This window comes from Enhydra lutris, unplaced genomic scaffold (genome assembly GCF_002288905.1).
Source record: "Enhydra lutris kenyoni isolate GAN:26980312 unplaced genomic scaffold, ASM228890v2 scaffoldscaffold9, whole genome shotgun sequence".
In the NCBI taxonomy this organism is placed as follows: Eukaryota; Metazoa; Chordata; class Mammalia; order Carnivora; family Mustelidae; genus Enhydra; species Enhydra lutris.
This window is the reverse complement of record NW_019154093.1, coordinates 20,717,958-20,862,136: the sequence shown is the minus strand read 5'-3', so window position 1 is coordinate 20,862,136 and position 144,179 is coordinate 20,717,958. Positions and strand designations below refer to the sequence as shown.

The following is a 144,179-nucleotide window of genomic DNA, read 5'->3' as shown; positions in this document are numbered from 1 at the left end:
TTCTGGACTCTCTCTTCTATTCCACTGTTGTAAATGTCTGTCTTTGTGCCAGTACCATACTGTTTGATTACTGTAACTTTGTAATAAGTTTTGAAATCAGTAAGTTTGATACCTGTAACTTTGTTACTCTTTTTCAAGATTGTTTTGGCTATTCGCATTCCCTTGATACTCCATTTGAATTTTAGTGTGAATTTTCTGTTTCTGCAAAAAAATGTCATTGGGATTTTGATAGGGATTGCTTTGAATCTGTAGATTGCTTTGGTTAGTATTAACGTCTTAACATTTTCCAATCCATGAAGTGCGTTGTCTTTCCATTTAATTGTATCTTCTTTCATTTCTTTCAGAATGTTTTATAGTTGTCAGCTTACATGCCTTCCTTGGTTAAGTTAATTCTTGAGTATTTTATTCTTTTTCATGCTATTTTCAGTGAAATTGTTACCTTAATTTCCTTTTCAGATTGTTCATTGTTATCTATAGACATGCTACTGATTTTTGTGCATTGATTTTGTATCCTGCTACTTTGCTCTTTATTCTAAACAGGGTTTTTTGTGGTATTTTATGATTTTCTACATGTGAGATCATGTTGTATGCAACAGAGATAATTTTACTTCTTTCAGTTTGGATGCCTTTTTTTTTTCCTTGCCTAGTTGCACTGGGTAGAACTTCTGTGATGAATTGGAGTAGTGAAAGTGGGTGTCATTGTCTTGTTACTGATTTTAGAGAAAAAATTTCAGTCTCTCACCATTGAACAGGATGTTCACTGTTGGATTTTCATCTATGGCCTTGATCATGTTGAAGTAGTTTCTTCTTTTTCTAGTTTGCTGAGTGTTTTTATCATGAAAGATTGTTTTTGTCAGACACTTTTTCTGCTTCAATTAAGAGGATCATGTGGGTTTTTTCCTTTATTCTATTAATGGAATGTATTGTATTGATTGATTTTCATATGTTGAACCATCCTTACATACAAATGAGAATCTGTATCTTCCTAGTCTGCCATTTAGCTAATGTCTTGATTTGAATGAGAATCTTAGAACCAAAAACTCTCTTAAAAAAGATTTATTTACTTGAAGGAGAGAAATGTACATGCACAAGTCGGGGGAGGGCCAGAGGGAGAAAATGTTCAGGCAGACTCCCTGCTGAGTGGAGCCCAATGTGGGACTCAATCTCATGACCCTGAGATCATGATCTGAGCCGAAACCAAGAGTCAGTCACTCAACCAACTGAGACACCCAGGCACTCCACCAAAACTCTTTTTTAGTTGGATGGCCTACATATTAGTTGTGTCTGAGGCTGAGTTATACAGACCTTCCACAGATTCAGAAATACCAGAGATCTGAACATTCTTTTTCATTTTTTTTTAAAGCCACACACATAAGGTCATCCAAACTTCATTTTTGCATTTTCCTCATTTAATCTTTACAGTGGTTATAGAGACAGGTACTATTCGTTCTCATTTTAAGGATGAGGAAAATGAGACTTAGGTCAAGCACTTTGCCCAAGGCTATAGTAATTGTTGCCATGCTCAGTGTCCAATCCATGTCTTATTTCAGAGCTCATTCTGTTAGTCACTCTGTTAATGGTGCCTTTGCCTTATCTTCTCATCCAATCCTGATAATGTAAAAATGGTAGTAAGGTGATGCCACAGATCTTTTTCTGTCAGACTTAACATTGCTACCTTTGTTAGAATCTTACACATGCTATGGGCCAGAGTTTTCATATTATTTTTCACAAAACTAGCTTCCAGAGAGGTCTTCAGAGAGTTGGCAAATTATTGTTTCATGTTTTTAAGTGTCTTTGAACTTTTAAAAACTGCAACAATTTAATTAAATGTATGCATTCATAAATGTTCCAAACCATGTTAACATATGATAGTGCACTGGTGCTTTAAAGTACTATCAGGTTAAGTGGTTTTTGTGCAGACCTCTGGATAAAAATTATTTTAAACTACTCAGATTGCAAGCCTCTTGTTTAGAAATGCATGTAACTGGGGGTGCCTGGGTGGCTCAGTGGGTTAGAAATGCATATAACTACCTCTTTGGGTGAATTGTTTTTCAAATAGAGCAATTAAAACCAGCTGCAGAAGTAAGCTCAACTCCTGACTTTAAACATTTATGTTAATCAAAATTGCTTTGTTTTCACTGTCATTGTGGTAACTAAATGATCTAAATTTGAACATAGAATGATTTTAGAGTTGGGGTGCCTAGGTGGCTCAGTCAGGTAGCTGGCTATTGGTTTCAGCTCAGGGCATGCCCTCAGGGTCTTGGGATCAAGACCTTGTTGGGTTTCACGTTCAGTAGGGAGTCTGCTTGAGGATTCTCTCTCTCCCTCTGCCCTTCTCCCAAGTGCTCTCTCTCTCAAATAAATAGATAAATCTTAAAATGATTTTAGTGTTAATTTTTAAAGTCCCACTTACTTGTTTCATATATTGGAATTTCATTTAAGATTTGAAAACTATCATCAAGCCTCATTTCCTAATATATGAAAGGAAAAGCTAAGCTCCAGAGCCACTTATCAGTTTGCATCTCAGTCCATGCCCGTTGATTTTCCTCTGTGTTATCCTGCCTCTTTACTTATCTTCTATGTAAGTGAAAAAAAAGAAAAAGAAAAATTCTTGGGAACGCAAAATTCATAAAGGGTACTGAGAGCATAGGGAATATAATCAGATGAAAAATGTTAAAAACATAAAGCATTTTAGTAAGAAACTTACAGAAAATCCATGAAAGACTCTTGGGGGTTGGCAGAGATAATTCCATATTTCAGCCTTACTCTGCTCTTATTTCAACAACAACAAAAATAATTAGGAAAGAAGTGAGTTATTTGAAAAATCACGAACAGTTATTTGAAACAATCACAAAGAAGTGAGTTATTTGAAACAATCACGAAACATCAAGTATAGTAGCCTTTTGGCTTGAGAACCCCTTTACATTTTTAAAAATGAATGAAGACCCTCAAAGAGCTTTTGTTTGAATGGGTTATATCTGTCAGTATTTACCACATTAGAAATTGAAACTGAGAAACTAAAAGTTTTTTAATTCATTTAAAAGCAGTGATAAGGGGCGCCTGGGTGGATCAGTCTTTAAGTGTCTGCCTTTGGCTCAGGTCATGATTGCAGCGTCCTGGGATCGAGCCCCACATCCGGCTCACTGCTCTGCAGGAAGCCTGCTTCTCCCTCTCCCGCTTTCCCTGCTTGTGTTTCCTTTCTCACTGTTTCTCTCTCTGTCAAATAAAGAAATAAAATCTTAAAAAAAAAAAAAAAAGAGCAAAGATAATAAACCCATTATATATTAACATAAATAACATATTTCTTTAAGAAAAATAACTCCAAACAAAAAAAAAAAAATAGTGACAAGTGCAGCATTGTTCATACATTTTTGCTAAGCTCTTTAAATATGTGCCTTAACAGAAGATAGCTGAATTCTCATATCTACTGTTGCTGCACTGTATTGTTTTGCTTGAAGTATGTGAAATGAAAAAGATCTGCTCTCACACAGATGTAGTTGGAAAAAGGAGAGATATTTCAGTAACCTTTTTAGGTAATTGTGGATATTCTTTTTTGATACTTTACCATTTTTCAACATATATTAGTTTCTTTAAAGTTACTTACAGTGTGGTACATGAAACCGTTATCAGTGACCTTTTCATGCTCTCTTACATTAAAATCCATTGGTTTTTCTTGGACTATGAATGAATTTTTTACCTATGTCTTACTTTGTAATTTGCATTGATCATTTAGGAAGTATTGGTTCACTGAGTTAGCCGTATCTTCCAAATGCTGTTACATTTCATTATAAATATTTTTAAAATTATATTTATTAATATCACCATCCATCTTACCAGAGTCTTTAAGTATTGGTATAATGTTAGGATTATGGGGCAGTTACAGCTTTCCAAGATTCCAGTTTTTACTTGAAACCTTGAATTTTTATCACCTGCAACAAATACTGTCAGTTGTTTTCTTTAAAGTGACAACCTGACTGTTTGTTTTGGAGGAAATGTTGCCAAATACCCAAATCTGAATAACCATTGTTTATTTGGTATTTCTTTCAAGTAAAAAGGGCATCCCATGAAAAAAGCAGCTAGTTCCACTTGTTTCGCACACCATTATGCAAGTGCTTTTCCTCCAGATAACTATCATACTTTACTACTCAGCAGAAGTGGTTTGTATGTTATTTCCCATTTTGTTACTCAGAATTTTAATAAGATGTATACCTAGAGGCACCTGGGTGGCTCAGTCGGTTAAGCATCCAACTGTTGGTTTTGGCTCAGATCATGATCCTCAGGGTCTGAGCCCAACTCTGACCGAGTTGGGCTCCACGCTTAGGGCAATCTGCTTGAGATTATCTCTCCTTCTTCTGCCCTTCCCATTTGTGTTCTCTCTCTCTAAAATAAATGAATAAATCTCTTTTAAAAATGTGTACCTAAGGGTTATGATTTATTAAAACTAATAATTTTTATTGATTCATCAAGGACAGACATTTTAAAGCACAACTGGCCTTTTTTCCCCCTGCAAGTTTGTGGTGGTGAAAAATACACTGTTTACCAACCAGTTTGGTGCCACTGCCTTGATTCACTATAAGACACCAGCAGTTTTATCTACATTGCTGCAAATATCAGCATGTTAAGAAATATAAATAACATCTTAATATTTGGAAAATAGTTTTGACTTTTCAAAAGGTCAAAATAGGTCATGGGGACCTCCGGGGTCCCTGGACCATACCTTGAGAACTTCTGATCTATTATGAACTAGATTTTTCCTGTTGCCCTGGTTTCTGATTCCTCGGGACAACTTGCTCCCAGGAGGTATCTGGGACAGATATCTCCTTTTATTCAAAACAGGAGCAAGAGAATAATCTTAATGTCCTGGAGAAAAACTGAAGAATGGAGGCTATCTTTTTAGTTATAATTAGCCTACATAACAAACAGAAGAGCCTTCTGCTCTTCTCACAGTACACACTTTTTATTGTGGTGGTGTCCAGTTCTGTGCCTTCACCTTCAGCCTGTTTCCTAATGACTTCTAGGTTTAGTCTTCCAGTGTTGAACTCTCTCCTGAACCTCCGGTACCTTCAAGTTACCTGCTGGATATTTCCCCGTAGCTCAGTGGTGCTTAAAATTGAAATAATCATCTTTTCCAATTAGTTTGTCCTTTAAAGTATTAGTATATCTACTTTCTGTATTATTGATACTATTAGCCAGTTGTCTTAGACTTCTCTGCCATTCTTCACCTCCAGTAAATTGCCAAGTCCTGTTGTTTTACCCCCAATCGACCCTGATTGTTCCTCCTTATACTCAGTTTTGTTTGGACCCTCATTTTGTTTTATCTGGACTGTGATACTAAGTTGCCTTCATTCTCTTTACCTGCCAAACTGTGATCTACATGACTGCCAGAATTGTCTTTAACATTTGATCATGTTACTAACCATAAATCTAAGTCACTATCCCTGTGTTCCACACATATGTATGCATAAATTTTTAGTTATATATTATTTATATTAATGTAATATTTAATATATTATCTATATTGTATTTATATGTATATATTTTAATGGTCTTTTACTTAATGTGTCACAGGTATATGCCTGAAAGTAAAGTTGCCCACCTTATGAAATAGAAAACAGTACTAAACATCTTCTGAACAACCCATCCCTGTTAATAGCGTTGCCATCTACTTAGTTGCCCAAACAGAGATTTTTGGGTCATTGTAAGCTGTATCCCTACTTTTCCACCCCAGAGCTTCTGGGACATAGCAGAGTCTCAACAGTTGAATGCTGAAGAAATGAATAAATGATTTGTCTCAAATCTGCTACATTATCATAAGATTTTTAATTGAATGGAAGCATAAACAGTCTAGAGAGAGGTTGTCATCATTAGGACATGGGTGCTTGAAGCCAAAAGCCTGAACTTAGATAAAGTTGCTAATTCCTTAGGTTTTCTTAGTATCTATTTCCTAAACAATAAAATGAGGTTAATAATTATACTTCATGGGTTTGTTGGATATATTAAATGAGATTATGTATGTTAAAGTATTTATTGTGGTACCTATCACAGTTAAATGGTAGCTGCTGTTACTATTACTACTACTATTTTTTAATTTAATGGTTCCTAAATCCTGACTAATTTTACTTGTAATATACTCTTTAGTAATTCCAAGTCAAGTGGGGATATAAGAGAGAGAATGAGAATGAGAATGAAAATGATCATTGTTGCCAACTCTTTTCCTGGAAAGGATTCTTTCCAGTCTAAGGTGATTTTCTCTTCTTTTCAGTTTTTAAATCCTTTGTTTCTGAAATGAAAGATGGACTCTTGTTTCAGTTCTTTTTAAGTTAAGCAATTCTCTGTATGTTGTTGTTTTCTCTATGTGTGTTGGTTTTTAATGTATTTATTTAGTTTACTAAAAATAAAATCCCAACATCTGGAAATGACTGAGACTCAAAGAGGTGCCATTACCCCCCCAAGGTCACAACTAGGACTTTTGCCCTCTTTACTCATAACTCCTGTATCCCTCTTCTTTTTCCCCAAGAAATAGTGTTTATCCAGGGGAAAAAAAAAGAAGAAGAAGAAGAAGAAGATGATGATTAATCCCATAGGAGAAATACAAGCTTTCAAAATAAACTAAAACCCTTAGGGTAAACTTTTGTTCTTAAATGTTAACAGCAAGACAGAAGAAAGAGAAATTAAGGAGTCAGTGCCATTTACAGTTTCACCCAAAACCATAAGATACCTAGGAATAAACCTAACCAAAGAGGCAAAAAATCTATACTCCAAAAACTATAAAGTACTCATGAAAGAGATTGAGGAAGACACAAAGAAATGGAAAAACGTTTCATGCCCATGGATTGGAAGAACAAATATTGTGAAAATGCTACCTAAAGCAATCTACACATTTAATGCAATCCCTATCAATATACCATCAATTTTTTTCAAAGAAATGGAACAAATAATCCTAAAATTTACATAGAACCAGAAAAGACCCCGAATAACCAGAGGAATGTCGAAAAAGAAAACGAAAGTTGGTGGCATCACAATTCTGGACTTCCAAGCTCTATTACAAAGCTGTAATCATCAAGGCAGTATGGTACTGGCACAAAAACAGACACACAGATCAATGGAACAGAAGAGAGAGCCCAGAAAGACCCTAAACTCTATGGTCAACTAATCTTCAACAAAGCAGGAAAGAATGTCCAATGGAAAAAAGAAAGTCTCTTCAACAAATGGTGCTGGGAAAATTGGTCAGCCACATGCAGAAAAATGAAATTGGACCATTTCCGTATACCACACACAAAAATAGACTCAAAATGGATGGAAGACCTCAATTTGAGACAGGAATCCATCAAAATCCCCGAGGAGAACCCAAGCAGCGACCTCTTCCGACCTCAGCTGCAGTAACTTCTTCCTAGAAACGTTGCCAAAGGCAAGGGAAGAAAGGGCAAAAATGAACTGTTAGGACTTCATCAAGATCAAAAGCTTTTGCAAACAAAGGAAACAGTCAACAAAATTAAAAGACAGCTGACAGAATGGGAGAAGATAATTTGCAAATGACGTATCAGATAAGGGCTAGTATCCAAAATCTATAAAGAACTTATCAAACTCAACACCCAGAGAACAAATAATCCGATCAAGAAATGGTCAGAAGACAAGAACAGACATTTCTGCAAAGAAGACATCCACATGGCCAACCAGACACATGAAAAAGTGCTCCACATCACTCGGCATCAGGGAGATACAAATTAAAACCACATTGAGATACCACCTCACACCAACCGGAATGGCTAAAATTAACAAGTCCGGAAATGACAGATGTTGGCAAGGATGTGGAGAAAGGGGAACCCTCCAGCACTGTTGGTAGGAATGCAAGCTGGTGCAGCCACTCTGGAAAACAGTATGGAGGTTCCTCAAAAAGGAAAATGGTTTTCCTTTTTGGAAAAGTTGAGAATAGAGCTACCTTACGACCCAGCAATTGCACTACTGGATATTTACCCCAAAGATACAAATGTAGTGATCTGAAGGGGCACGTGCACCCAAATGTTTATAGCAACAATGTCCACAATAGCCAAACTATGGAATACTATGCAGCCGTCAAAAGAAATTAAATCTTGCCATTTGCAACGACATGGATAGAGCTAGAGGGTGTTATGCTGAGTGAAGTTAAGTTGATCAGAGAAAGACAGTTACCGTATGATCTCTCTGGTGTAAGGGCTTTGAGAGGCAAGGCAGGGGGCTGTGGGGCTAGGGAAGGAAAAAAAAAACGAGATGGGATCGAGAGGGAGACAAACCATAAGAGACTCTTAATCTCACAAAACAAACTGAGGGTTGCTGGGGTTTGCGGGGGTAGGGATAGGGTGGCTAGGTTATGGACATTGGGGAGGGTGTGTGCTATGGTGAGTGCTGTGAAATATATAAGCCTGATGATTCATAGACCTGTACCCCTGGGGCAAAAAATACATTATATGTTAATAAAAATAATTAAAAAGAAAAAAATGATAAATCGCTCCTGCTTCTGAAATTTAGTGATTATGATAGAAGGACATCAGATATTTTTAATACTTTGACTCACAGTAGGGTATTTTTAGCATTTTTATTCTTTGTGAGTAGACACGTTGCAGACTAAAAAAAAAATACCAAAGAAAGCAAATGCGAGTTACGCAGTTTCTACATACACTTTATTTTGTCTTGTAAAAGTTACTTTTCTTCTTCATTATAGATGAGATTAGTTCTGGTGCCAGAAGATTTTTTGCTTGGATTATATTACTAACTTTACTAACTTCTAACTGAGGAAATGCAGAATCTTTCCAACTCTTTTTTTTTTTTTTTTAAAGATTTTATTTATTTATTTGACAGAGAGAGATCACAAGTAGACAGAGAGGCAGGCGGAGAGAGAGAGAGAGAGGGAAGCAGGCTCCCTGCTAAGCAGAGAGCCTGACGCGGGACTCGATCCCAGGACCCTGAGATCATGACCTGAGCCGAAGGCAGCGGCTTAACCCACTGAGCCACCCAGGCGCCCTCTTTCCAACTCTTAACTAAAGCTTTATAACATCCTGAGGATTCAGAGGGGAACTTGTGGTCTCCCCAGAGCATCTTTGACTCTAGAGGTAGTAAAATGCCAAGCAGGTCTTCATTTTTACAGGCAGTGACTCTGGCTAAGCACGCAGATCTTCATATGTTTTATTATTCTTAGCCTCTGCCTTCTTTCATGTTTCTTCCCTAATTTTCTCTATTTCCACAAACCATAGGCCATGATTGTCTCTTTGAGGCCACTTACTTTTTGCCTGGAAAAATGTGTGTGCATGAACAGGTGTGTATTTGTTTTATTTGTGTATAGTGTGTCTATTTCTCTCTCTTCTCTCACCTCCTTTCTGTCCACAAGAAAGTAAAACCCTTTTTGGAAAGTCTTCTTGGCCTCTTTCATGTAAACCTAGCTCTTGCTTTTCCTTTACTCTCTTTGAACTTTAATACTTCCTGTATAGCAGTTGTATACATATGTATCACTGAGGTAAGCTATGAGTTCCTTGAAGGTAGGTGTTGTGTCTTACTCTCCTCTAAATCCCTAGTACCTAGCCTTGATGTTTAGTAAATGTGAGTGGATGAGTGGGTCAGTGGGTGAGTGAGTGAATGGGAGTGAATGGGAGACCAGCTTGAGAAAATGGATTCTTTATTAATGACCAGTGCCTCAGATTATTGATTAGTATCTTTTAAAGGTTTTCTGTGAGTTTGAACTTGATTATCTGATGGCTTATGAATAGGTCATGGAGAAAAAAAAACTTTCTTTCCTTTCCCAGGATTTTCTGGTTAGATACTTGTTCTTGGTTATTATCTGTGACCCTTAAAACTGGTTTCCCTTATTCCTTGTTGGTCATCTGGTTATGCTAAGAAGTATTATGATATCTGTTTGGAAGATCCTTAATAAGCAGACAGCTTATGTCCACCTTTTCTCTCAATATTTTCAAAGAATATGAGCATATCCTATTTACCAGACCATTTTTTGGCCTTTGAAGATACAGTAGTGAACAAAGCAAAGTTCTTGTCTTTATAGGGTTTATATGGGAAAGATAAGCAGTAAACAAATATGTAATATGTCAAGTACTGATGAAGGCTATGAGTTAAATCAGGTTAAGGGGATAAAAAGTAATATGCCTAAAATGTGGCTTTAAAGGAAAAAAATGCCAGGAAAACTGTTAAAGAGGCATGCTAAAAAATTGATTAGGGTTATTTCTGACAGTGAAATTACAGATGATTTTTTAAATTATGCTTTTATCTAATTTTCTGAAGTCTTCATTGCCTTTATTCTTGGGGAGGAGAGGGTGCCAGTGAGATCACATTTGCTTTAAAACCTTATTCTGATGGTGCATAGTCCCTTGTGATCAAAAGGAAGAAAGCCGTCTACTGATTCCTCTCTGAATATTTCTGGAAGTCCTCAGCACATGGTCTGGAAAAGTTCATACTCGGTGAGTCCTTCCAGTCTCTGGACAGGCCTCTACTTTGTATCAGTATGGTCAGTATCTGAGGAGGTTGTTGCCAAAGTCTTAATTCCCCAATTTGGGCAAAAGTGCTTTGTCATTTATTCAGGACACATTTCCCAGTGTTTGTACTGGTGCTGAATAAGTCATTTATTCTGATGAAGAAAGTGTAGAAAAGCTCCAGTAAAAGTACAAGTAGCATATTCTTTGTATATAAATGTCATGTATTTCATTAATGTCTTTCATAGTGTATACTTCACAGTATTTCAGTCAAACTTGACCTAACTCAACACTGTTGCCATGAGTGTTATGACTTAACTGTAGGAGCGGTGGCAGAGAAAAAGCATGAAGCAGAATTTTTAGTTCCCTCCTGTGAAAGGAGCAAACTCCTCTTCCCTCAGCACCTTTCTACCAGTCAAGGAGAGCATCTGTACCCTGGCTGGGCCTCAGCACAGAGCAGGAGAAAGGAAGGAAAGCCTGAAACAACACCCATGACTAGGCTGTGGGACTTAGATATGCAGTTATAAAAAAGCATCTTTTATGGCTAAAGCTGTAGAATTTCCTGTAACTCTGGACTTTTCAACATTCTCTTCAGGCTCAGAGTTGTTGGTCTATCTCTAAAGGACTAATTTTCATTATGTTTTTTCGTAGCCTCTTTACCTGCTTCCTCCACCTCATGACTGTCTCGGTGACAGAGCAAGCAAAACTAATATATACCTTCTTGCCCCTCTTCAGTTTATGTCCCTGGTATACTGATTTTTAGAGGTAAAGGCACACTTTACATATTTAAATGGGTATATGGGCACACTTTTGTTTTAAAACTGGTTTGATGTAAAGATGAAGATTTGAAGAACAAGGAAAAATTTCAGTTCCTCTTTGTTCTTTCTGACCCTATCTCTTGCAGTTCTCTTTCCCTTTCTTCCTTTGTTTCTTTCTATTTTCCTATATCAAGTAACAATTCCTATAAACATTCTTTATTGGTAGCCTTTATGCCTGAATAGGTGAAACCTATCTCAAAATAGATCTGTTCATTCCAGCCAAAAATGTTAATCCATTTGGTAAGTGCAGCGTGATAGAAAAGATAACTTCTCTTGTCCGGAGCAGGTTAAAAAATTATTTTTGCATCTACTGTACCTTCTGCCTGGAATATCTTTATCTTCCCCACCTGAATCTATTCTTTATTTAAAAGACCTAGCTCAAATGGAGTAGTTTCTTTGATACTTTTTCTGATTCTCCCAGTTAGTGAGTCCTACCTACTACAGAGTTTTCATACCTTTCTAATAGCACATTTAAGATTGTTTTATTATTGTTTTTTAACATGTCTCTCATTAGAGTCTGAAATTTTGGGTGTGGAACTGTATTTCTTATTTTCTCAGCTCTGATATTCAAGAAATGTTTTTGACTGTTCTTCTTGGATAAGCCTTACTCAGTGTTTTTAAGGACTTCACAATCTAATGGTGGTGATATATCAATCGCAGATAACCATAGTACAAACTAGAATGCAGTTACTGCCACAAAAAAGAAAGAAATCACTTCTTGCTGTGGGAATTAGAGGTTTTCCCAGGCTTTGTGGATGAAGTGGAATTTAAAATGCACCCTGAAGGATAAGTGTGAAATGTGGAGTTAATGGAATCTACATTTTCTTACTTTCTGATGACTTTATTAGAAATAGTTTCAGTGCAGGGGAACAATGTTATTTGACAATATATTCCAAAGCCTTAAACCTAGAGTTAATTTTCTCATTTTTTTAAATTTTTTTTTAATTTTCTCATTTTTATCTGAAATAATTAATCATTTGATTTATACAAAAGAACGTAAAAGAACGTATTGTGTATGTGTGTCACGGGTGGCTAAGTATCAATTTGTTCATGGATCTTCATGGATTTAAGTCATAAATTCAGGAACTGATATTTAGGATTAGATCTTTTTCATCTGTCTGAATGTTACCAACCAAAAAAGGACATGAAATTTTGATGTATTTCTGTCCTATGTTGCATGGATTTTCTTTATTCATTTTAGCCACAGATCCCTTTGCTTCTGTTTTTGGAAGTGAATCATTTGAAGATGGATTCGCTGACTTCAGCACATTGTCAAAGGTAACCTGCAGTGATTAGTGGAAAGATGAAATATTCTGTGTTTCCACCAGTGGAGCAACCCTTCCTTCCAATTATATAACCCTTTCACAGACTTCTCAACTTGATGTCATTGTTGATTTCAGATAGAAATGATAGAAAAGATGTAATTAAAGTAGATATATTTCTGTACATAAAGACTATGGTGATGGTACAGGTCATTATAATTTTCTACTGACAGGTTAGCTCAACAACTTAATTTTAAGAGTCTTCTGCCTTTTTTAAACATATTTCTTCCAGTTGAACTAATTTATCCTCTGTTGACTATCTGGGTCAGTAGATGTAAAATTTGGGCATTCATGCCAGCTTCTCTGCATTGATTACTTCATTTTATGTTCTGAGGCTGTTAGGGTTAGTGTTAAGATTATTAATACACGTAGTCAATCTCTATATGCCCGCTATCTAATTTCCAGTGTAGCTGTAGGATTGATTTAGACCAAAAGAGTAAAATTAGAGTATATGTGAAATTATCTGTCATCTGTTCTCAGCTGGATGTTATTTCCCCCTCCACCTTTGCCCTCTGTTATTTGGCATTGTCTAAAGACATTTTTGGTTGTCACAACTGGGAAAGGGGGCTATTCATATCTAGTAGATAGAGACCGGGAGTGCTATTAAACATCCTACAGCACAGTATCCAGCTCCCCACAACACAGAATTATGTCCAGCCCACAAAGTAACTAATGCTATAGAGAAACACTGGCCTAAGATCTAAAATCATGATTTCTGATTCATTATAGAAAAGTGAGTCTTTTATTATTAGAAAGGCAGAGTCTTCAGACCCACGTTAAGACTTGTTATTCCATGGGATTAATTTGCTTTTAAAAATTGACTTTTTTTCACGTTGTCTTCAATATTTTCAAGACGCCATTTTCTTTGTCATTAGTATTAAATCTTTCCTATATTTAAGTGAATTGAGAAGTGTGAAATCAGTATTTTTTTTCTTTATCATATGGATCAGATACTCATTTGAAGAAAAACATATAGTCCCTTTAAAATGGACCTCAGGTGGTTTTGTATTGCCTAAAGCTTGAAAAACTTTTAATCCAGAGTTGACTTGTTTTGGTATGATCTGTTGCTTTTAATACGTAGTGATGTTAAAATCACTACTCATATGGAACAGTTTTTAAAAAAATTTCTCCCTTTTGGCCCCAAATACAAAGGTTAACATGTCAGTGCTCTCAGAATTGAAATAAATAAAGCTGCATAATACTGAAGATTATTGTTCTAAATGTTACACAACCATACATACTTTGGTTGGTATAATTTATATAACTATGTATACACATTTCTTTTCAAACAAAGGTCAACAACGAAGATCCTTTTAGTTCAGCCACATCGAGCTCTGTCAACAATGTGGTCATTAAAAAAAATGTGCTTGAGGACACATCGGTCAGAAGTGAAGATGTACCCCCAGCATTGCCCCCAAAGATTGGAACTCCAACAAGACCCTGCCCACCACCACCTGGTATGAGAGTTGGTATCTTTCCTAAATCAACTGAGATGCTTTTTCTCTTTCTGAAGAATACTGGTATGAGCCTTACAGACTTAAATAAAGGGCTTTAAACAAAACAAGCCAAAAACATGGCAGAAGCCTGCTATGGTCATCTGTTCTGACAGTACAGAATAATAGACATGTGTCTAAAAGACCAGCATGAGTAACGTGAACCCCTTTTCTGGCAAGAGCTCATTTCTTTTTAAATCATTTTGGAGAGGCAGTAAATGGAAAGAGGACAGTATCAGTGAAATGGCTTGCTTTCTGGAAACTCATTGATTACCATTTACACACAGTTTCCTTCACTTTGTTGCTTTAATTAAGTTAATTTCTGTAAGAAAAGATTAATTTGAAGTCCCATTCTTTTCCTGACTAAGGTGAAGTCTTCCTTAAATCCTTCATTGTGAAAATATGTGGCCTTTTTGGTATCCAGAATTCAGCAACAGAGCAATTTAAAAGAAAGTATTTTTCTTGAAGGAAAATAATATTTTACTTCACTTAATAAGAGACTCCTTTATTTTTTAAAAGTCTTTTTTTTTTTTTTTTAGGAAAAAAATTCTCCCCCCCCCCAAGATTATTTATTTATTTATTTGACAGAGAGAGAGAGAGAGAGAGAGAGAGAGAGAGATCACAAGTAGGCAGAGAGGCAGGCAGAGAGAGAAGGGGAAGCAGGATCCCCGCTGAGCAGAGAGCCCGATGCGGGGCTCGATCTCAGGACCCTGAGATCATGACCTGAGCTGAAGGCAGAGGCTTAACCCACTGAGCTACCCAGGTGCCCCTGGTCTAGGAACAACTTCTTAATGTTTTTAGTGTCTTGCTTTTAACAAAGGTATTAAAGTTCATGAGAAGTGGCTAACAAGGCAATTCCCTGAGTAGAGATAGTGCTGCTAGGCTGTTACCTGAGAAGATACATCTGGTACATGGTTATTTTAATAATAATCTGTCATTCCTGGTAAATTTTTAGGCACAGTAGTTACGGACTTTTATGCTTGCCTTTCATAATAACCTCCCTGTGGTATTTCTTGGGCAGATAATTTTTCTCTTTTTTTACATAAAGTATACAGTTGTTAATACTCAATTATCTTTTGAAAAATCAGGTAAACAAATTAAGTGACTTCTATCTTTTAAGGAAAAGTAGCCTATATCATATATTGCTGGAGGCTAAGGTTGTCAGAATATATTAAAAAACAAATGCGCCAACAATCATTCCAACTAAAAAATGGGCAGAAGACACGAATGGACTTTTCTTAAAAAACATACATGCTGAGTGAAATAAGTCAAACAGAGAGAGTTAATTATCACATGGTTTCACTTACTTGTGGAGCATAAGGAAAAACATGGAGGACACTGGGAGATGGAGTGGAGAAGTGAATTGGGGGAGATCGGAGGAAAAGACAAACCATGAGAGACTGTGGACTCTGAGAAACAAACTGAGGGCTTTGGAAGGGAGGGGTGAGCCTGGCAGTAGGTACTATGGAGGGCACATATTGCATGGAGCACTGGGTATGGTGCATAAACAATGAATGCTAGAACTCTGAAAAGAAATAAAATAAATTGGAGGAAAAAAAGCATACAAATGAACAATAGACACATGAAAAGATACTCAATGTTACTTATCATCAGGGAAATGCAAATCAAAACTACAATGAAGTAATACCTCATACCTGTCAGAATGGCTGAAATTAAAAACACAAGAAAAAACAAGTGTTGGTGAGGTTATAGGGAAAAAGGAACCCTCATACACTGGTGGTGAGAATGCAGACTCATTGGCCACAGTGGTGTGGCCAGTCTGGAAGACAGTATGGAGTTTCCTCAGAAATTTAAAAATAGAACTATCCTAGGATCCAGCAATCTCACTACTGGGTATTTACCCAAAGAATACAAAAACATTAATTCAAAGAGGTACATGTATTCGATGTTTATAGCAGCATTATTTACAATAGCCAAATTGTGAAAGTAACCCGGGTAAGTGTCCATCAGTTGATGAATGGGGAAAGATGAATGGCGTGTGTGTGCACAGAATGGAATATTACTTGGCCTTAAAAAAAGAGTGAGATCTTGCCATTTACAATAACGTGGTTGGATCTAGAGAGTATAAGGCTAAGTGAAATAAGTCAGAGAAAGATGAATACTATATGATTCCACTCATGTGGAAATTAAGAAACAAAACAAATGGAGAAAGAAAGAAAGAGACAAACCAAACCAAAAAACAGACCTTTAACTATAGAAAATAAACTGATGGCTACCAGAAGGGAGGTGAGTGGGGGATGGGTGAAATAGATGAAAGGTATTAAGAGTTACACTTACATGTTGAGCACTGAGTAATGTACAGAATTGTTGAATCACTATATCATACATCTGGAACTAATATAACACTGTATGTTAATTATACTGGCATTAAATTTTTTAAAAAATGAATCCATTTGCTCATTTAAGTTCTATACCTGTGTGATGACAATAGCAAAGTTATTTTATAATCCTAAGTAAAATAATATACTGGTGCATTGACTAAATCTAAGGATCTTCATCAAAGTGAGTATATATAACTATAAAAGTATTAAGGGAAAAAGGATTTGTCAGAGAAAGCACTGGACTGGGAGCTTAAAGATGTGGGTGCTAATTCTGGATGTCCTCAGACTAGCTCTGTGATCTTGAGTGTGTAATTTAATATGTCTGGGCCTCAGCTATCTGAGCTGTTAGATGGTGGCAGTAACTCTTAATTTTGCCTACCTTCCCAGGAATGTTGGAAAAATCCAATGAGATATGAGATATGAACATTTTTTTAAAAGATTTTATTTATTTATTTGCCAGAGAACACAAGTAGGCAGAGCAGTAGACAGAGGGAGAGGGAGAAGCAGGCTCCCCGCTGAGCAGAGAGCCTGATGTGGGGCTCAATCCCAGGACCCTGGCTGGGATCATGACCTGAGTCAAGGGCAGCTGCTTAACCGACTAAGCCACCCAGGTGCCCTGAGATATGAACATCTTTTATAAGCTGCTACACTCATGGAAAGACTATTAACGATTGCTATTACCAGTTTAACACATTTTAGGAAAAATGCATATTTGAAAATATATTAACACCTATATTAATCATTTCCTCTTGAGAAGTACTAAGTTTAAGACTTTAAATTTGGAGAACTTGTTTGAAAATGGTGGTGAGTTCAGCAATGATACACTATTGTTTGGTCAAAGATGAGTTTATCCACACCCACAAAGATTTAGGCCCCAGACTTCAAAACATTCTCTTTATTCTTCAATTTGAAATACTGTAGATGGCAAAAAGTAGGTGAGGCTTTCCAGGGTAATTCTTAATCGTGTTCCCAGGTATTATATACAGATGTAGAGAAAAAAATCAGAAGAATATGGTCATTTTTCAAAGGTCATTTGCCCTTACTGCCACTAGTGGACAGCTGTATCAGGCTGAGGTTACAACAGCAGAGGCCATTTTTGTCTTTATTTTTTGTCTTCCTCCTCCTGTTTGATCCTTTCCTTTCCCTCTCTTTGGGAACACACTGCTTTGGGGAAGACAAGGTTTACAGTCTGGGCAAAAAGATGATTCCTGGCCCATTCCCTTCCCCTTTTCCCCCATTTAGGTACATAGAGCTGGAATGTATTTGAAAGGTTGTGTGTGAAAAATTTGAGGACAGACTATGTAGTCATTTAAGACCATACTAAGAGTGTTTATTTTAGGCACTTAACCTCCATTCCTCCACCCCCTAGTTCTTTAATGCTCTCTGTGTTCATCTTCTTGTGTGTTTGTTTGCCGTATTTGCTGGTTGAGTTAATTGTAATGATTTTGATCCAGGGAAAAGACCCATCAACAAATTGGATTCTTCTGATCCTTTTAAACTGAATGATCCATTTCAGCCTTTCCCAGACAATGATAGCCCCAGAGAAAAAGATCCTGATATGTTTTGTGATTCATTCACTTCTACTACTACTACCACTACCACTACCAATAAAGAGGCTGACCCAAGCAATTTTGCTAACTTCAGTGCTGTAAGTACTGTGAATGGGTTGTTTGGGGGAAATATCTTTCCATTTACAGTTTAAAGAGTTTTCAGTGATTACTTTGGAGTCTGCCACATTTGCATCATTTCAACTAAATTTACCAACATACTAAAAATGATCTATATTCCTCCCCCAAACAAAATTCTGTTTGATTCTGTTTTGATGGTTCTAACATTGTTCCATTGCACAAATAATTTTAGTAGTCTTAGTCCTTGTGGTATATACCAGTTGTTTTTGCAAACCCTTCTCTTAATCTTGGTAAACAATATAAATAAAATTTGCAAATTGTTTTGGATGATGGTCCCTTAGAGAGTCATTGCTGTCTGCCCACTGGAGGAATAATGGCAATAATAAGCTTGTGTATTTGTAATTGTGTTTGTGTGTTTGTGTATAGTTTTGATGGTTTCTGGAGACCTGTCAGCAACTATTATATGGGGAGATAAAGCCAGGGATTCTTTGACTAGAAAGCGAAACTCTGGTTTTCATATAGTAGCGTTTTAAAAATGTAAATGTCGATTTCATGAAGTAAATACAGTTGTCAAGAGCTAAACAGTCTTTAATTATTTGGACAGTTCTAATCATATTTACTCTGCATTCTCCCAGAGCTGACTAAAATAGGCACACCGGTAAAAACAATGGAAAGATGCTGTGATGACACATAGATAGGGCCAAAAGAGCACAGAAATGGGGCAACCAACTACGAACGTGTCACTCTGGAGCGACATAATGCAACGATATATATTCCATCATTATTTAGATAAAAAATGAAGTTATTTATTGCTTTCATTTTTTTTCTAGCTTTTGAGTCTGTACTCTAAGTTACATTCTTATGAATATGACAAAGCAGAATAGGAATCAGTATTTTGAATGTGGGAAAATGGAGTGTCAGAATTATACTGACTTAACTTTTGTTAGCTAGAGTTTGAGTTATTTCAAGCAAGAATCCAAAATTGCTTCCTTTGGGTGATTATAATCCTCTTAATATAAAATAACCTTCTGGCTATGGCACTTAATATCTTAAATATTATTTTAGCAAGTCAAAATCTCATTGGCATAAGTCTTGAACTATAGCAGAGGCATTTTGCTTATTTCATACTTCAGAATTTCAGCATGGTATAACATAAAGCAACTCATAATAAAAATGCCTGCCTGCCTTATGAAAGTTTTGTTAAGTATTGTAAGTTTTAAAGTCCCTCTAACTCATTAGGGGAAAAACTACCATTTTCAAAAAGCTTGACAGTTTTTTAAATTTCATCCCATTGTGTTATTTCTCGGTATGACAGAACTTCAAACCAAGTAAAATTTTTTTATTTAGTATCTCTCGATGTTGCTGTTTTACGTAGACAAAAATATTTCCCTGACCTAATGTTAAGGTTTAAGTTTTTATTAGTGTTAAGTGTATGGTTTTATTTAGATCAAGTCAAAAAGTTCTCAGTGCCTGCAGAAACCTTTACAGTGCATTAAAAAATAATTTGATCCACATCTTGTTTATTATACCCAGTACTACTTGTTTTATGTTTAGCAAAATCAGCATATTCTTTGCTACATAATTTTTCTGTACCTGAGAGCAAGGATAAGGTAGGAAATCACCGGTGGGATTAAGTTGAAATGATTGATCATGTGAGGATGCTCCTGAAGTTGAAGTAATAAATGTTTTGCATTAGATTAAAAGGCTAACCCTCCCATTTGTAAATATCCTAATTCACCTTAAGTATTTCTACTTTTTAAAAGTGGTTCAATGTTTAGTTTTATAAACGTTCTATCAGTAGACTGCAATAATTTTTCAAATTAGATCACATTTAATAACTGGTAAAACTAAATGTGTTTTCAGGGAAAAAAAAATTAACAGGTAACAAGGCTATTCCCAAAGTCCTATAGGTGAAACAAGTAGTGAATGTTCTTTGTAATGACTATTTTCCTTCTTTTCTTTTTGTTTTACTCATTAACCTACTTACTTGTTCATCCGTCTTTTAAATAACAGTATCCCTCTGAAGAAGATATGATTGAATGGGCCAAGAGGGAAAGTGAGAGAGAGGAAGAGCAGAGGCTTGCCCGACTAAATCAGCAAGAGCAGGAAGACTTAGAACTGGCTATTGCACTCAGCAAGTCGGAGATATCAGAAGCATGAAGAATTCTCCTGTCCTTTGTCAACCATACAATATTCTTCTTCCTAAATACTGGAGCTCTTTACAGTGTGTATCAAAACTACCTATGAGCATGGGAATACAAAAGGTTTGAGATTCCTGTAAATGTGACAAAAGTTTGTTTTTGGGTTTTTTTTGTTGGTTTCTTACTCCATTTCAGATTTGTCTTCCTGCCCTCCGCCCAACCCTGGCCCCTATAAAAGCAGTAACCCAGTCAGACGACTTCACCTAGGCTCCTGTTCTGATGTGCATTTACTGTGAGCTTTTGCCTGCCTATGCTACTTTTACTTGTAAAGCTAGAGTACCCAAGCTTCTGTCTTCTGGAATATAGAGAAATAGTTCATCCCTATGCTACCTGTGTTCTGTAGTTAATCTGATGATAGCTGGTGGGTTTCTTAAAGTTTGCAGTATTCTTTGATTTGAATGGTTGAGGGAGGGGAAGGGAAAGAACATCCTATTTCTTTTAGCAAATTGGCTAGTTTAAAGCATATGTTTGTATTTCCTTATAGTTAAAATACTGTTCAGTTTTTTTATAGATAAGAAAAAATGCTTTGCATAAATTGACTCCACTGTTGAAGGGATGCTTTAAGTTTGAACCATTATAGCTTCAGACTCAATCTTTTCCTAAATAAAAATGTTAAAGCCTCATGTGTGAAATATATTTTTAAAAAAATGTCTGTGGATTTAAAGAATTTTAGATGAACAGATAGCTGTCCATAATTTTGAGTGCTAGACAGTGGAGAATATGTATCACTTAACATATACCTAGCAGTGTAAGGTAAGCAAAAATCTAACATGGCAGCCATTCTGCCATTGCTATGGCACTGTCCCCTTTAGTTCATGGTAGGTTTATTTTTGTACTTTGCAGAAGAAATTTTAGCATGTGAGAACTGGAAGGTACTTTAAACTTTTGTATATATATATTTTTGTTTTCTTTAATGAAGGCTCACTTACTTGAAATGTAAAAACTTTCACTGAATACAAATGGGAAAAGTGACATGTATTAAACCATATTAATTGCTTTTTGTCCATCTTTGTGGTTTAAAATAGTTTATTCTCTTCCTGGTTTTTGCCTAGAAAATTGGTGGGCTAGCAAGAAAATCTTGTTGTTGTTGTTGTTTTTTAATTGAGAGAGAAGAGACCTATCAAATTGTCAAAGTTCTTCATGTGTTAAAAGTCTATCTCCTGTGAAACTGAGCTAGCAGGCAAGCTGAATTTGAAATAGACTGTGATGTATAGGCTATAAACTGGAATAACCTTAGTTTTCTTTTAACATCAGTTACTGACTTAGGTAATGTATTGAATACCAAGATAAAGAAAAATGCACCTACAAACTAATTAAAAGTCTTTGTGATCACCAAGTCAAGGTGGTATTGATCTGCGTTAATCAGAGTAACTTACTGCCTAGCCTATGAATAAATTCCAAAATATCCAATTCATTTAATCTTGAAATGGTGCTTTTTTTCTCTCTCCACACACAGTTGGACTGCTGCAGTTTAAAGCAAACTTAACATCATGTTCTTGCACAGCTAACTTTTTTCTACTTTTATAAATTGAAACATTTCAGCATAAAAGTCATACATATGAAGCAAGGGCTGAATCATAATCATAAGGCTTTAATTTTGATAAACTAATCCAGTGGCCTATGGATAGACTGCTAAAAGTTGATTGAGACGGTAGTGTTGGGAGCTGTGATAGGTAGTCATTTTGGGTTTTTTTTTTTCCCTTCCTCTTACACTTCAGGATAAAGGTAAGTTGACTTGAATGGACTTCTTTTGCACTGGGAAAATGAACAGATGTTTGAAATGCTTTTAAAAAATTTTTTTTTAATTAAAAAACCACTCTGGAAAATATTAAATATCTGTAACTTATGAACACCCACCTTCAATGTAATAAGTGTACCCTAATCTTATGTATGTTTAACTGGATTACACAGATTCTTATCTTTTGTTAAAATATGTATACTCAGTGGACCAATATAATATTAAAGTATGTATATATTACATAAATCTCTTTCTCCATGCTCACTTGTGTAGGATGAGTGTTTTAGAGTCCTTTGTGATTACATTTTACTTTGTTGACTCTGGCTGCAGAGCCTGTTCTTTCAAAGGACAGACGAGTATTCCTGAGAGCTCAGTGGCACTACTCACAAAGTTTTAATCGCCTTCTACATCCTTGTTCAAGTTTTGTTGGGCTCTCTTTATAGAATTTTCGGTTTCAAACTTCTAAATTATAGCCTGTAATTATGAGAACAATAAGCTTTAAGTAATAATAAAGCATACTATCCATACATTCTATTTGAAATGGAGTTTTGCAGTTCTCTCTTGTGTCCATGCTGTGTCCAGGAAGAGGTAGGTACACTGTCAGCACAGATTAATATGCGTAAACCGCTTGAGGCAGTGCCTGGTGTAGAATACTCAATAAATGTTAACTATTATTTTTAGTTACCATGTCCTGTTTCTGTGAAAGAAAGATGGAAAATGTATATGCATAGAGACAGTGCCTGAAACAGATGGTTTGTATATATTTGTTGAGTGGGGATTTATGACATGGATCCTGGGAGGGCACCCTAGTATAAAAAATTCTTCACAGTCCTGGGATAGAATCCTTAGTCCACCATTTTTGAGAAAGATGACTTTGAGAAACTCATTTAACCTCCCTTAACCTCATTTTTGTCATCTAGTGAATATAATAATACTTAACTCATAGGATCATTCTGAAGGATTTGACTTTGGCAGCTTTTTAATATTACATATTTTAATTAAGCAACGTCTGCCACGTTACTATTAGTAGTGAAAATAGCCATTGGTTTCCTTGTGGCAGCCACACAAGAGCAGAGTATGGCAGGACAGGCATTTAGAAAGTTTCTTTCCTTCTGTGACCAAGGTTTTGTTTTGTTTTGTTTTTAAGGATTTTTTTTTATTTATTCGACAGAGAGATCACAAGTAGGCAGAGAGGCAGGCAGAGAGAGAGGAGGAAGCAGGCTCTCTGCTGTGCAGAGAACCTGATGCGGGGCTCAATCCCAGGACCCTGAGATCACAACTTGAGCCGAAGGCAGAGGCTTAACCCACTGAGCCACCCAGGTGCCCTATCTTTCCTTCTGTGACCAAGTTTTTTTTTTTTTTTTAAAGATTTTATTTATTTATTTGACAGAGAGAGATCACAAGTAGGCAGAGAGGCAGAGAGAGAGAGAGGGGGAAGCAGTCTCCTTGCTGAGCAGAGAGCCCGATGCGGGACTCAATCCCAGGACTCCGGAATCATGACCTGAGCCGAAGGCAGCGGCTTAACCCACTGAGCCACCCAGGCGCCCCCTGTGACCAAATTTTAATTGAAAGAAGTGTGCCTTAAACTGTAACCAAAAGGGACGCCTGGGTGGCTCAGTTGGTTGGACGACTGCCTTCGGCTCAGGTCATGATCCCGGAGTCCTGGGATGGAGTCCCGCATTGGGCTCCCAGCTCCATGGGGAGTCTGCTTCTCCCTCTGACCTTCTCCTCGCTCATGCTCTCTCTCACTGTCTCTCTCTCAAATAAATAAATAAAAAATCTTTAAAAAACAAAAAACTGTAACCAAAAGAGGAGACATCATGCTTCCAGAAAAATCTCAAGGAAAACTATTGCAAGCAACAGTAGTAGCATTGGATCAGGCAGTAGTAGCATTAAAGCCCACTGGATCAGGCTTTAAAGGAAAGGTGGAGAGATTCAACCAGTTAATGTGAAAGTTGGGGATAAAGTTCTCCCAGAATGTGGAGGTACCAGAGCAATTCTAGGTGACAGGGAATTATCTCTTAATTAGAGATGATGGCATTGGAAAGTATGTAGACTGAAATAAGTCATTATTGAAATGATTTTCATGTGAAGGAAGCTGCCCATTCCACTGAGGTTCTGAAATCTTTCACCTTGTAAATAATTTCCATTTCTCTTTTATAATAAACTAATGATATTTACAAAAAAAGAAAAAAAGCTATTGGTTATTGGATACATGTTGTGTGTGAAGCACTAAACTAAGTACTTCATGTTGTTTTTCTGTTTAATCTTTACAAGAGTGCTGAGTGGCTCTATTTTGAAATGGGTAAACTGAGGCTCAAAAAAAGTAAAATAATGTGCTTCAGATCATGGCTAATAAGTAGATACACCAGGAATTGAACTCTGTTCTCTCTGATTCTAAAACATGATACTCTTTCAGTTTACCATGCATTGTCTCATTTTGTGTGAAAAAGTTTGCTCCTAGCAAATGCTAGGAATAGGATATGCTAAATAATAACAACAAATAACGTGTTAAGAACCAGGCAGGATCCTTACTTCTTTACATACATTAGTTCATTTAATCCTCACAACAGCAGTAACTCGTGTGTGTGTGTGTGTGTGTAATAACGATAATCATCATTGTCTCCATTTTACAGAAGAGGTACCCTAAGCCATAATTATGCAAGTAGTAAGTGGCAGAGCCAGCCACTTTCGAATTTAGGGAGCTGACTCCAGAGTTTTAACCACTACTTGCTATTTCTGTTAAAGGTGTGAAGCCATAGGAGAAATATAAATAGAATAATCCATGTGATCTCTGCTCTTCATTAATGAAATAGGCCTACTGTGTAGCAGATGGCATCTTACAAAACATTTTCTAATTCATTCTCCTATGTAATCCTTAAAAGGATTTAGAATCGTTTCTAACACATGAAAGCATTCAACCATTGTTATTCGTGTTACCATAAGTGATAAGTACATGGGGAGATGGCCAATATCACATTTATTAAAGAAATACAAATTCATAGATCACAAAGGTCGCAAAAATGAAAAATAATATATCAGTGCTAGCAAAGCTCTGGAAAATACATAAAAAAGTAAGCAAAGAGTAGTTTTTGAAGAGGTTCCTGCATAGATGAAGGGACAGGGCCTTCTGGGCAGAGGCCATGGCTATGTATAAAAGACAAAGGGGTAGGACACAGTATAGTCAGCAAGTATTGAAGTAATTCACTGTGACTGGAGTTTAGGTCTGCGGGCAAAAAGTGTGAAGTATTTGTGTTATAAAAAAGATCTTAATGGTGATACGGAGAATTGCTTTAGGGGAAACTAGTCAAGGAAGAAGAGCAAGTGAAGGGTACTAGAGTCATTCAGGTGAGATGGTAAGGAGCTAAAAATGTGGCTGTGGCTGAGGCCTGAGAGATGGGGACCAATTTAGAAGAATTAGCGGGTCTTCAAGTCTAATCTGATTAGGAGTAGATGTTCAGCAGAAAGGCATGGTTCACAAACTTCAGAGAGCATCAGGATCACCTGGAGGGCTTGTTAAAATACAGATTGTGACCCCATCCCCAGAGTTTCTCATTTCAGTAGGTCTAGAGTGGGACCCAAGAATTTGAAATTCTAGCAAGTTCCCAGATGATGCTAAAGTTCCAGGGAAACCTAAGTGGAGAACCACTGGCGTGGAGGCTAACTTCAAGTCTCCGTTTTGCAAGTTATATTAAATCTACTCCCTTAGTTTGCCATGCTGTTGCACCTTGTCATTCTATGCTTGACCTCTGGATTCTGTCTCACAATGTAAAGCACTTCCGATCTTTCTTGTGGATAGAGTTTTTTAAAAATAATAATTGGAAGCTAATGACAACTGTGCCAGTAATATGTGAAATACATAAAATGATTCATTTTATTCTCCATAACAGCCTTTTTTTTTTTTTTTTTTAAGATTTTATTTATTTGACAGACCACAAATAGGCAGAGAAGCAGGGAGGGGGAGAAACAGGCTCCCCGCGGAGCAGGGAGCCCAGCGCAGGGTTCAATCTTAGGACCCTGGGATCATGACCTGAGCCGAAAGCAGCCGTTTAACTGACTGAGCCACCCAGGTACCCCCATAACAATCCTTTAAGTTAGGTGCTGTTATTTCCCATTTTGTTGTTTGTTATTTCCAGTTTAAAGATGAGAGGCAAAAAGGTTAAATAACTTGCCCAAGACCCAGAACTAAAAAGTACCAAAGGTAGGATTCAGTACTCAGGAGTCAGACTCCAGAATCCATGCTCGGTCACTCTTCTGTACTGAAAAAACTTACTTTAAGATACTTGATGCATAAGACATCAAAAGAAATGAAATCTTGCCATTTGCGACGACATGGATGGAACTAGAGGGTATCATGCTTAGCGAAATAAGTCAATTGGAGAAAGACAACTATCATATGATCTCCCTGATATGAGGAAGTGGAGATGCAACATGGGGGGTTTGGGGGTAGGAGAAGAATGAATGAAACAAAGATGGGATTGGGAGGGAGACAAACCATAAGTGACTCTTAAAAAACAAACTGAGGGTTGCTGGGGGGAGGGGGTTGGGAGAGGGGTGGGGTTATGGACATTGGGGAGGGTATGTGCTATGGTGAGTGCTGTGAAGTGTGTAAACCTGGCGATTCACAGACCTGTACCCCTGGGGATAAAAATATATGTTTATAAAAAATTAAAAAAAAAAGATACTTGATGCATAGATCTATAGGGTGCCTCCCCATAAGTCTGCGTGTTGGAAATGTATAGTGAGAAAATCATTGTCATTCCATTCACCCTTTGCTGAGGAGTATTATGGTCTAAGTACTGTGCCAGGCTAGGGACGGAGAAGATTCTTAAGAAGGCCTTGCCATCAGTGGTCATACAGTAGGAGGGATATACATCTACTCTCAACTAATTCCACACATTGCATACTGAGGATTAAGATAGGAATGCTGGGATACCCAGAGGAAGGAGAGAATATTTCTAGCCCAGAGGATTGGGGAAGGCTTCCCAGAAGAGGTGCCCCCAGAACACAGTATGCTACTTCTAGCATTAGTAAAAAACATAGATGGTGACTTTTAAAAAAAATTTTTTTAAAGATTTTATTAATTTGACAGAGTGAGACAGGGAACACAGCAGGGGGAGTGGGGGAGGGAGAAGCAGGCTTCCCTCAGAGCAGGGAGCCTGATGCAGAACTCCATCCCAGGACCCTGGGATCATGACCTGAGCTGAAGGCAGATGCTTAACGATTGAGTCACTCGGGCACCCCGGTGACTCAAAAATTTTTTTAAAAAAACATAGCTCTTACAAGGTCACAGCGTTTAATGTCAGGGCTCTGTTCACTGGGAAAGGCTGGCAAAAGTCTCCCAGGAGGCCTCATGTGAGCAGCATTTATTACTTGGTGAATTCAGCCTGGCCCAGGTCTGGCCCAGGTCTGCCCTTCAAGTTTGGAAACCTGACTTTCATCAGTAAAACAGAGAGGGCTTCCATTACAATGGACTGATGTAGAGACGAGAACATCAGTATCCCCCAAAAGTTGCCACAGGACTTAGAGCACCTACAATTGGTTGAACAAGACTCCTCCCTTGCCAGTGATGTCTGGATGCTTCCTGCCTCTGACGCTCCTCTCCCTCTGCAGCCAGGGCTGCCTGGCCCTCAGATGACACGTTTTCAGATATGTTTAATCTGGTTGCAGTCTGGTTTGGCTGGTTGGGTAGCTGTAGCTAGTGTCTCTCTGGGGTGATTTTGCATATCTTTGGTTTCATCCATTGTGAACTCTATAGTTTTTTTTTTTTTAAAAGAAGCGGGAATCTTTTTTTTTTTTTTTTTAAATTTTTTTTTTTTTTTTTGCAGGAAGAGATCACAAGTAGACAGAGAGGCAGGCAGAGAGAGAGAGAGAGAGGGAAGCAGGCTCCCTGCTGAGCAGAGAGCCCGATGCGGGACTCGATCCCAGGACCCTGAGATCATGACCTGAGCCGAAGGCAGCGGCTCAACCCACTGAGCCACCCAGGCGCCCTGAACTCTAGAGTTTAACTCCTCCTGAGGCCAACTTGCCCAGTTTGAGTTCTTAGTGAAGTATCTCAGCCCCCACCTCCCCCACCACTTCGATTCCACCCTTTCATTGGTCATACTATTTATTGAGTGTATATATGCCACGCCTACTCCCTGACTTGCCCTAACAATTCTGCCTTTTAAATCTCTCTCAAATCTATCCTCTCCATCTCCAGTGCCACTGCCCCAGTTCAGGTCTTCATCATCTGTCTTAAAGACTTTGCCAAAGCCTCCTAATCTCGTCACCAGTCTCTGTTTTTTTCTCTACTTCCAAACCATCCTCCATGTCACAGATTCATCCAGAATCAAAATCTGCCCCATCACTCCTACATAAAACAGACACTGATTGCCATCACACTCAGGCTAAAATCCTAAACCCTTAAAAGGCTTTTCCTTCATAACCTTAATTTCTGATTGGTACTTAATCAGTAATGGCTTGAACGTGTAACCTGGGTTCCCCCCCATCCCGCCTTAAGTCTTGAGAAAATGCTACTTGAAGGAAATAAAGGTACCTCCAATTTGATTATAGAGTAAGGGAAGCCTTTTGAAATATGCGTAATTTTATTCTTTCTAACTTGGTGTTTTTCAAACAGGCAACACATTACATTAGTGGGGTTGGGAAATCAGTTTAGTGAATCAAGCAGCATGGAAAAAATGCAGAGTAGTAGAATGTAGAATGAACATAGTAGTAGCAGGATGAACTCCCATATCCCGATAATCACCTCAATAATTGCCATTTCATATCCAATCTGAGTTTATCCATATTCTTGCCCACTTTCCTCTCAAATCTTACCTTATACTTCATTTGTAAATATTTCAGCATGTTAAAGGTCAGCATTTAAAAAATCATGAAATAGAATTTGTTACTGAGTATATATATACTGGGTCATGAGATAAAATGTTTGAAAGCGACTGATTTTTTCAACATCTCTTGAAATAAGAAGTGTAGGTAGGTCCTAACATTATGTATCCAGGTTAATATATAGATTATCTTATGGAGGGAAAGGAGTGTCTTTGCAGAAAGACCCCACCTATTTTTCTTCCCCACCCCTAAGTATATATAGAATATGTTCAGCTGCCCAAGACCTAAGGGCTTAGGTTCAGCCTCTCCTGTTTCCTCTGGAATCCCAAATTGAGAGGACTGAATTATTCTGTGGAAAGGAAAAGGGATAAGGAAAAGTAGCTGATACTTACTGAGGAGCTTCTCTGAGCCTGGCACTAAGGCTTTTAATATACATTCTCCTATTTAATCCTCACAACACTTTTAACAGAAAGAAAACTTAAGTTTATAGAGAGAAAGACACCCTCACCCCCCCAACCTGCACCTAGTAGAGACCAAGCCAGTTTCCAGCCCAGGTGCCTCGGCTCTGAGATCTGCTCTTCCACTACTAGCCTGCCTCTTGCATGCCTGGTTTTTTGTTTTGTTTTGTTTTTTAAAAGATTTTTATTTACTTATTTGACAGCAAGAGAGGGAACAGGAGCAAGGGGAGTGGGAGAGGGAGAAGCAGTCTTCCCCCTGAGCAGGGAGCCTGATGCAGGGCTCGATCCCAAGACCCTGGGATCATGACCTGAGCCGAAGGCAGAACTTAATGACTGAGCCACCCAGGCACCTCTTGTATGCCTGGTCTTAAAAGCAGCCCTTTGGGCCTAAATGGTAACAGAGATCAAACACTGTAAACCTAGACCCTAAGCAAGAACTGATGTTCTCAAAGAAAACCCTGATTCATTTCAGCTTCCTGAGAAGGTTCCTAGCCTTGTAGAAAGACCCTAGATCTCAGAGTCTTATGAAGATGCATCTAAATTCTGGCCTTCCCCCCTGCTCTGTGACTGTGGGTACGTCTCTTAATCTCTCAGATACCAGTAACTTCATAGGGTTGTTGTAAGGATTAATGGTGACAGATACAAAGTCTTCATTTCTGTGACATGGCAGATACACACTATGTCAGGGCTGTCGTGTCTGTGTTTAAGAAGACAGAAAAGGTAATACTACATTCTAGGAAAGTGTGTAAGCATGGTTAAAGAGAATAAATGTCAGTCATCTTAAAAGTTTATTGCTACGGAACACTTCATTCCTCACTGATTCTGAGTAAAACATAGTATGAGGTGCACCTCACACACACACACACACACACACACACACACACACACGTTTAGCACTATAGTGTTTTGTTTGAATTCACTCATATAGCCCTCACAACAACCCTTGTGCTGGGTGCTTGTCTTTTCCGCATTTTACATAATTCCCATTTCAGATAAGAACACTGAAGCAGAGAGAGAGGTTAAATAACTTGCCTGAAGTCACGTGCAGCTATCAAAGGGTGAAGCCCAGACTCTTAACTCAGGCGGTCTGGCTCCAGAGCAAGGGAAGCAATAAAACCCGCTCTAGCTTGGGGTTGTTAGGAGATTCAAAATAAGATAAGCTTTGGGAAAGTGATTCATAAATGCCATGTGCATTCTAAGAGCTTGTCTGGCAGGCGGACTGGGGCTGGGGTTAAGATAGAAATTTGAGGATGACTGCTTGGGTTAAGTCTTCACTGTGCCACTTAATTGGCCTCTGTGATCTTGAGCAAATTACTTAATCCTCTGCCTTATTTTCTCAACTATAAAAATTGGAATTTTAAAAGGAAATACCTAATAAGATTGTTCTGAGGATGAAATGAGCTGGTATATCTGAAAAGTTTAGAATAATGCCTAACAGCTCTAGACAAACATGGTGATGACAATGAAGATGACAAAGGAAAAAGGCGAAGATGAAGAACAGGAAACAAGCCTTGAAGTTTAAGAAACCTGGGATTGAATCCCAGCTCCTGACTTGATCTTAGGAACATTTCTTTTTTTTTTTTTTTTTTAAAGATTTTATTTATTTATTTGACAGACAGAGATCACAAGTAGGCAGAGAGGCAGGCAGAGAGAGAGAAAGGAGGAAGCAGGCTCCCTGCTGAGCAGAGAGCCTGATATGGGGCTTGATCCCAGGACCCTGGGACCATGGCCTGAGCCAAAGGCAGAGGCTTTAACCCACTGAGCCACACAGGTGCCCCATGATCTTAGGAACATTTCTTAACTTCAGACTCAAATAATCTCACAAGAGTTGTTGTCCCAGTTAGAAATAGTGTATGTAGGGGCGCCTGGGTGGCTTAGTGGTTAAACCTCTGCCTTCGGCTCAGGTCATGATCCTAGGGTCCTGGGATCGAGCCCCACATCGGGCTCTCTGCTTGGCAGGGAGCCTGCTTCCTCCTCTCTCTCTGCCTGCCTCTCTGCCTACTTGTGATCTCTGTCTGTCAAATAAATAAATTAAAAAAAAAAAAGAAAAGAAATAGTGTATGTAAAGGTAAGTAAGTAAAGTGCCTTTCACAAAGTGGAAATTATATAAATATGCGTTCCTTATTCATTTACTCTGCTCTGAGCACCTGCTAGTGTAGCAGGGGTGCCAGGCTCCATGGAAGACAAAAATGTGAGACATTCTCTGTATTTTCAGATAGAAATCTGAAGATGAAACTGGTCATTGATAATTTAGGTTTAGAAAGTATGGAGTGTTAAATGTTGTGAAAAAGACACAAAAAGGAGAGATTCCACCACTGGGGAGATACAGGAGGGCTTCCTGGAGGAAATAGTATTAGCTGTAGGCTCAGAGGCTGGGTGGGGCTTTAATCCCAAATGGGATTTGACTGGGCTCTGGACCTACAGCAGACCAAGTTTCTGAGGCCCTGTGGTATTCATGCCTGTGAGCCCAGGAGGAAGTTGGCTATCTGCAGTGCACAATGCTGCCAAGCTGGATAAGGCTCTGTGGGCTGAGGGATTTGGGCCCCTAGGTGCATGTAACTGGAATTTCCAGATCTGGAGGCTCTAGCATTGTGGTCAGATAGGCAACATTCTCGGGCCTTGATCTGCCAAGACCATGACATGAGCTCTCAGAGAAAGGGGGAAAGGTCGTATTTTCTCTGCTCCCTACCAAGGAAAATTGAGAGAAAATACCCAGGTAATCCTCGAGGCTTCTGTCCCCTGCTTCCCCAGGCCTGCCACTCCATGCCCAGCCCACCTGCAGACCTCAGGCGGGATTGGGGGGGGAAGCACCAGATGGGAGAGACAGACTTGGGTTTAAGACTTAGCTTCACAGCTTAGTATCAGAGAAGTCAGTTTTCCTCTTGGAGCCCCAGTTTCATCAACTGTAAAATGGGAGTGAATACTTAATGGAATGAAATTAAATGAGAATTTGTGTCAAACACCTGGGTTAGGGCTTGGCACATTAGAGAATGGCTCAGACTTGTCAGAATCAGTCACCACTTAGTCGACACAGGATTTGTGTTGCTCAAGTGCCTACAATACAGACCCAGCCCAAAAGGAGACAGAAATGGTCCCTTAGCCATCCTGCCCCGTCCGTTTTCACCCTGCCCCTCTCACTGAGAAAAGTCTCCAGGGACCCCTGAATCCATCCTTCACACTGGACCTGAATTGATCCTTCTCCCTGCTCCTAGTCCTTAGTTGAGCCTGCCATGGACGCCTCCTGTCCCAGTGCCTTGCCTGTCAGCAGCCTCTACTCTCAGGCTAGACAGGTCTTTCTTTACCTCCCTGTTCCTCTGTCTGCCCCCCAACCTCTTCTGCAGTCCCAAGCACTTGACTCCATCCATGTGCGGCCCTGGTAAGGCAGTGTTCTGTACTTAAGCAGAAGAGAAAGGCGTTCGTGACACCTTCGTGTCACCCTCGATTCAGAGGACCGGCTTTAGACTGGGACTGGAGAGCCTGGAATAGGTCCCGGTGCTGCCACCGGCCTTCTGTGTGGTCTTGGGACAAATCCCTGGACGTCCTGGGCCTCAGCTTCTCCTTGTGACTAATGATGGGTCTCGACGGCTCTGGAGGGGAATGGGCTTGCTCTGGGACCCCGGGTCCGCTCCGGGGGCACCGACGTCCCGGGCAGGCAGAGAGGCGCCCGGCCCCGGCGGGGAGGAGCCGCCGGTCCCGTCCCGCCCACCCGCCCGCGGGTCCAGGTGCTGCCGCGGGAGCCGCCGCTACAGCCCATGCCGCCACGAGGGGCCGCCCGCGCCCCCGTCCGAGTCCCGCCCGCCTCCATGGCGTTTCTGACCGCCTGGAAGGGGGCGGCCTCCGGGAAGAGCGACCGCAGGTACGGGGCGGGAACGGGGCCTCGGCTGGAGGCGCGCACGGGACGGAGGGGCGGCTGCCGGCGGCCGACCGGAGGGACAGCTGTAGGGGTACAGCGGGCGACCGCAGTGCGCGGGCTGCTGGGCGCGGGGTAACGGCCGGAGGGCCGGGGCGGGGTCAGCCCGGCGCTTCTCGCACCCCCACTTGCCCCGCAGCTCACGTGTTCCGGCCCCCGCCGGGGCTAGGCCTAGGGACAAGGGATGCGGACCCCACCCCTCCGCGGTCGCACCGGAGCCCCGCTTCCGGTGCCGTCATCTGCGCGCTCTCTGCGAGGGTACGCAGGTGAGCCCTCGGGCGGGGTGGGAGTCAGGTTTGAGCTGCGGAGTCAGCCCTCTGGGGTGCTGCTCACACGCACCTGGTCCTCTGCGCCCTCTGTGCGGGGACAGGTGAGAGCAAGCACACCATCCGCGCCCCAACACGGTTGTCCACATCTGGGGGCAGCATTGTGTGTGTGGCGGGGGGGGGGGGCGGATCTTGGGTGTCAGTGCTGGTCCAGGGTAGGATTATGTGCCCCACAGCTCCTCCAAGCTCAACCCATCAGGGATATCATTGTCTCCTGTGTGTTGCCTCCACCTCCCCAGCTGTCCCCACCTCCTGGATGAGTTGGTGTCTCCAGATGTGTTCTCTTGAGAAAGAGGAGAGGGGACAATCCTGACCTCTCTTCTGAGCTTAGACACCAATTCCTTTCCTTTACATAACTTAAAGTTTACCCTCCTTACTCCCTAGAGAAGAGCAATCCAACTGCCCTCCCGGCACTTCCATCTGACTTTCCTGTGAGCACCTGAAATTCTGCAAGCCCCAAATCACACTTCACATCTTCACCCCTAAACCTGTTCCTCTCCCTGTGTTCCCATCTCAGTGAATGGCATTGTCATCCACCCTGTTGCTCAAGCCCAGAATCTGGGAGTCATCCCTTTCGCCTCCCTCCCTTACCTCCACCCCAGTCTCTGAGTCCTGCTGATTTTCTCTCTGGTGTCTCTCAATGCTGTTCATTCTCCTTTGGACTATTGCAATAGCCCCTAACTTTCCCAGATCCTCCAGTCTTCTCCTTTCCATGCATCCTTCAGACAGATCTTTTCTAAAGCACAAGCCAAACCATGTCATTCTTCTGTTTTAAAACTTCCACAGTTCTCTATCACGTAAAGGTTAAAGTTCAAGGTTCTTGAGGAGAGAGGTTGTGACCTGCCTTGGCCGGTTTCCTGTAACTCCCCAGCGCTCACTCTGGTCCAGCAACACCAACTGCTTTATAGTGCTGTCACAACTGTGCCAGGCTGCTCAGGGTTGCCTCTGCCTGGAATGCCATCTTCTGCTTCTGACATTCACATCAGTTAAGACTCAACTTGAGGTAACCTCTTTTCGAGAGCCTTTCTGACCCCACCCTTGAGTCAGACTCAGAGGCTTTCAACATCTTTGCTTCTTTCTCGTAATTCTCTTTCAGTCTTTTAACAAACATTGTTGAGCATATAACATGCTCCAGGCACTGTACTAGGTGCTGCGGATATGGTATTACTTCAGAGGCACAACTCCCTGCTCTCAGGAGACCGTGTTCGAGAGGAAAAAAAAGGCCACACAAATAGGCAAATAAACAATGCTGTGTAAAGCCTTAAAGAGGGCCATGTGATGGACAATAAAATAGACCATTCCTAGAGCATTCTCAGAAGTCACAGTGTGGTTTGTGTCTGAGGAGCAGAAAGGGGGTCCTTGAGGTGAATCCAGTGTCTGATGGGATCCAGGAAGCAGGCTGCCCAGAACAGGGCATTGAGTTTGGATTTCACTGGTGTTGGGAAGCCACTAGAGGGCGTCAGGGAGCGGATTTACATATTTAAAGATGATCTTGCTACCTCAGGAAAAAAGGATTTTGCGGAGGGACAAACCATTTCAACACTGATTCAGGGTTACCTTTTTCTGTCTCCCCACTACATGTGCAGAGGGGGCAGGGCTTCAGTTTTGATGAAGACATGAAGGAATAATTTCCAAGGAAGGAGAGATCCCCTGGTTGGGATAGAGAAGAATGGCTATGTCCAGAAGAATTTCTTGCCTGAGGTCTTCCCTGCCTATGAGATCCTGGTTGTGTTCTGTCCTGTAGGCACCAGGAACCTTCTTCTGAGTTTCAAATGTGTGTATGTTGCTGATGTCACAGTGTGGAGGGAGGTAGGGAGACCAGAGGGGAGGCTGGCATGATGACCCAGGAGGGATGCTGGGGTGTGGATGAGGAGAATGAAGGGGGGTGGGGGGTACGGATTAGAGAAGTTAAGGAAGAAGAACTGCTAAATGGTGAATAGAGAGGCTGAGAGATGAGACCCAGAATCACCAGTGAGGGAAGAGAAGTGAGAGACAGTGAAGAGGAGGGGGAGAAAGGAGACTCTAGCCAAGTAGAGGCCTCTGTATCCTCCGTGGGCCTGTTTGAGGGAGAATATGGGAGGGCCTGAACACATTGCCTATACTTCAGGTGGAACTTGCTGGACACAAATACCCCCAGTTGTGCCCACAAAGTCTCATATCTGAGGCACAAACCCAGATCTCCTTTCTCCCAGCTCAGGACCTGTGACTTTACCTTCACCCCTCACCCACCACACTGTCTGGTCTCCCACAGCCTGGCCCAAAGGTGAAGAGCTTGCCCGGCCCCTGTTCTGCTGCTTACGTACTGGCTCTGTGGCCTAAATTCAATTACTTGGTCTGTGTGAACTCAGGTTTACTCAGCTATAAAATAAGCTACTCACTGAGTGGTGGGAAGCCCTAGTGAAGTCCCACTGGAAAGGACCTCACAGACAGCCACTGGGGCATATTTGGTGTTCAGTAAATGTGAGTTCACTTTCTTCTTGGCAGTGGTATGAGGTAACTAAGGTATTCCCATTGAACAGAAGGAATTCTGAAAGGTTTGGGAATCAAGGGTGGGATTCCTGGCACCAGCATGGATAGCCAGGAAGGTTATGAGATAGAAATGGTGCCCACACATCTTACAATGGGGAATGCCACCTACTCGTGCTATAAACAAGGCCCCTTTCAAGCCATACTAGTAGCCCCCACTCATGGCTGTTCCTCCTGTAGAAGGCAGCACCAGGAGCAAAGAGGGAAGTGTAGATGGGCAGATGGCTTTTGAGAGAGTAAGTGGCAGAGCTGTGGAGGCGGGGCTGGGGGTGGAGGTAGGAGCTCTCTGAGAACAGAGGGGCCCAGCCAAAGAGGCTCAGGTCCTGGGGCTGCTGTCAGTTGCCCAGTTTCCTGCCCTCTGTTTGAGCCTGAGCTCCAGGAACTCTCAGATGCCTCTAGGTAGGTGGTTTCAAATTTGGTGGCTGGAATCCTGGAGTGGCTTTGGGGTTCCTTCCTTGGGACAGGATCTGGACTGGAGGCCAGTGCTGAGTGTTCACCTCTGTGATTCTCAGATTCTGTGAATGAAGGCATTGGTGAATTATGAGACTCGGGATTTAAATTACCATGTTCTAAGATATTGAGGTTTATTATCCCAGGGTTCTGATCTCCCTTCTGCTGTCCAGAGCAGCTGCATGGGGTATGAGAGGGTTCTGGTGTGGGAGGCACACTGCAGCCCCCAAATCCTCGATCTCTTGGGAGGATGCCATGGGAAACCCTCAGGTTACCTTCGTCCCTTTTTTTTAGTTACAGAGGGATTCCGACTTAGGACGTTTTTGGTCCTGTCTTGAGGTCAGTTGGAAATAGATGATGTAGGCTGCTGTGTTAGCTCTGCCAGCGTGCAAGTTCCTGATTTATCTTCAAATCTGAGATTTGAGTTGCTTGTCCTTCCCCTGAATATTTCTGCTGCTCAATTCAGTTTCTCTCTGCGGTCGGCTCCATTCTCTCCTAATGCTCACCTACTTCTCCATCCTGTGCGAGGCAGGGCTGCCAGCAGCTTCCAAGCTCAAGTCCTGGGACAGTAAGACAAAGCAGTGAAAAGTATCCTGGAGCCACACAGGCCGATTTGGGGATCCTGACTCTGGGACTTTCTGGCAGTATGACTTTGGACAGGTTATTTAACTTTTCCAAATTTCACTCTCATCTGTAAAATGAGGCTAATGTTAGGACTTGCCTCACAGGGTTGTTGTGAGGATTATGTGAATCAGTTTGTGGCAAGTGCTCAGAGCAGTGCCTAACACACAGTCAGTGTAACCAAGGAGTGTTACTGATTATTGTCATTAGTGCCCCCAGGCCAGAAGAGAAAGGGGTTTCTCCATCAGTCTCATTTGAAAAAGCTCAGGGAAAAATTTCCAGCTGACCCTTCCTTCAACCAGTCACTGTGCCCTGAGAGGTGGAGTCAAATGAGAGGCACCTACCATTCAGCCAGTGGGGCTGGAGAGGAGGGAAGAAGCAGTACCCCTAAAATCAAGTTGCGGAGGTGGGGCGTGATATTGGAAGGTAACTGTGGCCAATAAGCAGACCTTAAAGTAAAATCATAGCTTCATGAAGACCCCAAAATAGGATTTGCTTGGAGTATCCCTTCGCCTCCCTCTGAGAGTCCAACAGTTGTTGTTGACACCCTGGGAGCTGGGAACCGGTCCCTTGTGCACTCTCCTGCAATTGTGACTATTGGCCCCAGTCCCATTCTCAGCCTCACTACCACTGCCCCACCGGCCTGGGGGTTGGGGGCTTATAGGACAATGTCCCTGAAGCTTGTCACTTTATCACCCCATCCCAAGGCTGGAATAGACCTTTCTCCTAATTCTCCTAATTCATTCGCTAGCTTGACCTAAAACCAGTCTGTAATATTTTAAAATACCTTAGGAAGCAGGGAATGAGTAACAGAAGATTTGTAGGATTCTATGGCCCCTTGCCAAGCCCCTCAGCCATCCTGAAAGGAGCCTGACTGCAAAACTTCCACATCTGGGAGGGCCCCGTGGGTGTTTTCCCATATTTTCTTTCCTTCCTGCTTCAGATGGAAACTGCAGTTCAGAAATCTATTGTATTTAGGTAAAATTCTTCCTCCTTATTGGCTGGATTCATCCCATGTACTCCGGGAGGACAATTATATTAGGACTTGTGACAGTGAGTGTGACGTCAGATGCCCTATCCAGTAACCCTGAGCCAGATGCTCCATACTTTTTGAGTCCCTTTTTTCCCTATGGAATGAAGTTTGTTCCTGCTTGTTCCCACCACAGCCTCAGGTGTCCCTCTCCCTCCCTCACAGAGTTGGCCCTGGGAAGACCTTCCCCCTGCAAGAATTCATCTCAAGCTAAGAAACACCCTCCCCCAGACAGAGCATCTAAGTCTCAGAATGAAGGTAACTTTGCTGTCCTTCCAAGAAAGTGGGTGGGTACTTCGTCTACACTTGTGTGACTGAAGGGCATACCCAAGTGCCGTCCCTGAGCACAGGACAGGCCAGTCAGAGAGGGATGACCTCTCCACAGGCTCAGTGCACAGCACTGCATTCAACTCGTCCCCCCTCTCCTTCACTTGCCACAGCTCCCTTCAGCCCTGGCTTCTCTCCCCTGGACCTTCTGAACTAGGCCCCAGCCTCTTCAACATTCCTACCCCCTGCCACCCTGCTGCCTCAGTGACCCCATAACAGCGAGATCTGCCCTTGGCCAAGCCCTCATGTGACACGCATCATCACATTCCATCCACCTCAACTCTGACTGGGAGGTCTTGTTGTCTCCGATTCTGATAGATGAGGAGATGAAGCCTCCCTGTGCTTTCTCAAATGCATACACACTGGGGTTTTCTCTCTAGTACTACTTTTGTATTCTGCTTTTTAAATATTTTCTCACCTTCCAGAAAACTCATTCATGCAACAATTACTGAGTGCCTACTGGGAGCCGGGCACTGCTCTGGGCACTGCAAATATATTGGAGAACAAAACTGGAAAAAAAAAAAAATCCCTCCCGTGTGGAGTGTAGAATTTAATAGGTAGAGACAGAAAATAAGTGAATAAGCAAAATATTCAGGAGGTAAAATAACACATGCTGTGTAAAAAATATTGCAGGATGAAAGAATAGGGAGGATGAAGGCAAAAGCTCCATTTTAAACAGAATGGTCAGGGAAGTCCTCACGGAGAAGGTGTCATTTGAGTTGAAGCCTTTTGGTGGAGGGGTAATCATGTGATTATCTGCAGGAAGAGCATTCCAGGCAGAAGGAAGAGCAAGTGCAAAGGCCCTGAGGTGGGAGTGTGCCTGACATATTTGGAAAAAAGCAAGGAGGCCAGAGTAGCTGAATATGTGAGAGAGAGAGAAAGGGAGATGATGTCAGAGAGAGAGAGAGATGGGGGTGCATGTCATTCAGGGCCTCAAGGCCATGTGGAGACTTTAGTTTTGTACTGAACAATATGTGGAGCCAATGTGGGATTTTGAACAGACGAGTGACATGATCAGATCAAATGGGTCTGGTTCTGTGTGAAGACAATAAGGAGACAGGGGCTGGAGCAGAGAAACTACTTGGGAAATAATGTAGTAGTCTGGGCAAAGAAATTCTCTATAAATATAATTTAAATATCTGCAGAATATTTGACCCTATAAATTCACTATAACTCATTGAAATAATTCTTCATTCATGGGCATTTAGGTTATTACCAGCTGTGTCCTTATTATAGAAAACACTGTGTTGAACATCTTTGAATAAGAAATCTTTATGTCTGTGACTGTTTCTTCAGATACATTTGTTGCCTGGGTGTTATTGGGTCACTTTTCTAAGGTTTTCAGTCCAAAATTCCAGTTACCTTTCTGAAAGAAGGCCCTGCTTTCTACTCCCTGTGGCAGTGTGGGAAGTAGCACATTTGCCATAAATGTACGTGGTAGGTGTCCAGTGGATGTCTTTGCGGCCCTGGCCAGGTCTGCATGCACATCTTCTCTGGTCACCCCTCCTCTCTGGACGGCCTTGCACAGTTCCAGAGCTCTTTGGGGTCCATTTGCTCATTTAATGTTCACGTTTAATGTTCACAACAATCCTGTTACCCTGCATTATAGATGAGGAAACTAAAGCTTAAAAATTAATGGTAAGGCCCTGTTCCAAGTGCTTTATGTATGTTAAAATAAACCTCATTTAATCCTTGCAACAGCCTGATGAGCTCAGTGCCATCATCATCCCCATCTCAGAGTTGAAGTCACCCATCCAGGGTGTCAGAGCTGGGGCGCCAACCTGCTATCTAAACCACTCCCTGCCCTGCCTCAAGCTCATAGAGGGATTTGCTTGGGGCTGCACAGCTAGGATGTGGTGGGGCCAGGAGTCCAGCCAGATCTTCCCGGCTCTGCAGCCCAAGTTCTAACCCCCGACAAGTTGCCACTCAGTGCCTGAAACACCTCATTAGAGCTCTGCCTCTTTTTTTCAATCAAGAATGTTCCTGGTCCTTTGTGCCTGATGGGGGCTCCTTCCTCAGATCCACTTTCAGCTGCTCTGGGAGACCAGACTTTGGTAGAAGAGCTCAGACCCCAGAACTAAGAACATCAGAGCAAGGAAGGGCCTTGGGCTCCTGGCCCACCCTTCTCTCCCCTCTGTATGGGGAGAAGAGGAACCTAAGGGCCAGAGTGAGGCAGTAACTTACCCAATGTTACACAGCTAGTGGGGGTCAGAGTTCATGAGGAGGGAGGAGGCTGGCCCAACATGTAGGCCTAGGTCTTCCTTAGGAGCCCCTGCCAAGGAATATTTTAGAACTGTGATTGTCACAGCCCTGTTTAAGGGCCCTTTGTTGATGGGCCTGTTGACTGTGAATTATTAACCTGCTCAAGCCTGCAATATGCTGGGTGGGGCTCACTCGATTTAAGAAAACCTGCTATATAGTCACCAGCCCCGCTGGGTTAGGGGCAGGGGGGCGGGGGAGCGGGGGAGGGTCTCTGGAGTCCAACCAACTAGTTCTGGGCTGGTAGAGAGAGCTAGTTGGGGGCTGCTTCATGTCAGGGAAAGGCCTAGAGGAGGGGACTTAGAAGAGGGAAGAGGGAGAAGAAGAAAGCGGCTGACGCATCACCTCAATAATGCCCAGTAAAGCCTCACAGCATCCCTGAGAGGCGGGCACCATTATCCCAGACTTACAAATGGGTAGACAGGGTCAGAGAGGTAGAGGCAGAGGAGGCTTCACAACTTAAGCTGTTTCTACAGTAATGGTACTGCTTTTCACATGCTCACACTCCCATTTCCATAACCCATCCCCTTTTCCACACACTTTTCCGATAGGATAAGGAGTCAAGACCTGAGTCCAAGTCATACTTGGTCAAAGCCACTGTGGGATGAGAGATAAAGCCTCTGTGGAGCTTTTTGGAGCATCCTGAGGAGGTTTCACTGAACAGATGCTTACTGAGAGCCTTCTTAAGCTGACAGATGGTACAGGTAAAAGCAGTCCATGGAGGTTCTCAGGGCCATCAGGTGTGGTGAGCCCGGTGGTTTGTTCTTGCAGGTAGGGGAGAAAATGAGAGAGGAAACAGGCTTGGCAACTTCCAGGCACAAAGCACCAGGAAACTCCCCCAGCAGGGGAGGAAGGAACCCAGGACTCAGCATATATCCGGGTCCCGCAGCTTGGCTATCAGCCTGAGGTGGAAATGGGCAGGTGACATGAGCAGAGTCACCTGGGTTGGGAGGCAGAAATAATGGTGACTCCTAGGCTCCCCAGGGTTGGGGCTGAGCCAGAGCTCCTGGGGGCTGGGAGCTGCCTGGGTGGAGCCCTCCTGAAGGGTGGACCACTCTGGGGCTCTGACTCATCAGGTGAGTGACTCCAGCATCATTGCCACTGCTGTGTGGGGACCGCTCCAGCTCCGAAGGCAGCTTGGCTGCTTATGGTGTTGAGATTCAGTTTCATCTACAGCGGGAGAATGCCAGCCTCTGCCTTGCTGCCATCACCGCCGGAGTGCCGCTCAGCACTCTGTCACCTGCCAGGAACTACGGGAGCATTTTAGATACAGGAATTCTTAATCCTCACAACCACCCTTTGAAGCAGGCAGTATTTCCATTTTACTGATGAGGAAACTGAGGCTCAGAGAGGTGGTTAAAAGCGAGCATGAAATGAGATAGTCTGTGTTCTACACTTAACCTGTGTCTCATGTAGTAAGCCTTTGGTGGACATCAGTCATCATAATCATTACCTCAGAGGGAAATGGTAAAGTGCTAGGCCAAGTGTTGGTATTTGGTGATTCATCAGAAACAGAGATGTCTGACCAGACCCGATCCTCCAAAAGCTCCCAGTCTGATAGCAGAGACAATCACATACACACCTCACTCCACTCCTATCACCCCCAGGTGGTGTCAGCCACGGTGATGAGGGGAGGTCAGAGGGGCTTAGGGCAGTGTGTGCCCAGGAAGCCCCTAACCCCGCCAGGGAGGGAGGGCTTTCTGGAAGAGGTGCTGCCTGAACTGAAACCTGTGGGGCGAGTAGTAGTTTGGGCCTATATCAGGCTCTTAATAAATGTTGGTCAAATCCAATGGAGATTTACCTGTATCTAACATAGCATAAAACTTCAGAAGTGCTCACTCACCTGGCCCTTTCCATGGCTCTGGGAGGACTCTGGCAGTTTCTATTGGTAGATTTGTATTCTTTTTTCGGAAAAAAAAAAAAAAAAGGCTTCCAATTTTAAGCTTCTGGATTGAACCCTGATTAAACGAATGAATAATAAGTGATAAGGGAGGAAGGTGTGTCCCAGGCAGAGGGATGAGCTAGTACAAATGCCCAGAGATGGGCATGGGTTGCAATAGGGTGCCCCAGCCTCATTACCAAGGCTCCTCTTCATACACATTGCTGGTCTCACCAGCCTCACAAACGCCAGCGGACATGGGTGTGCCTCTGCCCACCCCATGCTGCTTTCACCCATGCTGTTCTCCCATCTGGTACACCCTTTCCACGACTTTATTGTGTATAAACAATATAAATTTCAAGGCTTAACTCTGTGCCCACCTTCTCCAGGAAGCCCTCTCCCCACCCCTCCAGTCTATGTTGCATTCTTTCTTATCTGGAGTCCTCTAGATGACAGTAGATCTCATCATAGCCCACTCCTTGTAGTTAATTACCTTTTCTGTGCTCATGTCTGAGAATCCCAGACATAGGATGATCCTTGCCAGTGAACATCTAGCCTCTGTTCACATATGGGCAGGATAAGAACTCACTACCTTTCCAGACAGCCTGTCTGGATTTAAACAGGAATCTTCTAAACCTCTCCCCTCTGCCACCAGGCTCAGTCTACCTGGCTCTCCCAGGAGCCAGTCTGCAGCCCTCTTCCTAAGAGGCCTTCCTCTACCAGGCTCCTCTTGCTTCCTCTTCTGACATCCTGGAGCTAAGGGTTGCTCCAGGGGCGCTGGAGTCCCTCCTCCTTCTATCCTCTGCCTTTGTAAAGGGACAGTTCTAATGGCAGCCACGTGCTCTGATGAGTCATGATTAAGAGCATCTGGGGCCTGGAAGTGGTGGCTGGTTAACTCCTCACAGACCAGTGACTCTTTGTGCCAGAACACCAGGTGGGCGTCAGCCCTGGCCCTAGACTTGTACCTTAGGGCTATGCATACAGTGAGCATTTGAGGAGTGTTCTGGATGACCCCGTATAGGGGTTGGGGACTCAAGAGAGAATGGGACCAAGGGGGGAAGAGAGACAAGAGTGTCCACCCTGGAGTCAGGAGGGCCAGTTCCAATCAGGACTTGCCATTTATTAGGTGAGTTAACTTGAGCAAGTCACATAGACTCTGTGCCCCATCTCTGTAAAATGGCAGCTCTGGGGATGATTTGAGAAGACCGTTGTGAACCCCGGGCTAGCAGTGGGTGCTAAACCACGTTATTTTCCGCTTTCTCGTGTGCTGCGCGCACAGTGCGGCAGTGGGCAAAGGGGAGTATTAAAACCCAAGCCTGACTCTGGAGGCTGTGTCTTTCTCAGCATGAATGCCCCCCGCCAATGCAGTAGGATGACGAAGGGCTCAGGTGGGGGCCGCTGCGAGGCGGGATCTGGGGTGGGGGAAGGGAGAGATGACTGGGAGATGGACCTCAGGTCTAAGAGAACTTTCTAGCCACAGATACGTGGGGCTGTGTGAGGAAGGAGCGAGCTCCGGCCCCTGGGGGCTGCGCAGCGAGGACACTCGGCATGGGCCCGGCGGACCGTGGGTGCCAGGGCCTCTCACGTCTGAGAGCTGAGGGTGGGGGCGCATCCCGCGGCCGCCCCCCACCCAGCCCCAGCCTCCTCCAGTCGGCCGCAGACAGGCGGCGGCCGCGGCCCCACTGCGCGGGCAAGCAGACCGAGGCCCGGCCCGGCCCGGCCCGGCCCCGCCGCCTTCCCCGCCCCCGGCGCGCCCCTCCCCGGCCGCGGCGTCTGCGGCTCGGCGGCACAGCACCCGGCTCGGGGTTCCGGCGGCAGCACCTGGGCCGCGGCTGGTGTCCTGCGGGGGCACGCTGCCCGCCCCTCTCCGCGATGAGCTCGGCGGACGCCGCGGACTCCCTGGCCGCGGGGTAAGTGCGCGGCTGGAGCGGCCCTGGGCCCGGGTTGGGGGGTGGGGCGGGCGCGGGGCCCGGTCTCCCCCGCGCCTCCGGCTGGCGGCCCGCACTGCGGCTCCCACCCGCCCCCCACGCCCCGCCCGGCGCTCCGCCCGGCCTCCGGGAGCCGCTGCCGCCGGTGAGCAGGGAGGGGGTTGTGGACGCTCGCGCGAGGGAAGTAGAGGCGCCGGGGATCCTGGGGCTGTCGCTCCCTTCTGGGTCCCAACTTTCTCATGGAGCTGTAGTAACGGCCACGTCAGAGCCGCCTTCCTCTCCTCGTGGCGTTTACACCTGTGGTGGGCTCTGTTGTTTTCACCTCCGTTACAGTTGAGGAAATTGAGGCATAGCTCTTAAGTGACTTGCCTTCCGTTACCCAGGAGGTGAGCGGTGGGCCTGGAATTTGAACTCAGCTCTCGCTGATGCTGGAGCCCCCACCCGCATGCCATACTGCCCCATCTTCGGGGATGTCTGAAGGAGTTAAAGGCTAAGATATGAATCAGCTGTGCCCATTGGGCGCAGCAGGAACTGGGGTAGTAAAGGTGGGTGTTGTCACTTCCAATATGGCTCTCCTGCTCTTCCCCACCCCACTGAGGAACCCTGTAGAATCCCTATACTGCCCCTGTAGCAGTGATAGCTGCTAACAGCTGGGAGACCTGGAGCAGCTGGCCCTTTCCTGGGCGCAGGTGAGTAGGGGCCAACTCCTGAGGGCCATGCTGGGAAGCTGCTGGGTGGAGATCTGGCTCAGGTGAGCCTGGAGGTGTGCCTGCCCTACCTGGAGCCTCACCACCAGGGACAATATTTGCCAAGGGCCTCAGAGCTAACATGTGAGCAGGGAGGTGATGGGAGCGGGTGCCAGCCTTAGCTGGAGGCCTCCACAGCACCTGTGTGTGCATCCTGGGTGAAAGCTTAGAAGTTGGGTCACCGAGGGACACTCCAGCCTGGGGGACGGTTGCCTGGTGAGTTTTTCCTGACCACGTTTGTTATATGATTTGGGCCATATCCTTTATCCTCCCTGGAATTCCGGTCCCTCCTTTGGAAAATACAGGGAGGCCAGGCATGGCTGCTCCCTTCCTGCTCTGAGCTGAAGTCTGTAAATCTCTAGCCTGTTAGGTCCCTTCTGCCCAGCCCTGACTAAGCACCACCCTAGTGTGCCTAGGAAAGAAGCTTCCAGGAGAGAAAGCAGGCATGGAACAGGGCACCTATCAGAGAATCCTGGACTCCCAAGCTAGAAGCCACATCCATCCCTCTTCCTTGCACACTTATATATCTGCCTGAGTCCAGGCTCCTCTGCTGGCTCCTCTGGTCCCTCCATGGACCTCTAGGGTAGCAAGCTCAGTCTTCCAGCACTGGTGGATCTTCCTCACACGTCCTCATACTGAACCATACCCGCCCCACTGCATGCCCTCCAGGTCCCCCTCTTCTTTGAGGCCACACGGGTCCATCTGCTCCTGTCCCTGGTCAGTGCCACCCTGGTGGGGTCTGAGCAGAGCAGAGGCAAAGCAGTTCTGCCTTCACAATAGGTACTCAGTCACTCAGCAAACACTCCCAAGGCCTGCTCTGGGCCCAACCCAGTATTTGTGGATCAGTGGTAAACAAACCAAACTTTAAATCTCCACCACTTAAAAAATTATGAAATATTTTAAGCCTTCAGAAAAATATAGCAGGTAATAAAATGAACCCCATGCCCTTGCCACCCAGCTTTTTCAGATGTTAATATTGTGCCCACTTATTTCATATTCTTCCTGTTAAGAAATAAATTATAGGGGCGCCTGGGTGGCTCAGTGGGTTAAGCCGCTGCCTTCGGCTCAGGTCATGATCTTAGGGTCCTGGGATCGAGTCCCGGGTCGGGCTCTCTGCTCAGCAGGGAGCCTGCTTCCCTTCCTCTCTCTCTGCCTCCCTCTCTGCCTACTTGTGATCTCTCTCTGTCAAATAAATAAATAAAATCTTTAAAAAAAAAAAAAGAAAGAAATTATAGCAGAGACTTTTGAAGCCTCTGTGGACCCTCCTCACTTCCCTCTCCAGAGATAATTGCCATCCTGAATTTTGATTTTGGCATTTGCATTTTTAGTTTTTAAATTTTATTTGAGTATAGTTGACACACAGTGTTACATTAGTTTCAGGTGTATAGCATAGTGATTCAACTTCTCTATATTATGCTGTGCTCCCCACATGTAGCTACCATCTGTCATCCTACAACACTTTTACAGTATCATTGGTTTTGCCATTCTATGTTTTTATTCTTTCGCTGAGTGTGTATAAGTCTAAGAAAATGTAGCTTGTTCTGACTTTAAAATTTTTACATAAATGGAGTCACCCAGAATGAGTCATTCCACAACTTGCTTTTTCTCACTGAGCTTCAGGTTTCTGATATGTAGCCTTCTTAATCCTTGCAGCTTTGGTCCCCGTTTTCGCTGATGTGTGATGTACCACCTGATGTAGGATCCCCCATTTATTTATCGGCCTTCTTGATGGACATTGAGGTGGTTCCCAGAGTCTTGCTATTTGAATAGTAGATATTCTCATAAGGTTGTCCTTTGTGCATATGTGAGTTTTCTTCTTAGATACTCCCATAGGAGTGGAATTGCTGGGTCATAGAGTATGTACACTCAATGTTTTAAAGTTATTTAATTTTCTTATGAAAGCAGTTTTGCTCCAGACATGATGGAAACACATACTCATAGAGAATGGAAACACATTCTTGTAGGAAAGAAAGTAACACTGGCTAACATTTCCTGAGGACTTCTTACTGTGCTTTGCATCGTCTCAGTCATTCTTCTCAACAACTGAGGAGGTAGGAACTGCCATTCTCGTAACAGCATTCTTGTTGTTGTCCAATAAGAGGACAAGACAACAGTCTTGTCCTCTTATTGACGAGGACACTGAGGCTCATAGAGGCTAAAGAACCTTCCCAAGTGTCTCTAACAAGTGGTTGCTGAGCTGCAGTTTGGGACCAGGGTTATCCGCTTTCAAAATTCTTAAGGTCACCTTGCCCGAGGCATGTCACATCAGTCCAAGCCACATCATACTCACTTTATTCACAGCTAAGGGGGGCTTCTCTGGAAGGAGAGTCACAATCCTGTGTGCAATTTAGAGAGGTCACTTTGGGATAGGTCCCCATGGACAGATCCCCTCCCCACACCCCAGACAGAGCTCTTCCTGAATGGTGAAGCAGGGGGGAAAAGCCAGCTCTGGCTCCAGTCTGCTCCCTGAGTGACCTCTTTGCACTGCTTCCTTGACTGCCCCAGTGGGAAGGGAGAGGTCCCCCTGCTTTATCCAGCTCTCCGCATCAGATGTCTTCCAGAAAGACTGAAGCGGGGAAGGGGGAGGGAAGGGGAGAGTGGAATGACTCCAGGCTGCCCGACACCCCCTCACCCCCTCCAGCTGCCTTCTCACTCCAGCTTCAAGCCTCCCTCCCCTAAGATGCCAAAGCTCCTGGCATTGGTCACCAGCCCTGCCCCACGCTCCATCCAGCTCAGCGGCACCTCTGGGCCTCGGGTTCTTCAAGGAACAGTGGAAAGGCCACCATCAACCCCTCAGGAGCTCAATAATGTATTAACCTGGGCTGTCAAGGTGGCTTGGAGCAGAAGGGCCTTGAAGGCACGGGACAGCTTGCAGAGAAGTGGAGACTGCACTCACAGCCAGGGGAGGAAAAAGGTTTGGCAAACTGGCTTTTTTGTGGAAACCTTTCTGCCTTCTCCCTAGGTTCCTTTTTGTATTATGTTTATCTCCTTATCTGTTAGTTGCAGATAAGCATTGTCTGCCTCTGGGCTGGTGGGAGGATTGAATGAAGTGATCGGTTTAGAACTTGAAGTGATAGTCTCCTGTGATGAAGGGGTGGTTATTCATGCCTTCATTAAGTCAAATGGGCCCAATGTCCCCAGCCAGCCAGGACACCGGCACCTCACCCCTGCACTTAGCAGGCTTTCCAGAGCCTATCTTGCCACCTTCCCCTACGGCTTGTGCCTCTTTGTCACTATGGTATCATGACTCTAGCTCCTTGCTCAGCATTTTTCCTCTTCTTGGACTTCTTTCTCCATCTTGTCCTCAGTTCAGTGCCATCTTTTCCAGAAAGCTTTCCAGAAAGTGCCCCATTTCTGGGCCTCCTTAGCCTTCATTGATCCTCATGATTGCAGCCCTGATGGTTCTGGTTGTCATTGCCTCTGCCTGCATCTGTCACTTCTGTAGACTGTGAACTCTTCAAGGACAGGGCCAGGTTTGGGTCAGAACCAGAGATTAGTGGGTGTTTGTAGGAGGAAATGTTGGAGGAAATCAGCCCCAGAGCCACCCCAAAGCAGCGCCAGTCTGGAGACATCACCTCAGGCCCACGTCACAGCACTTGAGCAGAAGAGGTACTGGGGCAGTCAAGAGAGGGAATGCACCTCTGTGCTGTTTGTCCATCTGTCTTTCTCTCCACATAGAGCAAGCAGGCAGAACGTCTTTCTTGATGGGAGGCAGAGGTGGTGGTGGTGGTAGGGTATATGCAGAAATGGGAGGTAGGCTCTTGGCTCTGGAGTTGTTTGGAGATGGTCATAAGCCAGGACAATGAACTTGACTTCTGAGGGCTGAGCTGGTGGATGGGCACTGGCTCAGGCAGAAACTTGGTTAGAACCCATGCTTGGCCATGTGATCTTGGCCTGGTCACCTCTCCTCCGTGCCTCATCTGTAGTGGCGATAATAATCCTACCTCATGGGCTTCGTGAGGGTTCAAGGTGAGAAGGCCCAGAGAGGTAGGTGCTCACTGCCTCCTTACCCATTTATCCAACAGAATGGGCAGACTGAACGCCAGTCACTAGGCTAAGCCCTGGACACAAAGGAAGACACTGTGCCTATCTCATGAAGAGAGGGACAGGGACTGCTTCTGTTGGGGCCTTTTCGGCCATAGAAAGAAATTTGGTCTTTATCCTAAGAGTAATAGGAAGCCAGTGAAGATTTCAAGTTCAGAAGTGACATGGTCAGATTTGGGTTTTAAACAGATAACTTTGGCTATTGTGAGAAGGATGGGTTAGAGGGAATAATGCTTCCAGCATTCTCCCTTATAAAAACTACCAAGAGGCTGTATGGGTGACTCCAAACATCCTTTAAAATACATTCCTGAACTCCCACAGAAGTAAGAGAAATTCTCTCAAGCCAAGAATAGAAAGGAAGCTGAAATCAAGCCGATAAATGAGATGAAGGTATTGACAAATTCCAGAAATCCAGAACCTCGAGTTTTAACGACCACTCAAGGGATGATAAGTAAGGACTTAGGCCTACCCAGTGACTGTGTGAGGAGTTGAAACCTAGTCCCCCTACCACCACCACCATCTGGGACCTTCAAAGGGCTACCCCCTCAGCAAATAGAGTCGCTGGCTGGAAAGAAATAGCCACCCTTCCCAAAAAGGGGGATGACAGGTCTGGTGGAGAAAATTATAAATACGAATCTGCCCTCACACAAATTGTGGGTTTGAAGACATAACTCCCTTTGTGGTCCTGGAAATACCAACCCAAAAAAGTAACTTAAGTATCATCAGATGGTAGCACCCCAGGGAATTTGGCCAAAGTATGTGAAAATCCTCTCTGGAGGAATAGATCCTTTTCCTAAGATCCCTTTGGGATCAGCCAAATAGGAGCTCCTGGTAAAATTACAGAACACACAAGGAGACAAGTCACTGTGAGCAATAGACACCCAAATCAAGAAACAACAGAATTTGTTTCCCTGAGCATCTAAGATGCTGGAATTATGAGATCTAGAAAAGAACTATTTTATAAACATGTAAAGAAATCAAAGATGGACTTGAAACAATAAGCAGGGAACTAAATACCGCCCCAGACGACCGAATGTGTCTGAAGAGGAAGCAAGTGGAATTTTTGGAAATGTGAAAGATAATCATTGAAATTAAAAACTCAGGAAAAGTAGCGGATCAGACACACCTCAAGAGATGGAGGTTCTGAAAAAATTGCTCAGAATGTCACAGAGTCAAAGAGATGGCAAAGAAGAGCATTAAGAGACTTGAAATACTGAGCAAATGGTCCAACAGTGAAGAAGAGAGAAGGGGTAGGAGGGCTGAGAGTGGAAAGGCTGGTCTTCCATCAGACCTGGGTGGAGGTCGGCGCACTGGAGCAGACCGGGCTCAGAAGGGGGTGAGTTAAGTGATGTTTGGGAGGCAGAACTGACAGAGCTCAGGGAGGGGGTAGCAGAGCAGCCCGGGAAAGGGATGTATCAGGGCTGGCTATCAGATTTCTGGCTTGAGAAACTGGGTAGAGGAGTGTCATTTATTAAGATGGCAAACACTGGGGGAGAACGGCTTTGGGAAAGTGAACAAGAGTTCAGTTTTGAACAAGACTCGTGTTTTGATTTGCCGGGATGATCTGCTTCTGCATCTGCATGGAAGAAGAGACATCAAAGCTGGGCCCCAAGGTGTGTGTAGACATTTACCTGGTGGAAAGGGACTCTCTCAACTAGCTTTTGGGGGAAAGGATCTCCCTTCAGTCAGGTCATCAAGGCATCTTTTGGAACCTTCTCTCAAAAGAAACACCTTGAGAAGAGACATCCTCAAGACCATCCTCAAAAGAGGATTTTTGGGATATCCTACTTTAATTTCTCATTTTTCAGATGGGGAAGCTGAGACCCAGAAAGGCCAAGGATTTGTTTTCCTAATCTGAGACTCCTCGTTCTTTTTTTTTTTTTTTTTTCATTCACTTAACAGATACTTATCAAAAGCCCACTTTGTACCAGATACTAGATGCTAGGGATACAGCAATGAACAAAACAAGGATCCCTGCCCTCGGGAAGCTTACTTTTAGTGGAGGAAGACAGATAATAAGCACAACATAAGTAAAAATAAATACATACATACATACATACATACAAATAAAAGAGTGTGTTTGTGTGTATATGAGTGATAAAAGCTATAGAGAAGTGTAAGGACTAGAAGATGGTAGGGTCCACTGAAATGCCATTGGGAAAGTGATCCTTGAGGATAAAGGGCCCTGGACAGGCCGTACAGTCTGCTGTACACTATAGCCCATTGTGACAGTGTTTCTGGGGTTCTAGAGTGCAGGCCCAAGGTGGGCAGGAGAAGTCCTGAAGAAGAAGGAGGAGAAAAAGGACTGAAGCTGGATTTAGTGGGTGGGCTGTGCCCCCCTGTGGGAGCAGAAAATCCCGATGGGTCAGAAGGGCCATAAAGACTCCCTTTACTCTTGTGAGGGGTAAGATAAATTTGTTCCTCAGGCTTCCTTGCCCTCCATCCTCTGCTCCCCCCCAACCCCCTCAACCAGATCTCAGATGACGCCCTCATTCTGCTGTCCTCCCACCTTTGGGAACACTTAGAAGTGGGTCCAAATTGTCTTTGTGTCCCAGTACAGAATGGGCAGCCTGGAAGGCACCCAAGGCCCACAGGGAGGTCGCATGGGCCTTTTGGGGCTCGGTTCCAGCCTGGAGGGGGTTTGAGGTCTTTTGGTCACTTGCTGTCTCTCCCAGCAGGACTTCTGTGAGCAGCCTCCATGAGGCCCTGGACCAGTGCATGATCGCCCTGGACCTCTTCCTCACCAACCAGTTCTCAGAAGCACTCAGCTACCTCAAGCCCAGGTGAGGCTTATACCTAGGTTGTGGGTGGGGGGTCTGGGGTGTGTGTGTGTGTGTGTGTGTGTGTGTGTGTGTGTGTGTGTGTTTGTATCTGTGCATGTGCAAGAGCATACTCTAGAGCCCACATGTAGTGGAGGGAGGGGGGTGGGGCGGTGTCTGGTCATGGAGAACCAGAGGTCTTATATAAGAGGAACCCAGTGTAACTGACTGCCTTCCGCCTTCTGAGTCACTATGACCTTCCAAGAGACCCATAAAAGTAGGGGCTCAGGCTCCCCATTCTATAACCCTGAGCAGCCAGGCCTTCCCCAAGGTCATTGTGACTTCCTTCCTTTTAGGTTCTTGTGGCCTCTTCCACTTTGGTTTCTTGTTCCCACTGAATCCACTCGGGGTTTCTCCCCTGTCAGCTCTAACAACAGCTGCTTTTCCTCATTTTTCTCCAGAGCACTAAAGATTTGAGTTGCCTTTACTCAAGCCCTTCAGGGTAATAATGTTGGTTAATCATTTATCCATTTCTTCCAGTGTTTACTGCCTTCTTTCTAAACAATATGGTTATACTACTCTTCCTTTATCACTTTTTTCAGTTTTGTTTTTTTTTTTAGATTTTATTTATTTGTCAGAGAGAGAGTGAGTGCACGTGAGTGCACAAGCAGGGGGAGCAACAGGCAGAGGGAGAAGCAGGCTCCCCCGCGGGACTCGATCCCAGGACCCTGGGATCATGACCTGAGCCACCCAGGCACTCCTCCCTCCCAGTATTTTTCAAAGACTCCCCAGCTCCACTTCCCTTCTGGTCGTTACCTGTCCCTATGCAGGTTCCTCCCTGCCACCTCCCCTCACACCTTCCTCACCCTCTCCCCACAGCCCTCTTGTGTTGAAGGGCTGCCTTACCCTCCCTCATCTCAAGAGGACACTCTACCAGAAGTTCCATAACTCGGGCCAGACAATTCAGGCCCCAAAGAGGAAATGCTTGCCCTGAATGAAAAGAGGCACTAGGGAGAGACCAGTCTTTCCATGAGGCTACCTTTTAATGTCATACTTAAGGCAGTGAAGCTGCCCCTCATCTAAGCCCCTGCTCCATTCCAGAAAAGAAATTTTCCTTTCTTTTTCAGTTTAAGAGAGTTCTCTTCAAACAGTAGATGTTAACACATTCCCCACCTACATCCCCATTTTGACAAGCAAAAAATGTTTCAAGAAATTGCCAGATACTGGGGGTTGGGGTTGGGGGAGGAAAAATATCTCCCCATCTTTCTTAAGAACCACTGGTCTAAGAGAAAATAATTCTTGCTAAAAAAAAAATGGCCTCCCCTCCCCATTTATAGCCACTGAAGCTTCAAAAGATGTTGGGGTCCAGTTTCATTCATTATTCTGCATTGTGCATACAGTGTCTCATTTAATTGTTCCCCATACTTTGTCCTCAGGAAGTAATGGGCTCATCAGGTTCCACCCCTCATCACCCCAAATGCCTGGGCATTTATTTTCTGTGTTTGTCACTTCTTTGAGTAGCTTCCAGTTCATTTTACTTTGCTGTGGGTAGAGGAGGGAAGGACTAGAGGCCACTAAGCTTAGCTGACCTCCTCATGGCCAAGGAATCCCAGGTCCCAACATCTTGCTCTTCTGCTGGTTCCCCAATTTGACAGCTGGCCTGGGCCTAGAAGGTGGGACCCCAGTGGACATTATCTCCTGGAGCTGGATTTCCCTCAGAGGTGAGGGCGCTCTTACTCTCAGGGGTCAGGACTCTATATGCCAACAAGAACTTATGGACTGTAAACTAAACTTGGAGTGTCTGAGGTTTGGGAATACCACATTGCACTTCACGGATACTGCATTTGTTACAAATGGAAGGTTTGTGGCAACTCTGCATCAAGCAAGTCTTGGCACCATTTTTCCAACAGCATTTACTCACTTTGTGTCTGTGTCACATTCTGGTAATATCTTGCAATATTTCAAACTTTCTCATTATTATTCTATTTATTATGGTGATTTGTGATCACTGACCTTTGGTGTGACTATCGTAATTGTTTTGGGCCACCACCATATAAGACAATGAACTTAATCGATAAATGTTATGTGCGTTCTGACTGGTCCACTGACCAGCCGTTCCCCCCCACCCTCCTTCTCCTTGGGCCTCCCTATTCCCTGAGAGACAACAATATTGAAATTAGGCCAATTAATAACCCTACTGTGGCCCCTGAGCGTTGTGGTGAGAAGAACTGCTCATCTCTCCCTTTAAATCAAAAGCTAGAGACGACCAAGCTTAGTGAGGAAGGATGTCGAAAGCCAAGACAGTGAAGCCTCCTGCACCAAACAGCCAAGTTGCAAAAGCGAAGGACGAGTTCCTGCCGGAAACTGAGAGCGCTGCTCCAGGGGACACACGGATGATAAGAAGGTGGAACAGCCTTATTGCCGACGTGGAGAGTGTGTGAGCGGCCTGGATAGAAGAGCAAACCAGCCACCACATTCCCTTAAGGCAGGCCTGACCCCGAGCAAGGCCCGAGCTCTCCTCCATTCTGTGAAGGCTGAGGGAGGTGAGGAAGCTGCAGAAGGAAGGTTGGAAGCAGCAGAGGTGGGTTCGTGAGGTTTAGGGAAAGAAGCCGCCTCCATAACGTAGAAGTGCAGGGTGAAGCAGCTAGCGCCGGTGTAGACGCCGCAGCAGGTGGTCCGGAAGCTCCGGCTCGGATCATTCGTGAAGGTGGATGCACTGAACAACAGATGTTCAGTGTAGACGGAGCAGCCTTCTGTCGGGGAAGATGCCGTGTGAGACGTGCACAGCGGCAGAGGAGTCAGCGCCTGGCCTCAAAGCCTCAAAGGGCGGGCTGACTCATGTTAGGAGCTAATGCAGCTGTTGACTTCAAGGTGAAGCCTGTGCTGCTTTAGCATCCTGAAAGTTCTGGGGCTCTTAAGAATTACGCTAAATCTATTCTTCCTGTGCTCTTTAAGTTGAACAACAAAGCATGTCGGTTTACAACGTGGTTTACTGAATTTTTTTTAAGGTTTTGTTTATTTATTTGTCAGAGAGAGAGAGCGCACAAGCAGGGAGAGCAGAAGGCAGAGGGAGAAGCAGGCTCCCCACTGAGCAAGGAGCCCAATGTGGGACTCGATCCCAGGACCCCAGGATCATGACCTGAGCCAAAGGCAGCAGCTTAACCGACTGAGCCATCCATGCGCCCCTGAAGTCAATCTTCTCACATGCTGTTGCTGCTTTATCAACTAAGTTTATGTAATATTGCTAATCCTTTGTTGTCATTTCAGCATCTTCACCAGGAGTGGATTCCATCTCAAGAAACCACCTTCTCTGGGGCGCTGGGTGGCTCAGTGGGTTAAGTGTCTGTCTTCGGCTCAGGTCATGATCTCCAGGGTCCTGGGATCAAATCCCGCATTGGGCTCCCTGCTCAGTCAGAAGTCTGCTTTTCCCTCTCCCTCTGCCTGCTGCTCTCCCTGCTTGTGCACTCGCTCTCTCGCTCTCTCTCTCTCATGCTCTCCCTTTCGTGTGCTCTCTCTCTCTAATAAATAAATGAAATCTTTAAAAAAAGAAAAGGAACCACCTTCTTTTCTCATCCATTAGATGCAACTCCTCACCCTCTCAAGTTTTATCCTGAGAGGACAGCCACGCAGTCCCACCTTCAGGCTCCACTTCCAGTTCTCTTGCTCCTTCCACCCCATCTGCAAGTCCTTCCTCTCCTGAAGTCTTGAATCCCTCCAAGTCATCCATGAGGGCTGGAATCAGTTTCTCCCAAACTCCTGCTCATGTTGATACTTTGACCTCTTCCCATGAATCACAAAGTTCTTACTGGCATCTAGTTTGGTGAATACTTTCTAGGGTTTTTCAATTTACTTTCCATCAGAGGAATCACTCTCTGTGGCAGCTATGGCCTTATGAATTAGGTTTCTTAAGTGATATGACTTTAAAGTCGAAATTACTTGTTAAATCATGGGGCACAGAATGAACGTGGTGTTAGCGGGCATGAAAACAACATTCACCTCATCGCCCATCTCCAGGAGAGCTTGTGGGTGACCAGGGGCACTGTCAGTGACCAGTAGTAATTGAAAGGAATCTTTTTTTCTGATCAGTGGGTCTCAACAGTGGGCTTAAAAAATTCAGTAAACCGGGATGCCTGTGTGGCTCAGTCAGTTAAGCCACTACCTTCGGCTCAGGTCATGATCCCGGGGTCCTGGGATCAAGTCCCGCATTGGGCTCCTTGCTCAGCGGGGAGCCTGCTTCTCCCTCTGCTTTCTGCTCTCCTTGCTTGTGCTCTCTCTCTCTCTTTCTCGGACAAATCAATAAATAATCTTTGAAAAAAAAAAAGAAAAAGAAAGAAATTGCCACAACTAACCCATCCTTCTACAACCACCACCCTCATCCGTCAGAAGGCAAGATCCTTCACTAGCAAAAATATTACAGCTCGCTGAAATGTCAGATGCTGGTTGGCGTTTTATAGCAATAAAGTATTTTTTGATTAAGGTATGTATTTTTTTAGACATCATGCCGTTACACATTCTCGACATAATGCTATTGCAGGCTTAATTAAACTTCTGTGTGCACAGGGAAACCAAAAATTCATTTCACTTGCTTCACTGCAGTATTGGCTTTATTGCAGTGGTCTGGAACGAAACCTGCAGAATCCCGCATGTTTGCCTGTACCACAAATCTCAGTCCAGGGCACAGCTGAGGGGCTTCCAGGGGTGGGCTGGGGAGGAGCCAGGATTCCCAGCCGTAGGTGCATGTTTTGACATTAGGCCTCAAACGAGAAATTCCACTTTGCCCGCCAGCTCCCCAGGTGGGGCTGTCCCTCCTGGACCCAGCACCAGACTGAGGTAGCCTCACCGGGAGGAGATGGGAAGAGGCTTGAGAACTGGGGAGGCCTGGAGTAGGAAGGGATTATCTGGGGGGTGGGAGTGGTTCTGAGTAAGGCCAGGGAAACATCTCCTGAAGGAGAGAGTTTCTGTCCAGGGCAGTGACTCTTGACCCCAGCAGATACAGAAAAACTCACATTTATTGAGCATCAGTGATGTGGCCCTCATTATATCCATTTTACAGAGGAGAAACTTGAGGCTCAGAGAGGTTTAAGATTCACCAGGATCCACAGCTGGTCACTGGCAAAGCCAAGATTCAACCTGTATTTCGGGGACTCTGTAGCCTGAGTTCTGTCCCCACTTCAGGCTGTGGCCTCCTTTCCACAAGCCACGGCCTTCAGGTTAGCATTTCTAGCAAAGATCTGGGAGGTATCCTGACAGCTGCCAGGACTGGTAAGGGGTGGACCAGCCTTTGGTTTCCTTTAAAAACCTTTGACTCCCCAGGATAATATCACCTGGGAGGGGGGTCGGTCACCCAGAAGTTAAAAAAACACTTAATTTACAGAGGGTTTTTAATTTTACAGAGCTTTATGAATGAGAAAGACATGAAAATAGATAAAGTCGCATGATTTTACAATAGAACACTTTATAAACCTTAGTCATCTCTTTCCCCTGAAGTTCCCAGCATAGGCCCTGCACTGAGGAATTTTATAAATAATTAACGAGGGGGTGTAATGAAGGGAGAGAAAATTGCTGTGGCACCTACTGTGCCAACAAGCAGGAGTAATCCCCAGCCAGTCCCATAGGAACCTGGGCAGGCCAGTGTTCTTGCCCCATTTTCCAGAAGTATAAATCAAGACCCAGACATATTGCGACTTTCCCAAGCGCAGACAGGGGCCTGCATTTTTCTCCTTGCCTGGTTCTCTTTCCATTTGTTAGACTAAATGCCACTCCCCGCCCCCCATCTTCTACCATATACTTTTCGGTTGAGAGGTCTGGGCTGTGGAGAAGCAGGATGGCAGGAGCAAAAGGTTTCCCAAGGCTGGTTCACTAGGCCCTGTCGCACTGGTGCTGAGGACAGAGATGCCTTCCATATAAGCTCTGTCCTTGAGGTACCCGCAGTTCAGTCTGAGAGGAGAGCTGAGCCTCTGCTGATATAAACTCAGTATGACCTATGCCTCATTATAGATACATGCTCCCTGAGGAGGGAGACCCAATGCCCAGGGGCCCTGGAGGCGTTTGAGGGCCTTGACAGATGAGTCGGGGTGTGGGGGCGAGGAAAGAGCATTTCAGGTTGCAGGAACAGCATGCACATAAGGCCAAGAGGAGGGAAAGGGTAGGAATTTCTTGAGAGCACGTGTGTCTCAGTGTGGCAAGGGAAACAGTCTGGAATGTTGACCAGGCTTTGGGGCAGAAGTGACTAGAGGGTTGGGTTGGAAAGGTGGGCAGGACCTGTGCTGTATGGAGCCTTGGGCCAGAGCATTACCCCATTGGACTTGAAAGCCATGGGAGGAGTTAGGCAGTCAGTGGTGTGGTCAGATGATGGGATAGGGAGAGGCAGGAGGGGGTGCGGCCTGTGGGCCCCAGGGAACAAGGAACGAGGGCAGGGCAGGAAAGGAGAGCTTGAGGAGAGAAGGGATTTGGGCTGTGCTCTGGGAGGTGGGGCAGAAGGCGAGAGGCAGGCCCTGGGCCGGGGTGGGGGAAAGGGGGCACGGCCTCAGGCCAACCTGCTGCTAAAGCCCTTCTTGATTCCTCACCACAGCCTTGCTGCTGCCGTCCCTGTAGAACAGATGAGAAACTAAGGCTCAGAGTTGGAAAGTCACTTGGTGCCATTCAGAAGGAGAGGAAGTGGGGTCTGAGGCCTTTTGAGCAGCAGTGGAAGGGTCAGACCTTGGGAGAGTCTCTTTCATCCTCGGATCCCTATTTCCCCACCATGCCCAGTCGGGAGGTAGTGGTGGTGACCAACACAGGCCGGCTACCTCTGGAGTTCTGGGAGTGGGTGCTCTCATGTCCCTTCTCTCTGGCAGAACCAAGGAGAGCATGTACCACTCGCTGACATATGCCACCATCCTGGAGATGCAGGCCATGATGACTTTTGACCCTCAGGACATCGTGCTGGCTGGCAACATGATGAAGGAGGCACAGACGCTATGTCAGAGGTCAGGGCTGTGGGGCGGGCAGGGATGAGGTGTTGTGAGGGCCGTCCTTCTGTTACCTTGGCCTATCCCAGTGCCTCAAATGCCACTATTAATGATGCTCCTTCTGGCTAAGAAGATGTGTCCCCAAGTGCTAGGAGCTGTCCCCTCAGTTCTGCCTCAGGAGCCCTGTTGTCTGAGCCAGTCTCTAAGCAGCTTCTGGGGGCCAGGCCTGATTTCATGGAGACAAATTCTGGCTCTGTCAGGTAATAGCTCTTTGATCTTGGGCAAGTCTATCTGGATTCAACTTTCTTCATATGTAAAATAGGTATAAAGAGAGGGCCTTTGTGGGGGCCGAATGAGGTCACTGGTCACAGGACCTGGTGCATGATGGGTGTTCAGTACACAGAAACTGTTTGAACGAGAGAATGACTGAATGGACCCTCAGTGTTCGTGTACAGGTAGTATTGTCTTTCACTGGACACACACTCATACTTGCCCTTGGCCAGCTGTTGTGTGGGCACAGGCCACCCCGGGAAGCATCAGACCTGGCCCCCTGGGGGAGCTGGCTGGTCTGGGAGAAGGTGCCAACAGTGACCTCCCAGCCTGATGCAGGGAAGCTCCAGGGGCTGTGGGGGTCTTGCCAGAGGAGTAGGAAAGGTTTCCTGGAAAAGGCGATGCTGGAGCTCGGTCCTAAGGGGTGATGAGGACCTGGCTGGGGCTGAGGAAGGAGGGGAGAGGCTCCAAGTAGGGGTAACAGCAGAAGAAAGTGTGTGAGAAAGCCTGGACTCGGTTCAGTGTGTGTGGAGTCCCATGGGAATGGTGGATGCATCTGAGCCCACCCTGGCCCCTTGCTCACCCTCACTGAATGACTTGAAGCCCCTCTTTCCTCTTCAGGCACCGGAAGAAGTCCTCTGTAACAGACTCCTTTAGCAACCTGGTGCATCGCCCCACGATGGACCAGTTCACAGAAGGTGTGGCATCTGAGTGTCCTCTCACCCATGCTCACCCTGTTCCAGGCCCAGGGAGGGGTGGGAAGGGGCACTTAACCTCCTAGTTTCATGAAGGGGCAAGGCCCTGGCTTTGGTGCTGGGACACCCATGGGTCAGACCTGGGGCCTTTGGAGAAGTTGCTCTCAGGTGAGGAGGGGAGGTCAGGGTGGTGGTGGGGTGGGGGACTCACTTACCTGATGGCATTACCTGCTGAGGATCCAGAAGTTGGGGAAAGAAAACACTGTCACAGGGTCCACGCGCTTTTACCCTTCAGGCCAGGGTGGGCTTAGAATTTGTGTGTGCACTTAGGTTTACTGGCCTAATGATCACAGTGATGCCCCAGAGGGGAATGTGGTTTTGGAGCCTGGCCCACTGGGATGAGACAGCTGAAAGCAGTGGAAGGGGTGGTCTGGGCCGCCAGGGCCTGTGTGCCGTGACCCCTGTGGCAGACCTGGCGGTAGTAGCGGCCAGTGGTGAGCAGTGGGGGGCTCTTCCGTTCAGGAGCAGATGGCCTTCACCACCCTTAAGAGTCCTTGAAGTTTCCAGCCCAAAACAATGAATATGACAATGCCACGCCCTCCCTCATGCCTTCCAGAGCTCCCTCATGCCCATGGGCCAAATCTGCAGTAGTCCACCAGCGCTCATGCCCTTTGCAACCAGACTGCTGCCTCTCATCTTACCTGTCTCCTAAGTCTCTCCGTACTCACCCCATTTCAACCTTCTGTGCTTGGCTGTCCCCAAACATTAGAGTTTTGCTTCTCCCAGGCCTCTGCCTTGAAAGCTCTTCCTGCCTCATGCTTCCATTCCTTTTCAACTCAGAGGGCCTGACTAGAATGTCCTTTCTTCTGGAAGTCTCCCCTGTCTCCCTGGGCTGCTCTTTCCCTTCTCCTACAGCCTGTGGGCTTCCATGGATCAGGATCATCTTCATTTAGCCATTCATCCCAGCACTTTGTCCTGTCTGGCCCCACAGGGGGCTGGCGCACAGCACCTGCAGTGGTGCTTGGAGAACAAGAGAAGGAAGCTAAGGGCCCTGCACTGACACCCTGGGTGGTGGGCTGGGGAACCAGCTAGAAGGTGGGGGAAGTGTGAGCTAATTCTGGACAGTGGTAAAAGCTCTGGAGGAGCCGGACCACCCCCCCACCCCCAATTTCCATGGGTGGAGGGGGAGGGCCTGACTCAGGCTCCTTTTGCCTTCTGGGAAGTAGGGTGGGGAGGATTTGGCCCATGCTGCCTGCCCACAGTCCCAGAGGCCTCCGGGCTTTGGTTTTCTCCTTGCAGAGGAAATCCATGCTGAGGTCTGCTATGCAGAGTGCCTGCTGCAGAGAGCAGCTCTGACCTTCCTGCAGGTAGGAACCCTCTCCTTGTACAAACGGCCTGGGGATTTCAGATCAGTCACCATCTCCAAGCCGGAAGTGGCTATAGCAGCCACAGCCAGCCTCCTTGTGGTTTAGGAGAGGACCGAGGCTTGGTCACCCCAGCCCTGCCAGCCCTGGCCAGGCTCATGGGCAGCGGTGATGGGCTTTACCCCTCCACACTGGGCACACGTGTTCCCACCCACTACTAGGATGTGCTCCCACCTCAGGACTGCTGTTTTCTTCCTAAGGGCCCTGTGGGGTGACAGGCATTCCCACAAAACCTGCTTTACAGTTGACTCATTCAACAAGCAAGTTTGAATGGATCAAACTTGATTCTACGATATACCAGGCTTTGTGTGTCCATTTTACTATGTGGTTTTATATACCTTTCACCGGATGCATGGTGGTCGTTACGTAAATGTACTTATATTAAGAAATCTTCACCTCACCGGCCTGCGAAGGGGAGGGTTAGAGGGGAGGAGCCACTTTCACAGGGTCACCTGATTAGCAACAGCCAGAGCTGGGGTTTGAATGCAGGGCTGGACTCAGAGCCTGTGGTCCTCACCACACAGTGGTGATCTCACCAGAAAGCCTGGGTTAGAACATATAATCATCATGTGAATGTGGGTATTGGGGTAGAGAGGCATATATGGATTTTATTATTAGGATACTATTTATTTTTGTTAGCTTCTGTTCTTTTTGTACCTCAGGTAATTAGAATTAGATTAATCCTAAATTCTCATTAGGATTACTGTTAATAATTGCATTGTGAGTGGCCTTCTATTTATTTGTGTATTTTATTACACATAATAAATAAATGCCCATGGTTTCCCCCACCCAACCAGAGGACAGAACATAGCTAGTGAGTCCCCTGGCCCCCTGGGCTCCTTCCCACACTGTCCCCTGCCTCCCTTCATGGGGAAACCACTGCCTAGAGTTTTGTTGATCATCCCCCACCTTATTTTTTTAAAAATAGTTTTCTCAGCTTTCTATTCATGTCTTAGCAGCATATTGTTGTGTTTTAGTTGGCTTCAAGCTTCTTAAGCCCTCAGGCTGTGTGGGACTTGCTTTCTTTACTCACTCAACCATATGCGGTTGTATAATATTCCCTTCTATGGATACAGCAGTCTGTTTATCCATTCTCCTGCTGAAGGCCATTTGGGTTGTTTGTAGTTACTGGTGGCTATAAACACTGGTGCCATGAATGTTCTGGAAGGTGACTTCTGCAGCCCATGTTCTTCTTGGGCATACCCCCAGGAATGGAACTACATCTGGGCTGTAGGTAGTGGTGCTTTAAATTACAGATGTGGTAAGTAGCTGCTTGTTGTAAAAAAACAGAAAAATTCCCCCCCAAAAATGAGCTTCCCTCTCGCTTTGCCACGGTTCGTCCACCTAGAGGAGGCACTGTTAACCACTGGGAGTCCCTCCTCCAGGTCCTTCTCCAGGCACTTAGCATATGTAACTGGGAGGCTGTGGGTGAGCCCTGGACATTCTGGAGGGCTTGTTTGGCAAGGAAACCCTTATCTCAGGTCCCAGGGGTTCGGGAGGCCTGACCTCAATGCCTGACCCCATCCCTCCAGGGCTCCTTTTAGGGCTGGGCCGGAGGTGGGGCAGGCTGGGCCCAAAGCCCTGTATGATTCTTCTCAAGCCTGTGGCTCCCCACCCAGGCCTGGCTCTTAGCATCTCTCCCTCCTGCAGGATGAGAACATGGTGAGCTTCATCAAGGGCGGCATCAAAGTTCGAAACAGCTACCAGACCTACAAGTAAGTGGGGCTGGTTTGGGGGTGACTGGGTCCACGGCGTCTGCGACTCTGTGCCCCTCTGGCCTCTTTGTGGGAGGTAGAGAGCAGGAAGGCAGTGGTGGCAGGAAGCCTAGAATGCCATGTGACCTCAGGCAGATTTCTGCATCCTCAGGACCTCAGTTTTCCGGAATATTATTCCCCTGGTTTTTTGTTATATCTGTTCATTTGGTTCCCCTGAGTCTATGTCTGACCCTGAGCACGGGAAAATCAGACAGATTCTGGATAAACTGCTTGGTGTGGTAGAGGCTCGGAGGCAGGCACAAGGACTGTCTCTTTGAGAACAGCAACAGAACCCTTACCTATCTGTTAAGACTCAATCCAAATGCCGCTTTCGCATGAAGCCTGCCTTCGACCCTCCAGTATACACTCTCACCCTCCCGAGGGCCAGATCATTTCCATGCCTTCTCAGCTGTGGGCCAGCCATGGGCCTAGTTTAATGGATAAAAGAAATAAGACTCAGTCCAAACACTTCTACTTGATATGGCACCACAGTCCTTACAATTCTAAAATCAAAAAAGCTTCAAAAGCCCAATTTCTCCCCTCAAGTTTGGCATTAAAACTCATTTTCCATTAAAAGTTGACTTGAATTGACTTGAGACTATGCATCATCTTATTTCCCCCATCTAACGTGACTGTTTCCCTGAAGAGATACTGTGAGTTTGATTTCAAGGTACTGCTGGGATGTAAGACCCCATGTAGTATCTGGGCACTGCATTACCTTGTGGGTCTGTGCTGGAAGTGGGCTCTGGCCCCTCCAGTTTCCTCCCTAGCTGCCAGAGTGATGTTTCCAAAGCACAGATCCTGTCAAGTCACCCCATACGAATTCCCTCTTGCTCTTGAAATAAAGTCCCAGGTCATTGCTGAGTCATTCCTGGGAGCTCCTCCTGCCCTCTGAGCAATATCTTCCATCTCACTGTGCCTCAGACATTTGGGCCTTCCCTCAGTTCTTCAAACATGCCAAGCTCATTCCTACTCCGGGGGCTTTTGGACATGCTGTCTCTCTGCTGGGATCACTCTTTCTGTGCCAGGCTAACCTCCCCATCCCTAGGTTTCAGCTCAAATGTCAGCTTCTCAGGGAGACCTTCCCTGAACCCCAGACTAGATCAGGCCCCGGGAGTCTTCTTCTTTGAGGCCTTCCTCATCCTCACAGTGACTTGATGGGGGTCTGTCCTCCAGAGCAGGAGAGTTGTGAGGGCAGGAGCTTGGTGGCTTTGCTTCTAGCTGTTCTCCAGTGCCTGGCACAGAGAGGCCACAGTCAGTGTTTGCTTACTGAAAGCCCTCAAGATGCTCATGGCCCGGGAAGGAGGCCGGCGCATCTTTAAACCCTTTGACCTGCCCAGGGCGGGCTGGGATCTGGATTCTATGTGACTGATGACCAGGACGAAGAGGGCTGGATTTCAACCAAGAGGCTCCAGGTAGACTTCTTGAAGGAGGGGGAGTTGGAGTTAGCTCAGTGGCTCCTCACTGGGACATTTGGCAATATTTGGAGACATTTTGGTTGTGACAGTCTTGGGGGAGGTTGCTTCTGGCATCTAGTGGGTGGCGGCCAGGGATACCACTAAACATCCTGGGATAATACGAATGAAGAATTTATCCAGCCTAAAATGTCAGTAGTGCCAGAGTAGAGAAACTGTTCTAGAGAGAATGCAGAGCATGTGCAAACTTTGGACAAGGCAGGTGCCCTAGGGCTGATAAGGCTGACATTCAGGGGCAAGGAGTATCTTGTTATGGAGATGGGGTTAGAAATTCCTCGAATGTCAGCTCTCTGCATTGCCAGAACCCTTACCAATCTACCATCAGCGAGTTCTGGAAACAGCTGGGAGTGGGGGGCAACCTTAGTCCCAGCTGGAATGGGGACCTTGCCCCCACTATGTGGCTGAACAAGATTTTGCCTCTCTCCACAGGGAGCTGGACAGCCTTGTGCAGTCCTCACAATACTGCAAGGGAGAAAACCACAGACACTTTGAAGGAGGTGTGAAGCTCGGTGTGGGAGCCTTCAACCTGGTGAGTTGGGAGTGCCCGTACACCTGCTCTCTGCTGGCTTACGGCGCTGGGCCTCATGCTGGCCCAGGGACCTAGCAGTAAAGCAGACCTGTTGCCAGCCTCGGATGCTCAGAGCTAGCATGGGGTGGGAGTGGGTGCTGGCGCTGGCTTCAGAAGTCCCTCCATGCATTTCTCCCCAGGTCAAGTTGAAAGCTTGAAATGCACCAGGGTGGCAGTGTTTATAGGACCAGGAAAAGACAAACACAATAAATGAGGGCCTTTTTCTACTCTGGAGACCTGGTGGTTAAATATTGACCAGTAGCAGGGAGGGAGAAAGGCCTGGAAGCAGTGGGCAACCCACAGGAACAGAAAGCCGAGACCCCTTCCTGGGGAGAGGTTAGGGAAGGTTTCATGGAGTGGGGAATATTTGGGTTGGGTCCTGAAGGATCTGTAGGCGGGAAGGGCATTCAAGGCAGAAGGAACAGTGTGAGCTAAGCTAGGCGGGGAGGTTCTGAGGCCTCTTCTTGGGAGGAGGAGCTGCTCATCAACAATTTAGACTCTTGTCCCCAGATGTCCAGAGACCTGTCCAGAAGTGCGTGTGTGGCAGGGTATGGCTCTCTCCCCTCTAGGCAAGGCTGTTCCAGGAGCAGGCCTTGGGGCAGGAGTCCCTGCCCCACTCTGAATCCCAGTTTCCTTGTATGTAAAGTGGGAACAGGGATCCTGGCCTTAGTGCTGAGAAGTTCAAACTGCAGAGTTCATCAGATGCTTTAGCAGGTTATAGCCAGGCTGTCCTGGGTTTGAGAACTGGCTCGCCTTCTGATGAGCTGTGGGGCCTTAGACCTGTCCTGTCACTTATCCCTGCCTCTGTTTTTCCATCTGTCGGACGGGGCAGTGATCTTTCTTGGCAAGACTGTTGAGGATCAGATGCAAAGCCAGAGCCCCTGGTGCAGAGCAGGGGTTCAGTGTGACATCACCAGCTGCCGTCTGATCCTTCACAGTACCCCTGGGAGGAAGGGGCTATTATGGTTCCCAGATGAGGAAACCGAGGCATAGAAAGGCTATGTAGCTGGTCCGGGGTGACCCAGTGGGCACGGTGAGATTGGGAGTTAGACAGTTTGCTCTTAGTTGTCGCACTGAGGTGCTTTTCTCTCCAGGGAAGTTGGCTTTCTGAGAAACCTCAGGCCTCCTTGTGGACGTTCTGGAGAGAGGTCCTGCTCCTTCAGGATTTCCTGCAGGACTCTGGGGGTTTGGGGAGGAGGGACAGCTTCTACCCCTCCTCATGACCACCTACCCCTGTTCCTGCCAGACGCTGTCCATGCTTCCTACCAGGATCCTGCGGCTTCTGGAGTTTGTGGGATTTTCAGGAAACAAGGTAACCACCTGCCTTCTGGGACTCTTGACTGCCTCAGCTGGACAGGGTGGGGCTGCGGGGCCGCAGGCCCTGTGTGCCGGTCCTAGCACAGCCCCCCTCAGTGTGTGGCCATGGACAAGGCCCAGGCCTCTCTGAGCCTCAGTCTGCTCTCCAATCAAATGGGGCCAGTGATCCCTGCCCAGTCCCACACAGGGTAAAGAGGCTGTAGGGTAAGGATGGTGTGAAGGGCAGCTTCGTGCAGTGGCCTAGAATCATGTTCTCTGAGTCTTACAGGTGTCAGCAACCTGGTGCTCCTTCCTTGGAAGACCTTGAGAAAATTCTTTCCCTTGGAACCATTTTTTTTTGTCTGGGAGTCACCTAAGAGAAGCACTACTATGCATTAGGCCTTGAGGACAGAAACCAGAGGACTGAAGCGCCCAGAGACTTTCCTAAAGGCAGGAATCTGAGTACTAGGTAGCAAATCAGGGAAACTCCCTGGTGGAGGAGGCCCATTGTGGTAGAAGAAACAGTGGCCTGAGAGTCAGGAGTCCTGGATCAGTCCAGCCTCATCTCCTCCTCTGTGTCTTTTTTGGGTAAAATAAGGGGCTTTTTTGTTTTAGACTGATCAGTGTTTCTCAAACTTGAACTTCCTCTGGCCTCGCCTGACTTTTGCCAGGTCCGCAGACCTCTATATTATTATTTATGTATTATTTTTCTCCCAAATGGCTCATATTTTTAACTTAGGTTTATCTAAAGGAAACACTACTACATAGAAAATTCATGTTATTTGGCATGATAAGAACATAATCATAACCATAAATCCTACGAGCACCAAGCGGTCTTGCGAAAGCAGGGTGTATGATCTACCAAGGCTGTTTTCCTGTGGGAAGAGGTGTTTAGAGCGACAGTGGTGTTGAACACACACCAGCACAGGACTGGGGCTTTCTCCTGGACACCATCAGGACAGACAGAGAACTGAGAACTGAGATCACTTGGGATCTTGGGATTCTGAGCCTCATGTCTGTCTGGAGACCTGTCCATGGTCCATGGACTGGGTCCGGGGGAGCACCGGTTAGAGGCTCCAAAGGTCCCTTTTAGTTTTGTTTTCTTAAGAGGGCCCTTGAGTCCTGAGAAGGATTTCAGGATGATGACAGGAGGGAGGAGCATGAGAAAGGCCAAGATGTGGGACAGTGTGGCTTGCCTGGGTAGGAGGAGAGGGTGGCGAGGCCAAAGTGGGAGAGCCCTCAGATACCAGCTCTGGCTTCATCTTTATCCTGAAGGCAAGGAAGCTGTGGCGGGTTTGAGGCCAGGGGTGAGGTAGGTCAGATTTGTATATTAGAAAGAATGAGAATACCCTGAAGAATAGATGGGGGCGGACTGCAGACAGGGACACTAGGGGAGTCTGGCCTCTCCTCCCCAGCCAAGCTCTAGAGGCTTTTTCTCCAGGAAGCCTTCCTAGGCCGCAGTCCTCGTGGTCCCATCTGTGCTCTGAGTCTATGGTTAGGATTATCTGCCTCAAGTGCAGTCTGGCTTCTCTTCCTCCCTGACCAGACCCGGGGCTGCTCCGGGCCTCATTGCTCACCCTGGGGGCCAGCAGGTAAATAAGGGCAGGAATGGGGAAGGAGCTATTGAGGAAGTGGGGGACACCTGGACCCAAGCCTCTGCCCTGGCCTTGGCAGCAATGTCCCCTGCCCCCAGAAAGGTGGCCAGGGTACCGAGAGGGGAGCCTGGCTGAGGGTGGCCCCGCCCGAGCGCGGCTGACCTGGCCAGCAGGGATCCAGATGCAGAGTCCAGTGCTTTCCTGTCCCTGCTCCATCAGCACGGCCCTCCCAGCTGTCTGGTGACCTCCCGGCCCTGCCCCCAGCCTGGGTCCGGCCTCAGCCCACCGCGCTCTCTCCCCCAGGACTACGGGCTGCTGCAGCTGGAGGAGGGCGCGTCAGGACACAGCTTCCGCGCTGTGCTCTGTGTCATGCTGCTGCTCTGCTACCACACCTTCCTCACCTTTGTGCTCGGTAAGAGTGCCCTTGTGGGGGTGGCGGGGAGACAGCCAGAATGGGGCATCTAGGGTGTGGTTGGCTCTCAGGGCAGGGGACTGGAGGGCAAGGAGCTGCAGACCCTGCTTGGGCCCCCAGGACTGGGCCAGGTGGGGCTCTGAAGCCAGAACCAACGGAGCTGCGTCAGCAGTGTTGTGGCCTGGCCTGCCGACCGTTCACTTCCTCACAATGTGACCAGGTTCCAGCCTCAGTTTTCTCATCTGTGAAATGGGGTGGCCATGCCCACCTTGTAGAGGGTGTGAGGACCCTGTAGTGGACCCTGGGGGTTGTGGGTACCACTGAGGCGGGCATGGGCTCTTGGTTATTGAGCTTGGCTGGTGTGCCGGGATGATGTCAGCACCATCTTATATAATCCTCACATCACCCTGGAGGTAGAAGAATTACCCCTATTTCACAGAGAGGGAAGAGGCGGCCCCAGGAAGCCTCTGGTAGATTGCCAGGGGGATTCCAAGAGCCGGTGATAGGTGATATGTGCTGTCCCCTCACCTCCTTCAGGTACCGGGAATGTCAACATCGAGGAAGCAGAGAAGCTCTTGAAGCCCTACCTGAAGCGATACCCTAAGGTGGGCCCCCCTGCCTGCCTGCTGGCACCAGCCCCTGCCCATGTGTGCCCTGCGTGCCCACACAGATCTGTGTGCATGTCATTGCAGGGCGCCATCTTCCTGTTCTTCGCCGGGCGGATTGAAGCCATAAAAGGCAATGTTGACATAGTGAGTAAGGGAGGGGACTGAGCCAGTGCTGGTGACCCCTTGTGGTCTCCCAGACCAGTGGGTGGACTCTGGGAGGAGGGCTCTAAGAGAGAACCAACAAGAGAGCAGGGGTGGGAGAAGCAATTTGGAATGGGACAGCCTGGGAAGATGAGGGAGGAGGTGGCATTCGTGGTGAGGAAGACCTGATGGGGAGATGCAGGACTGTAGCATTCCTGCACCCGGAGGTCCTTTGGTGAGCTGGGGTGGGAAGCCCTGCTTACTCAGGGCATGGTGACAGGCACTGTGAGTGGAACAGCAGTGCCAGGGTGTGAGGTGGGCACCTTGATGACCTGGCTGGGGGGTCTCCGTAGATGGGAGCCATCGAAGGGGTTCGAGAGGGGAGGGACATGGGTCTGGCTGAGTCCCCAGGAGGGACTGTACAATGTAGAGTTCTGGGGTCTCCATCTGGCCTTGGCTGTGATTCCTCAAGCAGCAAGACAGATGCCCCAGGTCCAGGTCCTTTTGTGGGAGCTATTGGAAACTTCGGAGTTTCCTGTGAGGCACAGACATTGTATCGCTTTCATATTAATACTTTCCCCTGCCTCCTGTCCTTCCATTACAGCTCCATCCCATCCTTTCATTCTGTGCAGAAAGACTAGAGTCCCAGGGAGGGGCAGTAACTGAGCCCAAGCTCGTCCTATAAGACTTAGTCAATAGAACCAGGCCTGGAGCCCAGAACTCCTGTCTCCCCAGCACTGCCGCCTGCCCTCCCTCCCTGAGCCTGGCACAGGGCTGGACCACTGTGCGCTGGAGGAGGCTGGGCTTGCTATGGAATGGGGCAGGGCGGTGGGACCATGAAGCTGACCAGCAGGTGCCCGCAGGCCATCCAGCGGTTCGAGGAGTGCTGTGAGGCCCAGCAGCACTGGAAGCAGTTCCACCACATGTGTTACTGGGAGCTGATGTGGTGCTTCACCTACAAGGGCCAGTGGAAGATGGCCTACTTCTATGCCGACCTGCTCAGCAAGGAGAACTCCTGGTCCAAGGTGGGCTGATACCAGGTGCTGGGGACCTTGGGGGACCAGGCCAACCCCGTCTGGCCATGAGGCCCCCAGACCCAGGGCCAAACCCTTGACTGAAAGCCTGTCTCAGCTGGAATTTAAACAGAACCATAAGTTCTAAGAGGACTCAGGGTTGGTAGGAACTAAAGACCGTGAGGAGCAGATAAAGTTTAGAACTACAGTGTCAGTCAAGATTTTTTAGTCACAAGGGACAGAAGCATGGCTCAACTGTCTGGGTGAGCGCTGTCTAAGAGAACATTCTGTTATGGTGGAGGTAGCCCCCAGCTACATGGGCACATTGAGCACCTGCAGTGTGTTAGTGCAAACTGGGTGCTTTCAATTTTATTTAATTTTAATTCAAATTTAAACTTAAAAAGTCACTCGGGGTTAGTGGCCACTAAATATGGACTATGCAGGTTGAAAACACAAAAGGCTCTTTGGTTGATAGACCTGAAAATTCTAGGCACAAATGATTTCAGGTAGGGCTGGATCCTGGAATTCAAATTATGTCACCTGGGCTTGACATTTTTCCATCTGTGGCTGTACTCTGCCCTTTGACATCTTTGCTGTGCAGGAGGGTTTTCTCCTTGTGACAGGGTGGCTATGGACTGCCTGACCCTAACTCACATCTTCCCTTTGGTTTCAACCATAGTCCCACAGTCGAGGCTCACTGGTCTGGCATAGATCACATGTCAGTGCTTGGAAACAGGAGTGGGAAGACTCCTCATGGATCAAGAATAGGAGAGGGGTGGTTCTCCAGAAAAAAATAAGGTCCCCAGAAAAAGTGTTGGTTGGTGGGAGGAGGCATTAAAGAAAGAGATGCTATAAAGGCAAAATAAGGCACAGCAGATGCCCACAGTGAGTGAAAACTTATGACATTATGGTAAGCGATGAAACAAGTATTAGCCATTATCATCACAGTAATGATAGCAGAGAATGCTGAACTAAGACTCTTAGAATCACAGAGATCATCAGAGAGCATCCAATTTGGTATTGGCAAATACACAGACCATGTGTCTCAATGACCTGAAATCCTGATTTCTCATCCCTCCCCTACCTTTTCAGTACCTCTGCCAAGACAAAGCTGAAAGGGAATTCTTTGGGTCTGGGGCAGGCGGGGCTGGAGGAGGGGGCAGGCTTTCACTGAGCTCTTGCTGTGTGCCCAGCACTTGCTGATTCTCTATAGCACACCCGATGAGGTAGGAATTACCTCCACTGGGTGCACAGGGACATGGAGGCCAAGAGAAGGTATGTGACTTCCCTGGCCCACACAGCTGCTGGTGACAGACACTGGATTTGAAGACAGTTCTGTGTGACTCAAAGGCCTTTGCTTTTCCCTTGTTCCTTAAGTCCCACCTAGGAGGCCCCTCTTGCCCTGAGACCACCTTGCTGTTGAAGGTGCTCCCTCAGACCCAGTCCCTGTGGGCCTGGCATTCATTCTGCATCACCTCACACCACTAACAGGAACACAACCTCAGGGAACCTTGTTGAACTAAAGTGACCTAGAAGTGTTCCTGTGGAGGGAGGCAGGCAGCTGGGTTCACATACACAGGGAAGAAGAGGCCTGGGGTGGCTTTGCAGCTGCTGGGACGAACTGAGGAAGGCCAGGCCTCCCAGGTGTCAAGAAGTCTGGCTGTGAGTCAGCTCTATTGCCAGCTCACTGACTTTGAGGTGGTCAGCCCCCTCTCTCTGTAGTGCTTTTCTCAGAAGTGTTTCCTGTGAAAGTGGGGGTTGTAGCACCTTGAATTCTGGGGCCTCATTCATTCCTAATTGTAGCACTTGGCCACCAGAATCCACCAACTTCCAGCTCTAGGGACTTAGGGTGTGGCCACTGCCATATGCATCATCCCCTCTGCTCAGAATCCCTCTTTGCCTGGACTGTGCCAAGTCATCCATGTGAAGCCTCTGCATTTCTCCCAGTGCTTGCTGCTTGAGATGGCCACACACATAGTGGGGACAGTGCTGTGCTGAGCATCGTAGTGGGGGAACCTAAGGGGAGCTCAGATGCAGCCCTGAGCAGCCCAGCCACGAAGACAGAGGAGGATTTAGGGTGGCAGAGTGGAGGAAGTGGAAGGATACTCCAAGTGAGGAGAGCAGCAAGGACAGAGGCTCAGGGTGCTGTGTTCTGTGTCACTGGTGAAGGGCTTTGTAGGTGGGAGTGCAGGGGTACTGTGGAGGGTCCTTCCCCTTAAGTCACTCTGTAAGCTTCTTGAGGACAAAGGACTGTCCATCTACACAGAGCCTGGTAGAGTTATCCAGCAAAATAAATGTGTGAAATCACTGGGCAATCAGACAAGCCTGGGGAGACAGGACTCTCACCCAGAGAGGTGGCTGTTTTCCATCCCTGTGGCCCCATAGCATCCCTTGCAACTTGGATGTCTGTGGGTCTCAGAACTCTAGGTCACTGCATCCATCCTAACTTCTGGTGACTCAATAAGGGTAAGTTGTTTGGGGGTGGCTGAGGGATACCAGAAGGCTCTTACAGGAGGCCCATAGATGAGCCTGATGAGGAGGGACAATGACATCCCAGGCAAAGAGATGGCACAGGTGAGGGCCTGGAGTTTAAGGACTGATGGGGGAGAAATGGCAGAAGAGGGATCAGAAAAGCAGGCACAGAGTGCCTTGAGGGGGTGTTTGGGCTTCAGCCTGACAGTGGGAGAGCTCCTCATGTTTGTGGCTTAGATCTGTGCTCTAAGAAGTCCCTCCTGCAGTTGTTGGGCACCTCATGTGCCAGGTCCCGAGGACATCCAGCAGTGAACAAAGACCCTTCCATATTTTAGTGGGAAGAGGGATAAGAAACACACAAATAGGTTTACCGTATAATATAATGTCAGGCTGGTATATGCAGTAAAGAAAAGTCAGGCAAGGCCTGTCCGAGAAGACACCGGAATGAAGTCTGGGAGCAAGCCATAAGGATTTCTTAATGAAGAGCGTTCCAGGCAAAGGACACTGGAGATGCAAGGGTTGGGGAGGGGGAAGCTGTGTGCATCTCCTGTATTTGGGGAACAGCCCAGAGACCAGTGTAGCTAGAGTGATGTGAGTGAGGGGGAACAACATGAAGTTGGAGAGGAAACTGGGGGAGGAAACGGTGTAGGGGCTTACAGTCCATTACAGGGTGTCTGGATTTTATCCTAAGCATGATGGGATATCAAGATTTCAAAGAGGAATTGATATGACCTGACTAAAAAGATCAGAGTGGGGTGCCTGGGTGGCTCATTTGGTCAAACATCTGACTCTTGATTTTAGCTCAGGTAACCATCTCAGGGTCATGGGATTGAGCCACAGGTCAGGCTCCACTCTCAGTATGGAGTCTGCTTGTCCTCCCTCTGCCCCTTCCCCCACTCATGCTCTCTCTCTGTTAAATAAAATAATTAAATCAAAAACAGACTGGCAATGGTGTGGAAATGGCTTGCAGGGACAGGGATGAGAGCAAGGGGATGGCTTAGGAGACCATATGGACAAGGGCAGGAGAAAGACATACCTGATGTCCTGGAGTGAGGGCAATGTGGGGTGGATGCTGGTGCAGAGAATGAGGGCGAGGCCACTGGGATTCCAGAGCTATAGAGGAGGTAAGATCATGCTGACTTGCTGACTCAGTGCCAGGTAGAGAGGGAAAAGGTAAGGGTGACACCAGCAGGTTAAAGAGTGGGGAAGTGGGGATATTCTCCTCACCACCCCTGCTTCCTCATTTTGTGAAGGGCAGATGGAAGTGTGGAGGGCAGAGTGGAACTGGGAGTAACCCTGAGCTTCAGCCTGAGAGGGGCCCCAAGTGGAGGCTGCTTTCTGACTTTTCCTGAGAATCCACGACGTTTTGCTCTCTTTCCTTCTCCACCCCCTGTACTTTTTTGGGAGCCACTGGCAGGTACTTTTCCACAGCCCCCGGTGGCAGGAGCTGAGGTTCAAGGCTTGGCCACTGGGGGGCAGGATAGAGCCAGGTTTCTCAAGTGTTGGACTCCCGGGAACGGGAGTAGATTTCAGGGATGTACCTTTGGGGTGGGGATGGAGGTCTCTGCACAGCTGCACCTTCCCTGTCAGGGCTGGCTGTGGATCCACTGGGCAAGGCCCTGGAAGCGCACAAAACTGGGGACGCTTCCAGCTCTGTCCCAGAAGCTCTGCAGTCCCAGGAAGCAGAGGCCAGGTACAGATTCCTTTCTGGCATTGTCTTTGGGATCAATTGAGGTGAGGTATGTACAGTGCCTGACACACAGGAAGGCAGTTATACATAGGGACCCTGACTCACTCTTCTGGCCTCCCACCTGTTTATACATTCCATACTTTATGCTACCTATTTGTCGCCTTCTTACCATACATCTTGGTCCCTACCTGGCTTTGCTCAGGCTGTTTGCCTTGTCTGGAAAGTTCTTTCTCAGGTCTCTGTGAATCTTCCCATTAGCTCTCAAGGGTCCAGTCTGAAGGAATTGCTTCTCAGAAGCCCTTACTGCCCTTTGTGTGTCCATCACACCCACTGTCCCGCACACCCACTTGTTGCTGGAGTCCTTCCCTCCACTGCATCAGAGAAGGGAGGGAAGCGGCTTTGATGTGGGCATCTCCTGGACTTTGCTCCCATCTCAAGTCCCCAAGGCGCTTCAGCTTCCTCACCCTCAGTTTCTCCCCTGGGGCTTGGCAATGGAGGTATATGGAGGGGGGCTGATTACCTCTCACTCTTGCTCTGCCTTGCACAGGCCACCTACATCTACATGAAGGCCGCCTACCTCAGCATGTTTGGAAAGGAGGATTACAAGCCGTTCGGGGATGATGAAGTGGAGCTGTTTAGGTGGGTCCTAGGTCTCAGCCACATCTGCCCACAGCCACCCTGAGCTGTGGGCACCAGGGAGGGAGGTGGCGGGCTTCTTAACTCCCCTCCCCTGGCTCTGAGCTCCCTGACGCTCCCCCAGGATTGCCCCATGTGCCTCCTTCCCTTGCACCACCACCACTTCCTGCTGCTGCTTGTTCCAGCCCTTTGAATCTTTTCAGAGGGCTCCACCTCCCACCCCCCAAGAAAGTGGTTTTGTCAACATCCTTTCCAGTGAGCCTCCTTCTTCTGGTCAGTAGGATAGATGTGGACACTGAGGTTCAGAGAGGCCCCTTCTGCTGAGTTAGCCTGCTATTCTCAAGCTCAGTAAAGGACCAAAATGTGGGAATCAAACGGGATCAAATCCAGCCTCTGCTGTTTCTTAGCTATAGCACTGTGAACAATTTCAGCAGCTATAAAATGGGAATAACCACTTCTGCTTTGCAGGGTTGTTTTGTGAATCAAATAGAAACTATGTTGAAGATGGTGCGGGCCTGGAATCACTAAATTGCAGCTGTTTTTCTTGTTATCTCTGCTGCTGTTTGCCTTCCGCAAAGGGTCTAGAGCAGGGCTCAGCCTCAGCAGGCTGAGGAAGGAGCCTCAGGCCTTCTTCTAGTCAGGGGTGAGGGCTGACCCCAACTTGGAGACCTGGGAGTGGTGGTAACCTGAGCTTCCCGCTAACTGCTGTCACAATGGTAGGGTGTTTATATTTACCAAGTGCCTCCACTTCTCCATCTCATAGCTCTTCCAGAAAGTCTGGGAAGGTAAGTATCTGTGGGGGAGGAAGGATCATTTTCCCTCCATATTTTTAGGATCTTGGTTAGAAACTGGCTGAGATACTCCCCCTACTCCTAAGAATAAAAGATTAACAGGAGAAAAATAAACCAGAGTTTAATAACATGTATATCCTGTTTACATGGGAGAGACCCAGGAAAAGAGTTACTGAAATGGCCCAAGCCATCACCTTAAACATCATCCCCAGCTAAAGATAACAGAACATGTTGGGAGGGTGGGGAGCCAGTTCTGGGAGGTTTTCAGGCAAAGCAAAGTCAAGGAGGATAAGGTAGTCCTGCAGATAAGTCAGCTTTCTCCTTTAAGAGTTTCTAGGGCTTGTCATTATCCTCTTCCAGGTAGAAGAGAAGCCCTTATAAATGGAAAATCTCGCTTATAAATATAATTGTCTCTTACGAAAGGGCAGCTGCTACTAGGTTTTCAGAGCTTTTCCTGTATCTGCTGTTTCTTAGTCAGCCTAAAATAATCCTTGTGCCAAAGAGCCATATTTTGGGGTGACAAATTCTGCTCCCCTTCATATCACTATCTCAAATTCAGAGATGAGAAAACGGGGGCCCAGAGAGGTTCCACAGTGAATGAGCAGGGGAGGTGTTCGGCAGGGAGGTGCAGAACTTGATCCAGCTGGATGGCTCAGGCTGAGTGTCACAGCCACACCCAGCAACTGGCAGAAACTGGGAGGGTGGGAATGGAGCTGGGTGGGTGAGGCCCCAGATGTGGAGGCTTGCCTAGATACACACATGTTACTCTGCCCTTGGAAACAGCTAAGGAGGCCACAACTCACGTGGCAAGTTCATTAAAGGTTTGAGCTGTGTGGTTGTGGGCGGGTCTTTCCCTTTCTCTGGGTGTTAATCTCCCCTGTGAAACTGGGGTCAGACTTCTGCTGGGCCTTCTGGAAATGAGGCCCGAGAGTGGAAGCAAGACAACCAGCAAAGCAGGCCTGGAGCGTTTGCTGACATTCTCACCTCTGCCTCCTGGTGTGGAGCCCTCTTACCTAGCCTCAGGAAGTGGTCAGGTTTGTGGGCAGGCCCTGTGATAGAAGGCCACAGCCACGGGTTGAGTCCAACACAGTCCCTCATATAAACTGGGGAAACGGAGGCCCAGAGAGAAGCCAAGCAGAGGCTGGGGCGGCTGGAAATTTCAGTCCTCTCTAGCTTTTTCTTCCCCTCATCTCTTTCACAGAGCAGTGCCTGGCCTAAAGCTCAAGATTGCTGGGAAATCTCTACCTACAGAGAAGTTTGCTATCCGGAAGTCCAGACGCTACCTCTCTCCCAAACCGATCTCGTTGCCAATCCCTGCTCTGGTGGGTAGGAGGGTCTAGACTGTCCCAGTACTTGTTTGGGATTGTGGGGATTAGCTGAAAGCCAGAGATACTGCTAAGGCCAGGGGAAGTGGTTAGGGGAGAAAGACCTTCCTGCCTCAGGGCCTGGAAAGGATTTCGCAGTTTCCCTGGGACTGTGAGGGAAGCGTACAAATAGGCCTGACCAGACCCTGCCTGAGGCAGTACTGGAGTGGTGGGGGCAGGGAGACAGGTAAGCAGGCTTCAGCTGCCTCAAGGTGAAGGAGTAGGCCCACACCCCTGTGTGCAGGCTAGGGCATCACTCAGCTGTTTGTGTTCCCACCCATCCGTTTCAGTTTTATCACAGGATTGTAATGGTTTACACTGTCCCCCTCACTGGACCAAGTCTCAGGCCTGGGACCATGTTATAGTCAACTCTGTAGTAAACAATAGCTGACAATGTTACTGGGTGCTGACTGTTCTTTACACCCATTGCCTCATTTGATCCTTACAACCCTGAGTATCAGATGCTGGTGGTATCCCCATTTTACAGAAAGTAGAAAGATAAAACTTCTAATACATAGGTAAGATATAAGTAGAAAGATAAAATAACTTATCTAGGTCACACAGCTAGTGAGTTGAAGAGTTAGAATTTAAACCTAGAATGGTTCTAGAGCCCAGATTCTGAACCACTGTTATGCTAATTCCACGCATGATTTTGACAGGCATCAACTTGAGAAGTTTCCAGCTTGTTAAGAGTCTTTGTTATTCAGATACTAAGGTAGCCAGAAAAGTGGAAAGGGAACTGCTTTTTTCTGGTCCTGGCTCCACTATTCACTAACAATGTGCTTGCCGTTGAATAGGGTTCCCCTTCCCTTAATGGAAAATTAGGAATGATAATTGTCCATTTCATATAGCAGTAATGGGAACTAGCTGATTAACTGTGTTAAATATTTTATGAATCAAAATCATATTTCCCAAACTATAATAATCTGCAAAATGCTATTTATGCCTAAAATAGTTTCTGTGATTAAATATATTTGGGAAAGACTGGCCTAAACAAGGTTTATACACCGTGGACATTTTGGAGCCTTTATATAACAATACATATAGGTAAGTTTCCAAGAATAAGCTTGAAGATGATTTTCCCCCTAACTTATTTGGCCACAGACCTCTTTTTTTTGAAGGAACATTTGCTAACTTGGGACCATATACACCATTTGAGGAATACTGGTTCTAATCTTAAATTCCCTCCCTATAACAAAGTAACAAGAACCAAAACAATAACATCTTTTTAAAACTTTTTGTATGCAAATCACCTTCATATCTATTGCCTGGATTCATAGTTTAGGAAATGCTAATGGAATGACTATAAATGAACATTTAATTTAGTATTCTGAGATTCCTGACAGTTGAAGCAAAGAAAGGAATCAGTTTGTGTTGCATAGTTTTCATGATGGTAACTCAAGCCCAGTGCTTTGGGGTTAAGAGAAACAGGGTGACAGTCTTAAGAGCTACTGGAAATCCTGAAGTGCTTAAATAAATATAGCTCTTCCAATATGGGAGGTCCTGTCAGACTGGCAGGGAGGAGGACTTTCTGGAGAAAGTCCTGTGGATCACAGCCTGGTCCTCAAAGTTTGGGGGAAGAGTTTGGACACAGAGAGGTTGGGAGAGAGCATGATAACCACCCAAGGAGGCCATGAGCAGAGGAGTAGTTAAAAACTATGTGCAGCTCCCTGCCATGACCGCTTCGAGCCCATAACTTCATAGGCTGGGCTGAAGTATGTCATAAAAGATTAGAGATAGAAGGGCCTTTAGTGATCCTCTGGATCTGAGCTGCCCATTTTACACCTGGGGAAATTGAGGCCCCACTGGGGAGGAAACCTTTGGACTGACTTGCTCCCCTGCCTTCAGGAAATGATGTACATTTGGAATGGCTACGCTGTGATTGGGAAGCAGCCGGAACTCACAGACGGGATACTTGGGATTATCACCAAGGCTGAAGAGATGCTGGAAAAGGGTCCAGGTGACTAATCCCGGCCCTTGAACCTGCCAGGCTGAGTCAGATCATAGGTCTTTATAGTTAAAGGTTCCTGCTACTAAAAATGTCCTTCCTTCCTTCTCTACCACGGTTAACAGTCCTTTGGCTTTCTAAGACTGAGCTTCAGTGGCAGCTTCTCCAAGCTGTCCCTTGGCCCCAGTTAGGGTCAAAGTCTTCTCTGGGCTCTCCCTTCAAGTCAATCCTGATCTCACTACATTGTCACTGTCTCGGTATCTGTCCTTCCCAGATGTGAGCTTCCTGAAGACAGTGACCATGTGGTGTTACCTCTCTATCCCCAGGGTCCAGCAGAGTAGGGGCTCCATGACTGTTACAGAAATAAGCCTGTCTTCTTCCCTTATTCTTAGAGAATGAGTACTCAGTGGATGATGAGTGCTTGGTTAAGCTGCTGAAAGGCCTCTGTCTGAAATACCTGGGCCGTGTCCAGGAAGCTGAGGAGAATTTCAGGAGCATCTCTTCCAAGTAAGTGCCTCTGCAGCTGCTCCCACTCCAGGTGGCCTTCTGCTGGGCCCATGTCTCCTGGGCAGAATTGGCAGGTTCTCTCCTTTCTTACATGTACTCCACAGCTTGACCCTAGCCTGCCCACATTCACTACACTTGTACCAGTGTCTATTCTGTGCCAGGATCCTTGCTGGGCACAAATCATTCAGACCTCATTCCCTGGGGCCATCAGATTGCCAACTACAGGAGTCCATCCACACTAAAGTTTCAGGTGAAGAGTGCCTCCTCGAGTTTGTAATTCAGTTCCACCCTTGAGGAGCACAACTGTTACAGACAGCTATAGGCAACACAATCTGGTATGATCAGGGCTGTGTTACAGGAAAAGTAGGGAGGACAGCAGGTGCTCTGAGGAGGGACTTGAACATAATGCAAGATACCAAGAAAGGCTTTCCAGGGATGCCATTTTAACTGGGAAGTTTATCAGGCAGAGAAAGGAAAGCAGGAGTTTTAAGTGGAGTAGGTAGAACATGGGAATGTAGGGAATGTAGAATGTAGAACATGGGAATGTAGGGAATGTAGAAATGCCCAGACACAGGAAAAAGACCTAAGGTTGGGGTTAGAGTGATTAGGTCTTTTCCTCCCTGGATGAAGTTATAGAGGAAAAGGTTACAGATGAAATAAGGGGGGCTAGACTGAAAAGGGCCTGGATGTTTTGCTTACAAGGCTGAACTTTATCTTGTAGACAGAAAAGATCAGGAAGGATATTGAGCAGGGCAGATTTAGGTTTTAAAAGAGTATCTCTGGGGCAGCATGGAGGGTGGATCAGAAGGGCCAGTCTAGGGACAGTAGACTTTCTAATTTAGTAAAACATTTAACCTGGACAAAGGGGGTTGGGGACAGAGGTGGGCATGGGGTAAGGACATGGGATGAACCATAAATTGTCAGGGAACTGGGGCCCTAGGTGCAGAAGACTGGAAGGCTCTCCTGTGGATCAGAAGCCTTTCTATGGCTATGTAGTGGGAGCCTTCCCCAACTAGGATTCATTATCTGGAAACCCCACCTGAGGGCATGGATTAGATCCTCCCACTCGGGGAAGGCTCGGGAAGACTGAAGAATATCTCAAGGGCAGAGACTGTAAGCCATGTCCTTCTCTGTCCCATAGTGAAAAGAAGATTAAATATGACCACTACTTGATCCCAAATGCCCTACTGGAGCTGGCCCTACTGTTCATGGAGCAAGGCAGAAACGAAGAGGCTGTCAAACTCTTGGAAACTGCCAAGTAAGGCGTGGTTAGCGTGGTCTGTCCTTTATGCCCCCCGCCCCGAGCTCAGATCACCTTGGCTGGGGGGAAGGAGCACAGGCAGCAGAGAGGGAGCATGCATGCTGGTAAGGACATTAGGGCAGTCCAGAGGCTGGACCTGTGTCCCTGGGAACCCAATTCTCCCCTGGTATAGGGAGGCTTCTTCAATTTGCCAGTAAGGACTGGAATCCCAGAAACAGGGAGTGAATTACCCAGGGTCATACCACAAGCTAACTACTGGCCTGGTAGGAAGACTTGGGTCTCCTGCCTTCTAGCCCCATGGATTTATTTCTTAAAATCATTCCCGAAAGCTTGGTGACTCAACAGGAGTAAGAGTGGTTCCACAGGGTACAATACCAAGGTGAGGGGCTACACATCCTTTCTGTTTCTCTCTACTGGACAAGGCCCAACTCTTTCTTTGGACAGAGTTTTAAGCATCTGAAAATCTTCCTTGGCCTGGTAGTTTCTTAGTTCAGATCGAAGGAAAAGCACTCCTTAGAGCAGCTTTATATGCCTGATTCTCTGGTCTTTTCCAGGCAAAACTACAAGAATTACTCCATGGAGTCAAGGACACATTTTAGAATCCAGGCAGCCATACTCCAAGCCAAGTCTTCTCTAGAAAATGGCAACAGATCCATGGTCTCATCAGTGTCCTTGTAGTTTTACGCAGCACTCCCAGGTTGGAAGACAGAGACAGCTGGACAGAGCTCCTGGAAACATTTCAAAAAGATCTCCTCCCCCTGCCCTACCTTTGGGGTCCACCGGTGCTCCAGGGATGGCATGACATAGGTATCCATGCAGAAGGGAAGCCGGCATTTTCACCAGTGTGGCCAAGGGCCTTTACCAAGGACAGAGCAGGTAGAGCCCTCTGCCTGCCCTATTACACATACGGGTACTTGTTTTTCACTGTGATGTTTAAGAGAATGTATGAACAGTTTACATTTTCCTTAGAAATATATTAATGGGATCACAGTTAACTAAAAAAACAAACACCACCACCTGTAAATCTTTGTTTTAACCCACACTGGTCTGGAGGTAAACCTATTTATGATACTTTTCAAAATTCAGCAATGTCTCCGCTTCCAGAGCCAGAAGGGCCATCAGGGCTTCTGAGGGTTGGGTGTAGAGGTTGCACACTGACACCCACTACCTTACTTCTTAACCTTCATTTCCACTCCCTTAGTCACTATCCAATTTAAAACAAAATTGAATGGAAATTACTTCACTAAAAAGACATGTTGAGTTCTTCCGTAGGAAAAAGAGAAAAAAGTCAATCTACCGTTAAGGAATGGGAGTTGCTGAGGCCTCACAGAAGGGGGGCTGTGTGGCCCTTTCTGTGCCAAAGCCAAGAAGTTTGTGGGGGAAGGTTCTCAGACACCAGTCCACATCCTCACTGTATGCCACACTAAAACTAGGAATAATTTACAAAACAAGATTCTTTTGTACTTCACTATGAGGTACATTTTATTTACTGACAGCATTTTTCTTAGAATGGTTATTCCTGGCCTGTTGTGTATGTTTTAGATTTTTCATTTAAGAGAAAGGAGATATTTAAGTAATAAAACATATACTTAAGAGATCATGCAACATCTATTTCAGTAAAATGTGTTGCTTGAATTCTTGGGCAAGACAGAAAGTCTGATCAGAAGCCATATGGCCCAGGTATGTTTTATTTAGACAACATGATGCCTTAAACGTTTTTAAAATAAGTTAACATTTAAAAATGGGGAGATTTCACAAATAAATCTGGTTTCTGGACTCTTATTTAAGAAGAAAATCTAATCTGGCAACATGGGGCTCATCCCTTTAAGACAATAAGGCAACAATCAGTTGGAGCTGGGTAGAGGCTACTCTAAACACTTACATTACCCTTCTGTCCCTAAAAGCATCTGAATTTCCAAACTCTGGGACTGTTACAGTGAAAACTCAAGTTCAGTGGCCAGACACTAAGCTTACCATTCACAGCCTAATGACAGCATACTATTTCCCTGAAGGAAAAAAATCATGTACATAGTAAATATGCATCTGTGAAATGTGACTCCTAAAATACATGAATGCAATTTCTGTAAGGAAAGAACCACAAACAACTTTTCCAATCTTCCAGCATTGCTGGATTTTTAGCAAACTTCTGAATTTGCCATGGGCTGGGTAGATTATTAACATTTTCAACTAGCTGTCTGTGAAGTCACAGGTTTTAAGTAAAGCAATATTCTCATTAGGAAAAGAAAGCAGGAAACCCTCAATCAAGATCCTCTTTTGCATTTAGGGCATAAATGCTATTAAAAACTTTTCTCATTTTATTAGACTACACCCAAGAATGCTCTCTACCGACAGCAAGCCCTCTATACGCTTGCTCTCTAAAGCCTGGATTCTGGGAGACCAGCCTCTTTGTAGGTTGTTGGGCAGGGCAGGGTGAGAGGAATGACTAGAACCAGGCTGCTGAATAAGGGTGGCCTTCTGTGGTTCCTTCACATATTGGAAGGCTAATACCTACTGCTGTATTAAAAAACACACACACACACACACACAAAACAGCACACAGGATATACCAAGCACAGCTTGCAAAATTGCAGTTAGCAAAAAACTTTTCTTTAAACATTCATTATAGGCACTTTATTTTTAAAAAAATTTATGCCAGGATGGTTTCCTTGTCAATGTTATTACTGATTTCCTGCTGGGCTTCATTAATTAGCCGATGTCACCTTACCTCTATCTTGTCACAGCTACAGTCTGGCTGGGAAGAGCAATCAGTGGGTTTTGTCTCCTTTATCCCCCCTGAAGCTTGAGACAGTCTATTAAAAACATGTTTGTGAAATTGGGTGAAAATGTCAGGTGTCTAACATCATATCCTTGTGTGGAAGCTTTGAAGGTGAAAATTCTGTCTTGTTAATTCTGTCTGTTAATTCTGGCTGTTAATTCTCAGATCACCTTAATAGTACAGAGCTTTCCAGCACATATGCCCTGGAGAGGCAACTATCAGGTGGAGAATTCTGGCCTAGAAGTAAGGAGACCTGAATTTCTAGTCCCTGCTTTATTACTAATTTTCATAGTAACCTTGGGGAAAGTTATGGACCCGCTCAAAAAATTAGTAATTTGCACTAGATTAAGGCTATTTCCTGCTGTCAGTGGTTCTGATTCTGACTCTGGTCAACTATATTTTTGGATTTTCATATCCAAAGTAAGACAAGAGATAGACACCTCCCTACATTTTGCCAAAGCCTTATATACCTAAGCAACTCAACCAGAAATTATAGGCTTTCTCAATCAAGGGCCTCTAGAGTAGCCTAGCACAGTTGGAGAGCAAATAATCTTCATTTGGGTAAAGTCTAAAACCCCATTACACAGAGGAACTCCACCATTAGGAAGTAGCAACTGTGTAACATGATCTGAACAGAACCTCAACAAAGCAAAGTCTACCTCTGCCTCTCACTGGTCACAGGCCCTTAGACTCACAGGGTGGCTGCTGGCAGTGTGCTGGTCCCTATCAGCTCTCCCATGTGTTGGCAGGATTCCCTACTCCTTATCTCTCAAGTCAGAATGGGAGTGTTTCCAAGACAGCTTTCGTCATTCACAGCAAAAAGTCATAACCTGACACCAAAGCCAGGACCCTCAAAGGCCAATGCCAACAGAAGACTTGGCTGAGGCCCAGGTGGAAGAGTTCCAGCAACTGAAGAACAGCACCAGGAGATTTTCAGAAAGCCTCAGCCTGCTGAGTGCTTGAATCATGGAGAAAAAGAAACCCAGAGGGGCTTTTCTCTGGAGCTACTCCCAAGTTTATATCTTCTAAGATGATGAGGACTAGACAGTCTTTTCCTTTGCTTCAAATTTAAAGCCTAACAGTGAGCCTTTCGTAAGTTTCCTTACGTCTTTAGCACCATCAAACAAATTCACTAATAAATGAGAGGTGCTTAGATTCTGAAAACCAAGAAAAATGGGAACTTCTCATACATACAAGATTCTTAGATACAGCTTTCTAAGGTTGGAAAATGACTTTTTTTTTTTTTGCTTTGGTTAGCATGAGCTCTTTTGAAATCTAGTGCAAAGTTCATCACGGCCCAACAGATTAAGTCCGCAAACAAGGAACCTCATTTTGGGGCTTGAAAAATCCATTTCTAAATGAGGAATGTATGAATTGCTTCTAGTATATAAAGCCTACTGTAAAGTGACAAAATATAACAGAGCCCTTCCTTTGGGAAGACAATTACTAAAGATTGCTCTGGACTTCTAAAAGCTGACATTAGAGTTTAATCAGATACATCACAGCTAACACTTCACATATAAATGGACTGGGTTTTATTTTTCCTCACATCATTAGCAAATCATTCAGAACACCAGATACTATATGCTTTGGGTGGAAAAACAGCTAATATTAAGTGCTCACTATTTACCTCTTGCTAGTCTAAGCACTTTACATGTATGTAATTCTCATAACTATATGAAGTAGGGACTATTACAGATGAGAAAACTGAGACACAGGTTAAATAACTTGCCTAAGATCACAAAGATATGCAGCAGAAAGTTTTTAAGCCAGGCAGCTGAATTCTAAACCCTATGCTTTGCTGAACTACTTTTCAAACTGTAAAATTATCAGTTTAATGTTGGATCTGACTTATATTGACCTCTGGGCCACTATTAAGGATGGAAAGGGTACTGGCTAATAGCTCAAACACCAGAAATCCTTTGCTTTGAACACATGGAGCATTCTGTCTGTGTGGCATGGTTCTGGAATTGGCAGAGTGTAGCCTATTTCCATACCTCTAGAATGGACCAGTGTTGGAGGCGAATCTCAATGTCTTTGATAGCGTAATCCAGTCTTCCCAATTCACACAATGTTTAAGACTTGGTTCTGGATCCTAAATGACAAGGTGAACTATTATGAGGCCTCCCTGAGAAAAGCTGGGCTCATTTTTGCAAAGCCAACAAATCTTACAAGCATTCAGAGTTCACCCACAGGACCAGACTCTTGAGGCAAACCCTCAGTTACCTTTTTCAACTTCTTTTTCTCATGGACAAGAAATCTGGAGTCTATAAACACTGATGTTATAGAAGGGGTCCAAACCATACAGATGCCACTCCTCCTTTGATCCCAATCAGTTTTAGATGCTTCAAGTCTATACCTTATTGATAATGCTGCTTCATTCATAGGCAGAGAAAAGCAAACTTTCTATGGAGGCATCCAAAGATGACTAAATCTTCCAGTGGACAGTAACTCTTCTCAAGGAAAAAAAATGTGAAGGACAGTTAGTATCTCTCCTAAATTTGCCTTGAAAACTTTATGAAAACAGTAAATGGTTTTAGTCTGTCAGCAACATAAATCAGACGGATCCAGCTGTTGTCCTGAGCTAATGCCTGTTGCTCAGAGTGATAAAGCAAACAAGAACAATGTGGATAATTAAAACATGCAGATAAATCCAAAACCTTTTTGTACAGTTTTGCTGAAGCCCCTAACAAAAATTTTATGGATCAGGAAATGGGTTGAAGAGGGACTTGTGGATTTTCTGTTTCCAAGCTAAAGAGTAAGGAAATAGCAAAAGGTAAAATGGAAAAGCAAAGTCTGGATATTTGTATCTGGACAATCAACCTCTGAATAATCAGCGAGCACTCAGTCATGCAGTTATTTTTTTAAACGACCACTATATGATTTATAGAAGGACTGGGTAGAATTAAGTAGGCTAATCATTTTTTGTGGGATGTTTTTAGACCCACAGGCTCTCAGAAAACAAATTACAAAGTATATTTAAGTTAATATTGCCAAAATACATGTGCCTCACACAATTTATTAACATCTGTGTCATTTTAATATAAACCTTAATGTGTTGTAATGTAACTCCTAGGAGCTTAAAAAAGAGGTTCTTTTTCTCTAGTAAAAATAATTCTTAATGTACAGAGCTAAATAAATAGCCCACTTAACGTTCCTTCAGTACCTAAAATTAACTTGCTATATCTTTCAAACCACTCAGAAAAAGTACTATTTTAAAATGTTTATATTATACAATCAAACATTTACAGTTACTCCATTAAATCCTTATATTTCACTTGAATTACCACATGAAAGCCATAAATCTGAATTGTGAGCATTAAACCACTGCCTAACCATAGGCAAATACATGTTTTCACCTACAGAACTGAGAAAAAAAATTTTTCAGAGACCATTTTTAATGGCTCTCAGGAAATTCTCATTTAATAGTAGTAGGCCAATCAGTAATTACATTTAATGCAACAATGAATTTAATAGTTGGACATTTTTACTCTATACTTTATTTAACAAGCATTTATTAATAAGCACCTAGGTTTTGTGTACATCTTTAAGGGAAAAAATGTATTTAAATACATGAATGGGTAAATCCAGTCTTTAAACAGGCAGGCTAGCCCAGTACTTATGGATTCATTTCTGAAGGGAGCAGGAACACAGCCTTCATGATTAGAAAAGGCATGAAATTTATGGAAATGAGACCTCAGTGGCCAAATATTTAGGAACTGAGACTTGGAAGAAATTAGAAGGAATTCAACTAAGTCCCCAAAGGGTTAATATAACACAGTCAGGAAGAACAGCTCAGGATGCTGATGGCTCTTAAGCCCATGCTTCCCATGATGGAGACATTCTGAACAGCCTGTGTCTTAGGGGAAGTGTAGTCGAGTGTAAGATTAGTGCAGGGGAGCTGTAAAGAGGGTACAGGAGGGATTTTAAACTATCTTCTCTGACTTTCTCCCATCCAGGAAAAGAGTAGAAGATTTTTACATTCAGTAAGTAAATTTAAAAGTACTTGAAATACTAACCAATCCAACTTTTCTGATGTCCACTAATTTCAAAATTAAAGGCTTACAAAATTAGTTGAGGTTACTACAGTGGCTGCAAGTATCATCAGTTGGCTCTGAGAAACTGCTAGGCAATGCCTTTAAGCAGGGGTAAGCACCCAACTGCCTACATTTTGGAATCCTGTCGAAGAAACCTACCTTCTTTATTGTTTACCATTTTAGTCTCAAGGAATATAAGCAGGTCTGCTTTTGACTACTGTCACTCCTTTTTTAAAATGCATGCTTCCTTATGATGAAGCTTTGTATGAAAAGAATGTTAACACAATGCTCACTGTATTCTATAAAATCATATTGGCTTATATTACACAGGGGACACCAGTAGTAGGGGGAATGTTCTCCTGGTTTAAGAAATTCCCTATAAAGACACTCAGAGAATGGAAAAGGTTTTTGTGAACCAAAGTATTTCAACTTGTTGGGTTTACACTTAAAAGATTCTTTTACTATTTCCTGGTCAGGCTTTTCATATATTTCAAATCCTACAGCCAACCTTGAACACATCTTGCCCAAATCTAAAAGTTGCACCTATAATTTAGCTTCAGAAAATTTGAAGCTATCAAGCTTCTAAATTTATGATTAGATGGTATTAAGTACCACACCATAAAAAAATCTTCCCAAAAAGTTTACAGAACTAGAGATTAAATTTATACATTGTTTAAAATTTATACACCATTTTCAAGAAAGGATTAGATAATTTGGGGAATATTCTTATGTAATCAACTCTAACTGTAGCCCTTTATAACTGTATTATAACTTTATTTAATTTAGTAAAAGCCAAAATTGATAGTTCTTAACATGGTGTATGGAAATCAAAATTAAAGAATACAAAGTACCTTAAAATTTTTTTTCAGCTCAATACTAGTTCCTTCAATATTACTGCCAAACTCCTGCAAAAAAAGCCTTGCAATAAAGACTAACAGCAACATAAGATGATTTTTTTTTAAAGTTCACTTACCAATTTTAACAATCTAGAAAAAAAGGAAAGTCTGATTATAATACTTGATGACACAGACATCATGTATAAGTAGAAAACACAAGGATAAAAAAAATTATCACTGAAAATATTGCACAACTTCAGGTTTTCCTCCAAATTTGCTTTATGTAATTGGGTGGATATAAATTAACAAAAACTTAAGCAAGATACATGTAACAATTTAACAGAACCTGATAATCTAATTTTCAATTTTCTCAAATTCATCTTTAAGTCTTTCCGTCATGGGGCTCATAAGAAAATTAACCAACATATGGATACTACATTCTAATGTCAAATCTTTAAGAAGTACTTATGGCATACTTAATTCCTCTAAAATGCAATTATGAAGAACCCTCAAGATACTCGTGTTTTGTATGTAGAAAAGTGTTAGAGTCAAATATTCAACTCAATATAAAATAAGAAACATTTCTGATTTGTTAGATTGAGATTGCTTCTCCTTTTGCTACTGAATGATTCTTAGTTGTAATATCACTGAGCTGAACAAATAAGTCACCTTTGAGTACATAAGGAAAAATAAACACATGCTAAATGGATAAAACATTACAAACTACATCGTTACTAGACCATCTCTACCTCTAACACTTCAGAAGCTTAGAGATTTAGAGTGCTCTTACATTAACTGCAAGAAAAAGGAGAAATTCCCTCTTCGAGATCACAACTGTGAAGTCATGTGGTTATACAAATTCTGCATTTGTGTGCAAAACATGAAATACGTTTATCTTAATTCTCCCTGCTTACTTGTCAGTCAGCCAGCAGGACTTTCCTTTCTAAGAAACAGAGACTGAGATGTGTTTTATGTAACTTCAATAACCTCAGCACTACAATAAGAGATGCAGTATCCTTTTGCTATGGTTCAAGACAGTAAGGGAAGGAGGTCACAAGAATAAATCAAAACTATTACAACTGAGCAACTTTTCTCAGTTTCACCATGGTGCCACTTTCATTTTACATAAGCATGGTGGCATACTTCGAGCTCAATAAATCAGAAATCTTAATATTTAAAATTTACCTTGACTTTTAATTACCATATTAACAATCAAAATAATTAGATAAAACACATAGGAAAGGGTAATACTAAACCCCACTTTACTAGAGTTGGTTTCTTGACGTTAACTCAGTTTTTATAGAAAAGGGATAGTGCATCTCAGTTTGCTTACAAGCTAGGAGATCACTTTGAATTCTGCATTTCCTAACTGCAAACAGATATAGCACTTACAACAGGTTATAAATAAACTGGTTTTCAAGCATACAGCCAGCCCCAACGATAATACACTATTTAAAAAGACCTAAGGCAATGAATTCCATTTCCAATGGAAAAAAAGAACTGTGCAAACAAGCTTAAAACTACTTTTTTTGTGCCAGTGTTATAAAATGTAGCTTTTAATAAAACCTTGACCCAAATGCCAGCAACTTCAGAAAATAATTTGGGTGGGGGGAAAAAGAGAGTTATTTCATTTAGGAAAAACAACCACTATCTTTTTCCTAATCTTCAACACACACAATTGAAACATATACAGCTGCTGTAACACTTTACACAATTCCTATGTACTGGAGCATAACAAGATCTAAATACAATTATATTTTTAAACACTGGGTCAAGGCTTTACATAAAAATACCATCCTACTTTTCCCCCTAAATTTCTAAAATATCACGTATTTTTTTCCCCCAACATCTGCAGCCATTCGGGAATTTTTAGGAAACTTTTGTGCATGATCTTAATTCCTAATCCCTGGCTCTTTGGGCTCAGTGACAAAAGATCAAAACCACCAAATATGATGGTTCACTTGAAGTCAGACCAGAGACCCTGGCTCAATTAGTCTCGTAGGACGAAAGCAGTGCTGCATCAACCGGCTCCATGCAAGAGGGGCACGTGAAGGATCTCATCAACCAGTCATCTATACAGTCCAGGTGATAGATGTGCATGCACGGCAGAAATCGAATCGGGTCCCCATAAACAAAGTCCATCATACAGATAACACACCTGTTGGGGGTGAGGGAGAGAAATCAGAAAACATTTTTAGAGAAGTGATCTATCTAGAATACTCTTTAAAATCCCATTACAAAGACTGTGTTCATCTGAACAGATGAAAATGGCTTGCCTGTCATCCTACCAAAGCATGCAAACTGATTTTTTCCTAAGGAGCATTAATCCAACAATCTCTTATTTTGATTCCCTGGAAATCTGCACAAGTTTGACAGCTATCAACAGAGCAAAGAGAAATGGACTGACCACCTGGGGATCAAGTCCATTCCTAGAACTGTGCTTACAAAACAGCGACATATTATAGAAGACACCTGAAGAAGAATGTGATGCTTCAGGTGGGAAGCCATCAGATTAAATTCATGTGAATTCAGTTTTTGGTGTAAGCCCAGGACTAAGATAGTTTTCATTTTAATATCTGTATGTAAAAACCACCACTAATTTCAGTCTACTTACTGGGCTGCTATACCTAAAGATCTCTTTATTAACCCTAGTTTCAAGTTCACGGAATTCTACAGGTTTAAGAAGTAACCCAATGACATAGTATTTCAGAAGTCAGTATTCAGGACAAGTTATCTTACGTACTACCACTAAATGGTGCTATGGCTCAAACAGCCAAGCATCAACATAGTAAATTAGATTATGTCTTTGTTGGTAAGACCATTCTCAACCTAAAAGGAGAATGTCCTCATTAGGAATTCTCAGACAATGAGCTCTTAGGACAAAAACTTCCCAAAAGTATAATATCATATTCAACTCACCTGTCTTAATTAAATTATTCCTCAAATTAAAAATAGATATAAGATTTTCCTCATCACTAAAACTCCTTTTTTTAATAGCTGCATAATCTACCAGAGTACTCCTATGCCAAAATCTACTTAACTATAGTTCTACTCTAAATAAAACCATGGTGAGTATCTTGTGTATAAAGCTCCATGAGTTGGAGTGAGATACACATTTTAGGATAGATCTCTGTCTCAAAGGGTACAGACCTGAGAAGGTCCTTGACATATTGCCAAATTGCTTTCCCAAGGCCACCAGCACACTCACGCAGGTGAATCATTTTTAACTGACATCAACTGTCATCCACATGGACACAAACAATATACAAAATGGTCAGAAATTCACACCATTTCTTAGCTATTTTTTATTGAAAATTCTTAATTGTTGTATCCCAAAATTCTTTTGCATAAACTGATTATATTAAATATCCAACTTCTAATATGCAGGAGAATATTTTCAAAAGCAAATCTCTGGAGATAGACCTTTGAAACATGTATAAATTTATTAAAACTTACTCTCGGATCTTTTTTTCTGATCCATCCCTTCCAGGGTCATAAACTCCTTTAGGCAGATGTTGTATAAGGCCTATTCTTTGAGCTATCCTAATTTGTTCCTCTTCAGTCAGCTGAGTTGCTAGGCGAGTCTGGCTAGGTGTTGGATGATAGACCGGAACTGGAACTTGTTCCTAAATTTTAAAAAACAGAGAAAATAATTATTTTTTAAACATCTATTTTCTAGGGGTAATGTTTTCCTTGTTTCTTCTTTCTTTGGCTTAGTGGGTGAGAGGGGACCTCAGAGAGGTTGGTTGGGCTAGTGTGCAGTACTATGAGATTGTTTTACTCTGCCTTAACTTCAGCATACCTAACCAAGATACAAAGGATAAAAACAGGGGTGCCTGGGTGGCTCGGTCGGTTAAGGATCCGTCTACAGCTCAGGTCATGATCCTAGGATCCTGAGATCAAGCCCCACATCAGGTTCTCTGCTTAGTGGGGAGATTGCTTCTTCCTTTCCCTCTGCCCCCCACTCATGCTTGCTCTCTCTCAAGTAACTAAAATCTTTAAAAAAGGGATAAAAACACAATGTTCACTGAAAAACTCACATGGAATGCTGTGTGAAGTATTTCCACATGAAAGCCACATATCCCCAATATACTGTTCCTGATACACAAATACAGTAATTTATCTATTGGTCTATCAGGAATAATACATAAATAAAATGGACAGTATTCAATATTCTTTGTAGGCTGTATTCTGTATTCAATGGAGCTCTGTAGTCCCTGTATATCATTATTTATGTTAAAAGTGGTCATTACAGACTCCTATTTGTAAACATTTTCCCCCATATAGACAACCTTAAATTTATTTGGAAAGGCTGGATATTATCACAATAACCTTTTTGTAAAATTCCTTTTAAGCTTTTGGATACATATATGGATATGACAAGTGAGCCAAATGAGGCCACCCTTCCTCCCAAATGGAAAATGTAAGTTTTTAGGTGATGTAAATAACCTCCATAATTACCCAGAACATCAACTGAAGCTGCTTCAAATTAATGGCTTTTGTATGGAAAATAATTGAGAGCACCCATAATGAGAAACTTTATAAGGGCTCAAATATAAATATCCTTTCCAAAGAGAAATTTTAGGGGAAGTCTCAGATATATATAAGTTAGGCTCAGATACTCAATATTTAATTCAAGGAAAATGAGACTTTTCCACAGTCTCCTAACATACCACTCTGTCCCTTTAAACTAGCCTTATTCATTAATACTTCCTTTTGACAGCAGAGTTTATCAAAGGCAGAACAGCATTAGACTTCAAATATTTCTCTCTCTATATATATACAATGGAATACTACTCAGCTATCAAAAAAATGAAATCTTGGGGCGCCTGGGTGGCTCAGTGGGTTAAGCCGCTGCCTTCGGCTCATGTCATGATCTCGGGGTCCTGGAATTGAGCCCCGCATCGGGCTCTCTGCTCAGCGGGGAGCCTGCTTCCTCCTCTCTCTCTCTCTGCCTGCCTCTCTGCCTGCTTGTGATCTCTGTCTGTCAAATAAATAAATAAAATCTAAAAAAAAAAAAAAAAAAAGAAATCTTGCCATTTGCAACAATGTGGATGGAACTAGAGGATACTATGCGAAGTGAAATAAGAAAATCAGAGAAAGACAATTATCATATGATCTCACTCATATGTGGAATTAAAACAGAGTGTTGAGCACTGGGTGTTATATGCAACTACTGAATTGCTGAACACTACATCAAAAACTAATGATGTGCTATATGTTGGTTAATTGAACATAATAAATTCTGAAATAAAAAAACAAAACAGAGGATCATAGGGGGAGGGAGGGAAAAAAACAAGACAAAATCAGAGAGGGAGACAAATCCTCTTAATCTTCAGAAAGAGACTCAATCATCAGAAACCAACTGAGGGTTGCTGGTGGATAGGGGGGTAAGAGAGTGGGGTAACTAGATGGACATTAAGGAGGGCATGAGATGTAATGAGCACTGGGTATTATATAAGACTGATGAATCAAAAAAAAGACTGATGAATCACTGAACTCTACCTCTAAAACTAATAACACACTATATGTTAATTAACTGAATTTAAATAAATACCCTCCAAAAAGGACTTTAAATATTCCTTTTCTGAGATTTAGAACAAATGTTTAATTAAAGATCTCAAAACCCAGTAAATCCTTTATCAAATAATCAAGAGTATATCCTCTGGTGCAAATAAAATGCCAGTAGTTAAAAGTCTCATATGTGGGGCGCCTAGGTGGCTCAGTGGGTTAAAGCCTCTGCCTTTGGCTCAGGTCATGATCCCAGGGTCCTGGGATCAAGCACGCATCAGGCTCTCTGCTCAGCAGGGAGCCTGCTTCCCTTCCTCTCTCTGCCTGCCTCTCTGCCTATCTGTGATCTCTGTCTGTCAAATAAATAAATAAAATCTTAAAAAAAAAAAAAAAAGTCTCATGTGTTCTGAATTTCCAACATCAAATCATTAATGTTACTTAAGTACTTTCATACTTCTACCTCATCATGTGAATGCTTATCAGAAGTATATGCTATATCTAAATATTCATTTAATGCATATCACATAGAAAGATGATACCATATTATTAAAAGTATGGCTCTTTGATCCAGATAACCTTAGCTCAAGTCACTTACCTCCACTTAACAGAGAAACCTCATTTAAGCTGTTTAACCCAGCTGGACTGGATTCTACCTATTAGGGTTGCTATAAGGCTTAAATGAAGAATAGTCAACCTTGAAGTGGCAGGCAGGAAGTTAAATGAGTATAGGTATTACAACTACTAATATCACATTCAAAGAGTTATTATCTATTGTTGCAGGAAACTAAGCTGTTTCCTCTAAGTTCCATGCCTTTCCATCTTACTGCCTTTGCTCTTGCTATCCCTCATACCTTTCTCTGAAGTCCACTGGTCCTAATTATACCTTGTCCAGCAGGTTGTTGATAACGAAATGAAGCCTTCCCAATCCTCCTCCCTACCACCCAATACTGACAGTCTCTAGCCTCAGCTTAATTACATAAGTGTTGCGTACCTATACGAGAAATAGGAATATTATACAGACTACAGTGAAACTTCAGTTAACCTGTGCAGTCATGAAAAAAAGACTGTGAATTCTTCTAGCTTTTCCAGGAAAGTTAAGTACCAAACTGACTGTATTTCTCTATTATGGTTTGAAAGCTTTCAGCCCTGTGTATCTGTAGCACTGTGAGCACAGGCAATTTTTGCTTTATAAACATTTTTTAAAATGCATACTTCCTTTTAAAAGTTTTGCACCTACAAAAATTTTCAGTTTGTAGCTCAAATTCAGAATCTGTTACATGCAACATGTATATTAAAACCCTAGTTTATACACTAGGAAAATAACCATTGAGCAGGTTTTATAGTGCATATAAAACTTATATGACCCTTTGGTCATTAATGATCATATATATGACTGTTGTATCTTTGGTTTATATACCTCTTCAAGGTTTTTAAACCTAGTAGGCAAACTTTCAATGTAGAAAAGTTTTATGGTTAAGTCAAAAAACTCCGCAACTTACTAGCTATAAGACCCTGTACACACGGCACATGGCTGCTCAGTTGGTAGAGCATGTGGCTCTTGATCTTGGGGTGAGGAATTCAAGCTCCATGTTGAACCTACTCTAAATAAATATTAAGACTCTCCCCATGTTTTTTTAATCTCTCTGAACCTCAGTTTCTTCATGTGTAAAGTACTAGGAGCACTGTAAGAATAAACTGGGAAGTCCAAGTGTTGTCCCTAGTACAGTACGAGATACACATGAACAAGCTCATTAAGAGGCGCCTGGATGGCTCAGTCAGTTAAGTGTCCGACTCTTGATTTTGGCTCAGGTCATGATCTCAGGGTCATGGGAGTCCGCCTGTCCCTCTTTCTCTGCTTGCCCATCCCTTATCATACTCTCTCTCTCAAATAAAAATCTTAAAAAAAAACCTCATTAAATAAATGTTAGCTATTATTGCAGCTCTACTATTATATGACTATGGAATAATATCTCAATATTTAAGAAATGGACTGGACTATGCAGAGAGAGGTAGGTAAAAGTTAAAAAATGAATCTTAGAATTCATCTAAGACCAACTTTCTCATTTTATAGGCCTAAACTTGCCTACAGTCATGTAATTACTGACAATATTACAATCAGAATTTTGGTCTCCCTTTTAAGTCAGTAATTTCTACTATAGCATTCCTGGTTGCCGGATAGCAAGGAGACTCTGCAAGTTAAATGATTTGGCTTGTGTCCATTTATATTACTTTGAAGAATAGTACACAGAAATGACATTTTAAGAAAACCACAAAACATGGCATATTTCATAAATGGTTCTATAAAGGTTTATCATCTGTGATAAAGGTTTAATTTCAGTGACTTCTAGAAGTTAAGAATTTCAAAGAATATCAAATCCATCCTAAACTGCCCCTGTAAAACAGATGCTATAACTGACAGAAAAATAAACTCCAAAGTCTAATCATAACTTCCCATCTGTCCTTTGATTCAAACTACTGAGGGCTACTTCAGTAAGGTTACTAAAGTTCAGAGGTCAAATTCTGCTAGTAGAGGGCAGTTTCTCCTCATTTTCACTTTGGGATTTCTGTTCTCTGGTATCACTTTCTTAAACTACCTGGTCTAAAGAGGTAACATGGCCTACTAATCCAACGGGTTTTTTGAGCAACAGAACTATCTTGTTCAGAGTAATCTTATTTATAATTACAATATTTAAAACTGAGCTACAGTAGTGGAATGGGGCTGGAATGGAATGTGACCTAGGAGGGATGAGGATCCCTATTCCACCCCCTTACCTGGGGCATGTTTGCAGAATCACAGAAATCAATGGAACACAGTTTTTAAAACACTGCTATCCAAGAATATGGGACTTTTTTTTTTTTTAAGATTTTATTTATTTATTTGACAGACAGAGATCACAAGTAGGCAGAGAGGCAGGCAGATAGAGAGAGGAGGAAGCAGGCTCCCTGCGGAGCAGAGAGCCTGATGCGGGTCTCGATCCCAGGACCCTGGGATCATGACCTGAGTTGAGGGTAGAGGCTTTAACCTACTGAGCCACCAGGTGCCCCAAGAATATGGGGCTTTTAACGTAAAAAATTATAAGACTGGAGTCTGTTACTTACTATGGTCACTGTTAATATCTTTAGCAGTCTCTATCTTTGAATAAAGATAATAGCACCACTTTACACGGTGATGATACAATCATAAGATAACAAAGAGCTTTATAAATGTCAACATTTCCACGTTATTCTAACCATTTGTTTTCTCCCCACCACCAGTGACTCTGGTTTGCAGACTTTAAGCTAACAGCTATTGTCCCTGGCTCTCTGGCTTGTCCCTGAATACAAATTCTTTGACCTCTGTTATGACTCCTGCCAGGCTGGAGTTTTTCAACCCTTGGGTTACCACTTCCAGATGAGGCTACCCTCCTGTTTCTCAGTCCCAGTCCACCTGACTAGTGTGGCACAAGATGACACATATGAAGTCACACTGGAAAAACTGGTACAAGACTATGGGTAATAAGGGTCTCCAAAATCCTTGAACATACCTACTACAAACAAAGAATTTGTTTTAGAGGTAATAATCTCTAAGCATGTACTTTAAGAGGCTATATTTCCTTGGTCTTATGGTTCATATGTGTACAGAGAAGAAAGAATAGAAAAGGAAAGCTCTACTTAATGAAGAAACATATTAATAGATATTAAAAATAAAACCCCTAAAAAATAAAACCCCTATCTTTTAATTATATATATTATGGATGTATTTTCTTTGGTATTTTTTGTTAAACCAAAGGAACCCTCTAAGCACTACCGAGATATTTAAAATGATTCAACATACTAATTTCAATTCATATACCTTTTCAGAAAGCTATAGAGGGAATGAAATGACTTAAGAATTGCTGATACTTTAAAGATGGATATGGCCTCACTGTTCTGTTTAACACGTCCACCTTACTTTAATTTCCATCATACTTGTTAAAATGGCTTGTTGTATGAGTTACTATTTACAGACTAGAGATCCAATGGTATTTTCTAGGTAGCAAAATGGAATCTTACTTCTAAAGTCAGCTGGAAGACAATGAATGGAAGATAAGACATGGATATTAGAAAAGCCAATTTTTAAGAGATTTGGATTCTGGGACAGTTCTCACCATTTCCTAATTGATGGCTCACTACCTAAACACTGTCTAAATAATATGATTTATGCTGAACACCTGCTTCCCTTCTGGGAGTCTGGAATTTTAGTATGCCCTAGGCAATGGGTGCCTACTCAGTATTTTTGGGTCCCCTGGTAAGACAACCCTTGACACATACTGGCACAACTCCATGCTGGGGAAATTAAGTGTATCCTGTGTGACTCCACTATGAGAGGATTCTTGGAAACTTGTGCCTGTTTCCTATGGACTCATGCTCCTTTTTCCTTTGCTGATTTTGATTTGTATTCTTTTGCCATAGTAAATCAGAGCTATGATTACAACTATATGCTAAGTGCTGTGAATCCTCCTATGAAATCGAAGAATAATCTACATAACATTCAGAGTGATGGATAGTTCCCACATTGACTCTTTTGTTTTCAGTTTATTTGGCCACGTTCATTAGAAATTCTTCTTTTTGGTGGGGTGCCTGGGTGGTTCAGTTCGTTAAGCCTCTGCCTTCAGCTCAGGTCATGATCTCTGGGTTCTGGGATCGAGCCCCACATCAGGTTCTCTACTCAGCAGGGAACCTGCTTCTCCCTCTCTCTCTGCCTGCCTCTCTGCCTACTTGTGATCTCTGGCTCTCTCTCTGTCAAATAAATAAATAAAATCTTTAAAAAAAAAAAAAGAAGAAATTCTTCTTTGTGGAAAAAAATTCTCCTATGTGAAAATGGTATGTTCTGACAATGGTGGTTACACAGTACTTGTGATTTATTCCTTTTCTTAAAGTAAATTTTAAAAGATCCCTGAAGGAACTATTATTTTGAACATTACTTAGCATACAGAAAAACACTTTTAAGATAGAGATGTTGTTTTGTGCTGAACTGTGTCCCCTAAAATTCCTATGTTGAAGTCCTAATCCCCAGTATCTCAGAATATGACTGCATTTGGAATCACTAATGTGACTGATTTTGTCTTGGCCTCTCTTCCTGTCCTACACCCTTCACTTAATAACTATGTCCATGGAGACAAAGAAAATTACCACTTCAATATAAATGATTCACAAGTTTATATTCCAGTCTAAATCTCTTTAAATTTTTTTTTTAATTTTATTTTTTATAAACATATATTTTTATCCCCAGGGGTACAGGTCTGTGAATCGCCAGGTTTACACACTTCACAGCACTCATCATAGCACATACCCTCCCCAATGTCCATAATCCCACCCCCCCAACCCCCCTCCCCCCATTAACTCTCAGTTTGTTTTGTGAGATTTAAGAGTCACTTATGGTTTGTCTCCCTCCCAATCCCATCTTGTTTCATTTACTCTTCTCCTACCCCCTTAACCCCCCATGTTGCATCTCCTCTCCCTCATATCAGGGAGATCATATGATAGTTGTCTTTCTCCGATTGACTTATTTCGCTAAGCATGATACCCTCTAGTTCCATCCACGTCGTCGCAAATGGCAAGATTTCATTTCTTTTGATGGCTGCATAGTATTCCATTGTGTATATATTAAATCTCTTTAAAATTTTTAAAAAAGATTTATTTACTTGACACAGAGATCACAAATAGGCAGAGAGGCAGGCAGACAGAAAGGGGGAACAGGCTCCCTGCTTAGCAGAGAGCCCAACATGGGGCTCAATCCCAGGACCCAGGGATCATGAGCTGAGCAAAAGGCAGACACTTAACCGACTGACCACCCAGGCACCCCTAAATATCCTTTTTAAATTATAGGCTCTACTTGACAGTTCCAACTCAGATGTCCTCAAAGTGCCTCAAACTCAACATGTCCAAAAATGAACATGGTCCCTCATTTAGGCTTCTCTATCTCACTGAATGACAGGACCATCTTTCTAGTTCTGTAAGGAAGACATCCTTGACACCTCCCTCCCCCTTAGTCTTCCAAGTTCTCGTGAGTTAATTTTCTACTGAAAAACTGACAGAATCTGTTTATTTCTTTTCATATCTATTACTAATACTCTAGTCTAAGTTCCCATTTTGTCCCTGGTGTAAAATATTAGCCAGCAAAATCTCAATTTGTTCTCTGTCCAGAAGTTAGAGCAGTCCTTTCAAAACAGATTTGACTCTATTCTATGCCGTCGTCACACATATCTAGAAGACCTTCTTCATTCAATAGCTTCCCACTGCTCTTAGGATGGAGGCCAAAGTCTTTAATAAGACTTCCAAAGCCCTGAATAGTCTGGGTACCCAACCTGCCCTCCTTCCTCATCTAACAACTTGCTGTTTTCTAGCCCCATGGTTTTCCTTCAACTCCTTTTTGAGAGCAAGGATCTCTCCTACAGGAAGTCACAGTGCATGCTGTACTCTGCATGAAACACTCTCCTCCATCACCACTCTGCTTAAATAATGCCTTTTCTTCCTTCAGAGCTCAGTTAAACTTCTACCATCTCAGAAACCCTTCCTAACTAACATTCTCCTAATGGGATTTTATACATCAAGTAACTTTTCTTCACAGCATCTGTCATATCTGTTATAATTTTACATTTAGTTATAATTTGCATGTTTGTCTTCCCCACCAGACTGTAAGATCCACAATAAGAATTCGTTTTGCTTCTCACTGAACCAGCACATGAATAAAAGGTCAATTAAAAATCTTACCTACTAAAAAAAAAAAAAAAAAAAAAAAAAAAATCTTATACCTACAAATAGAAAAAAACAATCACCCATGAATTTACTCCAATGTTTTTTTTTTTTTCATTCCTGTTTCTTTACATTTCCTGGAACGCCTAGTCAATTGTTAAATACTTAATAAAGGTAGTGTACATGCCATAATATTGGGATTATACAGTTTTTTTCTTGCTAAGTATATTCTACATGATTGATAATAGTACCTACTTCCATCACTCCCCCAAATGTGAACTCTAAATAAGATTGTGAATACTTACTGAAAATGTTTACAAATTAATCATTTCCAATGTACAAGGACACTTACTAGAAAAATACTATGAATCAGTTCATGAACATCTAAATCACTAAACTGCTAATTAACATAAAGGCTGGGGCCTTCAAGTGTGGTTCACTTGGCTGCCCTCACTGTCTATGATATAATTCATGAGGTATTTTGTGCTTATGCTAAAAAGATGTGTGATTATCTGCATAATTATTTGATTATTATACTTCCTCAACCCTAGACTATAAGCTTGATAAGGGCAGGGACTGTGTCTGTTTTGCTTACCAATGTATAATATTTACTCACAGTATTGGTACATCATAGGGATTTGATAAACATTACTGGATAACCAAATGATTTATATCAAAGCACTCATGTTCCTATAATCCGTATCATATATTCATACCAGGATTTTGTAAACATGCTATGAAAAAAAATGCTAATGATTTGGATTAAACAAAACCAAAAAGAAAACTCAATGTAAATTATAACCCACACTCCTCCTCCAAGTGACAATACCTGGTTTGTTGCCTCTTTTAAATTTCTACCTACCTATCTCATAGGAACTTCAATACATTCAAAATCAAACTATTTTTTTACTTCCACAATCCTTCTCTAACTCAGAATTTATATGCCTACAAAGGTTAATGACAGAGTACAGTGGAAAGAACATGGACATTTCATGTAATCTCAGCTCTGGCACTTAACAGGTATGCAACCCTAGGCAAGTTACTCAGTAACTCTAGGCCTAAAATTCCACCTCAGAAAAACAGAATACCTATCTTAAGAGTGTTGTAAGGAATAACCAAGAAAATGTACATGAAGTACCTACTAACACAGGGACTCACTATTTGGGCCTTCCTATAAGGACATCACCATCCTTCCTGATTTCTCTGACTTGCCCTCCTTCCCTTTATCTCCATCATTTACTTTAATGTCTTATAATCTTTTTAAAAATATTTTATTTATTTATTTGACAGAAAGAGAGAGAGAAATCACAAGTAGGCAGAGCAGCAGGCAGAGAGAGAGGGGGAAGGAAGCTCCCCGATGAGCAGAGAGCCCGATGTGGGGCTTGATTGCCAGGACCCTGAGATCATGACCTGAGCCAAAGGCAAGAGGTTTAACCCACTGAACCACCCAGATGCCCCTAATGTCTTATAATCTTAACTACCATTTCCTCAGTGTTGATAGGAGACACATGTACTTGCCCTGTGAATTTAAATTTTGAGAAAGGGGAAATTTTCATAAGAGAAGCAAATATAATCAAATAAATTTAAACATTATCTTTCTCCTTAATGCTTTAATTCTTCACATCTTTATGCAAAAAAAAAGGCAAAAAAAAAAAAGCATTCATAATAAAGGAAAAGAATTAAAATTAAAGTGTGTTAGGAAAAGAAATGGAGCATCACGGGACGGGGTAGAACAGAAAAGGAACAAAGGATTACAAAATACACTGAGACAGCATAGAGAAAAGACAGGGTCAGTCACATAAAAAGCAAGGTCTAACCTTCTGATGTGAAAACTCTGAAGCAGTTGTTTGTTAATAGATAATGTCTGTTAATTATTTGTTAATATATAATGTTTTTGCTAATATATAATAAAGTATCTATAAAATGATGAATGCTGGGAAAGTATAATGGGCCCTAATCTTAGGGAGTGTAGAAGCCAAGAAAGACAAACATATCAAAGTGTAAACATGTCTATTTGAAAGGCAGTGCATTAAAAGTTGGACCCAATTTAGGGAATATGATACAATTTTCAGAAACTAAAACAATGCAGTGGTTAAGTGCCTAAATAATGTGCTGAGGCTGGAAATAGTACAAGTCTGGTTTGTGGTAAAGGAAAAATAAAGTCACTGCTAAAGAATGCAGCTTGTCACCAAAAGCTGTATCCTTTCCTCCAGTAGGAAGTAAGAGTCAGCTCTTCTGATTTTCTCCTTACTGCCTCACAAACTGCTGCTGGCACCACCCCCTCCCCAGCTGCAGTCTCCTACTGGGAATGTTTTCTCTGAATTTGCCAGACTGAAATTTAAGGCCATAAAATGGAGGATTTGGAATGGACAGTCTCAATGCATATTTTAACTCTGATATTCAGTGAATCATGACCCCAAAACCCCCAAACCAAACAACCAACCAGCCAAACAGAAATAATCCTCAAAGATTAGCATTAATGCAATTCCTGAATCAAAAAAGATAACAATTATACATACATGGGGAAAAGAGACAGCATTCCGTCTATGAGAAGACAAATGATATGCCATATTTGTTGAGAAAGTATACAAACTAGAGTGATCTGCATGGAAGAAAAACACTGCTTCCATGGAGGTGGTTTGGCATTTGCTTATTTTTTAAAAAAAGATTTAATTTTTTAAAAACAATTTTATATATTTGAGAGGGTAACAGAGGGGCAGAAGCAGCCTCCCCCCCCTCCCCCGAGCACAGAGCCCCACTTGAGGCTTGATGCCAGGACCTGAGATCATGACCAGAGCTGAAGTCAGAGGCTTATTTAACCCACTGAGCCACCCAGGTGCCTCTTATCGGAGAGAGGGAGAAAAAAATCTCAAGCAGACTCCCTATGAACTCGGAGCCTGAAGCAGGACTCAATCCCACAACCCTGAGATCGCGACCTGAGCCAAAATCAAGAATCGGACATTTAATTGACTGAGCCACCCAGGCGCACCATGTTTGCTTTTTTTTTTTTTTTTTTAAATGAAAAGTCTGACTTCTTCTCACTACATAAATATTCACTGGGCACTTACTATACAGGGTTATTTACAGTATCTTAATTGGGGAAGGGCTGGAAGGCATTATCGCCACAGGCACTCTGCGTTAGCAAGTCATTAGATAAGCGTATTCATTTATCTAAAGATCAAGAGAACTGAAATCAAGGTCACACTGAGCCCAAGCATCGATTGAAGTATTTCTTGAACACCCAACCATATTTCCAATGCTGTTTTAGGTAAAGGAATATAGTAACTGGGTAAGGTCTCTATCCTTCTGAAACCTAAATCCCTTAAAGTAGGGGAATCCAGAGATAGTAAATATGTGAAGATAGCTACCTCACCCACAGCTCCATACCATCTCTCCACTGCCCATGACTTGGCAACTTCTGGGACAGGCATACATTCCGAAGGCGCCATAGACTACCCAACATTTGATGACTTAGACCTGACTGCTGGAAAGAGGGTGAACCAATCAGATTCTTTATTCTCTTAGAATTGGAAAACTCAATCAACTGACCTGAAAGGTCATCAAGCAGCAAATAAGAGGCAGGTAAAAACTGGGGTTATGGGGCACCTGGGTGGCTCAGTGGTTTAAGCCTCTGCCTTCGGCTCAGGTCATGATCCCGGAGTCCTGGGATCGAGCCCCGCATCGGGGCTCTGCTCAGCAGGGAGCCTGTTTCCCTTCCTCTCTCTCTGCTGGCCTCTCTGCCTGCTTGTGATCTCTGTCAAATAAATAAATAAAAATCTTAAAAAAAAAAAAACAAAAAAACAAAAAAAACCAACTGGGGTTATAAGGAGACATATGTATTAAAGATAGATCAGAAATGCTGAGTGAAGCAGACATTAGTAGAGCCCACAAATAAACCCTGAGAGTGGCTGTCTTGGTTCCTTGACAGCTTTCTGCTTCTAATCCATGTGTATTATTAAATGACAGCATCTTTCCTCCAAGTTACTTTTGTTTAAAATAAGAGTCTCCTAAGCACCACCACCATTTTCGTTCCTAAATTAGGGCTACCTTTTTCTTCTCATCAAGCAAACTGGTTTCCAGAGGGGAAATGGCACCCAATTATTGACAAAGAATTTTTTACCAAGTGGGGCAGATCTCCAGCATAGTTGTGGGCCAAGAGCTATTCTTCTGACTTAATGTGTGAGTTATTGTTGGAAGCACTGCTTTGCTACAACCAAAAAAATACTAGAATTTCTCATGTAAGCATTCCATCTTTGAATTTTATCAGTTCAATGAATAATAGTTTTCAGTAACTGTCTTTCTTAAATGGCAGATGCAAATATAAGCCCATTTGAAAGCTAAGAGTAATAGGCCCAAGAATTCTTTGCAAAACCAACCAGAGGCAGAATATGCATAGCCTTTAAGGAGTTAAAAAATGGGAGCTTAAAAAAATGGTATTAATTCCAAAAAGAATAAGTCTGTAGCAGCCAAAGTTGGCTTTGGAGCTCAGGAAGTCTGGTATTGCATTTACTACACTAAGTTCTCTAACAGATACCCTCACCCTTCTCTTTAAAGGTTATTTTTTGAAGGACTAAGGCTAACATCACCAATAAAAATTAATTTCCTCCAAAAATTGTGAAACTTCAATTTTAAGAATGTTGCAAAATTCTTTAAAAGGTGTATTTCTTGGATTCGAAGTTTGAGGCTATATGGAAGACCAGTCCATTAAATGTACATATCAATTAAAATACACATTCTGATTTCAAAAAGCAATGGAAAGTTTTATTATTTTTTTTTAAGTTTAAGTAATCTCTACACCCAATGTGGGACTTAAACTGCAATCCCAAGATCAAGAGCAACACACTCCTCTAATTAAACCTGGGAGGTACCCCAAAAAACATCAAAAAGTTTTAAAAAGTACACATCCCAGCACTGAGGAAATACAGTACCACTATAAGATAAAGGTCTACATTTAATATAACACTCACTGAACTATAATTCACATGAGAGTATTAACTCATTTAAAGTATACAATTCAGTGGTTTTAGTATGTTCACAGAGTTATGTGAACATTATCACAGTTTCAGAACATTTTCATCATCACCTAATGAAACCCTATATCTATCAGCAGTCATTCATCATTTTTCCCCAAATTCCCCAGCCTAGGCAACCACTAATGTGTTTTCTATCTCTACAGATTTGTCTACTCTGGGCATTTCATATAAATGAAATCACATTAATGTGGTCTTTGGAGGCCTAAAACATAGTATGTTTTCAAAATTTACCCATGTAGTACTATGTATCAGAACTTCATCCCTTTTTATTGTTGAGTAATATTTCATTGCATGTACACACCACCAGTTGTATAAATGTGTTTAGTCATTTATTGGCATCTGGGTTGTTTCCACTTTTTAGCTATTATGAATACACTGCTATGAGCATTTGTGTGTGACTTTTTATGTGGATATATTTTTCTTGTTTTTTGGGTATACACCTAGAAGTAGTGTGGGTCACATGACAACTATGTTCAATGTTTTGAGGAACTGCCAAATTCTTTTCCAAAGTACTTGTACGTATACTGAAATTCAAATTAAAAAACTTAAAAACAACAACAACAAAAAGTACTTGTACCATTTTACATTACCAGCAGCAGTGTATGAGTTCCAATTTTCCCATGTCATTACCAAATCTTGTTTATTTTTTTAATTATTATTATAGCCATCCTAGTGGTTTTGATTTGTATTTCCCTGACAGCAAATAATAGTAAGCATCTTTTCATGTGCTGACTGATCATTTTTATTTCTTCTTAGGAGAAATGTCTATTCAGATCCCTTACCCTTTTTGAAACTGGGTTTTGTTTTTGAGATGTTTATAGATCCTGGACATTAGTCCCTTATCAGATAAAAGATTTGTAAATATTTTCTTGCATTCTATGGGTTGTCTTTTCAATTCCCTGATGGTATCCTCTGAAGCACAAGTTTTAAATTCTGATGATGTTCATCTTATCTATTTTTGGGTCACTGCTGCTTCTTGGTACCACATCTAAGAAGGCTTTACTTAAATCAAGGTCATGAAGACTTACTCCAATATTTTCTAAAAGCTGTGCAGATTTAGCTCTTATGTTTAGGTACATGAACAATTGAGTTAATATTTATATATGATGTGAGAAAGGGGTCTATCTACATTCTACGTGGACATGCAGGTGTCCCAGCACCATTTTTTCAAAGTTTTTTTCTGAAAAGGCCTACATTTTAATGTGAGATTTTTTTCCTAGAAGCCTAGTGAAATATTTTGGGGTACAGGTGAAAGGAGTAAGAATCTTACAAGACTACTTATCTGAAGGAACCAGGGTGTCTTAAGGATGCCTAAAATTAGTCTGACCAAAAAGATTTTCTACCTTCTCTAGTCCTATCAGTTGCTACAGCTTCTACATAGGTGGTTCCTACTTCCAATGCATTATTCAATACCATATCCCTAACACTTGCCTTCTAGTTGTTCATATGTGTTTCATGTAATATATCCTAACACAGGAAACAAGAAAAATTAAAGCTGTCTTATAATGATCTTCTTTAGATACAAATACAGAGAATGCCCTGATTCTCAATGTTGAGACTAGATGAAATACCAAATGTCAGCATCAGCACCTCAATGACTGAAAGTGGAAAATCAGGTTTAATCTTTGGATTCTTCCTCAAGTTCAATTCCACAATCAGATCATCAAGAAACTGTTTTAACCAATAAGAGAAATGGAGATTAGCAGAACATGGAATACAGGGTACTTAAGTTCTCTTGATAATGCACCTCAAAAAAAAAAAAAAGATTCCTAACCTAACCTCAACAGTAGAATATAAATAAAACAAGTTAGAATTACTAGAGATTACAGATTAATCTTAGAACCCAAATGTGAAGTTGTTCTAAGCAGGGTTATCCAGAGATGTAAAGAGATGGCCAACTATTTATAAGATATTTTCAAACTGAAACTGACAATTTACTCCTTTTCCCATAACTTCTACATGAGAAACACATTCAACCACTTCCTCTACCTTTACCACCACCAGGAATCAAGAAATTTACCTTGTAAAATCAATAACCCAAATATACAGGTTAAATAATATAAACTTAATATGTAATGGCTTTAAAAAACTAGAGCTCTAGGGAACCTGGGTGGCTCAGCTGGTTAAGCGACTGCCTTCGTCTAGGTCATGATCTCCCAGGATCAAGTAGCGAACCGGGCTTCCTGCTCTACTTCTCCCTATGGACCTCCCCATTCTCATGTGCTCTCCCTCTCGTCCTCATTCTCTCTCTCTCTTAAATAAATAAAATCTTAAAAAACAAAAAAAAAAAACAAAAAAACAAAAAAAAACCAGAAAAAACAAAAACTAGAGCTCTAAAGACTGCGGCAAGGTGAGAAAATGCTTATAAAGTGATATTAAAAAGTAAAAGGATGCAAAAATATTAGAGTGCTATTATGAATACATTAAAAAATCTGCATTTGAAAAACTCATATATACACATTGAAATGTTAATTATGGTTGCATTAGAGTACTGAAAATAGGAGTTAATTTTTATTTCTTTTTTTTTTTAAATATTTTATTTATTTATTTGACAGACAGAGATCACAAATAGGTGGAGAGTCAGGCAGAGAGAGAGGAAGGGAAGCAGGCTCCCTGGCGAGCAGAGAGCCCGATGCAGGGCTTGATCCCAGGACCCTGGGATCATGACCTGAGCCGAAGGCAGAGGCCTTAACCCACTGAGCCACCCAGGTGCCCCTAATTTTTATTTCTATGTAATCATATTTAACTTGCAATTATAAAAAGAAAACTTTATAAAGTTGGTATCACTAAGTAAATAGCTAATTTTAAGTTATCACTAAAACATCCAATTTATAGGGAAGCCTGATGGTATACAAAATCAATGCACAGAAATCAACTGCATTTCTGTACACTAACAATGAGACAGAAGACATTAAGGAGTCGATTCCATTTACAACTGTACCCAAAACCATACCATACCTAGGAATAAACCTAACCAAAGAGGCAAAGGATTTGTACTTAGAATACTATAGAATACTTGTGAAAGAAATTGAGGAAGACCCAAAGAAATGGAAAAACGTTCCGTGCTCACGGATTAGAAGAACAAATATTGTTAAAATGTTTATACCACCTAGAGCAATCTACAAATTCAATGCAATACCTATCAAAATACCATCAACTTTTTTCACAAAGCTGGAATAATCCTAAAATTTGTATGGAACCAGAAAATACCCTGAATAGCCAAAGGAATGTTGAAAAAGAAAACCAAAGCTGGTGCCATCACAATTCCAGACTTCAAGCTCTATTACAAAGCTGTAGTCATCAAGACAGTATGGTACTGGCACAAAAACAGACACATAGATCAATGGAACAGAATAGAGAACCCAGAAATGGACTCTCAACTCTATGATCAACTAATCTTCGATAAAGCAGGAAAGAATGTCCAATGGGGCAAAAAAAAAAAAAAAAAAAACCAGTCTCTTCAACAAATGATGTTTGGAAAATTGAACAGCCACATGCAGAAGAATGAAACTGGACTGTTTCCTTACAACATACACAAAAATAGACTCAAAATAGATGAAAGACCTAAATGTGAGACGGGAATCCATCAAAATCCTAGAAAAGAACACAGGCAACAATCTCTCTCTGTAGTGGCTGCAGCAACTCCTGGCTAGACACATCTCCAAAGACAAAAGAAACAAAGGCAAAAATGAGCTGTTGGAAATCCATCAAGATAAAAAGCTTTTGCACAGCAAAGGAAAGAAACAGTCAACAAAACCAAAAGGCAATCTACAGAATTGGAGAAGATATATGCAACTATCTTATCAGATAAAGGTTTAGTATCTAGGATCTATAAAGAACTTATCAAACTCAACATCCAAAAAAACAAATCCAGTCAAGAAATGAGAAGACAGGAACAGACATTTCTCCAAAGAAGACATCCAAATCGCCAACACATGAAAAAATGCTCAACATCCCTTGGCATCAGGGAAATACAAATCAAAACCACAATGAGATACCACCTCACAGCAGTCAGAATGGCTAAAATTAACAAATCAGGAAAAGAAGTTATTGGTGAGGATGCAGAGAGAGGGGAACCCTCCTACACTGTTGGTGGGAATACACGCTGGTGCAGACACTACTATGGAAAACAGCGTGGAGGTTCCTCAAAAAGTTGAAAACAGAGCTACCCTATGACCCTGCAATCGCACTACTGGGTATTTACGAAGATACGAATGTAGTGATCTGAAGCAGCACATGCACTCCAATGTTTATAGCAGCAATGTCCACAACAGACAAACTTATGGAAAGAGCCCAGATATCTATCGACAGATGAGTGTGGATAAAGAAGATGTGGTATATGGCTGCCTGGGTGGCTTGGGTGGGTGAGTAGGTTAAGTGTCTGCCTTTGGCTCAGGTCATGATCCCAGAGTCCTGGGACTGAGTCTTGCATCAGGCTCCCTGCTCAGTGGGGAGGAGTCTGCTTCTCCCTCTACCCATTCCCCTGCTCATGATCTTGCGCTCTCTCAAAATGAATAAAATCTTAAAATTAAAAAAAAAAAAAAAGGTGCGTTATGTATATACAATGGAATACTACTCAGCCATCACACAAAATGAAATCTTGACATTTGCAACAACATGGATGGAACTAGAGGGTACTATGCTAAGTGAAGTCAGAGAAAGACAATTACCATATGATCTCACTCATATGTGGAATTTAAGAAACAAAACAGGATCATAGGGGAAGAGAAGGAAAGATAAATCAAGCCGAAACTAGAAAGGGATACAAACTATAAGAGACTCTTAATCATAGGGAACAAACTGAGGGTTGCTGAAGGGGAGGGAGGTGAGGGGATGCGGTAACTGGGTGACAGACATTAAGGAGCGCATGCGATGTAACGAACACTTGGTATTATATAAGACTGATGAATCACTGACCTCTACCTCTGAAACCAATACATCATGTTAATTAACTGAATTTAAATTTAAATAAAATGATAAATTTTAAAAAGTAAATAAAAAAATACAGGGGTGCCTGGCTGGTTCAGTCAGGGCAGCATGCAACTCTTCATCTTGAGGTCATGAGTTCAAGACCCATATTGGGTGTAGGGATTAAATAAATTAAAAAAATTTTTTTTAAAAAATCCAATTTTTAAGCTGAAAAGAAAGTGAAAGCAAAACAGAGACAGTTCATAAGGTATATCTAATTCTGCTAAGAATATGACTTGTATACAGTGTTGTCTAATTCTATTTTTTAAAAATGGAGGTGAACTCACATAACATAAAATTAACCATTAATTTAAAGAGAACAATTCTGTAACCTTTAGTACATTAACACTGTTGTATATCCACTACCTTTATCTACTTCAAAAATACTATAATCACCCCCAAATAAAACTCTGTACCGATTAGGTAGTACCACCCATTCCCCCTTCTCCCCTGCCACAGGGCCACCATCTACTACTATGGACTTGACTATTCTATATATAGCATAAATGGAATCACAGAATACGTGACCTTTTTCGGTCTGGCTTCTTTCACTTAGAATAATGTATTCAAGGTTCATCTGCACTGTAGCATGTATTAATCCCATTTTATTAAGATATAAATAGTGAATCAGTCAAATATATATTTGAGAGTTCCTTGCATGTACAGTATGAATATTACCTAAACAATATTTTGTTTCAACAACGCATCTTGGGATGCAAAGGTATATGAATCAGTGGAAGTTAACTTTGTTTTTTACCCTTAAAGTATAAAACTACAAGAGAAAAAGCATCGTTTAACAAACTTCAAAATATTTATTTTCAGTTCACAAACCACTCTTGGTTTAGAATGTAATGAAATCCAATGACTTGTATTTTTTTCCTTTTTTAAAATTAACATATAATGTGTTATTTGTTTCAGGGGTATAGGTCTGTGATTCTTCAGTCCTACACAATTCACAGCACATACCCTCCCCAACATCCATCACCCAGCCACCCCATCCCTCTCACAACCCCCTCCACTCCAGCAACTCTCAGTTTATTTTCTGAGATTAAGAGTCTCTTACAGCTTACCTCTCTCTCTGGTTTCGCAAGGACTTGTACTTTTTTTTTTTTTTAAAGATTTTATTTATTTATTTGACAGAGATCACAAGTAGGCAGAGAGGCAGGCAGAGAAAAGAAAGGAGGAAGCAGGCTCCCTACTGAGCAGAGAGCCCGATGCGGCGCTTGATCCCAGAACCCTGGGATCATGACTCAAGCCGAAGGCAGAGGCTTTAACCCACTGAGCCACCCAGGCAGCCCAAGACTTGTACTTTTGATAGCACCTCTATTTTAACAAGAAAGACTAACTGGAGATAGGTACATACATATGCTGTGTACCGTTAAGTGAGGAAAATTTGTTCAGTCTGGTGTTACAAAAGTGCTCTGTGTGACCTTGTCGTATCCATTCAAATTTCCAAAAGTAGGGGACATCAAATGTTCTTAAATATTTGGATTGCAGACACTGCAAGGATTAAGAAACATATGGGCTTAAGATGGTTGCCATAGAAAGAGAAAAAACATTTGAAGTAATATGAGGGAAAATTCAAATAATGAAGTAAGGGAAGTCTTGATTTGAGAACTGAACACTCAGGAAGCCCTCTGAAACAACTAACCAAGTTCCCTCTCCTACTTCAATCCTCCTCTAGCATCATACCTATGACTTTGTACCGTTTCATGTTTTATCTTATACTTGGTATCCACCAGTATCAGTGACATCACAGACACCCTGAAGTTGCTGAAAAAATTATAACCACTTTGAAGGTGTCTTCAGTCACTTTGCAAACAAATAATAACTTAGGCTTAATCAATGTTTCTATTCTAGATTAAAATTACAAGTCTAGAACTGTAAAACAGTAGAAAACTGAAATGCTTTGCAAATTAGGCAGTAACGGCTTTTAGTTTTAAGAACCCAAAACAGTTCTTACCCTCTAGATGGGCTAGATCGATTTAACAGTGAATGGAGAGTTCCCATTCGAAGCTACCAATAGTAGTCCTAATTCTCTATTAAAGCTAACTTCTGAAAGTGACTTTCAATTGACAAAACACGTACTTTTCAGGAATTTTCCTGGCTGTTGTCTCCAACTCTAGTCCAGTGACTCCTCACCTCCATGACTGGATCACATTTCCCTAAATGAATTCCTGCTCATTTGACCAAATATAAATCTCCACACATCAGCTCTTTAACCCTAAATATTCCATTTCTATTTGCTGTTCCCAAAATAGACCACCTCATTCTGCACTCAAATCACTGAGGTCCCATAGATGTCCCAGAGTCAAAGTTACACCCCTGCCCACGTGTGTACCTACCTTCAGTTAGTGTTCCATCTTGTTAAAATAGAAGTACTATCAAAAGTACAGTAACAACCTAAATGTCCAAATAGGGAACTGGTTAAATACATTACATACAATTAATTCAGCCCAAAAGAAGAATAAAGCTTTTCATACATTGACAAGGATGGAAAAAAGCAAGGGGTAGAATTGTGTATGTAGTAGGCTTTCTGTGTAAAGGGAGGTCAGGAAGGAGCCGTTCCTGTATTTGCTTGCATGTGTATAAAATCTCTTGGATCCACAAAAAACATTAGCCGCCTATAGGATATGGAACTGAGCGGCTACAAAACAGAAATAAGATGTTTCATCTATACTCTAACAAAATTTGACTAAATGAATGGATCATTTAATTATTAAAATATAATTTTAATTATAATTATAAATTTAAATCATAAAAACATAATTATTTTCTTTTGTGTAGGCCAATTCTTCTATCTTTATGTGGATTCTATGTGCTTCCACCTTCTCTGAAAACTTACACTGTAGGTTTTTGCTGCTTTCCCTATTCAACCTTTTTTCAATAGATCCTTCCCATCAGGTTATAAATATTATCAATTCCTTCTCATTAAAACAAACTTATCTCCTTCAATTCCACATTCCATTACTGCCCTATTCCTATAGCCCTTCACAACCAGTCTTCTCCCAATACATCCTGTTCTTGCTCTTCCTATATCCTAATATCCTGGCTACATTCTTTCCATATAATCCATTACTAAATTGCTTTTTCTTAACTATCAACACTATTCATTCATAACTCTTCATCTCTATTGCCAACACCCTACCCAATAATTATCAGCTAATACAGGGGCTTCCTAACTAGTCTTCCTTGTCTACTATCCTCTTCCTATTTGTTTTCAGAGATCTTTCAAATACAAATCTAATTTACATAATCATCTGACCCATAACCCCATTTAAAATCCTTTAGTGGCTAGCTTTCCACTGCTTTATGATGAAGTCCAAAATCCTTAACAATGATAATAAACGTAAAGGATTAAGCACCAAGGAGCTTAATGACTACATCCAGGGTGCAAACGTGTACCCACTCCTCTAAAATACTGCTTTACAAACAGACCATGTTTGAATTCCTAAGAGATCTTGTTTGAGGTGCTAGACATACAAAATATTTTAATGTATTTCACAATCTTTTTTTTTTTTTTTTTAAAGATTTTATTTATTTATTTGACAGAGAGATCACAAGCAGGCAGAGAGGCAGGCAGAGAGAGAGGAGGAAGCAGGCTCCCTGCTGAGCAGAGAGCCCGATGCGGGGCTCGATCCCAGGACCCTGAGATCATGACCTAAGCCGAAGGCAGCGGCTTAACCCACTGAGCCACCCAGGCGCCCCTGTATTTCACAATCTTATCTTTTTGGCTTTACATCTTGGAATGTTTTCTAAACAGTCATAATCTACTGTGAGTTATAAAATCAGTTTTAGAGATCAAAGGACTTTTTAGAAGATGAAATAAAGTATACAGAATATATCGAAGGGTCAACACTGTTTTATGAACTTTGTTTCTGTTTTTATAAACAGAAGCATGATATAAAATGTACTTTTTATTGAGGTGCCAAGAAATGTTTAAAGCCCATAATCTTGGCAATTGTTTTGAAATTATGATGCTGCCATTTTCCTTGTGATATTAAAAATTTTCATTCATGACTTAAAAAATTATACTTCAAGTTAATTTTCAATAGATTTCAGAATTTCAGCTATTTTAAAATGGACTCATTTCATAAATGAGGTCTGACAATTTACCTAACAGTGTTGCAACAACAAAATTTAACCGAATTCCTGTACCACACACATATCAGAACTCTGTGGCTCAAATCCCAAAGGCTTTGTGGTTTCTGGCAGGAGTGATACAAGCTCATGACCTGCAACTAGAGACTGCCTCTCAGGGATTCTTAACTGTCTTTGTGGCACAGAAAACTTTGACAGTCTGGTGAAAGTTATGGACCACTTCTCAGATAGTGTTTTTGAATAAATACGTAAGATTACCAAGGAAATCAGTTATCTCAAAATGCAGTTCTATCCAGGACCTTATAGAGCTCTGTGGAACCTAAGGGTAAGTATTCATCAGTTTAAAGATTACAATGAGCTTAAGAATTTAGAGCTTATAAAAAGGCATAGCTAATTAAAGCATGTTTTTAAGGGATAAATAAAAAGCACTTTAAGAAATACAATCTAGGGAGAGAAAATTCTAGATAATGAAAGACAGGTGGAAAGAAGAGAGAGGGAAGGGCATATGTGAAAAATGAAACACTGATAAGTACCTCAATATTTAAGTTTTCTTCTTGTTTCAGTTTTTCTACTCTCATATGCATGTGAAATTCATGCTAACACTGATTTATTTAAGCAAATTTGAGCCAAGGAAATCTTAAAAATAAAATTTAAAAAAAGGTACCACGTACCCAAATCCCAAATACTTGATTCACAAATAAAAATGCTGTTTTAGTCATAGGTACTGCATTTGGGATCTTTCTATTGGCAGCTGCTAGTAAATATTATGATAAGCTTGATTATCCGGTTTTTTCAATAAGCAGAATGAGAGGCACAGCAAGGGCAGATGCATTAACAGCAGATGAAGAACAATCTGACAGTGGGAAAAGAAAATGAGGGGAAAAAATGATAATAAGCAGGTGTAAGAATTAAAATTAGAATAGGCTTCACCCAGTAACAAATGTTCTACATAATTCGACTCTGGAGACACTCCTCTATTATTTCCGGAGTATAATACACCAATCTTTCTAATTATTTTGAATCAACAAAATGAGATGAAAGTCTGCTCAGAAGTCCGTTTTTCAGTGATTTATGGGGAAGGAGTGACAATGAAAAGGGAGAGTTGTGAAGTTTGAAAAATGACCCAGTTGAGAATTAGTCTCATTAAGACACTGTTACTACCTTTGGTAAGTATACTAGAACAAAAAAATGATGAAAATGCTAAAACTGTATAATGTATTTATTTTAGAAGGTTTTCTACCCCCAACTTATCCAAAATAAATCCCTGTTTAAACTAGTAAATATCACAAATCTAACTGCAATTATACTTCCTACAATTGGATCCATTACATTCCCCTGTGTGATTTTACTACCCCATCTCCTATTTTACTTTTGAGAGACCTGTTTTGCGAACCTACCTACTCTTCCATTACCCTGAATAGACTATTTCGTTCCTACAGCTTCAGAGGCCACTTTGCTCCAAATCTACTTCTATTACTTCCATATTTAAAAAATACCACAATAGGGGCACCTGGATGGCTCAGGTCATGATCTCAGGATCTCAGGATCCTGGGATCGAGCCTGGCATCAGGCTCCCTGCTTAGCAGGAAGCCTGCTTCTCCCTCTCTCACTTCCCGTTTGTGTTCCCTCTCTTGCTGTCTGTCAAATAACAAATAAAATCTTTTAAAAAAAAAGATTTATAAAAAAATACAACAAAAACCAGGATACAAATGACTAGTGGAGGTAACACTAAATGAAATACATCCACACTATACTGCAATTAGCCTTAATTAATAGACAGGAGCTAGTACCTTAATGCCAATTGATGATGAATATGCCATTTCTTACATTGATTTGGTTGAGAAAGGTTAGACAGGAAGGGGAATCACCGATTGATAGAAAAGACACGTAAACACCAAAACACACTTAGCTACCTTCAATACTGCACTGAGTTGGCAGGGATGCTTATCCTCAAATGATAAAATAGATGTTAAGCACAGAGGTATTTTTGTCAATTTAGCAGAACATTGTTGTGTTATATGAAACCTACCTTTACAGTATTTACAAAATATCTTTAGAAGACTCACTTCATTATAAAGGAGTCTCATTACCTCAACTATCACTGTTAAAGCCACTTCATTCCAATATCCCATTCTCCAGACAGGTTAACTTTACTAGAAATGGACTCCATGTTATGATTGCCTGTGAGCCAAATCTGGTGTTATTACATTTTCATTCTTCCACTGTTCCTTTGCCATGCTGTACAAATACCTCTACTGTCTAAAGCTCAAATCTCACAGGTGCCTGGCTCTGTTGCTAGGGCTGTTTCTTATCTAGAAGATGGAATAATATTCACTTTCATAGATTATGAAAATTAAGAAAGTCTAGGTTCTGGTCTGGCATGTAAGGAGCTTACAAACTGCCAATGCCACATCACTCCAACAACAACAACAACAACAACAAATCAGACAAGTGGATACAGAAAATCAAAACTTACCAGAGCAGAAACCCATGAGCAGAACCAGTGCTGGGGTAGGAAAACCTGCACTGTAACTGACAGACAGCTGGAGGCTCAATATGGACAAGACTGAGTTAAGACTGAGGGCCACTACCTCTATCTTCAAGAGCTCTACCACCACGTCTATCTGCACCTCTATCTAGCACCACTTCTATCTTCAAGAGCTCTACCAGGTCCTCACAGAACATATCAGGAGAAAAATCAGCCCATGCTTCTAACGGGGAGGGAAAAGGAGGCCTGCACTCAGGAGAAACTTTTGCCAGAGCCAACCTGCAGAGGTTTTACCAGAGCCTAACCTATCTGAACAAATGGAAATACTCAAATCCAAATGCTTTAGCCTATTACATGGAGGAAGGGAAATATACAACCTCATCTCCCTCTTGCCATCCTGTCCCACCTAAAGTGAAGGAGGATGACACCAAGAGGCACTGTGAACTGCAAATTAAAACAAAACATACCCCTCTACACCTATTAGAATGGGAAAATCCAAAACACTGGCAATATCAAATGTGGAGCAACAAGAAATCTTACTCACCACTGGTGGGAATATAATGTGGCACAGGCACTCTAAGACAATTTGGCAGTTTCCTCCAAAACTAAACAAACTCTTACCACATCTGATCTAGCAACTGTGTTCCATGGTATTTACCTCAAGGAGGTGAAAACTTCTGTCCACCCAAAAACCTACAAGTGGATATTCAGGGCAGCTTTATTCATAAGTACCCAAATTTGAAAGCAACCAAGATGTCCTTTAGTGGGTGAAAGGATAAACTGTGGTATATCAAGACCACAGAATACTATTCAGTGCCAAAAAGAAATGAGCTATCACACCATGGGTAGACACAGAGGAACCTTAATTGCATATTACTAAATGAAAGGTGACAATCTATAAAGGCCCTATGCTGTAGGATTCCAATTACATGACATTCTGGAAAAGTCAAATCTATGATGACAATAAAACGATCAGTAGTTTCCAGGGGTTAGGAGGAGGGAGGAATGAACAGGTAAAGCACAGAGGATTTTTAGGCCAGGGAAACTATTCTGAATGATGCTATAATGGTGGATCTATCTCATTATACCTTTATTCAAACTCGGAGTGTACACAAAGAGCAAACCCTAATACAAACTATGGACTTTGGAAGATAATGATGTTTCAATGTAAGTTCATTTAAAACAAACAAACAAACAAAAGGTTCATGTGGTCACATCAAAATCCCAGCTAGCTTATTTACAGAAAATGACAGCTGATTCTAAAATTCATATGGAATTAAAAGGGACCAAGAATAGTCAAAACAATGTTGAGTAAGAACAAAGTTGGAAAATTCACACTTCTGATTTCAAAACTTATTACAGAATTAGTGTAGTACTAGCATTAAGGATAGACATAAAAATCAATGGAACATAACTGAAGAGTCCAGAAATAAACCCTTGCATTAATGGATGATTGATTTCAGGCAGGAATGCCAAGACAATGGGGAAAGAATGTTCTTTTCAACAAATGGTGCTATAACAATAGGATAGTCACTTGCAAAAGAATAAATTTGGGCCTTACATAAAAATTAACTCAAAATGGGGGCACCTGGGTGGCTCAGTGGGTTAAGCCTCTGTCTTCAGCTCAGGTCATGATTCCAGGGTCCTGGGATCAAGCCCCACATCGCATCGGGCTCTCTGCTCAGCAGGGAGCCTGCTTTCCCCTCTCTCTCTGCCTGCCTCTCTGCCTACTTGTGATCTGTCAGATAAATAAATAAAATCTTAAAAAAAAAAATTAACTCAAAATGGATCTGTACCTAAAATGTGAGAACCAGAAATAAAACACAAGAGTAAATCTTTGTGACTGTGGATCAGGCAAAACTTTTTTTTAGACACAACATCAAAAACTCAAAACAACAGAAGAATAAATTGGACTTCATAAGATAACTTCTGTGCTTCAAATACCACCACCAAAAAAGTAAAAAAACAAACAAACAAAAAACACAAAAGGGGAGAAAACTTTTGCAAGTCATACCTTACATGGGACTAGAATATATAAAGAACTCTTGCAATTCAATAATAAAAACAGCTCAATTAAAAATAGGTAAAGGATTTGAATAGATACCTCTCCAGAGAAGATACACAAATGGCCAACAAGCATATGAAAAGATGCTCAACATTATTAGTCTTTAGGGAAATGCAATCAAAACAACGAGATACCACTTTGTAGCCACTAAGATGGCTATAATAAAAAAGATAATAAGATTTGGCAACCAATGTACAGAAAGTGCAACTCCTATGCACTGGGGGTGGGAGTGTAAAATGGTGAAAGTGATTTGGGAATGGTTTGGTAGTTCCTCAAAAGGTTAAACATGGGGGCTCCTGGGTGGCTCAGTGGGTTAGGGCCTCTGCTTTCGGCTCAGGTCATGATCCCAGGGTCCTGGGATCGAGCCCCACATCGGGCTCTCTGCTCAGCAAGGAGCCTGCTTCCCCCCTCTCTCTGCCTGCCTCTCTGCCTACTTGTGATCTCTCTATATAAAAAAAAAAAAAAAAGGTTAAACATGGAATTACATGACATGGCAATTCCACTAGTAGGTGTACACCAAAGAGAAATGAAAACACATCCACATAAAAACTTGTATGCAAATGTTCTTAGCAGCATTCTAACAGCCAAAAAGCAGAAACCCAAATGTTCATTAACTGAACAATGGCTAAACAAAATGTGGTAGACTAGACAATGGACTATTTAACAATAAAAAGGAATGAAGTCCTAATACATGCTACAACACAGATGAATTCTGAAAACATTGTGCTAAGTGAAAGAGGCCAGTCACAAAAGACCATATACTAGTATGCACATTGGTATGCATTCCCATGAGGGAAATGCAAGTTAAAACCACAATGAGGGCACCTGGGTGGCTCAGTCGGTAAAGTGTCTGCCTTAGGCTCAGGCTGCGATCCCAGGGTCCTGAGACTGGGTTCCCCATCAGGTTCCCTGCTCAGCAGGGAGCCTGCCTCTCCCTCTCTCTTTACCCTTCCTCCCTACTTGTGCTCTCTCTCAAATAAATAAAATCTTAAAAAAAAAAAGCCACAATGAAAAACTTCTAAACATTTATCAAAATGTCTAACATAAAAGAGACTGTAATGCAAAGTGTTAGTATGTAGAAATGTAGATGTAGAAATACTAGGTGTTAGTATGGATGCAGAGCAATTAGAACTACATAGCTGATAGGAGTATAAGCTGCTGGAATCACTTTGGAAAACTGTCAATTTATTTTGAAATACATCAACAAATAAGATGGACTGATAAAGTGTTAAACCAAATACAGCAAAATGTATAGAATCTAAGTCACAGAAATATGGATGTTCAAAAAATTCTGTCAATTTCTCTTTATTTTTGAGAATTTCTGTAATTAAATATTGTGGGAAAAACCATGTACCCAAAATAAGTAGTGTGTATGATATGTACATAAAAAGAATGGTCAAAGCAGATTTATACAACCAAAAGCTAAAAGAAGCCAGTATACATCAATAGTAGACTGCATTAGAAAAATTAGAAAAAAAAGTTAAATGTGTATCTATACAATTGAATACTGTACAGCAATGAAAAACAAACTACTGCTACATAAATATAAATGAATTTCACAAAATGTTGAACTATTTAAGTTCAAAACAAGACAAAACAAGTATGGTGATAAGGTCAGAACAGTGGTTATCTTTGGGGACAGGGTACTGACTACTGAAGGACATATGAGGAAGACTCTGGGGGTTGGAAATAGGCTATATCTTGATGGTAATTATAATATAGAAAAGTTCACTGGACTACATAGTTAAGCTACTTCTAGTTATAGTGTTAAAGATATACCCTTCATTGTACATAATCAGTAAGGTTTATTTAAACACACATATATTACTACATTTCAATGTACAAGATTATAAAACTCAAAATTCATGTTCACTTACTGATTACTATTTTGGATCTAAGCTCCCCCACTCACAGTTTAATCAGGGCAAGCTCTTTTGCTTTTATTCCTTTCTTACACTGATGTTCATGTACGACTTCACTTAGTCTTCAGAAGCTAAAAAGTAAATCTCTGATTCACTGCCCTGTCACAAATTGATCCCAACTTCAAAAGTCTACAGCAATTTGATACTTAATTATATACCGTTTCATACCAAACTAATAAACAGTTCATGCATATACATTAATCTCATCCCCTTAACTAAAATGGTAGCTCCTTAGGGGTAAAGGGCTTGTTTTCCTTTCCCCTGGGTGCCTAATATGAACTTGCTGATTGATAGCAGAAAATGGTTATGGAGGATCCTGGTTTCTATCCTAAAGCCTTACTTACTCAGTTTATGATAAACTGCTTTTCCCCCCACAAATAATAATTAAAGTCATAAAAAATTACATGTCATTTTAACTTACTGTGTCAGTTATAAAAGTTTCACTCTTCTTAAAGCCATTCAGTTTCATAAGAATTCAGAAAATTTTCAACAAATTAAGTAACAAATATATCTGGAGAACTGCTTTCTTCATTCCCACACTTTCATATACCTTAGCTAATTTACTGTATGCTCTCTGGATTAAGTTACAAGATAATTAATTACTCAACTGGCCTCTGGTAGCACACTCCAGGATGGCTATATAATTACAGGATAGGTATATGTGCATTCATATCCAACTGAACTCAAAAGTATTCTTAGGCACCTGGGTGGCTCAGTGGGTTAAGCCTCTGCCTTCGGCTCAGGTCATGTTCTCAGGGTCCTAGGATCAAGGCCTGCATCAGGCTCTCTGCTCAGCAGGGAGCCTGCTTCTCCCTCTCTCTCTCTGCCTGGCTCTCTGCCTACTTGTGATCTCTGTCTGTCAAATAAATAAATAAAATCTTTAAAAAAGGCCGGGGGGGCGGGGGCTGGATGGCTCAGTGGGTTAAAGCCTCTGCCTTTGGCTCAGGTCATGATCCCAGGGTCCTGATATTGAGCCCTGGAGCCCTGCATCCGGCTCTCTGCTCAGCAGGGAGCCTGCTTCCTCCTCTCTGCTCAGCAGGGAGCCTGCTTCCTCCTCTCTCTGCTGGCTTCTCTGCCTACTTGTGATCTCTGTCTGTCAAATAAATAAATAAAATCTTAAAAAAAAAAAGTATTCTTGATCCATTAAAATAAGGAACTCTTAAGACTTCAAAAGCAACATACCATAAAGCCAAACTGAATATCAAAATCAAAAGGTCAGGCAGATTATCCAAGAGTCGAATATATTTAATTCTCCCTTATCACTTTACTTTTCAATTACATGCAGCAATCGCTTTTGCCATCAAAAACATAGACTCTGGCTGTCTATTAGCCAGTTTTTCCTTATATCTTTCATTCACATTTCAACTTTAAGTCCTTAGTATCTCCACCACTTCATTTATATCACAATTGCAAAAATCCTGAATTCTGAGCATACTATTATCATAAATATTTATTACTGGTAAGGAATCAACTTCTATAAATTACTTGTTACAGCCTATTTTTTAATAATCTATTTGAATACAGGACAGAAATACATCATCCTCTTTGCTTGAAGGAAGGTTATACATAGAAGACAATTATATTCAAAAATGGCTCCTGGCAAGATGACAAATATAACTTGTAACGTTTATTTACAATTATCTTTCATTCCCCTCCTCATTTACAGAATTTAACTTGGCTAAGACACAGTAAAGACAGAAGACAAAAGAGAAAAAGTGGCACAAGTTGAAGAAAAATGTCAGAGAGAACCTATACTAGTCATTTTGTGACAGTTTTTCTATTTAGAAGCCAAATAAGATCTTAAAAAAAAAAAAGAATTTCATTCTACCCAAAGTATTATATTAAGATTTTAATAGATCAAATTTTTACAATAAAATACGGAGATTTCTAGAAAGTATTAGCTAAAAAATATTTTAAGGAAGTCAATTTCTCAGATCTTATGCACCAAGTAACTCATTACCCCTATCTTCTTAAGTTACCCTATAATTAGCTCTAGAATTAAACACTGACACACAAACTGTCCTACTCTTAATGGTACATACATTCTTAATGGCAAAGAATCAGCCTTAATTAAAGGACATCCAGAGTGGGTTTCAGGTATAAATTAAACCCCTGCAACAATGGTGACAAATAAGAAAAAACAAAAACAAGGCAAGCTGAACTATAGAACACAAACCAAACTCAAATGAAAAAACTCATGTACTTTATAAATAAGAAGTAATAGAACAAAAAAGAACCAAAAAAACCCACGATTCTGGGACAATTTATATAGATGCAAGAAGAACCACAGAATTTCACACTCTTACAGAAAAATGCAATTAACTGATTTTCACATTTATTCTATTTGAGTGCCTGCTATGTGAAAAGCATAATTCTAGCAATGCAAAGCTGAATCATCAGAGTTGGAGCCTAGCAGAGGAGATATGACATTGTTATAAATAAAATCAAACAGGAAGGGTAAAGTGTCCTAAGAATGGTAAACAAAGTGCTAAAGGAGTTCAGATTACTATGTTATTCAAATTGGGGGAAATCAGAAATGGAGTCATGGTATAGAAGCTGGACCTTGAAACTCTGAACCTATACTGGGAACAATTATGGGAAAAGAATTCTGGGCAATGTGAACGAAGAACAAAGGCGGAGGCTGGAGCAGAAGGCATATATAGAATATATTTGACTAGCGTATAAGTTGTATACAAGACTACAAAAAAGCTGTAAAAGTACGTAAGTAGCCAGATCATGATTCTGATTGCTAATATAGAGACCTTCAGTAATAAGTCATGAAGAATCATTAAGGATTAAGAGGAAAGGGATCTGATCTGGAGAGATTTATCAAGCACTGAGGAATGAAATGAATGGGGAAGAGAGGAGACATCAATTAGGTTACCATGAGAAGTAATAAGGACCTCAATCATGGTGCTAACTGTAAGAGAGAGAAGGCACAGTTCTAAGTTAGGCACTAGGATCTACAATGTGCAGGATGCCATTACATTCAACTGAGAGATTTTTAAAATATCTTTTTAAGACATTATTCTCATTTTTAAAAAAGACTCATTTATTTATGAGAAAGTGCACACCCAAGAGTGGGGGCAGGGGCAAAGGGAGGGAATCTCAAGCAGACTCCCTACCAAGTACATAGCCTGTAGTGGGGCTCACTCTCACAATTCTGAGATCATGACCTGAGCAGAAATCAAGAGCTGGATGCTAAGGTGACTGAGCCACCCAAGGGCCCCCACATCATTCTCATTTTTAAAAAAATCGTAATCTGGAAAAACAATCACTGTTAAAGCACTAAGAGCTAATTAATCATGCAATATGATTTCCAGATAAATACTACAAACAAAAATATAACAAAAATGGCCAGGGGAGGCTTTATTAAAGAGGCTGGACCTGATCTGCACCTTTATGAAAAGACAGAACATAAAGAGGCGAGGGATAAAATTTCACACAAAGGGAATTTTAAGTTAAATAACTTAATAAGATGAAGATATGCAAAATAAGGATTGAAGTAATTTCCACCAAAAAGGTAGAGAAAACATAATACATAAAAAAATCTTCATATACTCGAATTTTTCATAGTTATTAAAAAAAAACAAGGTATTATTATTATTACAGCTTTAAATAGTTAAAAATAAGTATTTTATTACATTCTAGACTTAAAGAAAGGTTACTTTTAATGAGTTCTATAGGAAACCTTGAACCTTTATTCAGTCACAATTTGAAATATCCAAAATGTTTTGTTATTCATGAAAGAAATTCCTCAACACACAACATAATCTGATAAACTCTTCGTATTCATGTAACTGACAACCAGGATTTGAATTCATATCCATCTGACTCCAAAACCAGAGCTACACCTGCACTCACTGCTGTATTAACTTATCTTCTTTTGATTTTAAAATCCCAAATGAATTAATCACAAAGTATAGGACAGGAGGAAGAGATCAGTAAATCTCAAACTACATAGTTACTACAAAACTTGAAATTCCAATCTTTGTATTTATATAAACAGACACAGTACACAGAAATACTATAAAGTGGCTTTTGTTGCTGTTCAATGAATATTAAGCTCTTTTTAACAAAGTGCTATTCTTGAAATAGCCTATGACAAATGGGAGGGGTGGGACTTAAGAGTGTCAGTACCCCACTCAGGTCCTTCAACCTGTTCACACATTTCTTTCAGCACTGGGTAACCAACTGGCCTTTCCTCTTATGGACATTCATCCTCCAGCCTTTCATGGTTTATCTTCCCTCTAAGACCACCCTTGATGGGCAGATTTCCTTTGTATTCTTTTCAAACATTCAGGAAGGACAGAGTAGAGGGTGTGCCCAATTTCTTTGTTTTTACCTTATAATTCAAAAAAAGCTCTAACCTCTTTCCTCCCATTTCTTTAAGGACAAAGATTCAAATACTTTCTCATAAAATAAACATTTTGTTATAGACTATATATACAGAGTTTAAAAAAAACCTAAATTATTTTATAATTACTTTAAACCAATTCCTATATTAATATTCTGAAATTTGATTTCTAGGATTGATTCCTTAAAAACGATCCATACTAAAGGAAAGAAGGCACTAGGAAGATGCATAGTTCTTACAAAACATTAAATTGCATTGGCCTCAAATATATTAATTCATTTAAAAGAAATCCATTCATTCAACCAATAACTGAGTGTCTAATGTGTGCAAGTTACTGTTCAACAATTAAAAAAAACTCCTTTCCTCAAGGAGCTGAGCCGTGGTGGGAGAACACAGATAATAAGCAATAAACATAATAAGTAAAAAGACTGTTAGAAACTGATAAATGCCGTGGGGAAAAAAATAGAACAGGGTAAGGAAGAATTCCAGGGTGTTAGGGCAGGTTGTAATTTTAAATAGGGTGTTCACAAAGGGTTTATGAAGGTGTCATTTGAGTAGACTTGAGGGAAGTAAGGGAGTCAGCCATGGTAATACCTGGGGAAGACTACTCCAGGCATAAAAACAACCAGAGCAAAGGTCCTGGAGTATCCTAGGAACAAGTAGGCCAGAGAGGCTAAAAGGGTTGCCAGCAGGGGAAGAGTAGTAAGAGATGGGTCAAGAGAGGTTATGTGTAGGGGTATATAGATTATGTAGGGTTTATGGGACACTAAGGAATTTGGCTTTTACTATAAATGAAATAAGGATCCACATGAAATGAGGATCCAAAGAAGGCTGAGCTAAGTGACATGATCTCTTTTACCAGAATGACTGCTGCGTTAAGAACAGACTATAAGGAAGGCAAGGGTGAACACACTGAGACCAGTTAGGAGGATACTGACGAAACACAGGAAAGAAACAGGTACTTCCTATAAACTTTAACCATAATGGCTCAGCGTTTTACTTTTTTTTTTTAAGATTTTATTTATTTATTTGACAGACGGAGATCACAAGTAGGCAGAGAAGAGGAGGATGCAGGCTCCCTGCTGAGCAGAGAGCCCGATGTGGGGCTTGATCACAGGACCCTGAGATCATGACTTGAGCCGAGGGCAGAGGCTTTAACCCACTGAGCCACCCAGGTGCCCCTCAGCATTTTACTTTTTAAGCTTAAGTTAAAACAAATCTGTCAGATCCTGCTAACAGGAAATAACTAGAACTTAGAAGTTTACTATATAGAGCTCTTGGCATATTTGTACATCATGCAACATAAAAACAAAGGCCATCTTTTAACAACCCACTACAGAAAAATACTTAGTGTGTTCCTTTATAATCAGCTATTCCCTTTATGAAATTTTTAAAAATCCTACCGCAGCTGAGACTATTCTTTAAAGAAATAAGCTATTATTCCTGTAGCTCTTTTAATTATATACTTTTTTGAATAAAAAAGTGCTAACTTCTGTCCACTGAAAATATAAATTATTCCCGTGGTGTTTCTCAGATCATTTAATCATTTTAATAAATCTTATTTCCTTTGGGAGGAGATGAAGCTTTTTCTTTTAATGCTCCCATTTTTAAAATTTTCTTTCAATTGATACCAAATTTGCTTATCAGTATCTGTGTCATTCACTTCAGGAAAGAGCAACCACAAAAAGTCCCACTGTCACAAATAAACATGTTTCAAAAAAATGTTCCTTCATGATACCAAAAAAATTCTCATTATCATCTAGTTCTTCTAGAAAAAGCAAATACAATTCCCAAAAATTCTAGTTATCCTTACACTGTATTATCATAAGGGTAACAGAAAAAGGGCAGTTAAAATATTCAATTTGCCTGGAAAGGATTAGGGAGCATGGAAGGAGGTTTTGAAATAAAAATCATACCTCTAAAAAAATCTGCTCATGAAACTGAAATAAGATATTGTCCTATAATAATTGAGGGAAATGAAGAGTGAAATATAAACAATTTGCTTGCTTCAAAGATTCAGAAAGATGAAAAGACTTACCCTGTGACAATTTTTGGAAGAAACAGGTGTGTAAACTTAAAACACATGGTACTGAATTCAAATTCACTAATTCATTCAACATTTCAGTGCCAATAATTTCACGAAGCATTGAGGACATAGTCCTTGTCCTCAAGGTCTTATAGTCTTCATTTATCCTAAAAGTTACCAAGTATTTACTATGAGCCGGATACTGGGGACATAACAGCATAACAGGTGACACAGGTCCATCCCAGCAAGCAGCTTACACTGGAGGAAGAAGGAAATGCCTTAATGATGAAACATACATAACACCCAAGTGTTCTATATGCGGCTTATGGAAGAGGGGGGGTGGTACACAAACAACTGAATGATGGATTTACAGCAGGAGGGAGAAGAATATAGAGATTTGGGAGAGAGGTGATAGGAAAGCCGAGTCTTTAAAGAGGATTAGATGTTCACCTGGCTGACCTCGGGGGAAGGAATCCTAGCAGAGGGAGCAGCTGGAGCAAAGGCAAAGAGATATGAGAACAGTTGTGTATTTGGTAGGCCTGGAATACACAATATGAAAGATAAATCATGGAGGCTTCTGTAGGCCACAATTAAGACTGAACTTTATTGGTATGTATGAAAGGACCCTGAGGGTTTTATTCAGAAAACCAACATATGTGATCAGGTTTTTCTGGTGCGATGAGACACTGGTTTACAAAGAAATGAGAAAAGAATAACACTAGATAATGATGTCACCACATGAAAAAACAAAGGAGACTGCCCAGTTAGAAAATTAAACCCCCTTCAGGAAAATAATTAAGCCACTTAACTATCCAAGCCCCTCTGGAAAAAAGTTTTTAACCAGTATCATTGAAAACTGAAAGATAAAGGAAAGGTTTTTATATATATTATGGATTATAACATCTTCATATCTGTTTTGAGTTCAAGAGGTCTTAGCTTTTTATTAATTGTGCAAAAATGTACGGGACCCATGACTGCAGTACAAAAAGCAATGAAATTGTTTAGGAGCAAGTCTTTGATACAAAGGGAGAACCACGAGTAACAGAAGGCATTTAAGTCAGGTTTAAAGGTTTCCGAAGTTCAAGATACTCAAGTTTTATTGAATCAGCGCGTTTAAAAGGTGTGTCATAGGGGTGGAGCAAAAGGAGGAGGGATTAAAATTAATACATACATATATATATATAAACAACTCTTGATGTCGCTGGGACTAAAATCACCACTTGAAGATCTTTTCTCATGTAGGAGAAATGAACACCTACCAGATCCAATTAACATAAACATACAGGGTACAGGGAGAGGGAGGGAGGAGAGGATGATCATACATGACAATATATATGGGGTGGGGGGACAACCACCTATCCAGAACCCATAATCCAGTTGGCGGCGCGATGAGGAAATCATCCCCAAACCTCACAGCTCAGACTACACGATTTAGACATAAAGGCAGAAAAATGTCATTCCCAAATTCCACAAGCGAACCACCAGTCATTGGCCAAGGGGATATGTTCACATACTAGAATCCTAGAACTCAAAGACAGAATACCATCCCCACATCGTTCTGAAGGGAGGTGAAGGATCTCCCCTGTTCTAGGAATGGGGAGCAATCACCCTCAGTCCCTGCTGTAAGGGGGTCGACGCCCCCCAGGCCAGGCCCTGCAGAGGCCAGGAGCAGTGACAGCCCCGAAGCCCCCTCAACCTCGGCCGGGAGCTGCCACTACTCCTCGCACCCCCTCCTCCCTACACACACCCTCCCCTACCTGATATGGCGGCGGCGGCTCCTGATCCGGCTCCGTCCCTTCGCCAAAACTAGCCCGGTCGGACTGAGACTCGTGAAGCAGGGAGATGTCATCCGAAGTGGGGGATTTGAGGCAGTTCCCCATCTTCCGGGGCTAGAATGTGTGATCTGCGGGAAGAAGAAAGCAGTGGCGGGGTCGTTCGCACGCTCCGCGGTCAGCCTCGGTCAGCCTCGGTCAGCGAGGTGGGGTCGGACAGCAGGCCGGGGCTCAGGCGGCGGCGTTTCCCCCGCCCCCCGGTGCCGCCGAAGGGCCACTCATGCCAGCCCCCGGACTTGGGGGCTCAAGGCTGGGCCGCGGGCTCTGTTGGGGTCGCGGCCGTTGCCTCTTGCGAGGCGGCAATGGGGGGGGGGGGGGCGGGGAGACGAAGCACTTCCCCACCCCGCCCCCCCGCGGGGCGGCGGCGGCCACGGAGCTGCTGGGCCTAATCCAGGTCAGGAGGGGGGGGCGCGGCCGTCGCGGCTGCCTCAGCTGCTGCCTCAGCTGCTGCTGCCCCTGCCGACGCCGGAGCCGCGGCCGCGGGCCTCATCCTACTCCGCCTCAAAGCGGCGGCGGCGGCCAGAACGAGGCCAGCTGCGGTCCTGCGTCACGCCGCCGTGCGTGCTCTGGTCCCGCCCCCGGCGCTGGGAGCCGTAGGCGGCTCCGGCTACGCGGCCGCGCCCCCCTCCCCGCCTCCGGCAGCTGTTCCTGGGGCCGCGTCAGTTTCTGCTTCTCTCTCTGACAGTTGGCACGGTACCTGTCTCAGAAATCCCTCTCCAGTCTCCCGTGCCTCCTCACTTCCACTTCTCTCTCCCTCCCCGCTTGTCTCTGCTCTTACCTGTGCACCGTTCTGACAGTCTTCTCACCGCCTTCTGCCAAGTGATCTATTTATAAACCCTTTTCTGAATGTGTCACTCCCTTGGGTAAAATGTTAAATGGCTTTTCCCCTTTATTCTTTCAGAAAAACACCCAAGCTCACTAACGAATCAATCCACTATTTGCACAGGTGAATAATCTTTTTAAAATATAAATCAAATCCTCCATTTAAAACCTTCAATGGCTTCCCAAAACTGTTACGACTGCTATGACTAAGTATTCTTATATGGTTTACAACTCTGACTACTTCCCCTAACTCATTAGCACCATTGTCCCCTCAAATATTCTAAACTCCAGGCCAACTAAATAAAGTACTTTTGGTTATCTTAGAAGACTGTTCCCACTGGCTGAGGCCTTTACCCATACTGTTTTTCTGACCTTAGCTCAATTCTCCTTCACTCTGGACCTTCTACCTCGCATCAGGCTAACATTATTCCCACGTGTCCTTCCTAAACTCATCTTCGTTTCCCCAAACCCTCCAGTCTGGGTAAGCCACCTTCTCTGAGCTCTTAGTCCCTGAGCTTTTTTCTGTCACAACCTGATCAAGCTGAATCATCTGTCCCTCCTCTGTGCATGGCCTGACACATTGCCTAAGGTAGACTAGAATCTCTTGGTTGAATGAACAAAGAGCCCAAGAAGCAATAAATGCAAAGGAAGGAAACAAGAAAGATGAGAATGCTCCCAGAAGACAAGAAGTGGGTCTGGACTCCCTTTCTTTTATTCACCATTTACTGATTATTTTTCTCCCCTCACAAGACACTATGCTAGGCACTAGGGAAACTGGTTTACCAGATCTAGCTTGTCTCTGATGGAGCCCAGAGTCCAGCTGGGAAGACAAGTAAGAGATGAGTTCCTCCCCTCCCTCCCCCCAGAGGTTTTTAGAGAGCCCTAAGGAGAGTGATTGGACCATTTGGGTGAGTATCAGAAATGATTTTTGGAGGTAAGACTCCGTTAAACTGGTATGCGCATGAGTACTTTAACTTTGGAGTCTCTATTCTACAAAATTACTTACATAAATGTACTCATATCCCATATTAAATATAACTTTTGCTGCATTCTCTCTTCCGCAAGACTTAACCTTCCTTCCCATTAATAGCTCCCACCTACATATGGGATCACTAATGCCATGTTTGTATTAGAATCTTTCATATGTCCCCTCAAATCATTACTTAATTCTCTAGCTTGAAAAGTAAAATCATTGGATTCCCTGGGAGAAAAATTTCAGCATTTGCCTCTTCCTCTCCCCCATCCTTGCCATTTTCCTGGTCTCCTCTGAACTCTCACAATAACTTCTTAATGAAGCCTTTGCTTCTGCACCATCAATCCATTCTCCACCTACTGCCATGAAAAACGTGACCAGAGAATATTCATAGAATTGTTGCTCAGAAATTTAGCTTGGCATTAAGGCCTTGCACCATTTGGTCCTATTTTTATGTCCGTATGACTCCAACTCCAACCGGGCATCCTACATTCCAACTCCATGTTGAGTTGACTCCAACTCCAGCCATCTTTACACTACTTTCTATGCCCTCAGTTTTCACTATGCTTGTTCACCTCTGACCTTCTGCCATGCTGTTTCCTTCTGCTGAATTATGCCATCCTTTAAGACCCTCCTTAAAAACCACTTTCATGTAGCTGTCCTTGATTTCGCTTAGTTAGAATATATGTAACAATAGAAAATAAATGGGATCTATTATTGTATTATATGTCACTATGAATTATATATGAATATTTTAACACAATTTCAAATATGTAGTCATAAGTGACATTTGTTAGCCTGAGCCAGACAAGTAAGAGCCCAGAAAGGTGTATATTGTAATACCATTTTGCAAGAGTAGAAATATAGATTCACATGGTTAATCAGGGCTAAAATCAGGATTTGAATCATATACCAGTTGCCATTGTTAGGTATGAGAAAGGACTACAACTTTTTCATCCTGGTATTTCTCAATATGTAAAAACAAGGGAATGGATGGGGTGCCTGGGTGGCTCAGTGGGTTAAGCTTCTGCCTTTGGCTCACGTCATGATCTCAGGGTCCTGAGATCGAGCCCTGCATCAGGCTCTCTGCTCAGCAGGGAGCCTGCTTCCCCCTCTCTCTCTGCCCACCTCTCTGCCTACTTGTGATCTCCATCTGTCAAATAAATAAATCAAATCTTTAAAAAAAGAAAAGTAATAACCAGGGCTATTGCAGTGACAAAGACGCTCCTTGACCAAACTCTAGTCAGGCTCCTCTAAAGTCCTCAAGGCCCTAAACTTGAGTTCTGTCCTTGGCCTATTTATTCCAGTATTAGCAAAAATCTGCATCATTTTTTTAACCCCACACTTGTATTGGATAACCTTAGCCCACCTTCAGCAAAAATCTTATCAAAGAGGTTTAGCCAGAATTCCCCTTAGCCTTGATGTTTTGTCTTAGTAATTTTCTATCCACTGATCCCACCTTGTTCCATACCCATAAATCCACACTCATCCTTTTTGTATTCAGATAGAGTCCATTTCTATAGTGAGGTTGCCCTTCCCCTATTGCAACAGGTCCTGAATAAAATTTGCCTTCACTACTTTTATTTTCTGTCTGCCTCTGCTTTTCTCTGACAGCAGGAGCTCTAATGCAGAAGGAGATATGATAGTCCGGTATCTTCACCGAGCTAGATATTTCTTAAAAATAGATATACTTTTTAGACAAGTTTTAGATTCATATCAATATTGAGCAGAAGGTACAAAGATTTACTATATACAGCCTGCCCCTACACATGCATAGTCTCCCCCATTATCAACACCCTGCACCAGAATGGTACATTTGTTACAACTGGTGAGCCTACAATGACCAATGACTAACACATAAAATCCTTGCTTATGTTAAGGTTCACTTTTGCTGTTGTACATTCTATGGGTTTGGACAAATTTATAATGATGTGTATTCACCATTATAGCATCATAAAGAACAGTTTCACCAACCTAAAAAATCTGTGCTCCACCTATTCATCCCTCTCTTGCCCCTAGAAATCACTGATTCTTTACTTTCTCCATAGTTTTACTTTTTTCAAAATGTCATATAGTTGGAATCATATAGCGTTTTAAGAGGTCTTTATATATCTTAGAGAAGAGTCCTTTCTCAGAAGTGTCTTTTGCAACATTTCCTTCAAGTCTATGGCTTGTCTTTTTCATTCTCTTGACACTGTCTTTCATAGAGCAGAAATGTTTAAATTTAATGAAATTCAGCTTATCTATTTTCTTTCATGTATTCTGCTGTGCATTGTATCTAAAAAGACATTGCAAAACTTAATGTCATGTAAATTTTCATCTATGCTGTCTTCTAGGGGTTTTATATATTTGCATTTTACATTTTTTTAAAGATTTATCTATTTATTTATTTGACACACAGTGATAGATCACAAGTAGGCATAGAGGCAGGCAGAGAGAGAGAGGGAAGCAGGCTCTCTGCTGAGCAGAGAGCCCAACGGGACTCGATTCCAGGACCCTGAGATCATGACCCGAGCCAAAGGCAGAGGCTTAACCCACTGAGCTACCCAGGCACTCGCATTTTACATTTAAATGTGATCTATTTTGAGTTCATTTTTGTAAAGGGTGTAAGGTTTGTGTCTAGGTTCATTTTTTTGGACATGGGTGTGTAGCCATTCTAGAACATTTGTTGAAAAGACTATCTTCTCCCCATTGTATTACTTGTCCTTGCTCCTTTGTTAAAGATCAATTGACTATATTTGTGTGGAACTATCTGGGCTCTCTATGCTGTTCTGTTGATCTATTGGTCCATTCTTTTGCTAACACCATAGTGTCTTGACTACTATAGCCTTGTAGTAAGCCTTGAAGTAGGGTAGCATCAGTCCTTCTTCAATAATCTATTGGTTATTCTGAATCTTTTGCCTCCCCATAAAAATGGAGAATCAGATGTTGATATCAATAAAATAACAGGATTTTGTTTGAGATTGCATTGAATCTATAGATCAAGTTAGAAAGAACTGACACCTTAACAATACTGAGTCTTCCTATTCATGTACATGGACTATCTCTCCATTTATTTAGTTATTTGATTTCATTCATCAGAATCTTGTAGTTTTCCTCAAATAGGTCTTTTATGTAAAAGTTTGTTAGTTTTATACATAATTATTTCATTTTGAGGAGTTGCTAATGTACATATTTCAGTTTGACTTCCAAATTCCCCGTTTGTTGTTAATATATAGGAAAGCAATTGACTTTTGTATATTAGTCTTGTATTCTGCAATCTTGCTGTAAGGGCCTATTTAGCCAGAGCGATTCCATCCCGTTAAACAGTGATTTTGTTGTTTATGCAGTAAAACTTAAACTGATCCTGCACCCCCCACTCAGGGGAACTTACTTAATAGCAAGTCCAGGAAGCCAGTAAAATATGGTCACCAGTCCCTGATAACAGAGCCTAAATACAAGGGCGGGTCAGGTCAGGTGGAGATAACAGAGCCCGAATGCAGGGATGAGTCGGGCCAGGTGGAGACATCCAATCAGTGGGGTGGGCATACTGTGTCCCTAGCTACCAAGGAGTGTGGGCCCCGCCTTTTGGGCACCAATTCTGACCAAGGTGATAGGCTCGTTCAAATAGCTACTATGGGGTGAATTGTAATTCAATTGGCCACCCGTGTGTGACCTAGCATGATTGTGCAGCTTTCTCTGTGTGTTACAATCTCATTCGCCACCTGTGTGTAGCCAGGCTCAACCACATGGCCTTTGCTCTATAAAAGTTAGTCTATGAGGCTGGGAGGGGTCGCCCTTTCTGTAAGAGGCGGCCCCGAATGGTCGGTTTGATTCTCGATGCTTGGCGCAAAATAAAGCTTTGCTTGACTTTCGCTTTTTATCAGTCTCGTTCCTTTGATCACGAACCTATCATTGGGGGACCTTTCACTTGCTATAATCACTTACTAGTTCGAAGAGTTCTCTGGTTCATTCTTTTGGATTTTTTAATATAAATGATCATGTCGTCTATGAACAAAGTCAGACTTATTTCTTCCTTCTCAGTCTACATATCTTTGATTCCTTTTCTTGTTTTATTGTATTATCAGAGTCTCCCAGTATGATATTAAAAAGCAGTGGTGAGAGGGGACATCCTTACCTTATTCCTTATTTTAGTGAAAAGCTTTGAATTTCTCACCATTTAGTATGATGCTAGCTGTAGGGTTTCTTTATAGATAGTTTTTATCAATCTGAGGAAATTCCCCTCTATTCCTAGTTTACTGAGAGTAACATGTATAGGTGTTGGATTTTGTCAAATGTTTTTGCCACACCTATTGATAAGATCATGGGACTTTTCTTCTTTAATCTGTTGATGTGCTGAATTACATTGATTGATTCTCAGTTGTCCAACCTGCTTGCATACCTGGAATAAATCTCATTATATAATTCTTTTCATGTTGTTAGATTCTATTTGCTAACTTTTTTGCTAACTTTTGAAGATTTTTTGCATCTTTGTTCATAAGAAATACTGGTCAGTAGTTTTCTTTTCTTGCAATCTCTTTGTCTGGTTATGATATTAGGGTAATGCTTGCCTCATATAATGGGTTAGGAAGTATTCTCTCTGCTCTATGTTCTGAAAGAAATTGTAGAAAATTGGCATAATATCTTCCGTACATGTTTGGTAGATTTCACCAGTGTATCTACCTGGGCCTGATGCTTTCTGTTTTGGAACATTATTAATTGATTCAGTTTCTTTAATTAGGTTTATTCATGTTGTCTAATTATTCTCATGTGAGTTTTGGCAGACTGAGTCAAGGAATTGGTCAGTTTCATCTATGCTATCAAATTCATGGGCATAGAATTGTTCATTGTATTACTTTACTATTCTGTTAATGTCCAGGGGATCTGTAGTGATATCCTTTCTTTCATTTCTGATCTTGGAATTTGTGTCCTTTCCCTTTTTAATTTAGGTAGCCTGGATAGAGGCTTGTTGATTTTATTGATCTTTTCAAAGAACCAGCTTTTGGTTTAATTGATTTTCTCTATTGATTTCCTATTTTCAATTTCATAAATTTCTGCTCTAATTTTTATTATTCCTTTTCTTCTACTTACTTGGAATTTCATTTGCTTTTTAGAGTTTCTGAAAATAGAAGCTTAGGTGACTGATTTTAGATCTTTCTTCTTTTCTAATATAGGCATTCAGTGCTATAAATTTCCTTCTAAGCACTGCTTTTGCTCCATCCTACAAACTTTAAGTTCTCTTTTCATTTTCATTTAGTTCAAAATATTGTTTAATTTCTCTTGGGATTTCTTCTTTGACCCACGTGTTAGTTAGAAGTGTTTTGTTTAATCACTAAGTATTTTGGGATTTTCTAGCTATCTAGCTATTGATTTCTATTTTACTTCTGTTGTGGTCTAGAGCAGACTTTGTATGATTTCCGCTCTTTTAAATTTGGTCAGGCATGTTTTATAGCCCAGAATGTGGTCTATCTTGGTATATGTTTTACATGAGCTGAGAAGAATGTATATGCTGGTGTTGTTGGATAAAGTAGTCTATAGATATCCATAATTATCCATTTTACCCAGTTGATTGATGGTGCCCAAGTTCAACCATATCCTTACAAATTTTAAACCTGTTGGATTTGTCCACTTATGATAGAGTGGAACCAGATATTAAAGAGATATTGCAGGGATGCCTGGGTGGCTCATTTGGTTAAATGTCTGCCTTTGCTCAGGTCATGATCCAGGAGTCCTGGAATCGAGTGCTGCATAAGGATCCCTGCTCAGTGGGGAGTCTGCTCTTCCCTCTAACCTTCCCCCCTCTCATGCTTGCTCCCTCTCTCAAATAAATAGGTAAAATCCTAAAAAAAAGAGATATTATAAAAATAAAATATGCTATATATGCTAACATATAAGGGGCTTAATATTATTATTTTTAAATGAATTAAATATTTTTTATATTTCTCAGTTTTATTTTCTTTGTTTTTAAGATTTTATTTATTTATTGGAGAGAGAGAGCAAGAGAAAGCTAGAGCATGAGGGAAGGTGGAGGGCTGAGGGAGAGGGAGAAGCAGTCTCCCTAGCAGGGAGTCTGATACAAGGCTCAATTCCAGAACCGAAGGATCATGACCTGAGCCAAAGGCAGACGTTATACCCACTGAGCCACCCAGACACCCATCATGTCATTTTCTAACATGATATATATTGATAGGTATAATTTATATAAACAAAAGCTCATTAGAGTTCTCAATTTTTTTTTGAGTTCTCAATTTTTTTTTTAAGATTTTATTTATTTATTTGACAGAGAGAGTGAGCACAGGCAGATAGAGTGGCAGGCAGAGGCAGAGGGAGAAGCAGGCTCCCCACTGAGGCTGCTTAACCAACTGAGCCACCCAGGCGTCCCTGAGTTCTCAATTTTTAAGAGCATATGAGGGGATGGGTGCCTGAGTGGCTCAGTGGGTTAAGCCTTTGCCTTCAGCTCAGGTCATGATCTCAGGGTCCTGGGATCAAGCCCCAAATCAGGCTTTCTGCTCAGCAGGGAACCTGCTTCCCTCTCTCTCTCTCTCTGCCTGCTGCTCTGCCTACTTGTGATCTCTCTCTTTCTCTGTCAAATAAATTAAAAAAATAATAAATAAATAAAATCTTAAAAAAAAAAGAGCATATAGGGATCCTAAGACAAAAAGTTTAAGAACTGCTAGTCTAATGCCTTCCCACTCAAATGTGGTCCATAAATCACCACTACCTGATTCACCCAGGAACTTATTAGAAGTGCAGTCTCAAAGCCTACCTAAGACTGAGTAAATGAGAATGTACATTTTACCGTGATGCTCAGATTTATATGCACATTAGAATTTAAGGAAAGCTTGGCCTAGAAAGGTTAAAAGGTCTTCTTGACACTTGAACTTTGTAGGATGGGTAGGAGTAGCTGAGGAGGACTAAAGACAAGGACTCAAGCAGAAGGGAAAGCTTGCATGAAGGCATAGTAGGCAGAAATGTCATGACACATTGGGAAACTGCAAACAGACTATATCTAGATTTTTGTAATTTTTTCCCAATTTTTTATTGGAATTTATTCTAATTTTTTAATCTTTTATTTACCCTCTTAACCATTTTTAAGTATACAGTTCAGTGGTTACTAAATACATCCATAATGCTGTGCAATCATCACCACAATCCATCTCCATAACTCTTATATTCTTTTTAGAATTATGTTAAAATACATGTGACATAAAATTTACCAACGTAACCATTTTTAAGTGAACACTTCAGTGGTAATTAAACATATTTACATTGTTTTGCAGCCATCACCACAATTCACCCCCATAACTCTTTTCGTCTTGGAAAATCAAAATTCTCTATCTATTAAGCAATAATTCTCCAGTTATTGCTGTGCGCAAGGGTTCCAGTTTCTCCTCATCATTGCCAACACTCGTTTTGTGTTTTCCTGATAATAGCCATCCTAATAGGTGTTAGGTGATATCTCATTGTAGCTTTGATTTACGTTTCCTGAATGATCAGTGATGCTGAGTATCTTTTCATGTGCTTAATGGCCATTCTTTTTCTTTGGAGAAATGTCTATTCAAGTCTTTTGCCTACTTTTCAATCAGATTTTGTTTTTGTTGTTGAGTTCCAGGAGTTCTCTGTATATTCTGATTAACAATCCCTTACCAGCTATATGATTTGCAAAAATTTTCTCCCATTCTGTAGTTTTCCTTTTATGCTGTTGATAATGTCTTCTGATGTAAAAAAATTTTAATTTTCATAAAGTCCTATTTGTCTATTTTTTCTTTTGTTACCTGTAATTAGTGTCAAAGCTAAGATATTATTGCTGAGTCCAATGTTGTGAAGTTTTTTTTTTTTTTAAGATTTTTATTTATTTATTTGACAGAGAGAGATCACAAGTAGGCAGGCAGGCAGAGAGAGAGGGGGGAGGAACAGGCTCCCCGCTGAGCAGAAAGCCCGATGTGGGAATCGATCCCAGGACCCCGAGATCACCACCTGAGCTGAAGGCAGAGGCTTAACCCACTGAGCCACCCAGGCGCCCTGTTGTGAAGTTTTATACCATGTTTTCTTTCAAGAGTTTTTAAAATTTAGGTCTTTGATCCATTTTGAGTTAGCTTTTAAAAATATGGTGTAAGCGGGACGCCTGGGTGGCTCAGTTGGTTAAGCAGCTGCCTTCCGCTCAGGTCATGATCCCAGCGTCCTGGGATCAAGTCCCACATCGGGCTCCTTGCTCATCAGGGAGCCTGCTTCTTCCTCTGCCTGTGTCTGCCATTCTGTCTGCCTGTGCTTGCTCTCTCTCCCTCTCTCTCTCTGACAAATAAATAAATAAAATCTTAAAAAAAAAAAATATGGTGTAAGCTAAAGGTCCAAATTCATTATCTTGTTTATGTATATCCATTTTTCCACTACCATTTCTTGAAAAGACTGTCCTTTCCCATTGAATGGTCCAGGCACTCTTGTCAAAAATCTTCTGATCATATTATGTGAGGCTTTATTTCTGGGATCTCTATTCTACTCCAATGGTCTATATGTCTGTCTTTATGCCAGTACCATGCTGTTTTAATTTTTGTAGATTTATAGTAAGTTTTAAAATCAGGAAGTGTGAGTTCCCCAGTTCTTCCTTTTCAAGATTGTTTTGGCTATTTAGAGTCCCTTGTGATTCCATATGAATTTAAAAATACCTATTTCTATTTCTATTACAAAAACTAGTTAGGACCTTGATAGGGTTTGCATTGACTCTGTAGATTGCTTTGTGTAATATGGCAATTTAAACAGTACTAAATCTTCCATTTCATGAACATAATATGTTTCCATTTATTTATGTCTTCTTTAATTTCTCTTAGCAATGTTTTATAAGGTTCATGTACTAGTCTTTCATCTCCCTGGTTAATTCTTAAGTATTTTATTCTTTTTGATGCTATTATAAAAAATTTGTTTTTGTAATTTCCTTTTCAAATTGTTCATTGTTAATTGTAGTTGACCCCTGAAGAACACAGGTGTTAGGACTGCTGAACCATACAGTTGAAAATACATATATAACTTTGACTCTCCCCAAATTTAACTACTAATAGCCTACTGACTAGAAGGCTTACCAATAAAATAAATAGTTAACACATATTTTTGTATGTTACATGCATTGTATACTATATTTTTACAGTAAAGTAAGCTAGAGAAAATAAAATATTATTAAGAAAATCATAAGAAAGAAAATAAATACTGATATTCTGTACTGTAAAAAATCCATGTATATGAATGGACTCATTCAGTTCAAACCCATGTTCAAGGGTCAACTGTATGTAAAAATGCAGCTGATTTTTGTATTGACTTTGTTTTTTGCTACATAGCTGAGTTTATTAATTAGTTCTAATAGGGTGTCTGTGTGTGTGTGTGTGTGTGTGTGTGTGTGTGTGTGTGTGTGTGATCTTTAGGATTTTTTTATGTATAAGATCATCAGCAGATAGAAATAAATTTACTTTAGGGATGCCTGGCTAGCTCAGTCAGTAGAGCATGAGACTTTTTTTTTTTTTTTTTAAAGATTTTATTTATTTATTTGACAGAGAGAGATCACAAGTAGACGGAGAGGCAGGCAGAGAGAGAGAGAGAGAGGAGGAAGCAGGCTTCTTGCTGAGCAGAGAGCCCAATGTGGGACTCGATCCCAGGACCCTGAGATCATGACCTGAGCTGAAGGCAGCGGCTTAACCCACTGAGCCACCCAGGCGCCCCGAGCATGAGACTTTTAATGGGGTGCTTGGGTGGCTCAGTGGGTTAAAGCCTCTGCCTTCGGCTCAGGTCATATTCCCAGGATCATAAGATCAAGCCCCACATTGGGCTCTCTGCTCAGCAGGGAGCCTGCATCCTCTTCTCTCTCTGCCTGCTGCTCTGCCTACTTGTGATCTCTGTCAAATAAATAAATAAAATCTTAAAAAAAAAAAAGAAATAATTTTACCTCATCTTTTCCAATTTGGATATCTTTCTTTTTTCTACCTAATTGCTCTGGATAGATCTTCCAGTACTATGTTGAATAGAAGTGGTGAAAGTGGGCATCCATACCTTTTCCTTATTTTCAAGGAAAAGCTTTCAGTCTTTTACCATTGAATATGATATTTGCTGTCGGTTTTTCATATGTGGCTTTTATTATGTTGAGGTCATTTCCTACTATTCCTAGTTTTCAGAATGTTTTTATCGTGAAGGTTTGTTGAACTTTGTCAAATGCTTTTTTCTGTATCAGTTGAGATGATCATGTGGGTTTTTTTTCTTCATTCAGTTAATGTGATATACCACATTATGCTTTTTGCATATTGAAAAATCCTACATTCTAGGGATAAACTGCACTTGATTGTGGTGCATAACCCTTTATACTGCTGAATTTGGTTTGCTGGTATTTTGTTGGGGATTTTTGCATCAATGTTCCTAAGGCATATTGGCCTATAGTTTACTTGTAATGTCTTTTTCTGGCTTTGGTATCAGGGTAATGCTGGCCTTACAGAATGAGTTAGAATTGTTATCTCCTCTTCAGTTTTTTGTAAAAGTTTGAGAAGGATTGGCATTTGTTCTTTAATGTTTGGTAGAATTAACCAGTGAAACCATCAGGCAGGCCCAGGGCTTTCTTTCTAGGGAGATATTTTATTGTGAGTTTAATCTCCTTACTAGTTATAGTTCTATTCAGATTTTCTGTTTCTTCATGATTTAATCTTGGTAAGTTTTTTTTTCTAGTAATTTGCCCATTTCATCTAGATTATTCAATTTATTGATATACAGTTACTAATAATACTCTCATAATCCTTGTTCTTTCTGTAGAATCAGTAGTTACGTTTTCACATTCGTTTCTGGTATTAATAATTTGAGTCTTCTCTATTTTTCCTTGGTCATCTAGTGAGACTTTTGTCAATTTTGTTGATCTTCTGGTTTCATTGATTATTTTTCTATTGTTTTTGTATTCTCTATTTCATTTATCTGTGGTCTGTGTTATTTCTTTTTTTCTGTTAGCTTTGGGTTTAGTTCTTTTTCTAGTTCCTTAAATTGCAATGTTAGATTGTTGATTTGAGATCTTTCTTGTTTTTTAATGTGTATATAGCTATAACTTTCCCCCTTAACATTGCTTTTGCTGAGTTCCATAAGTCTTCGTATGTTGTGTTTTTGTTTGTCAGTCATCTCAAAGTATTTCTTAATTTCCTTTGTGATTTCTTCTTTAAACTATTGTTTGTTTAAAAGTATGTTTTTAATAGGCGCAATTTTGTGAACTTTCTAATTTTCCTTCTGTTATTTATCTCTAATTTCATCCCATAGAAGATACTTTGCATAATATTTATATTTTTAAATCAATCAAGACTTAATTTGTGGCCTAATATATGATCTACCCTAAAAAATGTCCCATATGCACTTAAGAAGAATGTGTATACTGTTGTTGTTAGGTAGAGTGTTCTGTGTATGTTCGTTAGATGGAGTTGGTTTATTGTGGTAAGTCCTTTATTTTCTTACTTAACTTCTGTTATTTCCTTCTTTATCATCTTCTGGAATGGCTGTCCTATTCTTTATTATGAGTAGGTAATGAAGTCTTCAACCATGTAAAATTGTCTATTTTTCCCTTCAATTCTCTCAAGGGGAAAAGAGAAAAATGAAGGGGCAGCAAAAAAAGGGGCACCAACACTTTAAACTCCCTGGAAGTCACTAGTCAGAGGGGGAAGGGCTTGCAACAGCTGGAAGAGGCAAAAATAATGGCTGCCCACCTCTTTGTACCTCTGTGATCAGAAGCAGCAAACAGCAACCAGAGCACAGTTCTCCAATATTTGGAGGACAGGTTCCTTTTTGCTCACCCTGGCTTGTACCAGCTGTGGTCAAGCTACTCAACGAACTTGTGCATAGCAGCCTGCCCCTGGGAGAGGAGGGTGGATATAGCTGCTACTGTGCTGAGTTAAAACTGATTGAAATTCACCACAATTTATCTTCCAGGTCTTCCCCTGGAAGTTGTAAGTAAGGTGTCAATAGACTCTAGAGTTCCAAATACATAGTTATATGAGGCAGATTCTGCTGTGCAGTTGTTGTCTAGGTGGAGAGACAGAATCTTGGTACTTCTTACTTTGCCATCTTTCCAGAACTCTTTCTTGGTAACATTTTTGCCCTCTAAAAAATAAATTATGGTGATTACAATATCTTTACATTAAAAACCAGGAGCTAACATATATGTATTTACTGAAGGACAATCTCAGAAACAATAATCTAAATATTTGACCATAGGAAAATGATTAAATAATCATATACTCACTTCAAGAGGTATTCTCTAAAATTGTCATTCTCTACAACATTTTTCTCTAGTACCTTGCCTTACTTTGTTTTTCTGTATAGCACCTGATATTTTACTATGTATGTATTGTTCATTGTATGAACACTAGAATTAAGACCATAGAGTAAAGTCTTTGTCATTTTCACTACTGAATCATCAGCATCTAAAATAGAGCCTGGCAAATTATAGGAAATATGTAAATATTTGTTGAACATATGCATAAATGAAGCATGAAAAGTTCTTGGGAAATACCATTTAGTAAAAAAGACAGAAAATGAAATATTTTCTCTCATTAAAACAATGAAAAAATGGCATATGTGTTGACAGAGTTTGGAATTTAGGAACTTGAAGACAATGGTCACCAAGGTAATGTGAAGAAATGGAATGATATTCTGATAGGAGACAAGGTTGTAGGCAATGTTTCCTCTTTCTCTTTCCCTTTATTCCTGGTATTAGTGTTTCAAAATGGTTTGTGCTATGAAAAACAACAACAACAAAACCTTCAAAAATTCTCTTCCTGAGG

General features: G+C 42.3%; 3 protein-coding genes across 6 annotated transcripts in view; 2 read left to right on the top strand and 1 right to left on the bottom strand.

Annotated features, from left to right (window-relative positions):
• Window positions 1–22,520, top strand: part of LOC111142796 (epidermal growth factor receptor pathway substrate 15) — a 147,200-nt gene extending 124,680 nt beyond the window's left edge. Inside the window, exons 22-25 of one of the 2 annotated variants that reach the window (XM_022496105.1) lie at window positions 12,471–12,547; window positions 13,886–14,048; window positions 17,881–18,074; window positions 20,068–22,520. In XM_022496105.1, the coding sequence (XP_022351813.1) occupies window positions 12,471–12,547; window positions 13,886–14,048; window positions 17,881–18,074; window positions 20,068–20,214 (581 nt within the window). In that variant the 3' untranslated portion in view covers window positions 20,215–22,520. The remainder of the gene's footprint in view (window positions 1–12,470; window positions 12,548–13,885; window positions 14,049–17,880; window positions 18,075–20,067) is intronic. The other variant, XM_022496106.1, reaches the window with a different exon arrangement.
• A 22,897-nt stretch (window positions 22,521–45,417) lies between these two features.
• LOC111143214 (tetratricopeptide repeat domain 39A) lies at window positions 45,418–83,475 on the top strand. 3 transcript variants are annotated; one of them, XM_022496781.1, is made up of 18 exons: window positions 45,418–45,497; window positions 52,001–52,108; window positions 58,921–59,052; window positions 59,926–60,002; window positions 61,299–61,366; window positions 63,074–63,138; window positions 65,082–65,181; window positions 66,467–66,532; window positions 68,415–68,523; window positions 69,061–69,128; window positions 69,216–69,275; window positions 70,136–70,297; window positions 74,995–75,086; window positions 77,076–77,196; window positions 79,087–79,198; window positions 79,579–79,693; window positions 80,835–80,951; window positions 81,509–83,475. In XM_022496781.1, exons 2-18 carry the CDS (start codon window positions 52,044–52,046, stop codon window positions 81,630–81,632), a joined length of 1,653 nt encoding a protein of 550 aa, XP_022352489.1. In that variant the 5' UTR covers window positions 45,418–45,497; window positions 52,001–52,043; the 3' UTR covers window positions 81,633–83,475. The 3 variants fall into 3 exon arrangements, with proteins under 3 accessions (XP_022352489.1, XP_022352490.1, XP_022352488.1); XM_022496782.1 differs by lacking the exon at window positions 45,418–45,497 and adding an exon at window positions 51,680–51,729 and having other exon boundaries at window positions 52,004–52,108; window positions 81,509–82,100; XM_022496780.1 differs by lacking the exon at window positions 45,418–45,497 and adding an exon at window positions 51,686–51,729 and having other exon boundaries at window positions 81,509–82,100.
• Window positions 83,476–88,862: 5,387 nt separating this feature from the next.
• On the bottom strand, window positions 88,863–129,926 carry LOC111143583 (ring finger protein 11). Its single transcript, XM_022497408.1, has 3 exons — window positions 129,546–129,926; window positions 92,060–92,229; window positions 88,863–90,761 (listed from the first exon to the last, which is right to left on the bottom strand). The coding sequence occupies exons 1-3, from the start codon at window positions 129,666–129,668 to the stop codon at window positions 90,590–90,592; spliced, it is 465 nt and encodes a 154-aa protein (XP_022353116.1). The 5' UTR covers window positions 129,669–129,926; the 3' UTR covers window positions 88,863–90,589.
• Between the last annotated feature and the right edge of the window lie 14,253 nt (window positions 129,927–144,179).

Bases quoted from the DNA above. Each gene is read 5' to 3' on its own strand.
- LOC111143214 (XM_022496780.1), top strand. From the start codon at position 51,686: ATGGGTCAGAAGGGCCATAAAGACTCCCTTTACTCTTGTGAGGG. The intron at 65,182-66,466 runs GTGAGTTGGGAG...TGTTCCTGCCAG, and splicing joins GTGTGGGAGCCTTCAACCTG to ACGCTGTCCATGCTTCCTAC. The intron at 77,197-79,086 runs GTGGGTAGGAGG...CCCTGCCTTCAG, and splicing joins CGTTGCCAATCCCTGCTCTG to GAAATGATGTACATTTGGAA.
- LOC111143583 (XM_022497408.1), bottom strand. From the start codon at position 129,668: ATGGGGAACTGCCTCAAATCCCCCACTTCGGATGACATCTCCCTGCTT. The intron at 92,230-129,545 runs GTAGGGGAGGGT...TTTAAAATTTAG, and splicing joins AGCCGCCGCCGCCATATCAG to GAACAAGTTCCAGTTCCGGT. The intron at 90,762-92,059 runs GTAAGTTTTAAT...CACCCCCAACAG, and splicing joins TCAGAAAAAAAGATCCGAGA to GTGTGTTATCTGTATGATGG.